Source organism: Myotis nattereri, assembly GCF_964212035.1.
Source record: "Myotis nattereri genome assembly, chromosome: 1".
NCBI lineage: Eukaryota > Metazoa > Chordata > Mammalia > Chiroptera > Vespertilionidae > Myotis > Myotis nattereri.
The window spans coordinates 100,636,486-100,780,664 of record NC_138075.1 but is presented as its reverse complement, the minus strand read 5'-3'; the positions used below and the strand labels follow the sequence as shown (position 1 = coordinate 100,780,664).

The 144,179-nt window shown below is 40.1% G+C and overlaps 1 protein-coding gene and 2 pseudogenes across 3 annotated transcripts in view; 2 read left to right on the top strand and 1 right to left on the bottom strand.

Annotated features, from left to right (window-relative positions):
- Positions 1-36,484: 36,484 nt before the first annotated feature.
- On the bottom strand, positions 36,485-39,358 carry LOC308525411 (elongation factor 1-alpha 1-like; annotated as a pseudogene). The gene is made up of 2 exons: positions 39,325-39,358; positions 36,485-37,889 (listed from the first exon to the last, which is right to left on the bottom strand). The product of its transcript is annotated as an elongation factor 1-alpha 1-like (transcript).
- KIF5B (kinesin family member 5B) lies at positions 39,106-124,896 on the top strand. The gene is made up of 26 exons (XM_081100721.1): positions 39,106-39,683; positions 65,934-66,021; positions 91,466-91,539; positions 92,629-92,733; positions 93,220-93,268; positions 94,903-94,958; positions 95,049-95,136; positions 95,291-95,415; positions 96,759-96,863; positions 99,025-99,170; positions 99,811-99,959; positions 100,389-100,582; positions 101,404-101,472; positions 103,628-103,834; positions 104,271-104,414; positions 109,622-109,810; positions 110,425-110,542; positions 111,038-111,099; positions 111,194-111,303; positions 112,120-112,221; positions 113,374-113,434; positions 113,549-113,620; positions 113,788-113,892; positions 117,550-117,766; positions 118,799-118,949; positions 122,175-124,896. The coding sequence occupies exons 1-25, from the start codon at positions 39,558-39,560 to the stop codon at positions 118,927-118,929; spliced, it is 2,892 nt and encodes a 963-aa protein (XP_080956847.1). The 5' UTR covers positions 39,106-39,557; the 3' UTR covers positions 118,930-118,949; positions 122,175-124,896.
- An 18,418-nt stretch (positions 124,897-143,314) lies between these two features.
- LOC308529585 (dual specificity protein phosphatase 5-like) overlaps positions 143,315-144,179 on the top strand; it is a 1,026-nt pseudogene continuing 161 nt past the window's right edge. The window contains exon 1 of the transcript in view: positions 143,315-144,179. This exon is cut by the window's right edge and continues 161 nt beyond it. The product of the transcript in view is annotated as a dual specificity protein phosphatase 5-like (transcript).

The window sequence follows — 144,179 nt, the reverse complement described above, 5'->3', positions numbered from 1 at the left end:
GCACGGAGCACCAGTGACTTGACTCTCAGTGCACACACATGGGGACTGTTACTTGTCATGTGCACATGGGATCCCTGATTCTCAGTGCATGCACAGAGAGTGCCTGTGACTCCAATTCTCAGCACACGTGCACACAGGGACCCTGATTCACGGCAGGAGGCCGCACCAAGAAACAGAGACTCTGATACTTGATTCTCGGCGCATGCACACAGGGACTCTGTCTCCTGGTTCACAATAGGGGACTCTGATTTTCAGCATACACTTGCAGGGATGTTTTTCGGTGGAGTGAATGCGGGGTCCCTGATTCTAGGTGCATGCACGAGGCCGCACTGAGCACTAGTGACTCTGATTCTTAGCGTGTGTGACTCCCATCAACCCACAGCAACCACACGTCTCGGAGTTGGAGCTCTTCAGTGATATTAGGGTGGTGCGATGCTCCCAATGCACATGGCTCAGACTCTCACAACTCGGAGTTTGGACCTTCTGGTGTTAGTTAGAATGGGGAGACAATGAAACAATCCCCAAAGGAAAGAAAAAGAGGAATTTCCAAGAAAAGAAATAAGTGAAACTGGGGCATGCACTCACTATGACAGGAAAAAAATTCAGAGTAATGGTCATACAGTTCATAAACTGGATGGACAAGAAAATTAACAACCTATGCAAAAATCAGGAAGAAATCAAAAGTGATATAGTTATAATAAAAAATGCTATGGAAGGTTTCAACAGTAGACTAGAAGAAGAGGAGGGCCGAATTAGTGAGTTAGAAGATAAGGTAGAGAAACAAGCTCAATCTGAACACCAACTGGAGAAAAAAATTAAAAAGCAGGAGGAGAGCTTAAGGGAGCTTTGGGACAACAAGAAATGAAGAAACATACATGTAATAGGGGTGCCAGGAGGACAAGAAGAGCAGCAAGGATTAGAGAATCTATTTGAAGAAGTAATGACAGAAAACTTCCCTGATATGGGGAAGAAAAAAGTCACACAAGTACAGAGTGTCCCAAACAAGAAGAATCCCAAAAGACCCACATGAAGACATGTCATAATTACAATGGCAAATGTTAACGACAAAGAGAGAATCTTAAAAGCTGCAAGAGAGAGATAGTTACCTATAAAGGATCCCCATCAGATTATCAAATGATTTCTCAACAGAAACACAGCAGCTAGAAGGGAATTGAATGAAGTATACAAAGTGATGCAAAGGACTGAATCCAAGAATACTCTATCCAGCAAGACTATCAACCAAAATTGAAGGGGAAATCAGGAGCTTTACAGACAAAAAAAAAAAAAAAAAAAAAAAAAAAAAAAATGCTGAGGGAGTTTATCAATACCAAGCCAACAATGCAAGATATGCTAAAGAGAATTTTGAAAAAAAAAAAGAAAAAAAAAAACAGAAATAGAAAGGGAGGAAGGAACACAGGCATAAAGCACAGAAATGCCTACAAACAAGTACTCATCAATAATAACATTAAACATAAATGGATTAAATGCTCCAATCAAAAGACGTCGAGTGAGTGAATGGATAAGAAAACATGACCCATATATATGCTGTCTACAGGAGACCCACCTCAGAATAAGGGGCTTGCACAGACTAAAAGTGAAGGGATGGAAAAATATCTATCAGGCAAATTGAAATGAAAAGAAAAGCTGGGGTAGCAATATTTATATCTGGCAAAATAGACCTCAAAGTGAAGACCATAATAAGAAACAAGGAAGGCCACTTCATAATTCTAAAGGGATCAATATAACAAGAAGTTATAACTCTGGTAAATATAGATGCACCCAATGCAGGAGCACCCAAATACATAAAAAAAATACTTCTGGAAGAAGGGGAGAGATTGACAGCAATACAATCATAGTAGGAGACTTTAATACCCCGTTAACATCACTGGATAAATCCTCTTGACAAAAAAATTAGCAAAGAAATAGCAATCCTAAATGACTCACTAGATCAGATTAACTTTATGATATCTTTAGAACATTCCACCCCAAAACTACAGAATATACATTATTCTCAAGTGCACATGGGACATTCTCAAAGATAGACCACATATTGGGACACAGGCAAAGTCTCTCCAAATTCAGGAAGATTGAAATCATATCAAGCATCTTCTCAGATCACAATGGCATAAAATCAGAAATCAACTACAAATAAAAACAATCACAAAAATCCAAACACTTGGAGGCTAACTAGCATGCTATTAAACAATGAGTGGGTTACCAAAGAGATCAAAGAAGAAATAAAAAACATCCTGGAAACAAACAACAATAAAAACACAACAATCCAAAATCTATGGGACACAATGAAAGCAGTCCTGAGAGGGAAGTTCATAACATTACAGGCCTACCTCAAAAAAACAAGAAAAACTGGTAATAAACCATATAAATCTGCAACTTGAAGAATTAGAAAGAGATCAATAAGAAAAGAGTGAGTGAGTAGAAGGAAGGAAATAATAAAGATCAGAGTGGAAATAAATGACATAGGGACCAATATAAATAAATACATACATAAACAAACAAACAAAAGATTAATGAAAACAAGAGCTGGTTCTTTGAAAGGATAAACAAGATTGATGAACCGCTAGCCAGGCTCACCAAGAAGCAAAGAGAGAGGACCCAAATAAACAAAATCAGAAGCGAAAGAGGGAAAATAACAAGAGACCCCTCAGAAATTGCCGGGAGCCGGTCCATCCTTGCTGTTTCAAGGGACCTGGCATATATGGCATACTGTTCTTAATATGTTTGCTCACCTTCTTGGCACTATGTGTTTTAACCAAGGTCTCTGAGAAAGGTTGTTTCCCCAGGTAGGGATTTTCCCCTGAAGTTAGGGAGGGAATAAAACCTCTTAACTAAGTGCCAGGTGGGTAATTAATCACTTTAACTACGAACAATCATGCTTAAGCTACATAATCTTTACTCCCTGGAATGGAGATAAGAAACGCCCTAACCTTTGTAATAGAGATTGATAGGATTGAATCAACTGGTATAAATACAGATGTAACAAGAGAGAGAGAGACAGAACCTAGGCACAGAACCTACACAGAACGTTCTCTAGAGACAGAAGAACTTCGCTGGAGAGAACATGGCAAAAGATCCTGGACAGAAACTGGCCTCAGAACCTAGAGACAGAACCTAGTGAGAGAACATGGCAAAAGATCCTGGACTGAACCTGACTACAGAAATTGGCAAGAGAACCTGACTAGAACCTAGTGACTGAACCTGGCTGGAGAACCTAGTGAGGGAACATGGCTACAGAACCTGGCTGGAGAATCTGGAGAACCTAGCAAGAGAACATGGACACAGAACCTGGCTGGAGATCCTAAGTAGAACCTCTCTGGAGATCCAGACCAGAACTTGGCTGGAGATCCTGGCTAGAGATACTGGCTAGGCTGCTGATCAACTGAACTCTGTCTCCGTGTCATTCCTTCTTCGCCGACTCCATCCACACCTTTGGGGACCCCTGGACCTGCTGGGGTTGGACCCCGGCAAGAAATATGAAGAATTGTAAAAAAAAATACTATGAGCAACTCTATTCGAACAAACTGGTCAACTTAGAAGAAATGGACATATTCCTAAAAAAATATAACCTTCCAAAACTCAACCAGGAGGAATCAAAAAAATCTGAATAGGTCTATATCTATGGAGGAAATTGAAGCAGTAATAAAAAATCTTACAACAACAACAAAAAAAGCCCTGGACCAGATGGCTTCAAAGCAGAGTTTTATCAAGCATTAAAAGAAAAAATAAAACCTATCTTCCTCAGAATATTCCAAAAAATTCAAGAGGAAGGAACACTTACAAGCTCTTTCTATGAAGCCAACATTACCCTAATACCAAAACCAGATAGAGACACTACAAAGAAAGAGAATTACAGGCCAATATCCCTAATAAACATAGATTCCAAAATTCTCAACAAAATTCTAGCAAGTTGAATCCAGCATTACATTACAAAGGTCATACACCATGACCAAGTGGAATTTATTCTGGGGATGCAAGGATGGTACAATATTCACAAATCAATAAATGTGATACATCACAAAAACAAACTGAGAGACAAAAATCACATAATCATATCAATTGAAGCAGAAAAAGCATTTGACAAATTCCAACACACTTTCTTGATAAAAACTCTCAGCAAAGTGGGAATAGAAGGACCATACCTCAACAAACAAAAGCCATAGATGATAAACCCACAACCAACATCATACTCAATGGACAAAAACTAATACCATTTCCCCTGAGAACAGGAACAAGACAGGGATGCCCACTCTCACCACTCCTGTTTGACATCATACTGGAAGTACTAGCCACTGCGATCAGACAAGAAGAAGAAATTAAGGGCATCCAAATTGGAAAAGGACAGGTAAAACTGTCCTTATTCGTAGATGACATGATATTGTACATAGAAAACCCCAAAGACTCCATCAAAAAACTATTAGACTTAATAAATGGATTCAGCAATGTAGCAGGATACAAAATTAACACCCAGAAGTCTATGGCTTTTTTATACACCAATAATGAACTCACAGAAAGAGAGACTAAAAAAGCAATCCTATTTACCATTGCACCAAAAAAATTAAGATACCAAGGAATAAATTTAACTAAGGAGGTAAAAGACCTATACGTGGAAAACTAGAGGACACTGAAAAAAAGAGATAGAGGAAGACATAAACAGATGGAAGAACATACTGTGTTGACGAATTGGTAGAATCAACATCATCAAAATGTTCATACTACCCAAAGCAATCTATAGATTCAATGCGATCCCCATTAAAATACCAATTATACCATAAACTCAGTATGATTATCACTCCTGTTTTATTGAAAAGATAATGGAGTATGAGAGGACAAGTGACTTTCCAGGGTCACACTAGCATTGAGGGGCAGAACTAGGAGTGATCTGACTCTAAGGTGAGCATAGTTTTCACTGACCCTTAGCTATCTAACAGGCACCAGTAGAAAACCCATGACACTAAGTTAACAGGGCACAAACAACTTCTCAGAAACACCCGATTGCCTTCATCTGACTCTATGCTCACCAAGTCAACTTTTTCTTTTAATCTTCACCCGAGGACATTTTTTTTTTAAAAGGATGAAAGGGAGAGGGAGAGACAGAGAGAGAAACATTGATGAGAGAGACACATTGATTGGTTGCCTCCTGCACACACCCTGACCAGGGGCCAGGGATTGAGCCTGCCACCGAGGTATGTGCCCTTGACCAGAATTGAACAAGGTCTCTTCAGACCACAGGCCAATGCTCTATCCACTGTGCCAAATTGGCTAGGGCACCAAGTCATCTTTTGATCAATAGTTTGGTGTCTTGGGAGAGGCAAACCTGCAGAAGATAATCATTGCACACAGGACTAACTTCATGGATCTGTAACCAATGTAGTTTCACAGGGCTATGTGCTATGCCTTACTCTTGCTTTACTGCTTTGTTGTCAGTACCTTAAAATTCTTAAATTTTGAACAAGGAGGCCCCCCAGTATTTTCTTTTTTTCACTAGACACTACATATTATGTAGCTGGTCCTAACTGCCCAAACGATGGCTACCAGCTGGACATGGGTCCCTGGGTAATCGGCCAATACCTTGGGAGTTTGAAGGGAAAGTGGTATTTGGAAATGAGGAGAGGAAGGGAAGTGGAGGACAGTCTTTCTGGGGGAGAAACTTTGGGAAAGGCAGAATTGTGGAGCAAGCCAGGCATACTCTCAGGAGTAATACCATCTTGCAAGCTTGCTCCCTTTGCTCATTAAACAATATCCTTGGACAACCAAGATGGTGGCATAGGTAAACACCTGAACTTGCTGCCGTGCACAACCACATTAAAACGACAACTAAAAGACAAAACGAATATCATCCAGAACCATGGGAAGGCTGGCTGAGTGGAAATTCTACAACTAGAAGGAAAAAGAAAAGTGCAGTGAGTCTGGTAGGAGGTGCAGAGGTGTGGAAGTGTGGAGGTACGGAGGTGCATGTGAAAGGTGCTGGCAACTGGGTACACTGTTGTCTTTTTCAATTGGGAGGGAGATACAAGCTCCCAACTGCTCTGAACTGCAGTTCCGGGTGAGAATCTGGGGACCCAGACTCATACAGAGAGAAACTGGACTGACTGGCATCAGGCCAGAACATGAGGGTGGCTTTCTTGCAGAGGTGCTTGCAGCGGTCATTGTTCCTGCATGGGGGCGCGGAACATAGAGACGCGGGGATCTCTCCAATGCAGGGACAACTGGCAGCCACTGCTGTTTGCTCAGCCTTGATGATTCCCTGAGACCCCACCCCACCCAATTTACAACCCCACCCAAGCTGTGCACAGAGGCTTTTGCATACGAATGGTTTGGCATTTTGTCCGCCTAAAAACCTGTCAAACTGAAGCTGGGTCAGAGAACCCCAGAGCTTCCAAAAGAAGGCCTAAGGCTCATCAGCAGCCTGCATTGCTTCACAGCTGTGACTCATCTGGCCACCTCCAAACCACAAACAAAGAGGAGGAATCTGTAGATCTCTCTGTAGCTCCTGCTGGGTGGTCTCCAGCAGTGGCTGACTTTGTACCTCCTTGGAGATCCAAGAGCCAGTGTACCCAGTGATCAGAGTGAGACCATCCAGATTACAGCTCTTCACATCCATAAGAGACACATTCAGGAGGCAGGCTCAGTGAGCACCAAAGCCCCACTGAACCAAGTCCTGCCCTATAAGGGTGTCTCCAGCACAGAAGTTCTCCCATTGTAGACACAACTGGTCCTCACAGCCAATTGGCCTGGAGGTCAATTCCTCCCAGTGATACCAACAGCAATCAAGGCTTAACTACAACAAGACTGTGCACACAGCCCACAAAGGGGTGCACCAAGAGTGTCCACCTCAGGTAATTAGGGAGGCTGAGCCACTGGGCCTTATAGGACACCTAGCACACAAAGCCACTCTGTCAACACAAGGAAGCAGCCAAAATGCAGCGACAAAGAAACAGGTCACAAATGAAGGAAATGGAGAAAAGCAAACTACTGGATATAGAGTTCAAAACCATGGTTATAAGGTTACTCAAGAATCTTCTAGAAACCTCTGAGTAATATGGTAAGACTTTCAAGGATATGAAAAAGCACCAATTATAAATTAAGCATATACTGACTGAAATAAAGAATAATATACAGAGATCCAACAGCAGAATAGAGGATCCCAAGAATCAAGTCAAAGATTTGAAATACAAAGAAGCAAAAAACACCCAACCAGAAAAGCAAAAGGAAAAAAGAATACAAAAATATGAAGACAATGCAAGGAGCCTCTGGGACAACTTCAAGCGTACCAACATCCAAATTATAGGGGTGCCAGAAGAAGAGAGAGCACAAGATATTGAAAACCTATTTGAAGAAATAATGACAGAAAATTTCCCCTACCTGGTGAAAGAAATAGACTTACAAGTCCAGGAAGCGCAGAGAACCCCAAACAAAAGGAACCCAAAGAGGACCACACCAAGACACATCATAATTAAAATGCCAAGGGCAAAAGACAAAGAGAGAATCTTAAAAGCAGCAAGAGAAAGACAGTCAGTTACCTACAAGGGAGTACCCACACAACTGTCAGCTGATTTCTCAACAGAAACTATGCAGGCCAGAAGAGAGTGGCAAGAAATATACAAAGTGATGAATGCCAAGAACCTACAACCAAGATTACTCTACCCAGCAAACCTATCATTTAGAATTGAAGGTCAGACAAAGTGCTTCACAGAGAAGCAAAAGCTAAAGGAGTTCATCACCGCCAAACCAATATTATATGAAATGCTGAGGGTATTCTCTAAGAGGAAGAAGAAAAAGGTAAAGATTACAATTATGAACAGCAAAATGACAAGAAATACTTATCTATTAAGAAGTTATTCTAAAAATCAAGTGAATAAAAAATCTGATGAACAGAATAAACTGATAAATATAATAGAATTAGGGGTATAGAGAGGGATTGGACTGACAATTCTCAGGGGGAAGGGGGTCTCGGGGTGCGGGAAGAGTCTGGACAAAAATATTACATCTATGGATAAGGAGAGTGGGTGAGGCTAAGGACATGGAGTGGGACACAGCTCACAGGTGAAGGGGAGCTATTGGGGGAAAAATGAGGAACAACTGTAATAATCTGAACAATAAATATATATTGAAAAAAAAGAACTGTGGGAAGAGAATCAGTGGAGCAACAAGAATAGGTGGTCAAAAAAAAAGTAAAATACCACATGATCTCATTCATTTGTGGAATATAAAAAACATTATAAACGGATGAACAAAAATAAATACAGAGGCAAAGAAGCATCGAATAGACTGTCAAACTACAGCAGGAAGGCTGGGGAGAATTTGTGGGGGGAGAGGTAAGAGATCATCGAAGGACTTGTGTGCATGCATATAAGCATAACCAGTGTACGCAAGACACTGGGGGTTGGGGGTGAGGGCATGTGCCAGGGAATAGGGGAGGCTGGGGAAGGTCAATGGGGAAAAAAAGAAGGCATATGTACTACTATTTTTAATACTTTAAGTAATAAAATAAAATTTTTTTAAAAAAGATGAAGATGTCCTAAAGTAAGTGAGGCTGGCAAAAATTTCACACTAAAAAAACTCACAGAGACACCGCACAATACTGAAAACACAAAGGATAAAAATATGGAACCTGACTGAGACTTAGAAGCGAATGTGACAATTCACCAAGGCATAGAAAGTTGCTTGTTCCATATTGCAAGTTATATGAAGAAGGCAAGCACTATCCAGACTATTCTTGATAAGTTTTTTACAAAGAAATAAAACACTTTAGTTTTTATTTTGTTAAATTGTAATATACTACTTTAGTATTATACTACACTAAAGTAGTTAGTTCCACTACTTTTCCATTAGTTAGTTTCACTGCACACCCTGAGTGTGAGGATGGCACTCCCAGCTATAGGAGGTCTTTATGCTTAGACCTTGTTCCCTTTGGAGCACCAGAGCAGAGACCAGCGTCCCATGTAACATCCAGCTGTTAAAAGTGGGAGGGCTGCTGGCCAAGGTGGAGTCTCTCAAACAGGAGCCAGTCTGAGAGAAAGCCACAGATTCGTGTTTTGTTTTGTTTTTTTAACCCAGAGCACAGAAGTTTTCATTTGCAACCACTCATCCGAAGCTTTGGTGCAGAGGGGAAGACGAAGACTCAAGGTGCCAAAGGAGAAGATGGGGTAGGAAGCATTTTGGGGTGATGTGGAAAAGGAGCATCCAGGAGTATTAGGTTGTAAGCCCCAAAACCAAAACAGCCATTTTTCTTGAAAGAGCTAGTCACTCCCAGTAGCTGCAGGACATGAAATGAAAAAAAAAAGAAAAAACCACCCTAGGTCAGTGGTTGGCAAACCCATTAGTCAACAGAGCCAAATATCAACAGTACAACGATTGAAATTTCTTTTGAGAGCCAAATTTTTTAAACTTAAACTATATAGGTAGGTACATTGTTATTAACTTAATCAGGGTACTCCTAAGCTGGCCTTTGCTAAAAATGTCTTCAATCTGAATGAGGTACGTTCACTAAGGTTAGACCCCTTCCAACTCTCCCATCCACACTCGTCTTGTATACTTGTTTCGTCTATCTCAGTGGTTGGCAAACTCATTAGTCAAGAGACCCAAATATCAACAGTACTTCTTCAAAATAGACTCGCCCAGGCCGAAAACCAACTTCTGCGCATGGGCCACAAACTTTCAATCGCACTGTATGTGCGCGCCCACACGTGGTATTTAGTGGAAAAGCCACACTCAAGGGGCCAAAGAGCTGCATGTGGCTCGCGAGTTGCAATTTGCCAACAACTGCCCTAGGTGATATAGCCTGTCCCATTCTCAAGAGTCCTGCCTGCACACCCTGCATTTTTACCTCTTCAGAGGAAACAAAAGCAGAGGCCAACCTACAGGTTTGAACCATCTCAGGAGCATCAGTGACTAGATTGAGAGAGAAGCCATCTGCCCCTCCATCCTGGGAACCAGGCTGGCACTTTCTCCACACAGGAGAACTGATAAAATCTCCAGGACTGCAGCCAACCCTGCTGGTCTCCATACAAGGATCTCTGTCCAGCAAGGGCAGAGTAATATTTTGGGCCACTCACGGGGGAGTAGCTCTGGGACAGGGAAGCACACCCACCACATTCCCTAAAAGCTAAGCATAAAGACCTTTCAGAAACAGACTTTTGAGGAATTAAGATTGACAGTTGCCTAGCAGGCAAGGCGGAAAATTTTCTGGATACCATGCTGCTAACAAATCAAGTTAGAGGGCAGATTGTCCCCTCCTAATTGTAGCCAAGGCATGTGGAGATAGACACAAATGTCAGATCAGTGGATCCCTTGGAGCTTCAAGCAGGTTGCTGAAAGCCAAAGGAAGACAGTTCCTAACAATGGTTAACACCTAAGTACCTCACAGGAACCCCAGAATTTGCAGACAGAAGAGTAGGATCCAAAGGGGGCTCCCATGGGACACTAAATTCTGCTAAAAGAAATACCACTTCACCTTTTCTGTCCTTTTTTTCTCTTCTCTCTTTTTTCTTCCTTTTCCTTCTCTTTTGTTTTTATCTTTCTTTTTTCTTTTGAAATGTATCTTCTTTATTTATTTGCTTTATTGATTTGTTATTATTCTAGTCTCTGGTTTTTTATTCATATATCTAATTTTCCTCTTCTCTTTTCCTACTCAATTTTTTCTTTTTTTTTTTTACTACTCAATTTTTTTCTTTTTCTTTTCTTTCTTTCTTTTTTTTCTACTGCTTTTTCATCTTTTCTTTCGTATTTTAGGTCTATCTACTTTCTCCTCTATTTTCCTTTTTAAAGTTTTCCTTCTTTTCTTTTCGTCCTCCTTTATTTTAAATAGTTTTCCCTCCCTTATTCCTCTAAATCTTTATTCTTATTTTCTTTATTTCAGCTCTGTATCTCCCTATTCCTTCCGTCACCCCTTTTTTTATTGTTTCTTTGTGATTTTTTGTTTGTTTGTTTTGTCCTCATTTTTTCTTTCTTTCTTTTTTTCTATCATTCTTGCTCTGTTTTCTCTTTCCTAATTCTCTCTTCTCTGGTGGTTACTTTTGTTGGTGCTGTAGGGGTCTTGTGTATATTTTTGTTTTATTTATTTTGTTTTGTGTTTTTTTTTTCCTTTATATACTTGCTGGTATTTATTCAAGGAGACCTTTTATGTTTTCATCTCCTCATAATGCCCATTTCTTAAGCATTTTTCATAGAGGGGATACACATTATTAAGGGTCTTCTTCTGGAAGACCCTGGGCATCACTTGTGGAAGACGAACACTCCAGCACTTTTTCTTCTTCGTTTGTTGGCTTGTTGACTGGAGGTTTTTGCCCCTTCCTGTTGTAAAATACAATTATCTGATTCTTTCTGTCTTTCTCCTTCTTGTCTTCATTCACTTAAGGAACGAATTTACCATCGCCATTATCTTGGTTATCAAGTCAGAAAACAAGTTAAACACAGAAAGACATTGGTTGTGAGGAGGAAATTGGGAAATAGGTGGGAAAAGGACTTGTAATTGAATGACAATGGATTGAACGAGGAAGTGTCTGTGGCCAAAAAGGGCAAGGCCAGAAGCTTGGGTGAGGAATTATTGGGGAAGGGGAAGCATATGAGTAGGGTTGTCTGACCTTATCCATTTCTTGGTCATGGAGTTGAGAAACTGACTTCCAATTCACTTTAGTTTGAAGTTTCTTCATCCATACTTGTGGTTGGAGTCTGATTCATTCTCTCAACTAGTCTATGGTATCTTTCTTGTAAGTTTGGCTTTCTTGAGGCAACAGACTGTTTTGTGTTTTTCTGTGTTGTATTTTTGTCTATTCAGTCAGCACCTCCATAAAAGCTCACACAACGTGGTCATGGGTGAGCCACATAGTCAGCCAGCCTGAGAAGAGGCTCAATCCATGAATGGGAGAGTAACATTCAAGACTCAACTACAACAGGAGATCCCAAATAAGTCAAGTAAGGGGCTTTCCTAGAGTACCCAGCTCAGGAGATCTAAGAGACTGCACCATTGGGTCCCACAAAACTCCTGCTACATAAGACCACAAAATCTGGGAGACATAGCAGTTTGATCTAGTACATAGAAACCAAAACAAAGGGACAGCAAAAATGGGGAGATAAAGAAACAACCCACAAATGAAAGAAAAGGAGGAGTTGCCAAAAGGAGGCAAGCAATTTGTCAGATAAAGAATTCAGAGTAATGGTAATAAGGGTGCTCAAACAATTCAGTAAGAACTACAAGCAACTTAAAGAGAATTATAAGGAAGTTAATGAGAATTATAAGGGACTTAATGGGAGTTACCCCTACTTGAAAAGAGAGATTGAAACATTAAATAAGAATCAATTGGAAATGAGGAATGACATAGCTGAAATAAAGAACATCCTAGAAGGATGTTCAATAGACTAGTAGAAGCTGAGGACTGAATCAGTGAATTAGAAGACAAGGTAGAAAAAAAATACCTTTTTAGAGCAGCAAATGGGGGGAAAAAATGTTAAAGCGGGAGGAGAGTCTAAGACAGCTTTGGGAAAACATGAAATGTAACATTTGCATTATAGGAGTCCCAGAAGGAGCAGATATGTGAATGGAAAATAGAATCTGTTTGACAAAATGGTGGTAGAAAAATGTCCTTAACATGGTGAAGGAAAAAGTCACTCAAGTTCAGGAAACACAGAGAATCCCAATCAAGATGAACCCCAAAAGAATCACACCTAGACACATATTAATTAAAATAGTAAACATTAAAAACAAAGAAAGAATCTTAAAGGCTGCATGAGAGAGACAGAAAGTTACCTACAAGGGAGCTCCCATTTGACTGTCAGCTGACTTCTCCCAGAAAGGAGTGGTCTGAAGTATGCAAGGTAATGAAAACCAAGGAACTGAATCCAAAACTACTCTATCCAGCAAAGCTATATCATTCAAAACTGAAGGTGAAATAAAGAAAACATTTACTTAAAAAAGTTATAGGGAGATTCCAAAATGACTGCAGAGTAAGTGGAAACTACACTGAAACTCTCCCAGGATGAAACTGGAAATACAACTAAAATACAGAAGCACAACCCTGAAAATTCAACTAAAGGCCATCTGGAGAGAACCCTGATATCCAAGGACAGAAATTAGAGACCACATAGAGACTGGTAGGAAGTCTGGAGGTATGAGAGGGCTGGCCTGATTTCCATAGATAGCAACTGAAGTCCTGGAGAGATATCTCAGCTGGGGTAGGGGTGAGGAGTTCCCATTGAGAACTCTAGGGTCTTAAAATACAAGCTTGGCTCCCCAGCCCAGAGCACCAGAACTGAGAAAGATGCCCACATAACATCTGTCTGTGAAAAGCAACAGGGTGATTGTCTGACAGAGAGAGATGGCTGGAAAAGCAGGCCTGCTCTTAAAGGGACAATACATAAAATATTATGTGCAGCCACTTACCTTGGTCTCCGGCATAGGGAGGGCAGAGTAAACTGGAGCTGTGTGAGCAAAATCCAGATTTGGGGGCTCTGGGTTTTGAGCTTGGCAGGCAGCCACCCTCGTATCCTGTGCTGAGACATTCCCTCACATTGCAGAGGACATCTTTCTCCAATGGACATTTGCTATCCAGGTGGTTTTTGCCTGGGGGAAAGGCAGTAGCCACACCCAGTTAGAAGACCTCTAGCCTTACCCTGTGGTTGATAGCCTAAGGCTAATCAAGGCTGATAACAATCAGACTGCAGCAGAGGCAGATCTCTGGAGCCTTTGAGTCTTTATATATCTTTCTTGACCCAGGGCTGGGAATAGAAGACCCTGGTACACATCTTGGTTATTTCTAAAGGCAACTAGTTTCAGCAGAGGGAGCCACCAGCAGTGGATTGCTGCTAGCTTTAAACAGGGTATGCAGGGTCAGTCAGAAACAGCATCTGACATTGTCCTGCATTAGAGATTGGGAGGCATAACAGACCTATCTAATGCGTAGACACAAACCCAAACAGGCAGCCAAAATGGGAAGACAAAAATGCAAGCTCAAAACAAAATAACAAGAGAACTCTCCAGAAGAAGAATGAAGTGAAATGGAGATGGGAAATTTATCAGACATAGAGTTCAGAGTACTGACGGTAAAGAGGCTCAGCAGCATAAGCAAAGATATATTAATTATGAAGAATGATATAGCACTAATAAAGAACACATTGGAGGGGGGAGAGAAAATGGCGGAGGTTTAGACAGACGTGTCGGTGCCTTGTCCCGGAGCAGATAAGGGCGGGCAGCTGAAACGGGTAGCATACAGCCCGAATAAGCAGAGGAGATTCAGCTGAGACAGTCTGCAGCCAGGAAAGACAGAGAAATCCTAGATAAAGGGAACGGTTAGAGGCTGAGGCTGAAACCTCTCCAGGTGCGCCGGCACAGCCGCGGAGACCGTGCCATCTTGGGTGACTGTCGCCGGCATCCAGAGACCAGCTACTAACCCGGCAACAACGGCTCTCAAGCAGCGCGACTACGTGAACTCAGAGGAACTCGGCTTCTCCCCACAGAAAGCAGATCCAAGCAACAGCGGCCTCCTGATCTCCACACGCTCTGTCTGAGGAACAGCTGCTGTGGGTGAAGCCTCCCTCCACCAGCCAGAAGAGCCACAACAGCTGTGAACAGCACCCATCAGAAGACCCGCTAACAACAGAGGAGCAGCTGCTACCACAACCGCCCAAGGAGCAACCACAGCCCGAGGAGCCACTGCCACCTAGGGAGCAGCCACTGAACGACTCAATATCTATATACGTCAGTGAGATCAAACATGGGTAGACAAAGAAATCCCCAAAGGAAAGAAAAGGAGGACTCACCAGAAAAGCAGCTAAGTGATACAGAGGCATACAACATGACAGAAAAAGAATTCAGAATAAGGGTCCTAGAGTGCATACACCGGATGGAGGAAAAAATCGACAACTTATCCAAGAAGCAAGAAGAAACAGATGAAAAAATCGACAACTTAACTAAGACCCAAGAAGAAATGAAGTGCGATATAGCTGCAATAAAGAACACCATTGAAAGTATCAACAGTAGACTAGGAGAAGCGGAAAACCGAATTAGTGAATTAGAAGACAGGGAAGCAAAACACACCCAAACTGTACTTCAGTTGGAGAAAAAAATTAAAAGACAGGAGGAGAGCCTAAGGGAGCTTTGGGACAACATGAAACGAAACAACATACGAATAATAGGGGTGCCAGAACAACAGAAAGAGGAACAAGGATTAGAAAACCTACTGGAAGAAATAATATCAGAAAACTTCCCTGAGGTGGGGAAGAAAAAAGTCACACAAGCCCAGAGAGTCCCAAGCAAGGTGAACCCGAAAAGACCCACACCAAGACACATCATAATTACCATGGCAAATGTTCAGGACAAAGAGAGAATCTTACAGGCTGCAAGAGAGAGACGGAAAGTTACATACAAGGGATCTCCCATTAGATTATCAAATGATTTCTCAACAGAAACACATCAGGCCAGAAAAGAATGGACGGAAATTTACAAAGTGATGCAAAGCAAAGGACTGAATCCAAGAATACTCTATCCAGCAAGGCTATCATTCAAAATTGAAGGGGAAATAAGAAGCTTCACAGACAAAAAAAGGCTAAGGGAGTTTATCACCACCAAGCCAGCAATGCAAGAAATGCTAAAGGGACTGGTGTAAAAAGAAGAAATAAAAATCCCAGAAAGAAAACAGCCACACACACAAAAAAAGAAATGGCTACAAACAAGTACCTTTCAATAATAACTTTAAATGTAAACGGGCTAAATGCTCCAACCAAAAGATATCGAGTGGCTGAATGGATAAAAAATCATGACCCATACATTTGCTGTCTACAAGAGACCCACCTCATTAGAAAGGACTCACACAGACTGAAAGTGAAGGGATGGAAAACTATCTTTCAGGCTAATGGAAAAGAAAAGAAAGCTGGGGTAGCAATACTTATATCGGACAAAATAGACCTCAAAGTGAAGGCCATAACAAGAGATACGGAAGGCCACTTCATAATACTAAAAGGATCAATACAACAAGAAGATATAACCCTGATAAACATATATGCACCCAATGCAGGAGCACCCAAATACATAAAAAATCTTCTGGAAGATATCAAAGGAGAGATCGACAACAATACAATCATAGTAGGGGACTTTAATACACCACTGTCATCACTGGATAAGTCCTCTAGACAAACAATCAGCAAAGATACAGCAATACTAAATGACTCACTAGATCAGATGGACTTAATAGACATCTTCAGAACACTTCACCCCAGTGCCACGGAATATACATTCTACTCAAGTGCTCATGACACATATTCAAAAATAGACCATATATTGGGTCACAAGCAAAGTATCCCCAAATTCAAGAAGATTGAAATCATAAAAAGCGTCTTCGCAGACCACGATGGCATAATATTAGAAATAAACTGCAATAAAAACAACCCAAAATACTCAAACACCTGGAAGCTGAATAGCATGCTATTAAATATTGATTGGGTTACCAATGAAATCAAAGAAGAAATTCAAAACATCCTGGAAACTAATGACAATGAAAACACAACAATCCAAAACCTATGGGACACAATGAAAGCAGTCCTGAGAGGGAAGTTTATAGCTCTACAGGCCTATCTCAAAAAACAAGAAAAAATGGTAGTAAATCAGCTAACTCTACAACTCAAAGAATTAGAAAGAGAGCAACAAGAAAACCCCAGAGTGAGCAGAAGGAAGGAGATAATAAAGATTAGAGCAGAAATAAATAACATAGAGACCAAAAAAATAATACGGAAAATCAATGAAACCAAGAGCTGGTTCTTCGAAAGGATAAACAAGATTGACAAACCTCTAGCCAGACTCACCAAGAAGCAAAGAGAGAGGACCCAAATAAACAAAATCAGAAATGAAAGAGGTGAAATAACAACAGACCCCACAGAAATACAAATGATTGTTAAAAAATACTATGGACAGCTCTACTCCAACAAACTAGACAACCTGGAGGAAATGGACAAATTCCTAGAAAAATACAACATTCCAAAACTCAATCAGGAAGAATCTAAAAATCTCAACAGGCCAATAACTATGGAAGAAATTGAAGCAGTCATCAAAAAGCTTCCAGCAAACAAAAGCCCAGGACCAGACGGCTTCACAGGGGAGTTTTACCAAACATTCAAGGAAGAACTAAAACCTATCCTCCTCAGACTACTACAAAAAATTCAAGAGGAAGGAACACTTCCAAGCTCATTCTATGAAGCCAGCATCACCCTAATACCAAAACCAGGTAAAGACAACACAATGAAAGAGAATTACAGGCCAATATCCCTCATGAACATAGATGCCAAAATCCTCAACAAAATCTTAGCAAATCGGATCCAGCAGTACATCAGAAAGATCATACACCATGACCAAGTAGGATTTATCCCAGGGATGCAAGGATGGTACAATATCCGCAAATCAATAAACGTGATACATCACATAAACAAATTGAAAGAAAAAAACCACATGGTCATATCAATTGATGCAGAAAAAGCATTTGACAAAATTCAACACCCATTTTTGATAAAAACTCTCAGCAAGGTGGGAGTAGGAGGATCATACCTCAACATAATAAAAGCCATATATGACAGGCCCACAGCCAACATCATTCTCAATGGACAAAAACTTACACCATTTCCCCTAAGAACAGGAACAAGACAGGGATGCCCCCTCTCACCACTCCTGTTCAACATAGTACTGGAAGTGTTAGCCATTGCAATTCGGCAAGAAGAAGAAATAAAAGGCATTCAAATTGGAAAAGAGGAAGTAAAACTGTCCTTATTTGCAGACGACATGATATTATACATACAAAACCCTAGAGACTCCATCAAAAAGCTACTAGACTTAATACATGAATTTGGCAATGTAGCAGGATACAAAATTAATGCCAAGAAATCTGAGGCATTTCTATACACCAATAGTGAACTTTCAGAAAGAGAGATTATAAAAACAATCCCGTTTACCATCGCACCAAAAAAACTAAGCTACCTAGGAATAATCTTAACTAAAGAGGTAAAAGACCTCTACTCAGAAAACTACAGGACGTTGAAAAAAGATATAGAGGAAGACATAAACAGATGGAAGAACATACCGTGTTCATGGATTGGTAGAATCAACATCATTAAAATGTCCATACTACCCAAAGCAATCTATAAATTCAATGCACTTCCCATTAAAATACCAACGGCATACTTCAGAGATCTAGAACGAACTCTCCAAAAATTCATCTGGAATAAAAAAAGACCCCGAATAGCTGCAGCAATCCTGAAAAAGAACAAAGTAGGTGGGATCTCAATACCAGATATCAAGTTGTATTACAAAGCCACTGTTCTCAAAACTGCCTGGTACTGGCACAAGAATAGGCATATAGATCAATGGAATAGAATAGAGAGCCCAGAAATCGGCCCGAACCAATATGCTCAATTAATATTTGACAAAGGAGGCAAGAACATACAATGGAGCCAAGATAGTCTCTTCAATAAATGGTGTTGGGAAAATTGGACAGATATATGCAAGAAAATGAAACTAGACCACCAACTTACACCATACACAAAAATAAACTCAAAATGGATAAAGGACTTAAATGTACGACAGGAAACCATAAAAATTCTAGAAGAATCCAAAGGCAACAAAATCTCAGACATATGCCGAAGCAATTTCTTCACTGATACAGCTCCTAGGGCACTTGAAACTAAAGAGAAAATGAACAAATGGGACTACATCAAAATAAAAAGCTTCTGCACAGCAAAAGAAACCATCAACAAAACAACGAGAAAACCCACTGTGTGGGAAAACATATTTGCCAATGTCATATCTGATAAGGGCCTAATCTCCAAAATCTATAGGGAACTCATACAACTTAACAAAAGGAAGATAAACAATCCAATCAAAAAATGGGCAAAGGACCTAAATAGACACCTTTCAAAAGAGGACATTCAGAAAGCCAAGAGACATATGAAAACATGCTCAAAGTCACTAATCATCCGAGAGATGCAAATCAAAACAACAATGAGGTACCATCTCACACCTGTCAGACTGGCTATCATCAACAAATCAGCAAACGACAAGTGCTGGAGAGGATGTGGAGAAAAAGGAACACTTGTGCACTGCTGGTGGGAATGCAGACTGGTGCAGCCACTATGGAAGACAGTATGGAGTTTCCTTAAAAAACTGAAAATGGAACTCCCATTTGACCCTGTGATCCCACTTCTAGGAATATATCCCAAGAAACCAGAAACACCAATCAGAAAAGATATATGCACCCCTATGTTCATAGCAGCACAATTCACCATAGCTAAGATTTGGAAACAGCCTAAGTGCCCATCAGTAGATGAATGGATTAGAAAACTGTGGTACATCTACACGATGGAATACTATGCTGCTCTAAAAAGGAAGGAACTCTTACCATTTGCAACGTCATGGATGGAACTGGAGAGCATTATGCTAAGTGAAATAAGCCTGTCAATGAAGGAAAAATACCACATGATCTCACTCATTCATGGATAATAGAGACCATTATAAACTTTTGAACAATAATAGATTCAGAGGCAGAGCTGCCTCAAACAGATTGTCAAACTGCAGTGGGAAGGCCGGGGAGGGTTGGGGGGCAGGAGGTAGGGGGGTAAGAGATCAACTAAAGGACTTGTATGCATGCGTATAAGCATAACCAATGGACATAAGACACTGGGGGATAGGGGAGGCTGGGGGACTGTCTAGGGCGGGGGGATAAAATGGACACATATGTAATACCCTTTGTAATACTTTAAGCAATAAAAAAATTAAAAAAAAAAAAAAAAAAAAAAAAAAAAAAAAAGAACACATTGGAAGGACTACACAGCAGATTAGGGGAAGCTGAGGATTGAATCAATGAATTAGAAGGCAGGGTAGAAAAAAATCACTTAATCAGATAACCAAAAAGAAAAACAAATAAAAAACCAGGATAGCTTAAGGGAGCTGTGGGACAACGTGAAATGTAATGCTATTTGCATAATAGGTGTGACAGAAGGAGAAGAAAGTGAGCAAGGGATAGGGAACATGTTTGAAGAAATAATGGCAGAAAACTTTCCTAACTTGGTGAAGGGAAAAGTCACACAAATTCAGGGTACACAAAGAGTCCCAACCAAGAAGAAACCAAAACAGCCCCACACACAGACACATCAGAATTAAAATGCCAAAAATGAAAGACAAAGAGAGAATCTTAAAGGAAGCAAGAGAAAAGCTTTTTTTTTTTTTTACCTACAAAGGAGTTCCCATAAGGCTGTCACCTGATTTGCCATAAAAAAACTCTATAGGCAAGAAGGGAATAGGATGAAGTATTCAAGGTAATGAAAAGAAGGCTATAAAAAGGAAGGGTATATCCAACAAGGCTATCATCCAAAATAGATAGTGAAATAAAGAGCTTCCTAGCCCTAGCTGGTTTGGCTCACTGGATAGAGCGTCGGCCTGGGGACTGAATGGTCCCAGGTTCAATTCCAGTCAAGGGCATGTACCTTGGTTGCAGGCACATCCCCAGCAGGGGGTGTGCAAGAGGCAGCTGATCGATGCTTCTCTCTCATCGATGTTTCTAACTCTCTATCCCTCTCCCTTCCTCTCTGTAAAAAATCAATAAAAAATTATTATTTTTTTTTTTAAAAAAGGAGCTTCCTAGACAAAAAAAAAAAAAAAAAAAAGACTAAAGGAATTTATTACCATCAAACCAGAACTGCAAGAAATGCTAAAAGAGCTGCTGGAATAATAAGAAGAAATAGAGAGAAACATAGGCATAAAATATTATAATGGCAATAAATAACTATGAATCAATAGTAACCTTGCTTGTTCCATATTGCCCTGGCTGGTTTGGCTCAGTGAATAGAGCATTGGTCTGTGGACCGAAGGGTCCCAGGTTCAATTCCAGTCAAGGGCACATGCCTGGGTTGCAGGCTCGGTCCAACGTGCAGGAGGCCGCCAATCAATGATTCCCTAGCATCATTGATGTTTCTATCTCTCTCTTCCTCTCCCTTCCTGTCTGAAATCAATAAAAATATTAAAAATAAGTAAATAAATAAATAAATAAATAAATACCTTAAATGTAAATGGATTAAATGCTCTAATCAAAAGATTTAGGGTGGCTGAATGGGCATGAAAACATAACCTAACTACTGGTATATGCTGTCTACAAGAGACCCATCTCACAACAAAAGACTGACACAAGATGAGAGTGAAGGGATGGAAAAAAATTTCCATGCAAATGGAAATGAAAAAAAAAAGCTGGGGTCGCAATATTAACATCTGACAAAATAGACTTCAAAATGAAGGCCATCACAAGAAACAACAAAGGTCACTACATAATATTAAAGGGATGGATTCAACAAGAGGATATAACCCTGGTAAACATATATGCACCCAATATAGGAGCATCTAAATACATTAAAAAAACAAAAAACTTCTCCCTTAAAGAGGACTTTAAGGGAGAAATCAACAGCAATGCAGTCATAATAGGGGATTTTAACACCCCATTGGCTTCACTGGATAGATCTTCCAGACAAATAATTAACAAGGAAACAGAGTCTCTAAATGACACATTAGACAGATGGACTTAATTGAGATTTACTAGTATAGAACATTTCATTCCAAAGCTGAAGAATATACATTCTTTTCAAGTGCACATGGGTCATTCTCAAAGACTGACTTACATGTTATGACACAAAACAAGTCTCTACAAGTTTAAGTAAATTGAATCATATCAAGCAACTTCTCAGATCATAATGGAATGAAATAAGAAATCAACTACAGTAAAAACACTCAAAACATTCAATCACATGAAGGATAAATACCATGTTATTAAACAATGAGCGGGTTACCAGCAACATCAAGAAAGAAATAAAAAACTTCCTGGGAACAAATGAAAATGAATACACCACAACCCCAAAGCTATGGGATACATACAGCTAAAGCAGTCCTGAGGGGGAAGTTCTTAGCACTACAGGCATACCTCAAAAAACAAGAAAAATTAATAATAAACTTTTTCGCACTACAACTTAAAGAATTATAAAGAGAATAACAAGAAAAGCCTAGAGTAAGTAAAAGGAAATAAATAATAAAGATTAGAGAAGAAATAAATGACATGGAGGTTAAAAACCAAAACAGGGGATTTGGGAAGATGGCTGCTAACGGAAAGGCAGACTGCAAGATAGTGTGTGAGTGATAGAGCGAAAGGAGAATGTGTAGTCGCAAAGGGAGTGTATATTTGTGGGTGAGAGACACCTATACTCCAAGGGACTGTCGGGGATTGCTGGACCAGGATCCCCTGATTGGGCAGCCTCCACTGCTGCTGAAATCTCTCTGGAGCAACCGGCTCTGACACAGAGAACACGCCATCTTGAAGGGGAGAGTGGCTGTTATTGGAAACCTATACATCCTGGGAATCTACAACACCACCACCCAGGGGATAGCTATGAATGCAGGAACATCAGATCTCAAGTAGCGCAAATACACGGACTCGGGGGAGCTCTCCACCATCTCACAGGGAGGTCAGATTTTACCTAGGAAAAGGAGAGAGAGAGCTACATAACCAGATACCCAGAGAAGAGAGATCGTGGGGAGACAAAGAAACAGCCCACATATGAAAGAAAAGGAGGCATCACCAGAAAAGGAAGTAAACGAAATGGAGGCAAGCAATATGTCAGAGAAAGAATTCAGAGAAATGATCATAAGGTTGCTGAAAAGAATGCAAGTCAAATTCAATAATATGTGTAAGAACCAAGAGGAGATGAAGAAGAACCAAGAAGATATGAAAAATGACATTGCTGCTATAAAGAACTCAATAGAAAGCATCAACAGTAGAATAGATGAAGCAGAGTACCGCAATAGTGAGCTAGAAGACAAGGTAGTAAAAAATACCCAAATAGAGCAGCATCTAGAAAAGAAACTTAAAAAACAGAGGAGAGCCTAAGGGAACTTTGGGACAACATGAAAAGAAACAGCATCCACATAATAGGGGTCCCAGAAGGAGAGGAAACTGAGCAAGGAATAGAAAACATGTTTGAAGAAATAATGACAGAAAACTTCCCTGATATAGGGAAGAAAAAGCCCACACAAATCCAAGAAGCTCACAGAGTCCCAAACAAAATGAACCCCAAAAGACCAACGCCAAGGCACACTATAATTAAATTGGCAAACACCAACGACAAAGTAAGAATATTAAAAGTGGCCAGAGAGAAACAGAAAGTTACCTACAAAGGATCCCCCATCAGACTAGCAACTGATTTCTCAAAAGAAACACATCCGGCCAGAAGGGAATGAAATGAAATATACAAAGTCATGCAAAGGAAGGTCTGAATCCAAGAATACTGTACCCAGCAAGGCTATCAATCAAAATTGAGGGGGAAATAAGGAGCTTGCAAAGAAGGAACACAGGCATAAAGAAAAAAATGGCAACAAACAAGTACCTATCAATAATAACTTTAAATGTAAATGGATTAAATGCCCCAATTGAAAGACATAGGATAGCTGAGTGGATAAGAAAACATGATCCATATATCTGCTGTCTACAGGAAACCCACCTCAGAAAAAAGGACACACACAGACTGATGGTGAAGGGATGGAAAAAGGTTTTTCAGGCAAATGGAAATGAAAAAAAAAACTGGGGTAGCAACACTTACATCTAAAAAATTAGATCTCAAAGTGAAGGACATCTCAAGAGATAAGGAAGGCCACTATATAGTACTAAAGGGAGAAATCCAACAAGAAATAACTCTGGTAAACATATACGCACCCAATACAGGAGCACCCAAATACATAAAAAAAACTTCTGGAGGATATCAAGGGAGAGATTGACAGCAATACAGTCATAGTAGCAGACTTTAATACCACACTATCACCATCGGACAAATCCTCTAAACAAAAAATCAGCAAAGGAACATCAATACTAAATGACTCACTAGATCAGATGGAATGACTTGACATCTTCAGAACATTTCACCCCAAAGCCACAGAAAATACATTCTTCTCAAGTGCACATTTGTCATTTTCAAAGATAGACCATATATTGGGTCACAGACAAAGTCTCTTCAAATTCAAGAAGATAGAAATCATATCAATCATCTTCTCAGATCACAATGGCATAGAACTAGAAATCAACTACAATAAAAACAGTCAAAAAATCAAACACCTGGAGACTAAATAGCATGCTATTAAACAATGACTGGGTTACCAGAGATATTAAAGAAGAAATAAAAAGCATCATGGTAACAATAGACAATGAAAACACAACAATCCAAAATCTATGGGACACAACGAAAGCAGTCTTGAGAGAGAAGTTCATAGCTCTACAAGTCTACAGCAAAAAAGAAGAAACAATGGTAATAAATTACCTAACCCTACAACTCAAAGAGTTAGAAAGAGAACAACAAGAAAAGTCCAGCATAAGCAGAAGGAAGGAAATAATAAAGATCAGAGCAGAAATAAATGAAATAGAGACCAAAAAACCAATACAAAATATCAACAAAACAAAGGGCTGGTTCTTTGAAAGGATAAACAAGATTGATGAACCTATAGCCAGGCTCACCAAGAAGCAAAGAGAGAGGACCCAAATAAACAAAATCAGAAATGAAAGAGGTGAAATAATAACCGATCCCACAGAGGTACAAATGATTATGAAAAAATACTATGAACAACTCTATTCCAACAAAATGGACAAACTAGATAAAATGGACATATTCATAGAAAAATACAAGCTCCCAAAATTCAATCAAGAAGAATCAAAAAACCAGAATAGGCTGATAATTACCGAAGAAATTGAAACAGCAATCAAAAATCTTCCAGCAAACAAAAGTCCTGGTCCAAGACTTTTACGGGGGAGTTCTACCAAGCATTCAAAGAAAAACTAAAACCTATCCTCCTCACACTATTCCCAAAAAATCAAGAGGAAAGCACACTTCCAAGCTCTTTCTATGAAGCCAGCATTACCCTAACCCCAAAATCAGATAAAGACACCACAAAAAAAGAGAACTACAGGCCAATATCCTTGATGAGCATAGATGCTAAAATCCTCAACAAAATTCTAACAAATTGGATTCAGCAATACATTAGAAAGATCATATACCACGACCAAGTGGGATTTATTCCAGGGATGCAAGGATGGTACAATATCCCCAAATCAATAAATGTGATACATCACATAAACAAACTGAGAGACAAAAATCACATAATCATATCAATTGATGCAGAAAAAGCATTTGACAAATTCCAACACCCATTTTGATAAAAACTCTCAGCAAAGTGTGAATAGATGGATCATACTGCAACATAATAATAAAATCCCTATATGACAAACCTATAGCCAACATCATACTCAATGGGCAAAAAATAAATTCATTTCCCCTAAGAACAGGAACAAGACAGGGATGCCCACTTTCACCACTCCTGTTTGACATAGTATTAGAAGTACTAGCCACAGCAATCAGACAAGAAGAAATTAAAGGCATCCAAATTGGATAAGGAGAGGTAAAACTGTCCTTATTTACAGATGACATGATACTATACATAGTAAACCCCAAAGACTCCATCAAAAACTACTAGGCCTAATAAATGAATTTGGCAATGTAGCAGGATACAAAATTAAAGCCCAGAAATCTATAGCATTTTTATGCACCAATAATGAACTCACAGAAAGAGAAATGGATAAAAAACAACCCCATTTACCGTTGCACCAAAAAAAAATTAAGATACCTAGGAATAAACGTAACCAAGGACATAAAAGACCTGTACTTGGAAAACTACAGGACATTGAAAAAAGAGATAGAGGAAGACATAAACAAATGGAAGAACATACCATGTTCATGAATTGGTGTAATCAATATCATTAAAATGTCCATACTACCTAAATCAATCTATAGATTCAATGCAATATCTATTAAAATACCAATGGCATATTTTAAAGATCTAGAACAAACTCTACAAAAATTCATCTGGAATAATAAAAAAAAAAAAGACCCCAAATAGCCACAGCTGTCCTGAGAAAGAAGAACAAAGTTGGAGGGATCACAATACCAGACATCAAACCATATTACCAAGCCATGGTTCTCAAAACTGCCTGGTACTGGCACAGGACAGATATATAGACCAATGGAACAGAACAGAGGACCCAGAAATTGACCCAAGCCATTATGTTCAATTAATATTCGACAAAGGGCAAGAGCATACAATGGAGTCAAAACAGCCTCTTTAATAAATGGTGCTGGGAAATTTGGTCAGATACATGCAAAAAAAATGAAACCAGATCACAAACTTACATCTTACACAAAAACAAACTCAAAGTGGATAAAGGACTTGAACATAAGACGGGAAACCATAAAAGTCCCACAAGGCTCCATGGACAGCAAAATTGCAGACATATGTCATAGCAATATCTCTATAGACACAGATCCTAGAGCAAGAGATACTAAAGAGAAAATAAACAAATTGGACTACAACAAAATAAAAAGCTTCTGCACAGCAAGAGAAACCATCAACAAAACAACAAGAAAGCCCACTGCATGGAGAACATATTTGCCAATGATATCACCGATAAGGGTTTAATCTCCAACATTTACAGGGAACTCATACGACTTAACAATAGGAAGATAAACAACCCAATCCAAAAATGGGCAAAGGACCTAAATAGACACTTTTCAAAAGAGGACATTGAGAAAGCCAAGAGACACATGAAAACATGCTCAAAGTCACTAATCATCCAAGAAATGCAAATCAAAACAACAATGAGATACCACCTCATAACTGTCAGAATGGCTATCATCAACAAATCAACAAATGACAAGTGCTGGAGAAGATGTAGAGAAAAAGGAACCCTTCTTCACTGCTGGTGGGAATGCAGACTGGTGCAGCCATTGTGGAAAGCAGTATGGCATTTTCTCAAAATTTTAAAAATGGAACTTCCATTTGACCCAGTGATCCCACTTCTAGGAATATATCCCAAGAAAACAGAAACACCAATCAGAAAGGATATATGCACCCCTATGTTCATAGCAGCACAATTTACAGCAGCTAAGATCTGGAAACAGCATAAATGCCCATCAGCAGATGAGTGGATTAGAAAACTGTGGTACATCTACACAATGGAATACTACACTGCTATGAAAAAGAAGGAATTCTTACCATTTGCAGTAGCATGGATGGAACTAGAGAGCATTATGCTAAGTGAAATAAGCCAGGCAGTAAAAAAAAACAACCACCACATGATCTCACTCATTTATGGATAATAAAGAACATTATAACCTGATGAACAAAAAGATAGATACAGAGGCAGAAAAGCATCGAACAGACTGTCAAATTACAGCGGGAAGGCTAGGAAGTCTGGGGGTGGGGGGAGGCAGGTAAGAGATCAACCGAAGGACTTGTATGCATGCATATAAGCATAACCAATGGACACAAGACACATTGGAGGATGGGGTGAGGGTATGTGGCGGGGGTAGGGAGGACCAGGAGAAGGTCAATGGGGAAAAAATGGAGACATATGTACTACTATTTGTAATATTTTAAACAATAAAAAAAGATAATAAAATTAAAAAAAATAATAAACACTACAAAGATCAATAAAACCAGAGCTGGTTCTTTGAAAAGGTAAACAAGATTGATGAACCATTAGTCTGACTCATCAAGAAACAAAGAGAGAGGACCCAAATAAACAAAACCAGAAATAAAAGCGGTGAAGTAACAACTGGTACCACAGAAATACAAAGGATTGTAAGAAAATATTATGAGCAAGTATTGCTAACAACCTGGACAATGTGGTTGAAATGGAAAAATTAATAGAAAAATACACTCTCCCAAAACTTAATCAGGTAGAATCATAAAACCTAAAATAAGCCAATAACAAATGAAGAAGTAGAAGCAGTAATTGAAAAACTCCCAGCAAACAAAACTCCTGGTTTGGATGGCCTCACAGGGGAGTTTTACCAAACATTCAAAAAAGAACTAACACTGATACTCCTCAAACTATTCCAAAATACCCAAGAGGAATTAACACTTCCAATCTCTTTCTATGAGGCCAGCATTATCCTAACTCTGAAACCAGAAAAAGACACTACAAAGAAAGAGAACTACAGAACAATATCCCTGATGAACATGGATGCCAAAATCCTCAGCAAAATATTAGCAAATTGGATCCAGCAATATATTAAAAGGATCATACACCTTGATCAAGTGTGATTCACTCCAGAGATGCAAAACTAGTACAATATTCACAAATCAATAAACATGATACATCACATAAACAAATTGAAGACAAAACACACACAATCATATCAATAGATGCAGAAAAAGCATTTGACAAAATCCAACACCCATTTTTTATAAAAACTCTCAGCAAAGTGGCAATAGAGGAAGCACATCTCAACATAATAAAGGCCATATATGGCAAGCCTAAAGCCAACGTCATACTCAATAGGTAAAAACTAAAGCCATTTCCCCTAAGAACAGGAACTAGACAGGGACATCTGGTTTCACCACTCTTATTCAACATAGTACTGGAAGTTCTTACCACAGTTATTAGACAAGAATTAGAAATAAAAGGCATCCAAATTGGAAAGGAGGAAGTAAAACTCTTATTATTTGCAGATGACATGATAGCATACATAGAAAATCCTAAAGACTCTACCCAAAACTACTAGATTTAATAAAAGAATTTGGCAATTATAGCAGGATAAAAAATTAACACCCAGAAACCAATGGTATTTTTATACATCAATAATGAATTCTCAAAAAGAGAAACTATACAAACATTCCCATTTTTGCAGCAAAAAATAAAAATAAAAAACAAGATACTTAGGAATAAAGTTCAGCAAGGATATAGTAAAAGACTTGCACTTGGAAAACTACTGGACATTGAAAAAAGAGATAGAGGAAGATATACATAAGTGGAAGAATATGCTATGTTCATGGATTGGTATATTAATGTAATTAAAATGTCTTTACTACTCAAAGCAATTTACAGATTCAATCCCTATTAAAATACCCACAACATATTACACAGATTCTGAAGAAATACTCCAAAAATTTATGTGGAACCAAAAAAGATCTCAAACAGCTGCAGCAATATTGAGAAAGAAGAACAAAGTTGGAGGGATCACAATACCAGATATTAAGTTATACTACAAAGTCACTGTAATCAATAGTCTGGTACTGGTACATGAATTGGCATATAGATCAATGGAACAGAACAAAGACCCAAGAAATCGATTGAAGCTACTGTGCTCAATTAATATTTGAAAAAGTAGGCAAGAACATACAATGGAGACAAATTCTAATAAATGGTGCTGGAAAATTAGACATGCAAAAACATGAAACTGGACACCATTGTGGGAACCGTGTCAGGTCCTCAGGTAGTCAAGGCTGGTGGGAGCACAGAGGCCTTGTTATCAGTACACCAGAATGGCCAAAGGCTGCTCTGGGCATGTGTCTAAACATGATGTTCAAGGACTCTAAGCCTGGGAATCCAAATCAGGCCAAGAAACCATGAGTGGGTGCAAGGACACACGGTACACTGTGCCCTTCAGTAACCAGTATGATTGATGTCACTATTGGCAGGAAGCCTTCTTTGTCTAAGTAGGGTAAAAGTAGGTTACTGACCAGCTAGTTTACTCAAGTATGAAGAGAGAGCAGCTAGGATGGAGTGTGGGAAGAAGTCTGCTAGAGAGAGCAGCTGGGCAGGAAAGACAGGAGAAGCTGCTGAGCTGGAGAGCTCAGGTATCACCAGGATATGAGGCAGTGAGTCTAGGAGGCAGCATGTGGCTGCTCAGATAATAGATGTGGGTACGGAGACTAATGCTGCTTTATGGGAAAGATATGTATTTACCAGCCGGTGTCCAGCTGCCTCTTTTATGGACTTTGCTGTAAGGACTATTCTTGTCTGATGACTACGTGGCCACTGGCTTCAGCAATAGACTCATTCTTATACACCCACAACTTCCCAAGGCTTCTCTGTCTCCTAAGACCCTTTGACAAGCTCTGCCCAGACTTAGAGCTACTCAGAGCACTAGAGCTCGTGCAGGAGTCTGGCTGTGCTCTGATAACCATACACAAAAATAAACCAAAATGGATAAAAGACTTAAATGTAAGTTGTGAAACCATAAACATCCTAGAAGAAACCATAGGCAGCAAAATCTCAGACATCTCTCCTAGCAATATATTTATGGATACATCTCATAGGGCAAAGGAACCTAAGGAGAAAAGAAACAAATGAGACCACATCAAAATAAAAAGCTTCTGCACAGTGAAAGAAACCATCATCCAAATGAAAAGGGAGCCCACTGTATGAGAGAACATATTTTGCAATGATACATCTGATAAAGGGTTAATATCCAAAATATATAAGGAACTCATACAATTTAACAAAAAGAAGACAAATAATCCTATTAAAAATGGGCAAAGGACCTAAATAGACACTTTGGATACAAAAGTTGTACATTCACACCATGGAATACTAGGCAGCAGTAAAAAAGAAGGATATCTCTCTTTTGATATGGAGGGACCTGGAGAGTATTATACTAAGTGAAATAAGGCAGTCAGATCACATGATCTCACTCATATGTGGAATCTAATGAAAAAAATAAACTGTTGAACAAAATAGATCCAGAGATATAAAAGCATGGAACAGACTGTGTACTTTCAGAGGGAAGGCAGGGGTGGGTGGGTGGGTGGAAAGAGGTCAAGCAAAAAACTTGTACGCATTTATGCGTATCCCATGGACACAGACAACAGGGTGATGGAGGCCTGAGGCAGGGTAGAAGGCAGGCAATAAGGGATCAATGGGATATATATATATATATATATATATATATATATATATATATATATATTTTCAACAATAAATACTTTAAAAATAAGTAAATAAATAAATTAAATTAAATGCCTATGTACTTCTCTTTATCTTCATGCATTTGAGGGTTCCTCTCTGTGTTTCTTTTTTTTTAAGATTTTAAAAAATTATTAAATTTATTGAGGTGACATTGGTTAATAGGATCATATAGGTTTCAGGTGTAAATTTCTATGTTACAAGATCTGTATATTGCACTGTGTGCCCACCACCCAAAATTAAATCATCTTCCATCACCATATATTAGGCCCCCTTTACCTCAAACTCCCCACTCTTTTGTTACTAATAGTGTATAGATTTGATTTTATTTTATCTTTTTTTATTGATTTTTTTTTTTTAAGAGATTCAGGAAGGGAGAGGGAGAGTGAGATAGAAGCATCAATGACGGAAGAGAATCATTGATTGGCTGTCTCCTGCACGCCTCCCTCCCCCCAAACCCTCAACCCTGTGGGGGTCGAGTCTGAAACCCAGGCATGTGCCCTTGACTGAAATCGAACCTAGGACCCTTCAGTTTGCAGGCCAATGCTCTAATCCACTGAGTCAAACCAGCTAGGGCAGTGGTTTATAGATTTTAGATTTTACTTCTGTAATGATAGCTTGAATATATGGAACAAATCCTCTTGGATTTAACCCTATCTGGGTGGATGTGTGGTCATCTAAATAACAATTCACTGTTATACTCTTATACTTGTAAAGAATTATTGTCGAGTAAGACTCCCTCCACGTTCTGCGTGGAGTAGGGTTCGGTATCTGAAAGAGGAGCCGCACAACAAATGAGAGAAAAAGACACGAGATAATTTTGCAATATTGGGGGACCAGGCGGGCAAGTCCCGAAGGACTTCCTCCACTGCTCAGGCTGCTCCAATCTTTTATTGATCTGGAGTAGCCCTTAGGGTAAGGAGGTTTCAATGACACACAGATCAGCAGACAATTTCCAGGAATAGACAAAGTATCTGATTAGCTCATCAATAGATTTCCGGGAGTAGGCAGAGTATCTGGTTAACAATAATCAACAAGGATCTACACAAGTATCTAAGGAATTAAGGGAACTAAGGTGGGGATGCTTCAGCTATTATTACCTAAATTAACGGGGTGGTGCACAGTTCTGACCTTTGCTAGGACTTCAAAGGTTACTAGCTTTTGGGGGGGTCTCTGTCTAAACTCAGCTAGTGAAGACAATGAATGGACTCCGGCAAATTATGGCAAGAGATTTAGTTATTAAAGGTTTAAACTGTACCATGTGGTGGAATCTCAGGGGGAAGTTGGAGGTGGGTGGGTGGTTTGAAAAAGATCAACCAAAGAACTTTATGCATACATGCATAACACATGGATACAGACAATAGAGTGGTGAAGGCCTGGGGCAGGGGAAGAGGGTGGACGGATTAGAAAGGGTCAATGGAGGAGAAAAGGGTACATATGTAATACTTTCAACAATAAAGATTTAATTTTAAAAAAAGAAGTTACAAGCCTAGGGCATGACTACCCACCATGATCAGCTAGGAATTTATGATCAGATCACACAGGGAGTTTACTTGTGTAAAACTCCTTTTTTTCATCCATAGGTAGAACATTATAAATAAGGTGGCCTATAAGCTGCTGGATTGATGGAAATGCCACACAAGTGAAAAGTTCAGAGTTGTAGATGAGGGATTCCAGCAATTATTGAAGAACTGAGTTCAAAGAGAAAAGAGTATAGGGCTGAGGGCAGAACCTTCATGAGATCCTGCTGCAAAGGTGGAAAAGAGGTGGCATACCGGCCACAACCTCCTTCTTTGAGTGACTATTGCTTCCTTACACACTGAAAATGTTGTTCACTAAAACATAGATTATTACAAACAGTTTGAAATTACATCAGTAGGAAGAAACTGAAAGGGCGAGTCATCGTGGGGCTTACGTGGGCCGGCCGCCGGGCCCCATGAGGCACAGCCTGACCACACTGCTGGCGGCCTCGGGCACCGACTCCTCAGCCCACGGCGGGAGCCTGGCGCAAGCCACCCACCCACCGCCCCCGGACCGGACCCACGCGGCGGCGGCAGGGCGGGGCGCGTGCCCTCGCCCGAGGAGATGGAGGAGGAGGCGATCACCGGCGCCCCCGGGAATGAGACGGAGGACGTGGACTTCCTGTCTGGGCTGGAACTGGTCGATCTGCTGGACCGCCGGCAACCGGACTGGCCCCTGGAGCCCGGGCTAAGCTCGCCCTTGGGGGGGGGGCGAGGACTGCACTCTCCATCTTGCCCTGGGTCCTCCATTTTTGGGCAGAGCCATGTGCTTGGTGGGGGCTTCTTCCCAGAGGCCCAGGCCTCTGCTGGGCACACCCAGGATTTCTCTGGACTAACCAATGATAATCAAGGGAAGTGCATGCCATCAATATGACCACATCCTGTGTAACAAGACCCAACTCGTGCCTGGCCAATCAGCGGGGCCCACAGTCCCCTCCCCTGCCCTAACTATAAAACCCACAATCCCATCAGGCCTCACTCTCTTTCGGCCACTGGGCTTACCGTTGTTGTATCGGTGAGTGTGGTCGGGGAACTGAACTAGTTCGAAATGAAGGACTCTTTGCTTTTGCATCGGACTCGCTGGCTCCCTGATGGGCTTTTTGGGAACCTTGAAATCTGGGCACAACAGAAACCTTCCCACAGTTGCCTGAAGGATATAAGTCATATAGATTTTTAAGCCAAGTTAGAGCTTCGGGATAGCGGTTTTTAAAGACAACATTTCACATCTACCTTAACTTTGTAGTTCCCAAGGAAACAGAGCCCTGGGTCCATTTGTAGTTTAGACCTGATGTCACAGGTCTGTTTTATTTGGAGTCCACTGCTAACAACAACAACAAAAAAATTAAACTAAGTAAATTCAAATATCTAATTGGCTTTATTAAGATATTCATGTATCAGGGAGCATTCTATTGAGCAACTAGAAGGGGACTCTGAGGAATTGTACAAAATGGAAGGATTTTATAGGAAGAACAGTGGGGCAAAGGAGTTATTATCAAAAGGAAACTAAGGATTATTTTTGGACCAATACATCTTTTCTTAGAGGGAAGAGAAGGGGAAGAATTTTTATTGTGTAGATTGCCTCTTATTTTTATGAGGAATGGAGAAGGGCTATGTGACATTACCTTACTGGTCCTTGATCAGAAAATTTCATATTGGTTGATTAAGATTATGTTTCTGGAAGAGATTGAAACTACAATTAAATCAGGTATTAAACTAAGTTTGGTATCCTGGGCTTTTAACACCAGTGAAGCTATTTGCGGCCTCTGCTTTCAAGCAACAGCTCACCGCCCAAGTTGCATAGAAACCAATACTGCGGCCCCAGATTTTGAGGGGGGGAAAAAGGTCCACCAGCAAGGAAACAAGAGGCAAAGCTCAAATCTGTTTCCCCATCCCTGGTCCAGAGTGAGATTTTTTTTTTTTTTTAAAGGGAGGGGAATCTATTTCCTTATTTTTATTCTTCTTCCTTTTTTAACATTTTTTTTTCTTTTTTAAGCCTCACTCAAGGATATTTTTTCCATTGATTTTTAAACAGAGTGGAAGGGAGGGAGAGAGACACAGAGATAGAAAAATTGAAGTGAGAGAGACACATCCATTAGTTGCCTCCTGCACATGACTGAGCCTGCAACTGGCTTACCAGGTACATGCCCTTGACCAGAATCAAACCCAGGAATCCTGAGTCCACAGGCCTACACTCTATCCTCTGAGCAAAACCGGCTAGGGTAAGAGTGAGATTTAAGAGGTTGAGGGAAACAGGCTGGTTTGCAGAAGCGCTGGCAGGGCAAGTTTCAATGGGAGAACTTTGGAACTTGGGCATTTATGGTAAGATATGGTAACGGACTTTATTATTGGATCTTCCTGGAAAACAGATTCTTAGCTTCTGAAAGGGGTTCTTTAGTTCCTTGAGGGGGGAGAGGGGAGAAAGGTTGAAACTTTGGTTCCAGGTGTTATTGGAGGTCAAAATTCCATCCTCTACGTAAGCTTGTCCTATTGTCTCTGAAAAACAACTCAGTATCTTGTTAGGAACAGAATAAGACCAGTTTGAACTGATTCTGCAGTTACACCTGTGGTTCTCTTTTTCTTTAACACTATTAAAATACAGCTTCATTTAAAATTTTTAAAATCTATTTTTATTAATTTCAGAAAGGAAGGGAGAGGGAGAGATAGAAACATCAATGACAAGAGAGAATCCTTGATCAGCTGCCCCCTGCACACCCCATTGGGGATTAAGCCCACAACCTGGGCATGTGCCCTTGACTGGAATCCAACCTGGGACCCTTCAGTCCTCAGGCCACTGCTCTATTTACTGAGCGAAACCAGCCAGGGCTTAAATTTTATGTGAACTCCACACTTTCCCCCCAAACCCTGTAACAACTCCACCTTTTCCTTTGTGAACCCTGAGGACTAAGACGGGTTACTGGTGGCTAACTTGGCAAAAAAAAGAAAAGAGCCCTAACCGGTTTGGCTCAATGGATAGAGCGTCGGCCTGCGGACTGAAGGGTCCCAGGTTCAATTCCAGTCGAGGGTATGTACCTTGGTTGCGGGCACATCCCCAGTGGGGAGCATGCAGGAGGCAGCTGATCGATGTTTCTAACTCTCTATCCCTCTCCCTTCCTCTCTGTAAAAAAATCAATAAAATATTTTTTTAAAAAAAAAGAAAGAAAAGAGAAAAGGAAAGAAGAGAAAAGAAAGAAAAAAGAAAAGAAAGAAGCAAAGCCTAGCAGTCATTTCTGCACATGGGTCTTCTCAGCAAACTGCACTTTGCAGAGAAGCCTCTACACTAGGCTGCCTCTGTGCTACTAAACTGTTTGCCTGAACTGGGTTTCTGAGCCAGCCTTATAAAGGAGTTTCTAGAGTCCTAGTTCAACTATAAGACTGAAGCTTTCCCCATCCAATCAGAGCTGTGCAACTCTGACAATCAGGGGAGCTCTATTCTGACCAATCAGGGATCAGGGGCCAGGACTTCTATCTATATAAGTCAGCTCCTTGCTGGTTTAGAACCAGCTCCAGGCTGGAGCTGGAGTGCCTACTGAGAAACTTGAAGTGGGCCACACAGACAGACAAGCAGGTAGGGGTGGGCAGAGCAGAGCAGAGCTGCCTAGCTGAAGAGGGGCCTGGCCACAGGGCCCCCTGGCTTGTGCTGTAACATTGCAGAGTATGACAAAAATGGGTTTACAAGTGTGAATATGTGGATACAGATGTTTTTCTTTTTTCTTATTAAAATTGGTTCTAATGGTCACAAAATTCTGTGACAGATTTTGGTCAAATTGTTTCCATTAAAACAGTGGTTCTCAACCTTGGCTGCACATTAGAATCACCTGGGAATCTTTTTAAAATCCTGATTTCTGGGCCTCATCCTCTGGAAATTCTGTTTCTTTGTTACTAATGTTGTGGCCCCACCCCATAACAAAAAAACAAAAACAAAAAAAACCCACCAGAATTTCTGGAGGGTGAGGCCCAGAAATCAGGATTTTAAAAAGATTCCCAGGTGATTCTAATGTGCAGCCAAGGTTGAGAACCACTGCCTTAAAAGGTACTGATTTTAAAAACTAACACCTTAAAAACTGCCCCCCCCCACAAAAAACACAAATGGTCCACAAAACATTCTCTTTTCCTTCTGAAGGTTTTATGATGCATTGTAATCAATAACCAGCCTTTTACTATTAACGTTAAATGCCAATTGAGACAAACATTTCTGAGGCCATTCTTCCACCATGATTAAGACTGGGGTGGCAGGTATTGGGGATAATATTCATTTAGCCTTCTGAGCTTTCTGGGCAGACGTGGTGACTTTGCCAGCTCTAGCTGCCTTCTTGTCCACGGCTTTGATGACACCAATAGCAACTGTCGCATGTCACGAACAGCAGAACAGCCCAGAGGAGGATAGTCAGAGAAGCTCTCAACACACATGGGCTTGCTAGGAGCCATATATATATAGATGATGGCAGCATCACCAAATTCAAAAACCTAGGGCCATCTTCCAGCTTTTTCCCAGAATGACAACCAATCTTCTCTTTCAGCTCAGCAAATTTGCAAGCTATATGAGTGGTGTGACAATCCAGCACAGGTGGATAGCCAGCACTGATTTGGCCTGGATGGTTCAGGATAATCACCTGAGCTATGAAGCCAGCTGCTTCCATAGGTGGGTCATTTTTGCTGTCACCAGCCACACTGCCATGACAAGCATCTTTGACAGACATGTTCTTGTCACTGTCCCCAGGAAGAGCTTCACGCAAAGCTTCATGGTGCATTTCAATAGGCTTCACTTCAGTTGTAACGTTGACTAGAGCAAAGGTAACCACCATGCTGGTTTGAGAACACCAGTTTCCATTAGGCCCACAGGAACAGTAGGCATATCACCAGTTTTATAGACATCCTGGAAAGGCAGATTCAGGGGCTTGTCAGTTGGACGAGTTGGTGGCAGGATACAATCTAGATCTTCAAGTAGTGTGGTTCCACTGGCATTGCTATCTTTACCGGTGACTTTCCATCCCTTGAACCAAGGCATATTAGCACTTGGCTCCAGAAATTGGCACAAATGGTACTGTGTCAAGATTGTAGCCAATTTTTTGCTGACATCTTTAACAATTTTCTCGTAGCTTTTCTGGCTATAGGGTGGCTCAATAGAATCCATTTTGTTAACACCAACAATCAGTTTCACACCCAGTGTGTAAGCCAGAAGGGCATGCTCCTGGGTCTGCCCATTCTTGGAGACACCAACAGCAACAATCAGGACAGCACAGTCTGCCTGGTATATGCCTGTAATCATGTTTTTGATGAAGTCTCTGTGTCCTGGGGCATCAATGATGGTCACATAATACTGGCTGGTCTCAAATTTCCATGGGAAGATATCAATGGTGATATTCAGCTTTCAGTTTATTCAAGACCCAGGCATATTTGAAGGAGTCCTTCCCCATCTCCGCAGCCTCCTTCTCAAATTTTTCAATGGTTTTTTTGTAAATCCCACTCTGATTTATAGATCAGATAGCCAGCAGTGGTAGACTTTCTAGAATCTACACCTGTCCAATGATGAAGATGTTTATATGAATCTTTTCCTTTCCTATTTTGGGTTTAATTTAGTGGTAGTTTTCACAACATCTGTGTTCTGGCAGCAAACCCTTTGCAAAAAAGCCACAGTTTATTCTTGTATTTTGTTTATAATTTACTGCATTATGTCCCCTACAAACAACTGTAAACATACTTTTGCCTCAATCTGCATTGAGTTGTTCCATAGCAGTGTTGTTTTCACAGCTATACTGTATTACTGTTGAGCTGTGGCACTAAATAAAGTTTTCTTCTTCACTGCATCCCAAATTGGGAGGTCCCATTGCATTGGCACCAACATCGGTGGACACCTTTGTTTGGGTAGATACTCCACAGATCCCCTGGTGTGACATTTCCCTCATTGCAGTGGATCCAACCTGAATCTGTTGAACAATGGTTTTATTTTTGGAGGTATTAGGACGATTGGGCAAGGGCAGTGAGCATTGAAGGTTTTCATAGTTCGAGCCTACACACAAAGTCAAAACCAGAGGAAGGGTTTCCAATTATCTTTCGCTGTTCTTTCATAGCACTGCAGAGCCACTTCCATGGGAGAGCCATTATGGCATCTTTCTAAAAACAGAAGGCAAAATCAACTGTGGAGTGGTTTTCTTTAGATATGTAACCCACAAATTTATCCCGGCCCTTTGAAGCTATCTTCACACTCCAGGGTCCTCATTCCTCCAGTGTTGAAACTGTAAGTTCCTTTTTGTTCATTATGGAGGAGGAAGGACCTCTGATTGATTGACAGCCTTCTCCCACCTCATACTATTTATTCTTCCACATTTCTCCTCAGAAGAAATTTTTTTCTTTTCTTTCTCCTGTCTTCTGAAACCACTCTCTCAGGAAAGAACAACTATTAAACTAGAGAGCATGTCCCACCCTTCATTCAAATCTTCCCTTTTCTGGTCAAGGCTGGCTACGAATCCATTTTATCTCCAGACGAAAGAGAAAGCAAACATTCCTTATTGGAATATAGTATTTTACTTAAACAAATGAAAAAAAAAATGACAACGTGGTTTTTAACAAATCCATTGTTCCCTAGAGAAAGCTAAGTGCGTCCGTCTGCCTCAGCTCGGGATTGCTGCCGCCTGGCGCCAGCGGGAGCCGAGGCCGGGTGACTAGACCTGGAGCGAGCTGCCAGCAAAACTTGAATCCGCGACCGCCGGGCGAAAAGCGACGGCGCGGCCCAGCGCGGGCAACGATTGGTCGCCGGACCGAGCCTCCGCGACTGCGCAGTGATCCTCGCGCGCCGCCCCTCCCGCCGCCGCGTCGCGGGTCTGTGGCTCTAGAAGTGACTGGGGTCAGCCGTCAAGCAGACAGCCGAGCGAGGAGGCGGTGGGCCATCCTGCTCCCTCCAAGGAAGGAGGGGACCGCTTTCCTGTCTCCCAGAACCTGCAGTCTGCCCAGGCCGGTGAGGGGGAAGCTGAGGAGCTGCGCCGTGGACGCTCCACCCGGTGCCGCCACCGCCACCGCCACGGCTGCCATGATGGATCGGAAGTGAGCCTCTGGGCGAGGTTGTCAGCGCTTCCAGTCTCCGTCCTCCTCCGCCTCCTCCGGGGAAAGTGCGACCCCGGGGACTGATTCTCTCGACCTTCGCGACCCTAGACCCTCAGCCCGGGCCTGCTTCCTCCCGGACTGAGCGGCAGGGAGTGGCTCCCGGCCTCCGGCCCCGGCAGCGAGGAAGATGGCGGACCCGGCAGAGTGCAACATCAAAGTGATGTGTCGCTTCAGACCTCTCAACGAGTCTGAAGTGAACCGCGGCGATAAGTACATCGCCAAGTTTCAGGGAGAAGACACGGTCATGATCGCGGTGAGTTGCCGCCGTCCCGCTGCTTCGGGCCTGGCTGGGCCTGGAAGTTCCGGGGAGTGGTAGGGTGCAGAATGTAGAGGGAGCTGTCGTGTCCCCGACTGTCCCCGGTGTTTTCCGGGTCAGATAACCCGGCACCGGGAGACTGCGCAGCTCCGCAGGTGTTCCCGGGGCGCCCCCACCCCGGGCTTCCGTGCAGGGTGATGGGAGGCGCCTGGTCTCAGTCCGGGACACTCCCTCACCTGGGGCGCTGGAGGAACTGTTTCGGGAGCAAGTTTAGTGTGTGTTTACTGTTGCTGATGGCTGTTGGGGTTTTGGACTTCCCCCAATTTACCATATATAAAATATCTAAGATTAAAATTCAGCTAGTAACGTGGCGGTATCTTAAAATATTAAAGACAGTTTTATAGAAACTGTGTTGAACCCTATTGTTTTCCCCGCGGGAGGAGGAAAAACTACCAAAAAACTACAAATAATACCTTTACCTCAAAATGTTTACCTGCCCACCTTTTGTTAACAATTGAGAAAGACTAAGAGGAACTAGTATATAAAAAGAAATAGTGCGTTTTCTTTTAAAATCGGAGTGATCAAGTTTGTTGCAAATGTGGTTACTTCAGGTTGGGTCAAGCAAGTGCTCAGAAAGACCCATAATCTCATCCTTGCTGGGTTTTATTTGGTAACGGTGTAGGTGAGAGTGTTAACTTTTTGTGTGTATATCAGAGTAATGTAAAAGGAAGGTTTTTGTTTTGTTTTTTAAAATATATTTTTATTGATTTCAGAGAGAGAGGGAGGAGATAGAAACATTAGTGATGAGAGAGAATCATTGATTGGCTGCCTCCTGCAGGGTGCCTTGAGCCTGCAACCCAGACAAGTGCCTTTGAGCAGAATCAAACCTGGACCCTTCAGTCCGCAGGCTGACGCTCTACCCATGGGGCTAAACCAACTAGGGCTAAAAAGAAAATTTTTTTAAACGATAAAATTTGACCAGTAAATTAGATTTCGTGTTGGTATTAGATTCCTACTTCTGTAATTAATATCTACCCTCAAGAAAGTTGAGCCCTAGCCGGTTTGGCTCAGTGGATAGAGCATGGGCCTGCAGACCGAAGGGTCCCAGGTTCGATTCAGGTCCTTCCTCCTCGGCCTGGCCTCTGTTTGGACGCTTGCAGGAGGCAACCATTCAATGTTTCTTTCACATCGATATGTCTCTTTGTCTTTCCCTCTCTCTTCCACTCTCTCTAAAAATCAATGGAAAAATATCCTCGGGTGAGGATTAAAAAAAATAAGTTGATTTTGATAATCCCAAGGATGGTGAGATATTGTTCCTTTGTAGTATAAAAAAATAACATAACCAAGGTTGGCTAATCATTGTTAGGGAGATGAGAATGTAAGGTTGATTCTTCTCCCCTCCCCTCCCCTCCCCCTTCCCCTCCCCTCCCCTCCCCTCCCCTCCCTCCCCTCCCCTCCCCTCCCCTCCCTCCCCTCCCCTCCCCCCTCCCCTCCCTTCCCCCCCTCCCCTCCCCTCCCCCCCCTCCCCTCCCCTCCCCTCCCCTCCCCTCCCCTCTCTCTCTGAGATCATCTCTGGTATTGACAAGTCTCAAATAGCACTCCCACTTCAAGGAGGTTAAAATGGAAACTAAGATACTGCATACAGAGCAGTGTAATTAAAAATTAAATCTTTCTTGGTTATGCCATATACCAGGACTTTTTTCTACATTGTTATCATGGCACAAAATTTTAATGTTAATTTTTCCTAATTGCATTTCGTATTTAATATATTATTTGCACAGTTTAATTTGGAAATAGGACAAAGGAGTCATGGGACAGTGATAATTAAAAGCGTTGGCATATTATACAAGACTGAAGTTTAAAGTTCTTTATAGTTTTTATGTGAAAGTTTAGGTCTAGTGAATGAATGTTGATTCATATTGCTTGTTAGGCATTTGACAAACAAGTCATTAGGTTAGTAACAACTGCCAGTTCTGTGTGTAGACTGCACGCTGGTTCTTCGTTAACAAAGTCCAGAAGAAAAACTCATTATAAATGACATCATAGTGAGGCCAAGAAGTTAAATACAATAGTAGTCACCCTTTTCCTTTAGAATGATGTATTTTACATGGAATCAAAAGGTTTACAAGGCCTGGATTGTTAGTTGGCAAACATGAGGCTACTAGTTTCTCGAGTTTGTGTGATTACTCAACCTTAACAGTGCTTGACATAAAGCTGTTTTCCTTTTTGACTTGTATTAGGAATGATTTTTAGTGTGTGCTTACACAAATCTATAAGTATAACCAAGTTGTTTTTTTTATATTAGAATTTAGGATTCACAAAATGTTTAAGATTAGGTTAAAAGGCAGCCCAAAAATGACAAAATCAAATAGTTAAAACAAGTGATTACCACAAGAAACACACATTTATGCTAAGTTGTTTCCTTTGGATAGTTATTTTAAGTGTCTTGCATGTTTACTTAATAAAGTAAAAAGTAAATAAATATCAATAGTAATATAAATAATGGATAGATGATAGAGCTGTGAAACAGTGAACAGTTAAGTTGGCCTTTAGGCAAGCATTTTAGTCCAGTTTTAAAATTTGTGTAAGCAGAAATATATTACAACTGAGTGACAAAGCCTTTAGAAATATAAAACAATGTGTTTAGTTCATTATTTTCAGGAACTAATATTTTGCACAGAATAATATGTCATTAATTACTCAGGTCTCATTTTTGTTCACTTTTTAAAATTATATTATTTTTTAAAGGTTGTTTGGGAATTTATAAGAGCTATTGGGGAAAGTAAATTAGCCTCTAAATAAAATCTTCTCGGTTTGTTTTGTTTGGATCTTGATCCTGATTCAAAATATATAGTTTAAGAAGGAATTGCTGCAATGCAGAATTTAAAACTAAAATATTCTATACATTTTAAAAGTTTTTTAAAACATTTATTTCTCTTGATTTGAGAGGGAAAGAGAAAGTGGGGGAGAGAGAGAAACATCAATGATGAGAGAGAATCATCAGTAGGCTGCCTCCACCCGAGTATGTGCCCTGACCCAGAATCGAACCATGACCTCCTGGCTCATAGGTCAATGCTCAACCACTGAGCCCCACTGGCCAGGCCATTTAAAAAGTTTTTACAGCCCTGACCGGTTTGGCTCAGTGGATAGAGCGTCGGCCTGCGGACTGAAGGGTCCCAGGTTAGATTCCGGTCAAGGGCACATACCTTGGTTGTGGGCACATCCCCAGGAGGGGTGTGTGCAGGAGGCAGCTGATCGATGTTTCTCTCTCATCGATGTTTCTAACTCTCTATCCCTCTCCCTTCCTCTCTGTAAAAAATCAATAAAATATATTAAAAAAATAAAAATAAAAAGTTTTTACAGTCTTTTAGTTGAATCAAATTTAAAGAATAAATATTTTGGTTTATAATGTTACTGAGTTATAAGTATGTTCAGTGCTCATGTAGAAAATCATTTTTAAGGATTCTGATTTTTATCTAAGTTTGTTTTCCAATATTTTGTCCAAATTTTTTCCTGTTATTCAAGTAATTTTTAATACTAGAGGCCCAGTGCATGGATTCGTGCACTGGTGGGGTCCCTCGGCCTGGCCTGCGGGGATCGGGCCGAAATCAGCTCTCTGACATCCCCCGAGGGGTCCCAAATTGTGAAAGGGAGGTTCTTGGGTGACTGCACCCTGGAATCGGGCTCTCCTCTCTGGTTCCGGGTGTGTCACCCGAGAACTGCAGCTCCCAAGTCACCGCAGCTCTGCAGCTCCTGTGTTGAGCGTCTGCCCCCTGGTGGTCAGTGCACATCATAGTTACTGGTTGGAGCATCTGCCCCCTGGTGGTTATAGCTAACGGTCAGACGGTCAGACAGTCACTTAGACTTTTATATATATAGATTATGTGACTGCATGGCAGGCAAATCTTGTAATCTTATCGTGTTTCCCTGTTGTGCCATTTTTCATACAGTTTTTTTTGTTTTTTAGTTTGCGAAGTTCTATAATTATCACATTGAATGAAGTAAGCGAATTTTTTTATGAAAACCTTTAAATGATACTAGAATATATTTGCTTTAAATGAAAAAAACTTGATAACTCACAAGGAGGATAGGGAAACTCCTTATGTAATTCTCATGAACCTGCTGAAAGCAGAAAAAAAATCCATTGAAAAAAATTATTCCTATATTTATGTGTTATAAAAGTGGAACATTCACACTTGTGTTAAGTGTCTTTACTAGTCATTGTTCTTTTTTTTTTAAATTTTTTTTTTTATTGATTTTTTACAGAGAGGAAGGGAGAGAGATAGAGAGCTAGAAACATCGATGAGAGAGAAACATCAATCAGCTGCCTCTTGCACATCTCCTACTGGGGATGTGCCCGCAACCCAGGTACATGCCCTTGACCGGAATCGAATCCGGGACCCTTCAGTCCGCAGGCCGACGCTCTATCCACTGAGCCAAACCGGTTTTGGCATCATTGTTCTTTATGTAATATACTGTATAGGCTGCCAGAACCAAAAAAAGGCTGTGGTACTTAGTTAATTGAAAGCAGAGAACAAACCTAATTAGATTATCTTGCCCAGTTCCTTGCCTTCAGTACAATAGGATTTCCCTTTTTAAGTGAATGATGATTTGGTGTTTGATCCTGTTTACCTTTTTTATATTTAAATTTATTGAATTTAGAGAGAGAGGTAGAGAGAGAGAGAAACATTAATTTGTTATTCCACTCATTTATGCATTCATTGGTTGATCCTTGTTGCCCTGACCAGGGCTCAAACCCGCAACCTTGGCAAATCAGGGGGACGCTCTACCCAACTGAGTTCCTTGGCCAGGGCTGCTCCTGTTTACCTTAACAGTGAAAATTTAAAGAGAATAAGGAGTCATTATCCCATACCTTTACAATTTGGGTTGTTAGCCCATAATCTGTGTCAAACTAAGGAAAATATAGTATCCTATAATCTCCTGTGATTACTACAGTGAGGCTTTGACTTATGAGTTTAATTCGTTCCGTGACGGAGCTCGTAACTCAAATTACTTGTATGTCAAATCAAAAAGTGAACGAATGAGACACATGATGCTGGGCTGATGTTGTGGTGTTCACTGTGACGTTCGCTGCGCCAACTAGCGGTGGGGTATCTGAAGCTGGCTCGTAACGAATTTTAGCTCGCAACTCAAAGCAAAAAATCGGCTGAGAGACGGCTCGTATCTCGAAAAACTCGTTAGTCGGGACACTCGTAAGTCAAGGCTCCACTGTATTCAGAAATCCAAAAGAGGTGTATCCATGCCAGAAGGGACTCCTTTGTAACCTAATTTGGTCTTTAGCCTAGTCCAGGAGTGGGCAACCCCTGGCATGCATGCCAAACATGGCACGCCAGTAACTTTTGCTGGCATGCGAAATCCTCTCTTATAATCTTCCATTTACAATTTTTGTGAACATTTGAATGACTTAAATGTGAAATTACAAGGAACTGGCAAGACACTTGATGTTATGTTTGCTTACATAAAGACTTGTGAAAAGAAACTGGAAGTCTTTAAGAGGGATGTGGATGGTGAGAGATTTAGATATTTCCCAAACTTCAAGAGGCACATCAAAGACCTCCCAAACGATGACAGAACAGACTGCCAAAGCCTTCAAAAGCTGTTTTTAAACATCATCGAGTCAACTGTTGAGCAGTTCTTCTCAAGATTTGCGAAATTCAGAGAATTGGAAGAGAAAGCAAAATTCATGAGGTTTCCATAGAGCATGAAACTGGAGGAACTAAACTTACAAATGTTTTCATGGATAGACATGGCTGACTTTGAAATGCAGTTGATTGAATTTCAGAGTCGCTCAATTTGGAAGCAGAAATTTATTGACCTTAGAGTTGACTTGGAAAACATTGAAGAAAAAAAAAAGCAATTCGAGACAGGAGTACCAGAGAAGAGTGTCGAAAATGAACTATTGAGGACTTGGAATGCCATTCCAGAAATTTTTTTCTGTTTGAAAAACTTTGCAACAGCGTTACTCTCCATGTTTTCATCCACATACGCTTGTGAATCTTTGTTTTCAGTGATGAATTTTGTTAAGTCTCGTAATAGGATGAAAGTAGTAGCTCGTGCATATCTCTGTAGGTCACGAAATATAAACCTGATGTGAAATCTCTGTCATCAGTGATGCAGCAGCAAAAGTCCCCCTGATAATATCAAACGGAGTCATAAAGTTTTCTGTCAGACTATCAGTGTACATGTATACATTAAAAAATAAATGTATTTTTCGTCACCATACACTGTGTTTTTGTCGCTCGAATGAATTTTATTATTTCTTCAAGGTTCTTTACATACCTACACCTTAAGAGATAACAAGTAGGAATAAACATTTCTATTTCATTTTGTCCCCTTGAAGTCTAAGTCACATGTCATTGAATCTTGTGACTTGGAGTGTCTTTGAAGATACGTAGAAATAGAGAGTATATTTCAATGCCAAGAAGCAGGTTTTAAAGTATAGATGTCAAAAAAAAAGTTTTAAGAAAAAAACCCATGTAATATACACATGTCCAGATATTGAGATTTCCTTTGTTTAAATTTATTTGAAAGATTATTAGTTTGGAAATGTGTCTTCTAGCCATTAGAAATAGATTTTATGTTTCACAAGTCTCTTTTCAGGGAGCCAGGGTCAGTTAGTAACTTTATGGCTAGATCTCTAATAAAAAATTTGCCTCGATAAAATTTTAATTTAGCCTCAAAATTTCTTTTTTTTTTTATATATGCACCACTTCTTCATTCATTTTTTTCTTTTTTTTTATTGCTTAAAGTAATACAAAGGGTATTACATATGTGTCCATTTTTCCCCCCGCCCTAGACAGTCCCCTAGCCTCCCCTACCCCCAGTGTCTTATGTCCATTGTTTATGCTTATATGCATGCATACAAGTCCTTTGGTTCATCTCTTACCCCCCTACCTCCTGTCCCCCAACCCTCCCCAGCCTTCCCGCAGCAGTTTGACAATCTGTTTGAGGCAGCTCTGCTTCTGTATCTATTATTGTTCAAAAGTTTATAATGGTCTCTATTATCCATGAATGAGTGAGATCATGTGGTATTTTTCCTTCATTGACTGGCTTATTTCACTTAGCATAATGCTCTCCAGTTCCATCCATGCCGTTGCAAATGGTAAGAGTTCCTTCCTTTTTAGAGCAGCATAGTATTCCATTGTGTAGATGTACCACAGTTTTCTAATCCATTCATCTACTGATGGGCACTTAGGCTGTTCCCAGAACTTAGCTATGGTGAATTTTGCTGCTATGAACATAGGGGTGCATATATCCTTTCTGATTGGTGTTTCTGGTTTCTTGTGATATATTCCTAGAAGTGGGATCACAGGGTCAAATGGGAGTTCCATTTTCAGTTTTTTGTTTTTTTGTTTTTGTTTTTAAATTTTTTTAAAAATATATTTTAGTGATTTTTTTTACAGAGAGGAAGGGAGAGAGATAGAGAGTCAGAAACATTGATGAGAGAGAAACATCGATCAGCTGCCAACTGCACATCTCCTACTGGGGATATGCCCGCAACCCAGGTACATGCCCTTGACCGGAATCGAACCTGGGACCTTTCAGTCCGCAGGCCGACGCTCTATCCACTGAGCCAAACCGGCTTCGGCCATTTTCAGTTTTTTGAGGAAACTCCATACTGTCTTCCATAGTGGCTGCACCAGTCTGCATTCCCACCAGCAGTGCACAAGTGTTCCTTTTTCTCCACATCCTCTCCAGCACTTGTCGTTTGTTGATTTGTTGATGATAGCCAGTCTGACAGGTGTGAGATGGTATCTCATTGTTGTTTTGATTTGCATCTCTCGGATGATTAGTGACTTTGAGCATATTTTCATATGTCTCTTGGCTTTCTGAATGTCCTCTTTTGAAAGGTGTCTATTTAGGTCCTTTGCCCATTTTTTGATTGGATTGTTTATCTTCCTTTTGTTAAGTTGTATGAGTTCCCTATAAATTTTGGAGATTAGGCCCTTATCAGATATGACATTGGCAAATATGTTTTCCCACACAGTGGGTTTTCTCGTTGTTTTGTTGATTGTCTCTTTTGCTGTGCAGAAGCTTTTTATTTTGATGTAGTCCCAGTTGTTCATTTTCTCTTTAGTTTCAAGTGCCCTAGGAGCTGTATCAGTGAAGAAATTGCTTCGGCATATGTCTGAGATTTTGTTGCCTTTGGATTCTTCTAGAATTTTTATGGTTTCCTGTCGTACATTTAAGTCCTTTATCCATTTTGAGTTTATTTTTGTGTATGGTGTAAGTTGGTGGTCTAGTTTCATTTTCTTGCATATATCTGTCCAATTTTCCCAACACCATTTATTGAAGAGACTATCTTGGCTCCATTGTATGTTCTTGCTTCCTTTGTCAAATATTAATTGAGCATATTGGTTCGGGCCGATTTCTGAGCTCTCTATTCTATTCCATTGATCTGTATGCCTATTCTTGTGCCAGTACCAGGCAGTTTTGAGAACAGTGGCTTTGTAATACATCTTGATATCTGGTATTGAGATCCCACCTACCTTGTTCTTTTTCAGGATTGCTGCAGCTATTCGGGGTCTTTTTTTATTCCAAATGAATTTTTGGAGAGTTCGTTCTAGATCTATGAAGTATGCCATTGGTATTTTAATGGGAAGTGCATTGAATTTATAGATTGCTTTGGGTAGTATGGACATTTTAATGATGTTGCTTCTACCAATCCATGAACACGGTATGTTCTTCCATCTGTTTATGTCTTCCTCTATATCTTTTTTCAACGTCCTGTAGTTTTCTGAGTAGAGGTCTTTTACCTCTTTAGTTAAGTTTATTCCTAGGTAGCTTAATTTTTTTGGTGCGATGGTAAACGGCGTTGTTTTTATAATCTCTCTTTCTGAAAGTTCACTATTGGTGTATAGAAATGCCTCAGATTTCTTGGGGTTAATTTTGTATCCTGCTACATTGCCAAATTCATATATTAAGTCTAGTAGCTTTTTGATGGAGTCTCTAGGGTTTTGTATGTATAATATCATGTCGTCTGCAAATAAGGACAGTTTTACTTCCTCTTTTCCAATTTGGATGCCTTTTATTTCTTCTTCTTGCCGAATTGCAATGGCTAACACTTCCAGTACTATGTTGAACATGAGTGGTGAGAGTGGGCATCCCTGTCTTGTTCCTGTTCTTAGGGGAAATGGTGTTAGTTTTTGTCCATTGAGTATGATGCTGGCTTTGGGCCTGTCATATATGGCTTTTATTATGTTGAGGTATGATCCTTCTACTCCCGCCTTACTGAGAGTTTTTATCAAAAATGGGTGTTGAATTCTGTCAAATGCTTTTTCTGCATCAATTGATATGACCATGTGGTTTTTTTCTTTCAATTTATTTATGTGATGTATCACGTTTATTGATTTGCGGATATTGTACCATCCTTGCATCCCTGGGATAAATCCTACTTGGTCATGGTGTATGATCTTTCTGATGTACCGCTGGATCCGATTTGCTAAGATTTTGTTGAGGATTTTGGCATCTATGTTCATGAGGGATATTGGCCTGTAATTCTCTTTCATTGTGTTGTCTTTACCTAGTTTTGGTATAAGGGTAATGCTGGCTTCGTAGAATGAGCTTGGAAGTGTTCCTTCCTCTTGAATTTTTTGTAGTAGTCTGAGGAGGATAGGTTTTAGTTCTTCCTTGAATGTTTGGTAAAACTCCCCTGTGACGCCGTCTGGTCCTGGGCTTTTGTTTGCTGGAAGCTTTTTGATGACTGCTTCAATTTCTTCCATAGTTATTGGTCTGTTGAGATTTTTAGATTCTTCCTGATTGAGTTTTGGAATGTTGTATTTTTCTAGGAATTTGTGCATTTCCTCCAGGTTGTCTAGTTTGTTGGAGTAGAGCTTATCATAGTATTTTTTAACAATCATTTGTATTTCTGTGGGGTCTGTTGTTATTTCGCCTCTATCGTTTCTGATTTTGTTTATTTGGGTCCTCTCTCTTTGCTTCTTGGTGAGTCTGGCTAGAGGTTTGTCAATCTTGTTTATCCTTTCAAAGAACCAGCTCTTGGTTTCATTGATTTTCTGTATTGTTTTTTTTGGTCTCTATGTCATTTATTTCTGCTCTAATCTTTATTATCTCCTTCCTTCTGCTCACTTTGGGGTTGTCTTGTTGCTCTCTTTCTAATTCTTTGAGTTGTAGATTTAGATGATTTACTACCATTTTTTCTTGTTTTTTTGAGATAGGCCTGTAGAGCTATAAACTTCCCTCTCAGGACTGCTTTCATTGTGTCCCATAGGTTTTGGATGGTTGTGTTTTCATTGTCATTAGTGTCCAGGATGTTTTTAATTTCTTCTTTGATCTCATTGGTAACCCAATCAGTATTTAATAGCATGCTATTCAGCTTCCAAATGTTTGAGTATTGTGGGTTGTTTTTATTGTAGTTTATTTCTAATATTATGCCATCGTGGTCTGCGAAGATGCTTTTTGTGATTTCAATCTTCTTGAATTTGGGGATACTTTGCTTGTGACCCAATATATGGTCTATTTTTGACTATGTCTTATGAGCATTTGAGTAGAATGTATATTCCCTGGCTTTGGGTAAAGTGTTCTGAAGATGTCTATTAAGTCCATCTGATCTAGTGAGTCATTTAGGATTGCTGTATCTTTGCTGATTGTTTGTCTAGAGGGCTTATTCAGTGCTGTCAGTGGTGTATTAAAGTCCCCTACTATGATTGTATTGTTGTCGATCTCTCTTTTGATATTTTCCAGGAGTTTTTTTATGAATTTGGGTGCTCCTTCATTGGGTGCATATATGTTTACCAGGGTTATATCTTCTTGTTGTATTGATCCCTTTAGTATTATGTAGTGGCCTTCCTTATCTTTTGTTATGGCCTTCACTTTGAGGTCAGTTTTGTCCGATATAAGTATTGCTACCCCAGCTTTCTTTTCTTTTCCATTTGCCTGAAAGATATTTTTCCATCCTTTCACTTTCAGTCTGTGTGAGTCCCTTCTAATGAGGTGGGTTTCTTATAGACAGTAGATGTATGGGTTATGTCTTTTTATCCATTCAGCCACTCGATGTTTTTTGTTTGGAGCATTTAGTCCGTTTACGTTTAAAGTTATTATTGAAAGGTACTTGTTTGTAGCCATTTCTTTTTTTGTGTGGCTGTTTTCTTTCTGAGCTTTTTATTTCTTCTTTTTATACCAGACCCTTTAGCATTCCTTGCATTGCTGGCTTGGTGGTGATAAACTTCCTTAGCCTTTATTTGTCTGTGAAGCTTCTTATTTCCCCTTCAAGTTTGAATGATAGCCTTGCTGGATAGAGTATTCTTGGATTTAGTCCTTTGCTTTGCATCACTTTGTAAATTTCCATCCATTCTTTTCTGGCCTGATGTGTTTCTGTTGAGAAATCATTTGATAATCTAATGGGAGATCCCTTGTATGTAACTTTCCATCTCTCTCTTGCAGCCTGTAAGATTCTCTCTTTGTCCTGAACATTTGCCATGGTAATTATGATGTGTCTTGGTGTGGGTGTTTTCGGGTTCACCTTGTTTGGGACTCTCTGGGCTTGTGTGACTTTTTTCTTCCCCACCTCAGGGAAGTTTTCTGATATTATTTCTTCGAATAGGTTTTCTAATCCTTTCCATCTTTCTGTAGTTCTGGCACCCCTATTATTCGTATGTTGTTTTGTTTCATGTTGTCCCAAAGCTCCCTGAGGCTCTCCTCCTGTCTTTTAATTTTTTTCTCCAATTGCAGTACATTTTGGGTGTGTTTTGCTTCCTTGTCTTCTAATTCACTAATTCGGTCCTCCGCTTCTCCTAGTCTACTGTTGATACTTTCAATGGTGTTTTTCATTGCAGCTATATCACTCTTCATTTCTTCTTGGGTCTTACTTAAGTTGTTGATTTTTTCATCTGTTTCTTCTAGCTTCTTGAAGAGGTCGTCGATTTTTTCCTCCATCCGGTTTATGCACTCCAGGACCCTTATTCTGAATTCTTTTTCTGTCATGTTGCATGCCTCTGTATTACTTAGCTGCTTTTCTGGAGAGTCCTCCTTCTCTTTCCTTTGGGGGTTTCTTTGTCTACCCATGTTTGATCTCACTGTCATATCTAGACGTTGAGTCGTTCAGTGGCTGCTCCCTGGGTGGCAGTGACTCCTTGGTCTGTGGTTGCTCTTCGGGTGGTTGCGGTGGCAGCTGCTCTTCAGTTGGCAGCAGCTCCTCTGGTGGGTGCTGTTCACAGCTGTGGTGGCTCTTCTGGCTGGTGGGGGGAGGCTTCACGTACAGCTGCTGTTCCTCAGCAGAGGGTGTGGTGCTCAGGAGGCTGCTGTTGCTTGGATCTGCTGCGTTAATTTAAAGGCACAAAATACAACACAACAAGGCACCACGTACCAGGCACTAAACACAAATATATTCACGATATTAATAACCCCAAATAAACGTGACCACCCGAATTAAGAGAGTTAGGGGATAAGGAAGAAGGAAGAGAAAAAGATAAAAGAGAAAAAAGAAAAGAAAAGTAGGGACCAAAAAAAGAAGTGCAAAAATGAAATTGGGAAAAAGGAGTGGGGGGAATAAAAGCGAGAAAAGAAAAGAATAAAAAAAGAGCGAAAAGAGAGAATGAAGTGGAAGAGGGGAAAAGACTTTTTATATGAGTGGAATATTCGTATAGAACTGCCACTAATCCCAACGAATTCCAGCAACAGCTCCCTGGAGATGGATGCAAACTAGAAACAACTAATACTATAATGATGAAAATAGAATGGAGGACACTAATCTCAAAATAAAATAAAGAAAAAATAAGATGGCACTTTAAAAAATGGTAAAATGGTATCAGTAATAATACTGGTTAAAAATAAGAAGGTAGTAATTAAAAGGGTAAAATCAGGTGATGGAAAAAGAAGAAAAAAAAAGAAAAAAAATTGGTTTCTTAGTTAAAAGGTGAAAAAAGAAAAAAAAATTTGCAGTAGTGAAGGTCCTTCGGTTCTTCTATTCTTCAGTCTGGCTCGCCATTAGTCCTGCCAGGCATTCAGGAGAGTGTTGAGTTTACCTGCGATACAGTGTTCCTCTGTGTTGTAAACCACAGTCCTTATTTTAAAGCAGGTCGTCTTTGTTTCCCAGACTGCCTTATTTTGTGTTTAGCAAAGAGTCAGTTTGTGGCTCAGCCTCTGGGTGGCAGTGTTCTGGGGTTGGCCTCTGAGGCTATACGGCTTCTCTATCGCATTTAAAACTGATTTGGAGAGGTCAACTATTCAGAGCTGGTTCCTTAATAGTTACCCACTCTGTGTTGTTGCTGGGATTGAAAATCCCTCTATAGGCCTGACCCTGTTAACTCCCAGGGACTGATCAGGTTATTTTAATCCTTGATCTCCTACAGGGTGGAATCTGGGTGTGGCTGTGCTCCTTGCCTGGGGGCTGGGGGGAGGTGTCTCACTCTCCAGAGAGAATGGCTGCCCCAGTCCTGGGCTCAGGGGTGTCTCAGCACTCAACTCGCTGCCACCTCTCCCGGCCCCCCTTCTCTCCTCAGTCTCTCCCCAGATTCCACTCCTCCGCACCCTCTCCGTCTCTTCAGCACAGGTGAGTGTCTGTATCCGAAATGTCCCATGAACAGGATTCAGTAAAAACAAACAAACAAACGCTGGTCGTGGAAACAGGGAAGGCTTGGTTTCTGTAAGCTCTTTTCTTACCGGCACTGCATGGTTTGGTCAGCTCTTCAGGCTGCCCCCTTTAGGCTCAGTCCTCCGTGATCACAGAACCCAGCTCTCAAATCCCAGGCGGCGCCAGGAATCCCGCCGATCTCCTTTCCCCAGTCAGGGGCTGTGCCTGTCCCAAGGGACGCGGCTGTCTGCCACGCGGTCTCCCTCCGACCCTCTGGGCTCAGAGGTCTGGCAAACTTTCCTGCCCAAATCCCTGGGTTTTTTTTTTTACCTTTCCAGGGGAGTTCTGCTCTTCCCGGCTGCAAACAGCCTCACCAGCTGAGCAATTTCGCCAATTCGGGGTGGGTGTTATTAGTTTCAGCTGCTCACTCCATTTGCTCCGGACACGACCTGGGTTGCATCTGCCTGTATCGCCGCCATCTTCAGAATCTCTTAAAATTTCTTGACTTGATGCTAAGCACAAAGTTTTTATTTAACGAGGATATAATTTCTAAGTGAATCACTAAACCCCAGCTTGATTATTTTTGTTTGCATATTCATAGTCCTGCTTTAAGAAGTTTGTATAGGTAGTTTGCACTTTTGCTATGTGGTGATTCCAGAGTAAGTAGCTACATAATGTATTTTTGAGGCGGGCTTTCCAATTACTTACTATTTTTAGCATATCTCTTTCTAAATGGTTTATAAGCACTCTTTTTTTAATTGTTATAAAAATGGAGATAAGGAGTTAAAGTTCAGTAGTGTTCATTCTGTTTTCTTAGATGTTTATTTTAATAAAATTTTGTTATTTTATTTATTTTGTAAGAATGCAGTTGTCTTCATGCTGTATGTTTTCTATTGACCTGTTATTAAATGTATATTTGGCTAGTAGCAATGTATTCTTGACGCCTTTCCAGGTTGTGAGTTCTTCAAAGCTAGAGACTGTCTCCATTTCAAGTCAGTTATCATTACTTGGTCACTTATATTAATTAGTATTCAAGACTATTATTGCCAAACCGGTTTGGCTCAGTGGATAGAGCGTTGACCTGTGGACTGAGAGGTCCCGGGTTCGATTCCGGTCAAGGGCATGTACCTTGGTTGCGGGCACATCCCCAGTGGGAGGTGTGCAGGAGGTGGCTGTTCGATGTTTCTCCCTCATCGATGTTTCTAGCTCTCTATTCCTTTCCCTTCCTCTTTGTAAAAAATCAATAAAATATATTTTAAAAAAAAGACTATTATTATTCTCTATTTTTTGAACACTACAGTCTGTACTAAAATATCATTTCTAAAATTGTTACTCATTTACAGTATCCATTGCCTTCTAGGTGGTAAATAAATATTTGCTGGATAAATGAAGAGGGGAAATTATTTTCTCTTTGCATAGGAAAAATAGCATGGTTTATCACTGGGTGATGATTGTTCTTTTGAATGTACTTGTGTTTGTTTCCAAAATTGTTTATTATGAATACATCTTGTACAATCAGTAAAATAGTAGATTGGCGCTTTTTTTTTTTTAGCCACACCTGTAGGTTTAAATGTTAATGTCTCAGTATCTTAGCAAAAGTACACGTTTATGTATGTCTTAGCCAAAGAGTAATCAGACATTGAGATGTCTTTTAATTGATGCCAGAGCTGATCACCCTTATATAATAGAGAGCTAATATGCAAATGGTCCTCACGCCCTCATGGCTCAGACAGTCAACACTGGGGAGAGAGGAATGGGGACCAGCCCGGCACAAATGAGCTTGCGAGAGAGGAATGGGGACCAACCAGGCTGTGACCCGGGAGAGGGACAAGCCACCTGCCCCGCGGTCCAGGGCGCCTGCGGCTGTGGCCTGGGTGAAGCCGCCTGCCCACGGTCCCCTGCAGCTGTGGCTGGCCCGGGTCCTGGGTGCCTGCGGCCAGATGAGGGAATCCTGGGTCCTAGGGGCAGGGTGAGGCAGAGGCGGTTAGGGCCGATCAGGCCAGCAGGGGAGCAGTTAGGGGCGATCAGGACGGTAGGGGAGCAGTTAGGGGTGATCAGGCAGGCAGGCAGAGGTGGTTAGGGGCGATCAGGCAGGCACAGGGGTTAGGGACAATCAGGCAGGCAGGCAGGCAAGCAGTTCGGAGTCAGCGGTCCCGGATTGTGAGAGGCAGTCAGACATCCACTGAGGGGTCCCAGATTGGAGAGGGTGCAGGCTGGGCTAATGGACTCTCTCCTCCTACCCTCCTCCTGTGCACGAATTTCATGCACTGGGCCTCTAGTCTTAGTATATTCATCAGGAATGCTTTCAGCTGTAGAGTGAAAACAAACAACAAAGAGAGGTTTAGTTAAGAGGTTAGTTCTCTCATAAAACGTTTAGAGATCCACCACCACCACCCCCCCCCCCCAAAAAAAAGTTTAGATAGGCTTTTGCTGCTAGTACTTATTTGATTCTTATCCTTTGTCTTCCTTAGATTGACTTTTCATCATTTTTGTCATATTTGAAAAATGGATGTTACAACTCCAGACATTTATTCCAGAAAAGAGAAAGGGCAATCTCAGCTGAGAATGGTTCTTTTCATCAGGAAAACAAGTCTTCTCCAAGACCTTCCAGCAAACCATCACTTACTTCATAGTATCCAGAACTGGGTCAAGTGGCCACTGGTTGCAAGAAAACTAGGCTAACAAGTGGTTAGCTTTTCAGACTTTCTAATGGGAATTGGGAATGGCTTCAGATAGCCTTTAGGAGTGTCTGCTTCATTCTTACTTTGAGGAGGGGGATTGTGGGATAAAAAGTAAGGTTTTGGGGTGTGTGTATGTGTGTGTTTTAAGATAAGACCCAGGAAGTATTCTATAATGTTAAGGATTTTTTCTGGAGTCATGATTACTTTGTATTTTAGGGTCCAACTCCCTTCTCTTTTCATCTATAGATGCTTACTTTCCTAGATCAGTTCTTTTGAGCATTAAAACTTCCTCAGGTCTTGCCCATCTTAAAAAATTATCTTAGATCCACAGCCAGATAGAAATCTACTTCATTACCTTCCATTCTTTTTTCAACCCATTACAATCTGATCTTTGTCTTTGGATACTTTTAGTTTTGTCTTGACCTCACAGCTATATTTGACATAAGCAGTCCCTCCTTGAAAGTTCCTCCTTGATTTGCATGGACATTATACGCTTGCTTTTTCATTCTATGTCTCTTGCTCCTCAGACTACATTAGAAGTTCTCTAAATGTGGTCCCCAAGGTGGAGTCCCCAAGATCCTTTCTGAGTGTCCACAAGGTCAAAACTATATTTGCCATTTTTACTGTGTTGGCATTTGCATTTGATCTTTGCTGCTTATACTTTAGGGGCCATGTGCACAAAACTCATGAACGGGTAGAGTCCCTAGGCCTGGCCGGTGATCAGGGCCGATCAGGTTCCTGGCCTCCCCACCGCCTCCTTACCTCGCTCCCTCAGCACCCCACTGCCACTGCTAGTTGCCCGCCATGTTCCACGCTTCCCCGTGGTGGTCAGCTCAAATCATACCAAGTGATCTAACTCCAGGTCGAATTCTTGAGGATGTTACTTCATTTGGTTTCTTTCTCTTTTTAAAAAAAATATATTTTTATTGATTTCAGAGAGGAGGAAGATGAAGAGGAAGAGAGCGAAACATCAATGATGTTTGCACACCCCACACTAGAGATTGAGCCCACTACCCAGGCATGTGCCCTGACCAAACCTCGGCCTCCTGGTTCATAGGTCACCGCTCAACCACTGAGCCACACCGGTTGGGCATCATTTGGTTTCTTGAATGCTACAAGCTCCTTTCTGCCCTAGGATCTTTAAGCATCCTATTGCCAATGCCTAGACTACTTACCCATACTCACTCTCTCATGAGAGATGGGCAATCGATCAGTAACCCATCTGTAGACTTCAAGAATAGTTTTCCCAAGTCCTTATAGCTGTTTCTGAATTTCTAAGTTCCCTATTTCCCTGAAATCTCCCTTTGGCTGAATTAAGGGAGGGGGTCTGCCATATAGAATTACAAATGGAGAACCCTACACTGGCTCTCGGAGCACAGTGCACCTGCAGGAGCAAAAGTGGTAAGATATCTGTCCAGGGTAATTTCACCTCCTGGCATAGCTTAGCCATAGTCTGCTTGAGAGTCCATTTCATGCGTTCTACTTTTCCTGAACTCTGGGGCCTGTAGGCTGTATTAAGTTCCACTTAATTCCTAAGGTCTTAGCTACCTGCTATACTACCTCAGCTATAAAGGCTGGGCCATTATCTGACCCTATGGCTAATGGCATTCCATACAGAGGAATTATGTCCTTCAATAACGCCTTAGTGACTTTTCTCACCTTCTCTGTGCGGTAGGATATGCCTCAACCCAGCCTGAAAAGATGCAGACAAAAACTAAAAGATACTTATTTCCTCTACTATGCCCTATTTCTGTCAAGTCTACCTCTAGATCTTCAAAAGAACCCTGCCTTGCATTGTTCTGTGCACAGAGGGGGCATTGCTGAGAGACTGAGGTGCATAAGGAGGGGAGATGGGCATTTAGATAGTATCTGCTTAACAAGGTTTCTAGAGCTGTCTTCTCTAAATGGATAAGTTCATGCTGTTGGAGGACTACTCTATGAGCTAACTGTTCTGGAACGTAGACCCTATGATCTGGGAATATCCACCAACCTTCCTTCATCCTTTTACCCCTTCTCATTGGGCCCATTCTTCTTCTTGAGGGGTGTATTTTGAAGGTTCAGGTAATTCAGGAACCAGCATGATCTGCGATGGCACTGCCCGCTCCTTAGCAGCTAGCCTTGCCACTGCATCTGCGTGAGGATTCCCTTCTGACACTGAGTCTTTTCCTTTTTGATGTCCTCTACAATGGATGACTGCTACTTCCTTGGGCTCCCAGACTGCTTCTAAGTAACTTCAAGATTTCATTCTGATTTTGTATTCCTTTTCCTCCGGCCATCAGGAACCCCTTTCCTTGTACATGGCCCCATGGATATGCAGGGTAGTGAAGGCATAGCGTGAGTCAGTGTAGACGTTGGCATGCTTATCCTTACTGAGATTTAAGGATCTGACTAGGGCCCAAAGTTCTGCCCTCTGCACTAACCATCCTTCAGGCAGGGCCTGTGCCTCTATTATCTCAAATTTTGATACCACCGCATACCCGGCTCGTCTTTTTCCTTCATCTAGGAAGCTACTGCTGTCCGTGAACAATATTAAGTCTGGATTCTGTAGAGGCCTATCTGTTAGATCTGGCCGGCTGGAGTAAACCTCCTCTAGGGCATCTAGACAATCATGCTCAGGGGTTCCCTCTCCAATGGGTAGGAAAGTGGCAGGATTAAGAGTTCTTACTGCCTGTAATCTTATTTGTAGATTTTCACATAGGCCCTTGGTATTGAGTCACCCGAGCATAAGTCAGCCAGTGTTGCCCCTTAGTTTCCATTAGGGCAGTGGTTCTCAACCTTCTGGCCCTTTAAATACAGTTCCTCATGTTGTGACCCAACCATAAAATTATTTTCATTGCTACTTCATAACTGTAATGTTGCTACTGTTATGAATCCTAATGTAAATATGTGATATGCAGGATGGTCTTAGGCGACCCCTGTGAAAGGGTCGTTTGACTGCCAAAGGGGTCGCAACCCACAGGTTGAGAACCACTGCATTAGGGTGACAACAGCATGAGGCACTTTAACATTTAAGTTCTGTCCCAGAGTGAACTTATCTGCCTCTTTGACTAATAAGGCTGTGGCTGCAAGGACCCTGAGGCATGGGGGCCACCCAGAGGCAACCGGGTCAGTCTGTTTGGAGAGGTAGGCTATTGGCCTCTGCCAGGGTTCCCAACTCCTGAGCCAGAACTCCTAGGGCTACCCCGTTGTTCTTGTGAAGGTAAAGGTCAAAGTCCCATGTCACATCTGGGAGCCCTAGGATCGGCACCTTGGTAAGCTTTGTCTTTATGGTCGTGAAGGCTTTTTCCTCTTCAGGACCTTAGTTAGTGGGTACCTTTTCCTCTCCTTTTAAGGCTTCATGAGGGGCTTAGCTAGATCTGAGAATCCTGGGATCCAAATTTGACAGAACCCTGCTGCCCCTAGGAATTCCCGAATCTGTCGCCGGGTGCTGGGGACTGGTATGGCACATACTGCCTGTTTTCTTTCAGTCCCTAGTCTTCATTTCTCTTGGGTAATTCAGAAACCTAGGTATTTGACTTCCCTCTGACAAATTTGAGCTTTCCTTTTGGACACCCAGTAACCTATTTCAGTTAAGAGTCTTAGAAGGGATTGTGTTCCTTCCCAACACTAAGTTCACGTGGAACCAGCCCGTAGGAGGTTGTCTACATATTGGAGTAGATTGCACCCCATGTCCTGTCCTGGAAATTTGGGCAAATCTGTTGCTAGTGCTCCACTAAAAAGAGCTGGGGAGTTCTTGAACCCCCGTGGTAGTCTGGTCCAGGTGAACTGTTCCTTATCCCTTTGGTTGGGTTTTCCCACTCAAAGGCAAACAGGGGCTGACTGGAGGGTGCCAGCTAAAGGCAGAAAAAGGAAGTTTACAGGCGGTGCCCCAGGCTTCAAGTCAGTTAGCACTGGGGTGTGGTTCTTAGCCAGGCCCCAGGGATTTCCTTCTGCCCATACCAGCGGGAATTCCTTCTCTAGTTCAGGATCTAATGGTGAGTCCTTTGACTGGGAGGTATAAAGTCTCCATTCTTCCTCCCTAGATACTGCTAAAGACAGGATCATTGGAGAGGTCTCCTCACCTAAGTGCAGTTGTGCTGAGCCGTCAGGGCAAAGGTGCTTTCTGCTCCCATTTTGGCTGAAAGGTTTCTGCCCATTACAGGGACTGGACAATCTGGCAAATACAGGAATTCATGAACCACCGGGCGGCCGCCTAACTGACATCGGCAGGGGCAGTAGAATGGTCTGCAGCTGTGGTTCCCGGTAGCTCCAATAATGGTGACTTTCTGTCCTGAGAGGGGAGCTGCTTTCCGAGTAATTACCAAGTTTTCTGCCCCTGTATCAACAATAGAGTTCATAGTCTGGTTCCCGATTTTCATTTCGACCAGGAGCTCATGGCGGCCCAGTTGGAAAGAGCCCAGTCTGTCCTAGTCAGAGTCAGCTGCTGCCAGTCCAATGAGGTCTGCCTCAGGCAGCTCTGGCCGATAGCGGCTGGGTGGTTTGGATGGCCTTGCCTGCTTCTTCTGGTGGCTCAGTCATTCATTCTTCCAGTGCCCTACTTCTTTACATTAGGCACACTGGTCCCATTTAAGATCCATCCTTTCTTTTCCTGACTTGGCTCCTTGCTGTCTCCCTTTTCTGGAAGTTAGGTTTTATAACAGCCGCAGCAATCAGCGTCACTTTCCTTTTTAGTTTCTCCTCAGCCTCTTTTTTTTAGCCCCATTGTCCCAATTAATGAAAACCTTGTTTACTATTTCTAGTAGCTCGGTTGCATTCTTTCCAGCAAATCCTTCAAGCTTCTGTAGCTTTCTCCTTATGTCTGACTGAGCCTGACTAATGAAGGCTGCATTGACCATAGTTTGATTCTCCAAGGCCTCTGGGTCAAAGGGAGTGTAAGCTCAATATGCTTCATAGTATCTCTCATAAAAGGCTGCCAGACTTTCATAAGGCCTCTGGAAAACCTCAGAGGTCTTGGCCATATTAGTGGGCTTCTTGGCCCCAGCCCAGAGCCCCTGGAGGAAGGCCAGCCGATATCTCTCTTATCTGGCCCTCCTATCCTCCGAATTCAGGTCCCATCTGGGTTCCACACCTGGGAGAGCCCCCCTGGCCCATCTGTCTGTGTCTAATGTCCCTGGCAGGGCCTGGGTCTAGAGCAGCCGTAGGCAAACTACGGCCCGCGGGCCGGATCCGACCCATTTGAAATGAATAAAACTAAAAAAAAAAAAAGACCGTACCCTTTTATGTAATGATGTTTACTTTGAATTTATATTAGTTCACACAAACACTCCATCCATGCTTTTGTTCCGGTCCTCCGGTACAGTTTAAGAACCCATTGTGGCCCTCGAGTCAAAAAGTTTGCCCACCCCTGGTCTAGAGCCATTTCCAAGCTTCTCTTATTATTTTTATGTGCTCTTCAGTGTTAAAGAGTGTGAGAAGGAGTTGCTTGCAGTCGATCCAAGTGGGCTTATGGGTCTGAAAGATTGGCTTGAGGTTTTTAAGAATAAATGGGAGTGTGATGCTTCCAATTTAAGATATCGGTCATAGTGAAAGGCTGGTAGTAAATGACCGATCCCTCCTCTTGTGGGGTCCTGTTTTCTCCAGTTTATGAGGACCCTGCATTTCTTGGAGAACCATCTGGAAAGCCGGGAGTGGTTTGGGTCCCTGATCAGCTGAGTGCAAATACCATCCAACTGGCTCTGGAGAGTCTGGTTGCGGGGAAACGGAAGGAGGTGGTGTATCTAGGCTTCCCTGGCTAGGCAAAGGGGCACTGGGTACCACTTGAGGCAAATATGGAGGTGGTAGAACTGGCAGGGCTTCTTCAGGGGGCTCCTGCAGGATAGGAGGCTTATTCCCCTTCTGAGGGTCCTGCTCTTTTTCCTTATATACACAAAACTGGATCCAAAACGGCTTAAGCTCTGCTATCTCTAGCCCTGGTCAATATATGGGAACTGGTTGGGATGACCTGGGTCTCCTGTGATAATTCTGTGAACATTCCTGATTGTGGGGAACATCCAATGTGCCCTCTGGTGGCCATCCTACTCCAGAAGATGGCCAGTCTATTTCACACATCCTTTTTAATTCCTAGGGGACTAGTTTTACTCGGTAGTCCCCAACAAACCCCTTCTTAAAATTCCTTAACATACATTCTAAGACAGAGTTTGAGGCGGAGCTATTACCCATGTTGCCAGGAGGGGCCAGATTGCCTCCTCTTTAATAAAAATAATAATAATAAAAAAACCTGAATAAAAGAACTAATCAAAATAAACCTTATTTTCTAACTTCATTTGTCCTTTGGTGTGGACAGCAAATGACACTAATCAGATTTCTATCAGTCTCCCTGAGTACATTGACATAAACTTTAACCTCTGGTTAGGGAGGCAAATGCAAGTGATTTACTCCCAAGTGTCCTTGGTTTAGGGAAGACAGGATTTCTGTTCAGTTTCCTTTTCTACTTGTCCCGGCTTACTGGCCTGTCATCCATTCAACTTTCTTTCAACATCTCTCTTTACCTTCCTCCATTACACCAAAGCTATACTTCCCAGTTAGAACTCAGCCTTAATTTTTAGGTGACATGTAAATAATTAACATTCCTCAGATTAGCAATGCATTCATATTTTTTAAAGAGACACAAACAAATTTCACTAGCTAAACAATTTTAAACAAACAACAAAGACATATACTATCTAATAAAAGAGAAACATGGTAATTAGCCATACCTCTGCTACCCTTCCCATTGGCTAATCAGGGCAATATGCAAATTAACTGCCAGCCAAGATGGCGGCCAGCAGCCAGGCAGCTTGAAGCGAACATGAGGCTTGCTTGCTTCAATGACGGAGGGCTCCAACGTTCCCCGCCTGCCGCTGCTGGCCTCTGAGCTTGCAGTTTAAGAAACATTGTTACAAATATAGAAGCTAAACAAAACCCCAGAAACCTGCTTTCAGCCAGCCGGGATCTCAGAGCTGGAGTTGAAACAGTGTTTTGATTATAGAACCCAAACAAACCAGATACCTGCTTTCAGCAGCGGAGGCCTGAGAGTTGGAGCCAAGCCTCAGAGCTAAAGCTGGCCCAGAATAAAAAGAAAAAAAGGAGTGGTTGGGAGCTTCAGTCACCCGCCAGCCTGAAAACAGCCCTCACCCCCTCACCCAGACTGGCCAGGCACCCTAGTGGGAACCCCCACCCTGAAGGGTGTGTGACCATCTGCAAACACCCATCATCCCCTCATCCAGGCTGGCCAGGCACCCCAGTGGGGACCCACACCCTGATCCAGGACACCCTTCAGGGCAAACCAGCCGGCCCCCACCCATGCACCAGGCCTCTACCCTATATAGTAAAAGGGTAATATGCCTCCCAGCACCGGGATCAGTGTGACGGGGCAGCGCCCAAACCCCCTGATCGCCCTGCGGCTCTGTGTGTGACAGGGGGCGGGGCCACAACCGCCCTATCCGCCCTGCTCTGTTCGTGACAGGGGAAGGCGCCTCAACCCCCTGATCGCCCTGCGGCTCTGTGTGTGACAGGGGGCGGTGCCCCAACCCCTCAATCGGCCCTACTCTGAGCATGACTGAGGGTGGCATCACAACCTCCCGATCCGCCCTGCTCTGTGCATGACAGGGGGCGGCGGCCCAACTCCCCAATCAGCCCTGCTCTGAGCCCGACCAGGGGCTGCACCTAGAGATTGGGACTGCCCTCTGCCACCCGGGAGCAGGCCTAAGCCAGGAGGGCATTATCTCCCGAGGGGTCCCAGACTGCGAGATGGCACAGGCCGGGCTGAGGGACCCCCCTCTAGTGCACAAATTTTTGTGCACCGGGCCTCTAGTTTAAATAATAAAGACAGATAACATTCCCCACTAAAAACTTTATAAAAACTTTGAATCACCACGGAAACTCGGAAGAGGTTTAGAAGGCTTTTTAAAAAACAAAACAGAAACATTAACAAAAACACTGTTACACCAGCACTTGCCACATTTACACCACAGAATACCACCAAATCAGTTTCAATTGCGCAGGGATACAGAACAAGTCCCCTGATCAGAGGCAGTAGAAAACTACCTAGGAACACTTCTCTTCTACCTTTTTTTTAAAAGACAGGCCAGACTCGAACCCTTAGCCACTCCGAGTTTTGACTTCCCTCCGGGAAGTCCTAAAGATGGTGAATAGAAACTGTTCCTCCAGATCAGTGGTCGGCAAACTGCAGCTCGCGAGCCACATGCGGCTCTGTGGCCCCTTGAGTGTGGCTCTTCCACAGAATACTGACTTCTGCGCATGGGCCACGAACTTTCAATCGCACTCCATGTGCGCGCCCACACATGGTATTTTGTGGAAGAGCCACACTCAAGGAGCCAAAGAGCCACATGTGGCTCGTGAGCCAAAGTTTGCCGACCACTGCTCCAGACGATCCGAGCTATCCTGAGGTAAATAAATAATTACCTAGGTAGGGGCGAGCTACCTCTTCTGTCCCATAGGACAGGCCAAAATGCGGACCCGTTTCCCCGGAGAAAAACTTACAGTTTCAGATGTCTGATTTTGACTTCTCTCCCGGGAAGTCCCAGAAAGGTGTTTTCTGCCTCTTTTGGGTCCACCAGAGCGTGGAGTTGCCGCAGTCTCTCCAGACCCTGTGAGTTCAGGAACCAGCGAATGTGCCGGTGGCGTGCCTTCCTTGGGTCCTGGAGCCTGAAGCAAGTGCCCCGAAGTCTGCTCTTGTCAGCAGTGACCTAAGAGCCAGCTCAACTGATGCTTCCCAGCCAACGCACCAAATGTTGTGGCAGAATGCACTGAAGAACAGTCAGCCAGCCCTCTGAAGGAGGAAAGTTTAATCTTTATTTGGCAGATCTGCTAGTCTAGGGGAATTCTGGATCCAAAGCCTGAACTGAACTCATGGGGAGGTTCTGACCTATATATCTCCTTCTGTGTTGGGCCCCTGAGGGTCCCTGCAGCTCCATCCAAGTCAGTCTTGGCGGGGTCTTGGGGGCATGCTCTGCAGCTCCGCCCAAGTCAGCTGTGGCTGGGCCCTGGGGTTAGGCTCTGCAGCTCCGCCCAAGTTTAGTCAGAGTGGGGAAGTAAGACTAGAGCTTTTAACCAGATACTGAACTAGGTTGCAAGCCTTCCCCCCCCACCCCCCCTTTTTCCTTTTCAATAATAGTATTTTTATAACATGTTGTTGCATGAGTCAGAATTCTAGTCAGTTAATTATTTGTCTGATGTTAATCCACTATTGATTATGTTCCACTAAAAGAGAGAGTGAATCTGTCTTGATTGTCATTCTCGCATGTCATTCTAGTATCAGAGGCATTCCATAAATGTTTTTTCAATGAATGAATGATTGAAAAGCTGTTGTGCAGTAAACTGTGGAGCTGAATGGATTAATGGAAAGATCCCTGAAATGAAAGACTAGAGATTTGGGTTTGAATTTTAATTTTTTTCCAATTTTTATATCTTTCAGGATTCGAATTTCTTTATCTGCAAAATTTTATTAGTATTTTTTTAACTTTTTTTTTTTTAGATACATTTTTATTTCAGAGAGAGGAAAGGAGAAGGAGGGATATAGAAACATCCATAATGAAAGAATCAATTGGCTGCCTCCCACAAACCCCTTAATGGGTGTTGAGCCCGCAACATGGGCATGTGCTCTGAAAGGGAAATCAAACTGTGACCTGGTTCATGGGTCAGTGCTCAACCACAGCCACATCAGCCACGCATGATATTAATAGTGAAAATACAGTCTCAACCACTGCCAGCATAGACACTCATCAAATCAGAATTCACTGGCAGTATTCAAGTGCCTACCATAATAGTGCTAATTATCATTAGTGTGTTAGGCCCTGGAAATATAACAAAGACTAAAGCAGACATTCTTATTTTTGTAGAGTTTATTTTAGTGGATCTGTTCTTGGTGATCCCTAAGGTTTGTGCCACAAAGTTTCTATGACATGAAACTTCACAATAGGTATTCTGTTGTGAAGGTTAAATATATGTTGATATCTTTAAAGAAGCTTAGAAATCCATTTAATTTATGTAGTTGAAACTTTTAATTTTGTTTTTCAGACCAAGCCTTATGCATTTGACCGGGTATTCCAGTCAAACACATCGCAAGAGCAAGTGTATAATGACTGTGCAAAGAAGATTGTTAAAGGTGAATATATTTAATCTGCTAAGTTGTCCTAGCAATAAGTAAAATTTTGTTCGCAATCTTGCCATTTACCCAACATTCTCTTTTTCATTTTAATGTCCTTTTTCTTATTTAAACAACTTTTTTTCAGCAATTAACTAGTAAAAAGGTCAAATGTAATTAGTATTTGCCTAAATTCCATGACTTAATTTATATACAGTGCTTAGTGCATGGTGTTGTTATAAGAATTATAGTATTATACTGTACTGTTATTGAAAGATGCATTTCTATTAGATATTCCCAGGTTAGTTTCTAAGGTAGCAATTTTAGAAATACAGCAGCATGAGAATGAAAATAAGATAGCTAGATGGGTTTCTAAAAAATAGTTGATAATGGCAGTCATTCTTCCATTTCGTCGTTATTCCTTCTGTAAAGACTTGTAGTCAGCAGGGAAATCTTTGAGTAATTAACCCGAGTCACCAGCGGTGAGAAAAGTATTCACATTCGAGGTAATACTGTTAACTTATACTAGGATATTTTTCAATTTCATATTTTCTAAAACCATAGAACTCTAGAGCTGAGTGGGTGTTAAGTGATTATCTGGACTTCTAGTGACATAAGTCCCTTTTCTCAAAGAGATCTTACAGTTAAGTAGCCATTATTTCATGACTTATTCCATTTTTTGGAAGTTCTAATTGTTAAAAAAGTTCTGCTTAAATTGGGGCAAAATGTATCTTTTTGTAGCATTCACCAGGGTAGCTAGGTTGGGATTCAGAGGTTAGGATTTAGTAGGAGCACAGACAGTAACAGGAGAGAAGGTAGAATTTGTTGATAGAAGTAGGTTCATAGATACGATGGAGGGAAAATGTAGATGTTTTCCTCATATTAATTTCATTTTGTCTATTATATAGGAAGCAAAGTCATCACAAAGTGAGGATGGGGGAGGAGGTTCCAGGTAAAGGTATGAAGTCAGCTGTCTGTCAGTATAGAAGTGAGTGCATTAGGAAAATACGGAAATATTGCCAGGTAGCATGAAGGGCTCACTTGAAGTTAGTTTCCAGAAGAGTTGACTTTACCCAGTTGGGGTTTTGCCAGGTGAGAACAAAAGGGGAAGAGAAGGACAAGAGAATTGAAGATGTTGTCAAGAGAGTGATGATAATGGTGAACCATGGCATCTAAGGTGGGTGAGAGGAAGGAGGACATAAGGGATGGACATATGAGGGAAAGGTGGTGTAATTGTCTCAGTAGAGTCAAAAATTTGTTGAAACCAGGGTCCAAGAAGGAATAATGGGAGGTAGATACTTGAAATTATGATTAGGGAGGCAGTACAGTTAGTAATGAAAAGGCCCTACATTGTGACCCTGTAGAGTTGGCATCTAAAGGAGTAAAGAATAAGATCATGGAAGGGGCGCGGAAAAAGATCATGGAGAAAATTGGATCAGGTATCTGAAAAGCCAGGGAATTTTAGTGGAATCATCTATATTGACATTGAAACCACCAAGAATTAAAATACAAATGTTATTGATGGGAGACAGTGTTCTGGATGTTGAAATCTTCATAAAAAGAGGGAGAATTAAGTTGTAATTCTGTAAATGATTGCAACAAAGGAACCAGCAGTGGCAGTTTTTGTTGTAATCATCAAATGGTTTTCCATGATGGAACACAATTATATTACATTCTTTGTGATAACATTTGTTATCAGTAAAACCTAAGATTATATTAGCTTTTCCTAATATTATAAAGTAAATGATTCAGATGAACTCCTGGACAATTTAAATGTTCAGGTCTTTTTTACATCTGTTGGAACCAACATGAAACCCCAATCCACACTTGAATATTGAAGTTTTCAATCTGAGTGCAGGTCTTTTAGGTGCAAGTTCCAGTTCATTTTAACTCTTGATGGTATTTTGAGTTTTGTTTTTATAATTATCTTTCTAGGGATCTAAGTCGGCTATCAGGATATTTGATAAGTCTATTATCGTGTCAAGGACATTGAAGGTTTTTTTAAAGTATGTTTTCATTGATTTGAGAGAGAGGGAGGATGAGATATATAGAAACATCAGTGATGAGAGAGAATCATCAATTGGCTGCCTCTTGTATTCCCCCGTGATGGAGCCTGCAAGCTGGGCATGTGCCCTTACTGGGAATTGAAACATGACCTCCTGGTTCATGGGTCGAACCTCAACCACTGGGCAACACCTGCTGGGTAAAGGTTGTTTTTATTTTAATAAGGTCTTTCTTTAAGGACATTGAAGCTTGAAAAATGTTACTCTAAAGTCATTTATAAAATGCTTAATGGACCATGGTCCTTAGCCAAATCTTCTAAAAACTCGACAAGATTATTGTCAGTTAAATAAATCATACTTTATATTCAACCACCTTCAGATTCTCTCCCCTATACAGTTATTTAGTTCTTAGCTCTCAACATATCCACAAGAATATGATGAAAAATTTGGATTCTTTTATGAAATTGTGGGACACGACTGGTATTTCTCCAAAGTACCAATTGAGTGACCCTATCCAAACAGGAAATGAGGTTAGTTCATCCATAGCTTTTCCTTGGTGGAATTTTGATATCTTGTCTGCAGTGCCTAGAATAATTTTCCCTTCTTTTAAAAGAAGTATAATGTCTATGGCTTCTAAAACTTATATACAGTAGCTGTAAAATTTTGGTCTATTTTCTTATAACTAAAAACTTTGATTCTCCCTGACCGGTTTGACTCAGTGGATAGAGCGTCAGCCTGCGGACTGAAGGGTCCCAGGTTCGATTCCAGTCAAGGGCATGTACCTTGGTTACAGGAGGCAGCTGATTGATGTTTTTCTCTCATCGATTTTCTAACTTTACCCCTTTCCCTTTCTTTCTATAAAAAAATCAATAAGATATATTAAAAAAAACAACAAACAAACTTTGATTCATTTAAAACTATTCTTTGACTGTCCTACCTCAACCTGAAAGTCTCTTGACAGTGTTTATCCTGTTCCACTTTCAGACATTGTTGGAGAAGATAGTAATAAAATAGGAATACCTCTTCTGTATTAGGTCATATATTAATATTTTGTCATCTTTTCTAGGTAATGCAAGTTTCATTCATTATTCTTTTTTTGCATATTTTGAAAGCTCTTTTTAGGGCCTTAATTTTTGTTTTGTTTTTGTAAGGTATAATTATAGTGGGTTTTTACCTTTCTTATACTATTTTATTGATTTTTATCTCTTTTGTATATGCTCAATTATATAGTCTTTTCATAATCTCATATGTAACTTTCTGAGAACTCTTTGAAATCTATTGTCCTGAAGTCTAGGGTACATGTTTCTACTCCTTTTGTTCTGTTTTATTACTATCTACAATTCTAAGGTGACATCATTTTTTTCCCCTGAATTTTTCTTCCTTTTCTCAAAATGTTGGTCTCTTTTACTTCATCAGCAAGTTCCTGCTTTCCTGTTTGGAATCAAGTTCTGAACAGTGGTTCTCTTTCTTTTACTTATTTAAACTTAACTTTTTTTTTAATTCTTTTTTAAATCTTTGTTGTTGAGAGTATTACAGATGTCCCCCTCTTTTCTCCCTATTGACCTCCTCCACCCAGTTCCCACCCACCCCAGGCCTTCACCACCTTATTGTCTGTGTCCATAGGTAATGCATGTATGCATATAAGATCTTTGGTTAATTTTTCCCAGCCCAACCCCTCTGAGATTCCTCAGTCTGTTCCATGTTTCCATGCCTGTGATTCTATTTTATTCATCACTTCATTTTGTTCATTCGATTTCTTGTTCATTTATTTTGATTTTTAGATTCAGTAGTTGCTAGATATGTATTTATCCCATTTTATTGTTCATATTTTTTATCTTCTTCTTCTTCTACCTCTTCTTAAAGAATACCCTTCAGCAATTCATGTAATACTGATTTGGTGGTGATGAACCCCTTTAGCTTTTTCTTATCTGTGAAGTTCTTTATCTGACCTTCAATTCTAAATGATAGCTTGACAGGGTAATCTTCCTTGTAGGCCCTTGCTTTTCATCACTTTGGATATTTCTTGACACTCCATTCTGGCCTACAAAGTTTCTGTTGAGAAATAAGCTGACCTTTGTATGGGTGCCCCCTTGTAGATGACTAATAACTGCTTTTCTCTCTCTGCTTTTAAGATTCTCTTTTGTCTTTAACCTTTCACATTTTAATTATGATTATCTTGGTTTGGGCCTCTTTGGTTAATCTTGTTTGGGACTCTGCTTTCTGGATTTGTAAGTCAATTTCTTTCACAAAGTAGGGGAAGTTTTCTGTCATTATTCAAATAGATTTTCAGTATCTTGCTCTCTCTTCTTGTGGCTCCCCCATGATGTGAATGTTGGTACCTGTGAAGTCCCAGGGCTCCTTACCCTGTCTTCATATTTTTGGATTCTTTTTTTCTTTTTGCTCTTCAGCTTGGGTGTTTTATGCTTCCTCATATTCCAAATCATTGATTTGATCCTCAGCATCCTCTACTCTACTGTTGAATCCCTTTAAATTATTCTTTATTTTAGTTAGTGTATGCTTAATTTCCAACTGGTCCTTTTTCATGTCTTTGACATTCTCACTAAGATCCTTGAAAGTCTCACTTAAGTCCCTTGCAGCTCTCATTAAGGCCATTGAATCTCTCATTGAAATCATTGTGTAACTTTATAACCATTGTTTTGAACTCTATATCAGATAGTTTTCTTGCTTCCATTTCTATCATTTGTAATATGTTTCTTTGTCTCCCCATTTTGACTGCTTCTCTGTGTTTGTGTATACTTACTAGGTAGAGCTGTTATGTCTCCTGGAATTGGTAGAGTGGCCTTGTGTATTAGGTGTCCTATAGGGCCCAGTGACTCAGGCCTCCCCAATCATCTGAGCTGGGCACTCTAGGTTCACTGCGCCCTGGTGTGGGCTATGTGCACAGTCTTGTTGTAATTGAGCCTTGATTGCTGTTGGTGTCACTCTAGGCCAGTGGTTCTCAACCTTGGCTGCACATTAGAATCACCTGGGAATCTTTTTAAAATCCTGATTTCTGGGCCTCATCCTCCAGAAATTCTGTTTCTTTGTTACTAATGTTGTGGCCTCACCTCATAACAAAGAAACAGAATTTCTGGAGGATGAGGCCCAGAAATCAGGATTTTAAAAAGATTCCCAGGTGATTCTAATGTGCAGCCAAGGTTGAGAACCACTGCTCTAGGCCAATTGGCTGTGAGGACCAGCTGTGTCTACAGTGGAAGAGCTGCTGTGCAGGAGACATGCCAAAGAGCTGGACTTGCTTCAGTTGGGTTTTCTTTGGTGCTCACTGAGTCTGCTCCTTGAGTTTGTCACTTGTGGATATGTAGAGTTGTAATCTGGTATGGTCTGAAGCTATCCACTGGGTGCACTGGCTCTCAGGCCTCCTGGGAGATGCAAAATCAGCCACTGCCTAGGGCCACCTGGCAGGAGCTACAGAGAGATCTGCAGATGACTGCTACTTGTATTACACTTAGAAGTGCCCATGTGAAGCTCAACTGTGAAACAAGGCAGGCTGTTGCTAGTGGTGGGTCTTGAGCCTTTTATTGATAGGTTTGCGGCATGCTGATTCCAACTGCTGCTTGTTTAAGGGATTTTAGCAAAGTCTGAAGTCTGAGCCAGAACTGGCCATTCATATGGAAAAGCAGCTACAAACAGCTTGGGTAGGGTTGCACACTGGATAGGGCAGGGTCTCAGGGAATCACCAGGATGGAGCAAACAATGTGGTCACACTGATGGAAACTCAGATATGACTGCCAATCAGCTCTGTGATAGGGGAGATCCAAGCACAGAACCAGTGACCCTTGCATGCACCTATGTCTGCGAGAAAGCTGACCCCAAGTTCTTGCCCCAATGCCAGACAGTCCCGTTCCTCCTCATACCTCCCTGGATTCCCTCAAAGCCACCACCTGGCACTGGAGCTCAGAGGAAGTGGGACCTTGTAAGTTCGTGTGTAGGCCCTTTATGAGGAATACCTGGGACTCCAGCAGCTTTCGTGTAATTCAGCCACAATCCCTACTGGTTTTTACAGGCCAAAGTTACTGGGACTTCTCTTCCCACTCTGAAACCCTGGGCTGGTGGTGTAGTGTGGGGCTGAGACTCTCTGCTTCTCACAGGAAGCCTTGGAGAAGATATTCCTCCCAATTAAGAAAACGCCCATGTGGATGTTATACCAGACTAGTGGCCCAGTGCACAAAATTCGTGCATGGCAAGGGGGGGGGGTTCCCTCAGCCCAGCCTGCACCCTATCCAATCGGGAACCCCTTGGGGATGTCTGACTACCGGTAAATCAGCAGTCGGACATCCCTCTCACAATTTGGGACCACTAGCTCCTAACAACTCACCTACCTGCCTGCCTGATCACCCCTAACTGCCTCTGCCTGCCTGTCTGATCGTCTCTAACTGCCCTCCCCTGCTGGCCTGATCTTGCCCTTAACTGCTCTCCCCTGCCGACCTGATCTCATCCCTAACTACTCTCCCCTGCCAGCCTGATCACCCCTAACTGCCTCTGCCTGCCTGCCTGATTGCTCCTAACCCCCTGCCGGCCTGATCTTGCCCCCAACTGCCCTCCCAGCGGGCCTGATTGCCCCTAACTGCTTCTGCCTCAGCCCCCCCACCACCATGGCTTTATCCAGAAGGAAGTCAGACGTCCGGAAGATGGCCGGTTGACCCAGTCTAGCATATTACCCTTTTGTTAGTATAGAGAGATTATATAGGATAGGATTGCTTAAATGGGGTGGGGGGAGCCTTTTTCAGCAGGAGGAGATGCTCTTGGCAGACAAAATACATAATCCCTATATCTGGACTGATAGCCAGCCATATGCACTATACTGCCAAATCGGTCATTAAAAAATTGAACCGCTTTCTTACATCTTACACCAAACAGCTGTTGCTCTTAGAACCCCTCCTCAGCCCCCACCTTAGGTTCTGCCTTCGCAGTTCACCCAGATTAGGTTCTGATTGGTCGGTTTCTATGCTAGTCAGTGTCTCTGGGCCTGATCAGAGAGGTGGGGCTGATCAGCCACCCCAGGCTGCTGGCAAGACCTGTCTCTCTCTCTCTCTCTCTCTCTCTCTCTCTCTCTCTCTCTCCCTCTCCCCCCCCCTCCCCCCTCCCCCCTTCCCCCGCCCCCCCCCTCCCCCCCAGATGTCAGCAGTTCAGCCTGCTCACCAGTCCCCTCCCATCCAAGCCTGATGTGCGCGCAGCTTGGCGTTTGGTCAAGCCTTTGGTTTTTTTGAACGTTATGGGCCCTGGCTCTTTATATATGTACTAGAGGCCCGGTGCACAAAAATTTGTGCACTCAGGGAGGGAAGGGGGTCCCTCAGCCCGGTTTGTGCCCTCTCACAGTCTGGGACCTCTCGGGAGATAACGACCTGCTGGCTTAAGCCTGCTCCCGGGTGGCAGAGGGCAGGCCCAATCCCTAGGTGCAGCCCCTGGTTGGGCTCAGAGCAGGGCCAATTGGGGAGTTGGGGCGCTGCCCCCTGTCATGCACAGAGCAGGGCGGATCGGGAGGTTGCGATGCCACCCTCAGTCACTCTCGGGGTAGGGCCGATTGGGGGTTGGGGCACCGCCCCCTGTCACACTCAAGGCAGGGTTGATGGGGAGGTTGCGGCGCCATCCCGTCACGCACAGAGCAGGGCCAATCGGGGTTGGGGCGCCACACCCTGTCACACAGAGCCACAGGGCGATCAGAGGGTTAGGGAGCTCCCCCCTATCAGGCACAGAGCAGGGCTGATCAGGGGGTTGGGGCGCCTTCCCCTGTCACGAACAGAGCGGGGTGGATAGGGAGGTTGTGGCCCCACCCCGTCACACACAGAGCCTCAGGGCGATCAGGGGGTTTGGGCGCTGCCCCCTGTCACGCTGATCCCAGTGCCGGGAGGCCTCGCGGCTCCGCTGATCCCGGTGCTGGGAGGCATATTACCCTTTTACTATATAGGATAGAGGCCTGGTACACAGGTGGGGGCCAGCTGGTTTGCCCTGAAGGGTGTCCTGGATTAGGGTGGGGGTCTCTCTTGGGTGCCTTGCCAGCCTGGGTGGGCGGCTGATGACTGTTTGCAGCTGGTCACACCCCCTTCAGGGTGGGGGTCCCCACTGGGGTGCCTGGCCAGTCTGGGTGAGGATATGAGGGCTGTTTTCAGTCTGGTGGGTGACTGAAGCTCCCAACCACTCCTTTTTTTCTTTTTTCTTTTTTTCTGGGCCAGCTTTAGCTCTGAGGCTTGGCTCCAGCTCTGAGGCCTCCGCTGCTGAAAGCAGGTATCTGGTTTGTTTGGGTTCTATAATTGAAACACTGTTTCAACTCCAGCTCTGAGATCCCGGCTGGCTGAAAGCAGGTTTCTGGGATTTTGTTTAGCTTATATTTGTAACAATGTTTCTTAAACTGCAAGCTCAGAGGCCAGCAGCAGCAGGCGGGGAACGTTGGAGTCCTCCGTCACTGAAGCAAGCAAGCCTCATGTTCACTTCAAGCTGCCTGGCTGCTGGCCGCCATCTTGCCTGGCAGTTAATTTGCATATCGCCCTGATTAGCCAATGGGAAGGGTAGTGGAGTCATGGCTAATTACCATGTTTCTCTTTTATTAGATAGGATAGATTGTTCTGTGCCTGCACCCCTCCTACCAGTCTCAGTGTGCTTTCTTCTTTACTTCTCTAGTTGTAGGACTTCCATTCAGCCGGATTTCAGGCAGTTCTTAATGATGTTCTGTATTTTAGTTCTAATTTTTATGTGGTTGTAGGCGGTGGCAAGTACTGGGGTTTACCTACGCCATCATCTTGCTTTTCTTACAGTTCTCTTCTTTGCACTATGGTTAAGCACAGACTTTGGAATCAGACAAACCTAGATTGAAGTCCAGGTTGGCCACTTTCTAGATGTGAGACTTTTAGCAACTTAATCTAACCTTTCTATGCCTTTCTAACTCTCCCTTTCCTCTTCTTCAAAATAAGGGAATTGTGGTAATTTGAAAAGATGATTCTGGAAAAGTACTTTACCCAGGGCAAAAGTAAGTGCACAACAGATGTATATTGCTACTTTGTATCCTCCATCTTCTGAGAAGGAAAATTATTTTTAATTTAATCAATCATAATAGTACTTAGGACAAAGCATAGCCTATGATGTTTTCACTCTATAAAATTAGACTTCAAGCATTTGTTACAATAGAAACTTTTTGTCACTGTCTTTATCCTGCTTCTTTGCCAGCTTTGTAATTTATACTAGAAAAGTATCACGTGGCTATGACTTTTGCCTTTTATCTTCACCCAAATGCTCTCGTTTATTTTGAAGGAGCCTAGATGTAGTGAATCTTGTCTTGGATAAGGATATGAATATGGTGGACTTACCAATTAAATGCATAGATATAAGGAGAGAGATGGGGTAGAGGTAGGTGGTGGGGGTCTGGTGAGGTGTGAGGAGAGTAAACCAATTAAATACATGGTAGTTTGAACTTGGGACAGCCTTTGGTGAACAGATCAGGTCAAAGGGCAAAGTTAGTAACTGTTGATAGGCAAGGATCAGCAAAATGATGGGCCCGCTGGTATTTCATCTGAGTTATGGATTTGATGAGCAAGTTACTGGGAATAACCTGAAAGCTGCTAGTACTCTCTGGGCCCCTGACAGTACACTGAGGTTGCGTTGTTTCATCATTTTCTGTATAAGTATGTAATTTTATGTAGATTCATTAGATAGATTTTTTTTTAACAAGGCTTACCAACTTGTATTCTCTTTTGAATTCAGAATCTGAGTGTTGTCTGCAAATTTGTTTCCCCTCTATTCAGTGCTTACTCTCTGCCAGGCATCATATCAGGCCATCATACATGCCGCAGTTTCTAACCATGGTTTCCTGACCTGGACTGTCTACCACTGAATTCACATTTAATTTTTTCAGATGTAGCTTGCCATATATTTATATAAGTTCTTTGTTACTAGATAACATATTCTAATGGTTTAAGAGTCTGTATGGGTTTACATCCCAGCTCTATCTTACTAGCTATGGAACTATAGGCAAGTTATTTAATCTCTTCATGCCTCAGTAAAATGTTACTAACTAAAAATATAAAATAATACCTTGCAGGGGCGTTGTAAGACTTAAATACATTGCAATATGAAAAATTATTTGAGTCTGGCACATTGTATACTCTAAATGTCAACATTAATAGTTTTATATAGTGACTTCTAATTCTTAATTTTCCCCTAAACATATATTTTGCTAATGAGGAAGGTAAAGTTCAGAGAGATTAAGCTACTTTTAGAAAGCGATACGCTGTTGTCTCACTTGGTAAATATGTTTTATTGTTTATAAAGTATGAAAGAAGTAATATATGTTCATAATTGCCCTCCTCTGTTTTTCACCAGAATGGCAAAAGTATATTTAAAAGGTGGAGGGAAGCTTTAGAAAGATGCTGTGTGTTAGTGATAATAATGATCACTCACCAAGCATTTGAGTTCCTACTAAGTGCCAGGCACTGTGCTAGGAATTAAACACACGCCAGCCTCAAGGACTTGACACTCTGTTGAGGAAGGCAGACAACTAAAGTGACAGTTGCCACAGACAGCAGTAAGTATTATAATTAAATCAGATACCATAAGAACACATAGGATGGGACTCTTACCTAGGTTTATTTGGGCGTGGTTATAGAGTTAGGTTGGAGGAAGGAGTAAAGTCTGAGTTAGTCTTTTTATCTATCTATTTTATTGAATTGATTGGGGTGACATCAGCCAACATGAACATAGAGGTTTCAGGTGTGGGTTTCTATGTTACAAAATCTGTATATTGCACCATTTGCCCACCACCCAAAGTAAAATCTTATCCTGTCACCTTGTATTAGTACTAGTTATCCGTAGTGCGAAATCGTGCGAGACCCGGGAACCTCCTCCCCCCTGCGCCATGGGACCTTACCCGAACGCTCTGAGCACAAACCCCTGCACTTGCCACTGGGATGAGGTTCATGTGGGCGGCCATCTTGGCTACCCCCCTTACGCTTTGCTACGCCCCTCATGCCTGTCACGTCATTTCACTTATTCACATTACGCCCCCCGTCCACCCAACAGCACCTTACTCCACACCCTGGCCATGCCCCCTAAGGGCACCTCAGCTTTGCTCAGAGCCTCTTCCATGGTCAAGTGCCTGCAAGCTAACTTGGCCCTGGCCCTTCCCTCCGCCTGGGTTCAAGCCTGCTTCTAGCAGGACTTTCTTTCCAACACCTATGAGGGCAGCAAAGCTACGCCCTACAGACCAGGCACACCCTCATGTTCAGAGCATGTCCTTGCATACACTACTCCATGGCCCCTACTCTCTGTTGGTGTTTACCCTCATTCTGCTGACTTCCCATCTGTCTCTTGTTCCCATGTCCCAGCTTTTAACTCTAGTAATTCCTGTGCCTGAGTTTACCCCTCCCACAATCTCTGGGCTAGGCCAAGGCCACACCCCTACCCATAGGGCCGGCGCCTGAGCTCCTTCCTATGGTTCCAAGCTCTGCCCCTCCTGTCTGAGTCCCAGAGTCCCGCCCTGCGTGGCCAGCATGCCACAGGACGGCCCCGAGTCCTGGAGTGCCACCCCGTTCCCTGCCTCCAGTTACATGGGGCCACGGAAACCCCTGCAGAAGCCGCACAAAGCGACCACCAGCCCCAGCCCCACTGTGTGCACCATCTTGTGATGGCATTACGGTGTGAGGGTTAATTTGCATATTACCTCTTTATTATATAGGATCCCCTTCTCCTCCAGACCCCTTCCCTCTGGCAATCACCAAATTGCTCTTTGTGTTCACGAGTTTGTTTTATATCCTACATATGAGTGAAATCATACAGTTTTTAACTTTTTCTGACTGACTTATTTCACTTAATCCTTTGAGTGCCAACCAATATCCTAGGAACTATGCTAAAATTGCCAAGGCATTTTTGCTGATTTTACAGCAGTTTAGGAAAAAAATTACGAATCGCAAGTAAATGAAGTTACATATTCAAAAACTTAAGGAAACCTTTACTACATTTGTTTTCTGCACTTAGGTGCCATCTGTCAATAAAGAGTGAACTACTAGCATGTAATAGTGACACTGTAGGAGGAGCGCGATAGCGCTCCCGGCACTTTTGGCGAAAGACAGGAGGAGCGCGATCGTGCTCCCTGGCACACTAGGGGTTAAAATAATGTTCTCAAGGTCCATCCATGTTGTTGCAAATGGCAGTATTTCATCCTTTGTTATGGCTGAGTAGTATTTCATTGTGTATAAGTACCACATCTTTTTTATTGAGTCCTCAGTCTTGGTACACTTTGGTTGTTTCCATATCTTGGCCACCATGAATAATGCTGCAATGAACATAGGGACGCATATATCTTTTTGAATACGTGAATTCGAGTTTTTCAGGAGAGGGATTGCTGAGTCATATGGTAGCTCTATTCTTAATTTTTTGAACATTTGCTAGAGTGGTTTCCATAGTGGTACAACCACTACATTCCCACCAGCAGTGACTGAGGTTTCCCTTTTTTCTATAACCTCTCCAACACTTGTTATTGCTTGTTTTGTTGATAATGGACACTCTAACAGGTGTGAGGTGGTATCTCATGGTAGTTTTGATTTACATTTCCCTAATTGCCAGTCAGGTTGAACATCTTTTCATATATCTCTTGGCTATTTGTATGGTGTATTTTCAGGTCCTCTGCCCACATTTTGATTGGATTGTTTGTTTCATGCTGAGTTTTACAAGTTCTTTATACATTTTGGAAATTAAACCTTTGTTAGAGCTATTGTTTAGGTCTGTGTGTAGTTCTATATATTTTGGAGCTCTCTGATTGGATATATGTGTGTGTGTGTGTGTGTGTATGTGCGCGTATATATATATATATATATAAGTTTCATGTATGTTTTCTTGATGTAGGATCCCGTTTATCATTATAAAGTATCCATCTTTGTCTCTTGTTGTCTTGCAATCTATTTTGTCAGATGTAAGTATGGCTATACCTGCTTTTCTGTGAATGTTATATGGAGAATTATTTTCCACCCTTTTACTTTGAATCTACTTTTGTCTTTGTAGCTTAGATGTGTCTCTTCTAGGTAACATATGCTTGGGGTCTTGTTTTGTTTGTTTGTTTTATTGTTTACAGTATTACAAATAGTAGTACATGGGTTTTGTTTTTTGACCACTCTGCTACTCTGTACTTCTTTATTGGTGAATTCAGACAATTTACATTTAGGGTAATTAATTAATGAATGAAGACTTAGCCATTTTATCTTTTGGTTTTCTGGTCTGTGCCTCCATTGGGTTTTTTTTTCCTTTATGTTTCTGTCTGTTGTTTTTATTTAGTAGTATTCAATATTTCTTTCCTCTGTTTCCTCTTTTGTTTTTTTGTTTTTTGAGCTATAAGTCCTGGTTTGGGGATTCTTGTCTGTGGTTCCCATGAGGTTTATAAAAAATGAAGCTGCATATACACTGAGTGGCCAGATTATTATGACCACCTGATGTTTGTAGGCAAATTAGCTATAATTTCGCGCTGAAGTTGCTAGAGGGCCAGACCATTATAAATAGGGTAGCAGGTTGTTTACCACACAGTACAAGTGATTTTTTTCTAAAGATGTGGGTAAACAATGCAATTTAACAGCCTTTGAACGTGGGATGATTGTTGGCACTCGGAGCCATGGAACGAATATCAGCAAAACAGCCAAAGGCCTGTCAAACACCTTTGCTGTCTGCAGTTACCAAGATAAAACATCTCCAATTCGCACAGGAACACAAGGATTGTTCAGTCGAGCATTGGAAAAGTCATGTGGTCCGCTGAATCACATTTCTAGTTGCATCATGCAGATGGCAGAGTGAGAATTTGGCGGAAACAGCATGAAAGCATGCACCCCACATGCATGAGTACAACCCTTCAAGCTGGTGGGGGCAGTGTTATAGTTTGGGGCATGTTTTCCTGGCATGATTTGGGCCCTTTAATTCGTGTGGAACAACGTTTGAATAGCACAACATACCTAAGTATCATTGCTGATCAAGTTCATCCTATCATGTTGAAGGCGTATCCCAGTGGAGATGGCTTCTTCCAACAAGACAATGCGCCATGCCACGGTGCTTGTATTGTGTAGGAGTGGTTTCAAGAACATGAGGGAGACTTTACCTTGCTTAGGTGGCCCCCACAATCACCAGATCTCAATCCAATTGAGCATTTGTGGGATGAAGTTAAAAGAGCCATCAGGCAGCTGGTTCCACAACCATCAAATCTCACAGGACTGGACAGTGCTATTCAGACATGGTGTCATATTCCTCACATCACCTTTCAACATCTTGTGGAGTCAATGCCAAGAAGAATTGCCGCAGTATTGAAGGCAAAAGGTGGCCCAACGAAGTACTGATGGGGTGGTCATAATAATCTGGCCACTCAGTGTGTATACCATAGTTGTTTTTTCTTTTGAGTGCATCTGATCTTCACCTTCCTTTGCCAGTTCAGAACTTTCCCCCTCTCCTTTTATGGTTTTGTTGTCACAAATTATCTTGTTTATGCTGTAAGTTTTTTGGTGATCTTATAGAGTTGTAATGTTATGTGCTTTGTTTCAGGTGGAATAACTCCCTTGGTATTTCCTGCAATGAAGGTTTTCTGGTGATAAAATCCCTCAACGTCTGGATGTCTGGGAACTTCTTTATTTCTCCTTTATATTTAAAACATAATTTGGCTGGATATATTATTCCTGGCTTGTAATTTCTATCAGACATTTCAATATTTGGTTTCACTCTCTTCTGGCTTGTAGAGTTTCAGCTGAGGAGCATTTAAGTCTTTTACCCATTTTGAATTTATTCTTGTGTGTGGTATAAGTTGATTGTCTAGTTTCATTTTTTTTGCATATACCTGTCCAGTTTTCTCATCATTTATTGAAGGGACTATCTTGACTCCGTTGTATGCTGTTCCCTCCTTTGTCAAGTATTAATTGAGCATAATGGGTTGGGCCTATTTCTTGGGTCTTTGTGTTGTTCCATTGATTTATATGTCTATTCTTGGGTTGATAACAGGCTGTTTTGATTACGGTGGCTTTGTAGTATAACTTGATATCTGGTATTGTGATCCCTCCAACTTTATTCTTCTTTCTCAAGATTGCTGTAGCTATTTCGGGTCCTTTTTTGGTTTCATATAAATTTTTGGAGTATTTGTTCTAGATCTATGATATATGCTGTTGGTAATTTAATAGGGATTGCATTTAATCTATAGATTGGTTTAGGTAATATGGACATTTTAATGATATTAATTCTTCCAATCCATAAACAGTATATATTTTTATATCCTCCTCTATATCTTTTTTCAACATCCTGTAGTTTTCCAAGTACAAGTCTCTTACCTTGTTGCTTAAGTTTATTCCTAGGTATCTTAATTTTTTTATTTCTATGGTAAATGAGATTGTTTTTTGTTTCACTTTCTGAGAATTTATTATTGGTTTATAAAAATGCCATAAATATCAGGGTGTTAAAATTGTATCCTGCTACATTGCCAAATTCTTTTATTAAATATAGTAATTGGTAGAGTCTTCAGGATTTTTTTGTACAATACCATGTCATGTGTGAATAATGAGAGTTTTTCTCCCTCCTTTCCAATTTGGATGGCTGTTGTGTTTTCTTCTTGTCTGATCTCTGTGGTAGAAATTCAAAGTATTATGTTGAATAAGAGTGATGAAAGTGGATATCCCTGTCTTGTTCCTGTTCTAAAGGGAAATAGTTTTAGTTTATGCCCATTGGGTATATAATGTTGGTGGTAGGTGTGTCATATATGGCCTATATTATGTTGAGGTATAATTACTGTTTTTCCACATTGCTGAGAGTTTTTATTAAGAAAGGGTGTTGGATTTTTTCAAATGCTTTTCCTGCATCTATTGATATGATCATGTGGTTTTTTAAAAATATATTTTATTGATTTTTACAGAGAGGAAGGGAGAGGAATAGAGAGCTAGAAACATCGATGAGAGAGAAACATCAGTTAGTTGCCTCCAGCACACCCCTTACTGGGGATGTGCCTGCAACCAAGGTACATGCCCTTGACTAGAATCGAACCCGGGACCCCTCAGTCCGCAAGCCGACGCTCCATCCACTGAGCCAAACCGGCCAGGGGCTGATCATACGATTTTTGTCTTTCATTTTGTGTATGTGATGTATCGCATTTATTGCTTTGCAGTATTGTACCAGCCTTGCATCCCTGGAATAAATCCCACTTGGTTGTGGTGTATGATCTTTTTAATATATTGTAGACCAGATTTGCTAATATTTTGTTGAAGATTTTAGCATCTATGTCCATCAGTTATTGTCCCATAGTTTTCATTCTTTGTAGTGTCTTTACCTGGTTTTGGAGTTAGGATAATGCTAGCCTCATAGAAAGAGATTGGAAGTATTTCTTCTTGGACTTTTTGTTTGAGGATAGGTATATAGGTATTAGTGGTTCTTTGAAGGTTTGGTAGAGCTCCTCTCTGAAACCATCCGGACCAGGGCTTTTGTTTGCTTGGAGTGTTTTTATTACTGCTTCTATTTCATCACTTGTTATTGGACTATTCAGGTTTTGTGATTTTTTTTTTCCTGATTCAGTTTTGTGAGGTTGTATTTTTCTAGGAATTTGTCCATTTCATCCACATTGTGCAGCTTGTTGGCATATACTTGCTCTTAGTATTTTCTTACAATCTTTTATATTTCTATGGAGTCAGTTATTACTTTACCTCTTTCCTTTCTGATTTTGTTTATTTATCCTCTTTTTTTTTTAACATTTTTTTTAAATATATTTTATTGATATTTTTTACAGAGAGGAAGGGAGAGAGATAGAGAGTTAGAAACCTCGATGAGAGAAAAACATCGATCTGCTGCCTCCTGCACATCCCCTACTGGGGATATGCCCGCAACCCAGGCACATGACCTTGACCGGAATCAAACCCGGGACCCCTCAGTCCGCAGGCCGACGCTCTATCCACTGAGCCAAACCGGTTTCGGCTTTCTTTGTTTCTTGAGGAGTCTGGCTAGAGCAGTGGTTCTCAGCCTTCCTAATGCCGTGATCCTTTAATACAGTTCTTCATTTGTGGTGACCCCCAATTTCATTGTTACAAATTGAACATAATTAAAGCATAGTGATTAATCACAAAAACAATATGTAATTATATATGTGTTTTCCGATGGTCTTAGGTGACCCCTGTGAAAGGGTTGTTCGACCCCCAAAGGGGCCGCGACCCACAGGTTGAGAACCGCTGGGCTAGAGGGTCATCAATCTTGTTTATCTTTTCAAAGAACCAGCTGTATGTTTTATTGAACTTTTGTATTGTTTCTTTTTATTTTTATTTTTTTATTCTCTATGCCATTTATTTCTGCTCTAATCTTTATTATTTCCGTCTACTTATTCTGGGCTCTTCTTGTTGCTCTCTTTCTAATTCTTTAAGTTGTAGGGTTAAATAGTTTATTAGTAATTTTTCTTGTGTTTTGAGATAGGCCTGTAGTGCTATAAACTTACCTCTCAGGATTACTTTTGCTGTATCCCATAGATTTTAGGTGGTTTTGTGATTGTGTCACTTGTTTTCAGGAAGTTTTTTACTTCTTTCTTAAAATAATTGGTAACCCATTCATTGTTTAATAACATGCTATATAGTCTCCATGTGTTGGAATGTTTTTGAGTATTTTTACTATACTTGGTTTGTAATTTCATTCTCTATTATCTGACAAGATGCTTGATATGATTTCATTCTTGAACTTGTAGAGATATGTTTTGTGTCCTAACATGTAGTCTGTCTTTGGGAATGACCCATGTGCACTTGAAGAATGTATATTCTGCACCTTGGGGTGAAATGTCTTATAATGGTCAATTAAATTCCTCTGATCCAGTGTGTCATTTAGAGTCACTGTTTCCTTGCTAATTTTTTGTCTGTAATATATATCCAGGGAAGTCAGGCATTTAAGTCCCCTACTATGAGTGTATTGCTGTCGATCTTTTCCTTAATGTCTTCCAGAAGGCTTTTTTTATATATATACTAGAGGCACAGTGCACAACATTCACGCATGGGTAGGGTCCCTAGGGGCTGCTGGCCTGGGCCTGCCTTCATTCCGTGCCTTGGTGGTCAGCACATGTCATAGCGACCAGTCAAACTCCCGGTCGGTCAAACTCCTGTGGGGACACTTTGCATGTTAGACTTTTATATAGAGAGATTTAGGTGTTCCTTTTACCAGGGTTATATCCTCTTGTTGGCTCAATCCCTTTTGTATTATCTAGTGACTTTTATTGTCTCTTGTGAAGGCCTTCATTTTGAAGTCTACTTTGTCAGATGTGAGTATTGCCATCCCAGGCTTTTGTTTCCATTTGCATAAAAAATTTTTTCCCATCCTTTCACTCATTCTGTGTGAGGTTTTGTTCTAAGGTGGGTTTCTTGTAGACAGCATATATTTGGGTCATGTTTTCATGTCCATCAGGTACCCAAAGTTGTTTGATTACAGCATTTAACCCATTTATACTTAAAGTTATTACTAATATGTACTTATTTATTGCCATTTTAATTCCTTAAACCTGTGTTTCCCTCTATATATTTCTTATTATTATTACAGCAGCCCCTTTAGCATTTCTTGCAGTTCTGGTTTGGTGGTGATAAGCTTCTTTAGCCTTTTTGGGTTTTGTCTAAGAAGCTCTTTATTTCATTAAATATATTTGGAATAGTATAGCCTTGCTGGATATAGTAATCTTGGTTTCATATCCTTCATTTTCATTACCTTGAATACTTCATCCCATTCCCTTCTGGCCTGTAGAGTTTCTGATGTGAAATCAGCCGACAGCCTTATGAGAACTCCTTTGTAGGTAAAAAATTGCTTTTCATCCTGACCGGTTTGGCTCAGTGGATAGAGCATAGGCCTCTGGACTGAAGGGTCCCAGGTTCGATTCCGGTCAAGGGCATGTACCTTGGTTGTGGGCACATCCCCAGTAAGAGGCGTGCACGAGGCAGCTGATCGATGTTTCTCTCTCATCGATGTTTCTAACTCTATTCCGCTCTCTGTAAAAAATCAATAAAATATATATTTTTAAAAAAATTGCTTTTCTCTTGCTGCCTTTAAAATTCTTTGTCTTTCATTTTTGGCATTTCAATTCTGATGTGTCTGTGTTGGGGGCTGTTTGGGTTCTCCTTGGTTGGGACTCTGTGCCTTCTGAACGTGGGTGACTTTTTCCTTCACCTGGTATGGATGTTTTTTGCCATCATTTCTTCAGACATGTTCTCTATGCCTTGCTTACTTTCTTCCCTTTCTGTCACTCATATTATGAGAATAGTTGTACATTTTCTGTTGTCCCACAGTTCCCTTAAGCCAGGGGTCCTCAAACTTTTTAAACAGGGGGCCAGTTCACTGTCCCTCAGACCGTTGGAGGGCCGGACTATAGTTTAAAAAAAAACTAGTCGGCTGCTAAGCAACAGGCCGCATGTGGCCTGCGGGTCGTAGTTTGAGGACCCCTGCCTTAAGCTACCCTTTTGTTTGTTTTTATTTTTGGTTCTCTGATTGATTGATTTTTTTTCTACTCTGTCTTCTAATTCACTGATCCAACCTCGGCTTTCCCTAGTCTGCTGTTTATTTGTTCCATTGTGTTCTTAGTGCTGTGTCATTCTCTGTTTCATATCTTTACCGTCATTATGCTGAACTCTATGTCTTATCATTTCTTTTTTTTTTAAATATATTTTATTGATTTTTTACAGAGAGGAAGGGAGAGGGATAGAGAGTTAGAAACACTGATGAGAGAGAAACATCGATCAGCTGCCTCCTGCACACCATGTGCTCACAACCAAGGTACATGCCCTTGGCCGGAATCCAACCTGGGACCCTTCAGTCCCCAGGCCGACGCTCTATCCACTGAGCCAAACTGGTTGGGGCTGTCTTATCATTTCTTATCTCCATTTCATTTGGCTCTTCCTCTGAAGAATTCTCTTGTTCTTTCAGTAGGTGCTTTTTTTCTTCCCATTTTGGTTGCTTGTTTGCATTTGTGGCTGTGTATTAGGTAGATGTGCTATGTTTCCCAAGCTCTAGTGCAGAACAGTTTCAGATGCTGTTTCTCACTGGCCCTGTGTATTCTGTTTAGAGTTATCATCAACCTTGATTCCTCTGCTGGGGCTGAGTTCCTTTGGAAAGGACCATGATGTGCATCAAGGTGTGCTTTTCCCAGCCCAGGGCCCCAAATTAGATCTGGCAAATCCTGCTGACTGATTGTTATCAGTCTTGATCATCCTGTGGCTATCAACCACAGGGTGGGTTGAACTGTTTCCCAAAAGGGTGGGGCAATTGCTTCTGCTTGCAGGCTGATTATTATTCTCAGTCTCTTAATGGGCCTCAGAAACTCCACAGGATCTTGTACGGGGTCTTTCAGAGCATGGGGTAACTGCTTTCCCCCCAGGCGAAACCACCTGAATAGCAAACACCTGCTGGAGAAAGATGTTCTCCTCAGTGTGAGAGAATATCTCAGCACGGGAAACTGGGGTGCCTGCCTTCTGAGGTCTAACTAAAGAGCCCCCAACCCTGCCTTCTGCTCACACAGCTGGAGTCCACAGTCCTCCCTTTGCTGAAGCCCAAAGTGAGTGCTGTACCTGAAATTTCATGCATTGGCTCTTTAAGAGGGTGCCTGCATTTCCAGTCATCTCTCCCTGACAGATAGCAACCCTGCTGCTTTTCACGGCCAGATGTTATATGGGCACATTTCTCAGTTGTGGTGTTCTGGGCTGGATAGAGCAACTTGGGTTTTCACAGCTAAGATATCCCTCCAGAACTTTACCTGCTGCCTTTGGAAGCCTGCCCAGCCCTTTCACTTCCTATCAGTTTCTATGTGGTCTCTGCTTTCCATCTTTGGTTATCAGGGTTCTCTCCAGCTAGTCTTCAGTTGATTATTTAGGTTGGTTTTTCTTTTATTTTGTTTCTCCAGTTTGATCCTGGGAGTGTGTCAATGTGGCATCCACTTACTCCAGTGCCACATTGGATTCCCACTATTATTCCCATTAATAGACTCTCCATCTCATGTTTCTTTTCTCTTCTGCAATGCCTATAGTTCTAATATTGCTTTTTGTGATGGATTCAGATAGGTCTTGTAGAGCTCTTTTTAAAAATATATATATATTTTTATTGCTTTCAGAGAGGAAGGGGTAGGGAGAGAGAAATAGAAACATCAATAATAAGAGAACCGTTAATCAGCTGCCTCCTGCACAACCCCTACAACCTGGGCATGTGCCCTTTATTGGAATCGAACCCAGAACCCTTCATTCCACAGGCCTACTATCCACTGAGCCAAACCAGCTAGGGCGAGCTCTTTATTTTTCTTTATGCTCAGGTGTATTTTTTCCTCTGTGTCATTTCTTGATTCCTATCTTCAGTATCTCTAAATCTTTCCTCCATCAGTTTGGTTCTGTTTTCTATGCTCAGTTCACTCTTAATCTCATGCTTTATTTCCAAGATTTCTGATTGGCTCTTTATTAAAGTTTCATCCTCTTTGGTAAACTACTTTTGTTCGTTGATTTATTTTCTGAGTGCACTGAATTTCCTGTCAGTATTTTCTTACATCTTGTAGAGTATATTTAGAACTGCAGTCTTGAAATTTGTCATTTATATTACATATTTCCATGTGTTTGAGCTTACTTTCTAGCGATTTTTCATTTCCTTCTGGTCATCCTTATTACTGTGGTTTTTCATGGTGTATGCTGGTCTCCTTTGATTATGCGTTTATCTCTTGAGTTCTTTCTACTACTTTGAAATATATGGTGCTGAATCTCAAGACTTTTTACTTCTGTGATCTCCTAGTCTTGCACCTCCACTGCTTCCATAAGACAATACAGCTGCACTACTTGTGGTGGGGTTTGTTTTGCTATCACCATAATGGCGATTCCTGACTTCTGTCTTGTTCCCCTCCAAGCACCCCTTCAGGAGATCAGTCACAGAAGGAAACAGTGTTCCTACTAAAATAACTCTTTGTTTAAAGTTAATATGGTCTTGGTCCCGACACCTAGGGCAACAGGAGGCAAGTTTTGGGAGTTTAAGTGGCAGCAGGACTCTGTTGTTCCATTTCTTTGTCTAAAACACTACTGCCAGCCGGATAGTAGAGAGCTGCATGGTAGAATCCAGTGCTCTGTCAGGTATTTGCTGACTCTGACACTGTTTGCATCCTTGCCACTGGGCTGCCCTCCTGCAGCTCTGTTCCTCCTAACCGAAGGAAGAGCCTGCTACCTTGGCTTTTTCCCCCTCTCGCCGCCAACCAAGCCACGAGCTCCCAGTTCAGGGTTGCATTTGCTGGTGGTCTCTGGTGGTCTGCACTTTTCTCCCTTCTCATCTCCCGTTTATTCCCGGTTGTCCACCTTTAGATGTTTCAATGAGCGGGTCTCTCAGGCATGTGTCTGTGTTGAGCAGGGATTTCTTTGTTGAATTATGGTTGGTTAACTTGTTGAAATTTCAGGGATAGAGGACAAGCTGTGCTCTCATACCTCCATTCCTCTGACATCACTTCTCAAGAATCCTGAGCCTAGTCTTAAAGATACGTAAAGAGTAGGGACTGAGAGGTTTAGGTTTGCCTTCCATGCAGAGAGAGGGGTCACATGGATTAATGCATACCCATATGAGAAGGTTATCGCCTTTGGGGGGGAACAACATACATTATGGTGTGACTGTGAAGTTGAACCATATGAAATTGTCAGATTTGTCCATTATCAACAAAAATAGTAATGTGAGGGAAAGGGTGGTGAGATGGAGCTGAAAAAGAGCCAGGTCACAAAGTGCCTAATTTTATCTGATTATAGATATGTACTCCTTTAGAGTAGATAATTATTTTTTAAAGATCTATACTCAAAATAATGTGCCCTTCATTGTATGTAAATTTTGTAAAATGTACTTTTATTGATTTCAGAGAGGAAGGGAGAGGGAGAGAGAGAGATAGAAACATCAATGATGAGAATCATTGATTAGCTGCCTCCTGCATGTCCCACACTGGGGATCAATCCCACAACCTGGAATGTGCCCTTACCAGGAATCAAACCATGATCCTGGTTCATAGATTGATGCTCAACCACTGAGCCACGCTGGTCGGGTTCATTGTATGTAAATTTTACCTCAGAGGAATGAAACTGTAAAATATTGAATTCTAGTTAATAGTATATGCAAAGCAAAGTATATAGGTGGAAGTCTGCATTTTACTTTGAGATACATTAAAAAATAAAATGGAAGGCCAGGTACGTGGTGAAAGCAAACAGTAAAATAATAAAATGTTAATGGTAGAATCTTGATGATTAAATACCAATGTTCACTGTAAAATTCATTCAATTTTTTAGAGATAGATACTAAGTTAGACAAAAAGGGATTATTTTTCTAATTGATACAAATCTTATTACTTTGGGTGACAAGTGACATATTTAGAAATCACCTAATCAGTCCCTGTTAAATCCCCTGCACCCAGAGCAGAGCCTAGATCAGTGATGGCGAACCTATGACACGCGTGTCAGAAGTGACACACGAACTCATTTTTTTGGTTGATTTTTCTTTGTTAAATGGCATTTAAATATATAAAATAAATATCAAAAATATAAATCTTTGTTTTACTATGGTTGCAAATATCAAGAAATTTCTATATGTGACACGGCAGCAGAGTTAAGTTAGGGTTTTTCAAAATGCTGACACGCTGAGCTCAAAAGGTTCGCATCACTGGTCTAGATCGTAGCAGGTGCTCAGTAAATATTTGAATGTTGAATATTCCCTAATCACTATAATCATAAAATTCTTGAAGTTGTATTTGAAGTCCCAAATACAATGTGCTGCATACATTTATTATCCTAGAAGGCCTCAGATAATACAGTTTCACGTAATACAAATGTACTATCTATTTCTATATATAAAAGTCTAAACGACCGTTCCACCAGTAGCTGTGACGCACACTGATCACCAAGCGGCAGACGCTCAATGCACAGGCATGGAAACATGGAACAGACTGATTAATCTCAGAGGGAAGAGGAGAGGGGGAAGGGTGGGAATAGATTAACCAAAGATCTTATATGCATACTAGAGGCCCAATCCATGCACCGGTGGGGTCCCTCGGCGTTCCACCAGTAGCTGTGACGCACACTGATCACCAAGCGGCAGACGCTCAATGCACAGGCATGGAAACATGGAACAGACTGATTAATCTCAGAGGGAAGAGGAGAGGGGGAAGGGTGGGAATAGATTAACCAAAGATCTTATATGCATACTAGAGGCCCAATCCATGCACCGGTGGGGTCCCTCGGCGTGACCTGTGGGGACCTGGCCAAAACCGGCAGTCCGACATCCCCTGAGAGTCCCGGATTGCAAGAGGGCAATCTCTTACCTTGTTAGTTGTGTCCAACGTTGGAACAACTTTTACCCCTTTAAAAAAAAAAATCAGTTGAAAAAACAAGGATTGGCTTGTTGACAAATTTACTTTTCACTGTTACCATCTCCTATTTACAACAGAGGCTTCTCTTTACTTAGGCTTCCTTTAGAGTAGAATATAATTTCATAATATTTTCCTTGTCACCAAGACAGAACAAACTGAATCCCTGAAAACAAAATCAAAAGTTCACCTTCTTATTTACTCTATCCTTCCTTGCCCCCCTTCATCCTATTGGAGGAAAATACTTAGATGTTAATAGATTTGGGATAAACAAAGAGCTAGAAAGTATGTTTTTAATTTCACAGGAAACTTTCTAATAACTGATTTTGAGGGTAGGACTGGGCTTGTTATACTTTGTATATGAGGAATGTATAGGTTTGTGAGATTTAACCACCAATCATTAATCCTATTTCTAAAACTCATTCATATCTGCATTGTAAATAGAACATTATTTTTCTTTTAGGTCATATAAAGCTTTAGCATACAGATGTCATGACAAGAACAAAGACTTCCTACATTTGAGATGTACACTGACATAAATGATTATAAGCAACAGAATATAACATTTGTTTCTTGTGCCGTGGCTGGTTTGGCTCAGTGGCTGGAGCATCAGCCTGTGGACTGAAGGGTCCCAGGTTTGATTCCGGTCAAGGGCATGTACCTTGGTTGCGGGCACATTCCTAGTAGGGGGTGTGCAGGAGGCAGCTGGTCGATCTTTCTCTCTCATCGATGTTTCTAACTCTCTATCCCTCTCCCTTCCTCTCTGTAAAAAATCAATAAAATATATATTTTTAAAAAATTTGTTTCTTGTTAACCACAGGAAGTAATCTGGGCTGGAGAGAAAGTAATTGCTTAGATTGGTCATCACTAAGAAAGTTACTATTAAATATATTATTTATTTTCTTTAATGTCTTTATAAATCTTTCATGTACTAAATTTTTACTTTCATATTAGCATAAAGAAAATCCGAAATCTTCCTTACCATTCTTCCCATGAATATTTTATTATGTTTATGCATGGATAAGGAATAGGTTTAATGTGTGTGTGTGCATTTTTAAAGAATATTTCCTAACATTAAGTAATTTCTTAAGAATTTTACTTAAGGAAAAGAACTCCCTAAAGTATAAAATCTCTTACTATCTTATAGATGTACTTGAGGGATACAACGGAACAATATTTGCATATGGACAGACATCGTCTGGGAAGACACACACAATGGAGGTAACATTTTGTAGTGTGTACTTGGATATAGTTTGCAGTACAGACAGAACATTCAGTCATTATTTGTGAAATAACTTAGCCATGCTTAAACAGTTTATTTATTCTCCTTATTTATTCTTTGCTTTCTCTCACATGGTAGTACATGAATAACTTCATTGATAGAATCTGGTTCTTTCTTGAGTTTGAATAGTGATGTTATATATTTTAAATCATATCTAGTTTTCTTTTATCAATTAGCATAACCATGAAATTATGAACATTTTAGAATTAAACAAGAATTTTCCATTATTTCATAATGGGAAAATTTGAATGTTTGTGTGTTTTCAATTCTACTCAGGTAATTTAATTGACCAGGTAATTTAATTCCCTTTCTTACTTCTCTCCTTGGTCCCTTCCTCCCCCTATAACTGCCATTCTTTTCTGATAAGAACGTTTCCATAATTATCATTGCTGTTATTAGTAGATGTAGACATGTTTGAGCTTTGCTTCTAGAAGACTTTTACCACCGTTACAGAGCTTTTGCTGCTGCTACAGAGCATCTGCTTTTATCATTTATTTATTTATTTATTTATTTTTTTTATTTTATTTTTTTTGCTTTTATCATTTATCTGAGCTTACTGTATAAAGTTAAGTGACAGCTTATTTAATTCTGTTAGCTCATTTTCATAAAGTCTGAGGACAAGGACATTTAGCATATCCAGGAAGTTGACTTGAAGTAGAAGGAACAGTGCAAATATATAAAGAAGCTAGAAACTTTTCATAGAAGATGATCATTTACAAATGTGGATAACCTAAATCTAAGGATTAAATAAAAGGCTAAGATTAATTGGTAACCCATGTGGTTATACAGTTCTATATGTAACTTACCTAAGTTTGTATATGTATTTACATACAATATTTATATGTAACTTACAAAAATATGTAAATTGTAGAATTGGGTTTTTTAGATCCTTATAGAGCCATTTTCACCAAAAACTGACAATCATTAGAATTCCTGGTCTCTATTGACTATAATTATACATTGAAATTTTGAATTTTAATTCATACTTTACAATTTATTGAAGAGATCTAATCTTGTTTTCTGTTTAGGGAAAACTTCATGATCCAGAAGGCATGGGAATTATTCCAAGAATAGTGCAAGATATTTTTAATTATATTTATTCCATGGATGAAAATTTGGAATTTCATATTAAGGTAAAATCCTTGGGGAATGGATGTATTTTATTTTATACCTAGAATAATTCTGTTCTAAAAAGTAATAAATGCTAATTTTATTTTTAAAACATTTTAAAGTAGTTGAGAATTATTTTATGAACAGATATAGTTAATTCATTTGTCATTAGATAACCTTAAACAAGTTAGCCAAGTCTCTTTTGCCTTATTTTCCTTCTCTGTAAAATAAAGGAATTTGTTTTACTATGGAACTTAAAGGTTCTTACTTCTCTAATCTAGTTCATATTAGATGAAGATACATAATGGAAATTGCTTTTAAGTTATATAAGCAGGTTAGTGAAATTAGGTCTTCTGATTAGAATATGAACTATGGCTGAGTTGTTATTGATAACTCTGTCCCCTTAGTTTACGTCTGGCACTCACTCTTCAATATTAATGAGTAAGTGAATAAATTATTTTATAACTTTAATTGGTTGATCTTCTTTCCTTTATTTATTTGCCTTTTAGGTTTCATATTTTGAAATTTATTTGGATAAGATAAGGGACCTATTAGATGGTAAGTTAGCTTCTTACCCTTTATTTATTTTAAAATAGCATGTGTTCTTTTTGTTTGTTGGTTTGGTTTGGTTTGTTAATCTTCACCTGAGGATATTTTTTCCATTGATTTTTAGAGAAAGTGGCGGGGGTTTGGGGAAGGGCAGAAATATCAATGTAAGGGAGATTCATTGATTGGTTGCCTCCTGCACTTGCCCAGACCGGGGCCAGGGATCAAACCTGCAACCCAGGTAAGTGCCCTTGACTGGGAATTGAACCCAGGACCCTTCAGTGTGTGGACTGACGCTCTAACCACTAAGAAACATCGGCCAGGGCTATTATTTTTTTTTTTAATAGGAGATGTGAGACCATTTTTAAGCTAATCTATATGAAATTGACTTAAGTTATAGGAAACAGACATTTAATATTTTTTCTTTTAAAGTTTTAACTAAATGTCATTTGACACATGGGAGTAACTTATTTAAAGCAGCTCTTTATCGATGCTTCTTAAGTACTAATTAGAGCATTGAACTCGAGTTAGAGATCCTGAGATCTGGTTTTCCATCAGCTGTCAATTAGTTTGATACACTAGAGTCCCAGTGCACAAAAATTCATGCACGGGTGCAGTCCCTAGGCCTGGCCGGTGATCGAAGCGCAAGTGTCTGGAGTGGAAGGGCAGGTCTCAGCTGACCTCTGGGCCCCCAAGCTCCCCTCCCGGCTCCCTCAGCGCCTGGGAGCTGCCGCCACCACTGGTAGCTGTCTGCGGGGCGATTGGGCCTCGCTCGCATCTGCTGTGGCCTGGCACCACCTACTCACCTGCTTCACCATCCCACCGTAGTCCCACTCTCATCGGGGCCAGCAGCACCTCTATTGCCGCCCACTGCCAGCACAGCATCGCCAATGCCAGCCATGTTCCATTCCTCCCACCCCCCCACCCCTCTGTGGTCAGCACGCATCATATCGAGCAAACTCCTGGTCAAGGGGACAATTTGCATATTAGGCTTTTATTATATAGGATTAGAGGCCTGATGCATGAAATTTGTGTAAGAGTAGGCCTTCCCCCAGCTGCTGGCACCAGCTTCCCTCTGGCACCCGGGACCCAGGTGTCCCTCTGGCTGCCGGCAGGCACCTGGGACCTGGCTTCCCTCCCAGCCTTGGCTTTGTCTGGAAGGACATCTGGTCCAATTAGCATATTTCGCTTTTATTATTATAGACTAGGGGCCCAGTGCACGAATTCATGCACCTTGAAAGGAACTGTGGGCCTTGAGGCTGTGGTGGGCACAGGGGCGTGTCTCAGCCCATCCTCCACGCCCCCACTCGGCCCTTCCCACATAGTCCCGGTCCCCTGTCTGCCAGCAGTCCCACTCTTGCCACCACCATTGTTTTGGGGCAAACCATTGAATCACTCTGGCTTAATGTTTTCATTTTCAACATGTGGGTGGTAGGTAGAGGTTGGACTGGACCTAAAATTCTATATTGCTGCATTGGTTTCTATATAAATCTCCTGTTTCTATATGGTCTTATTTTAATAGTGACCTTTTCATATTTTTAAAGTTAACCTATTATTATCAAGCTGATTTGGGAAGGAGACAATTGAATTTCATAGCCAGTGTTAGAGTTTAGGAAAGTGTTGCTAATATTATTTCTTTTTTTCAGTTTCAAAGACCAACCTTTCAGTTCATGAAGATAAAAACCGTGTTCCCTATGTAAAGGTACTGTTAAAATAATATAGAATGATTATTTAGGAAAGCACTGAAATAAAAATTTGTAAGGATATCAACATACTTAAAATTATTTTACAGGGTTGCACAGAGCGTTTTGTATGTAGTCCAGATGAAGTTATGGATACCATAGATGAAGGAAAATCCAACAGACATGTAGCAGTTACAAGTAAGTCAAATACTTATTAACACTAGTTAAGGTATAAAACTGCCTTAAATTATCTTTATCAAGCTGATTAGTTGTGAGATTTTTATGTTAATGCTTTAGAAATTATTGGTAAAGGAAAGCCATGTTTATTTATAGTTGTGTAATTTCATTGCAGATATGAATGAACATAGCTCTAGAAGTCACAGTATATTTCTTATTAATGTAAAACAAGAGAACACACAAACGGAGCAAAAGCTGAGTGGAAAACTTTATCTGGTTGATTTAGCGGGTAGTGAAAAGGTAAATGTTTTTACATATCTAAGCATTTTTGAGAGTTGCAAGCATCGATGTCGATACTTTATGATTACATAAACTAAATAATCAGTTCAAATCACTGTTATTTGGACTATAGTCCAGTTCAACCAGTAAGTGTTACCTTTGACTTAAGATGTATGTTTTTATTAAGGATTTGTTTAGCTATGTCATTATGAATTTTATTAGGTATCCTCCTTATTTTTGGTTTTCTTTTCATCCATATTGGCAAAGGGCTCCCTGTGAAAACTGGTAACTATCCTTTAGTCCTTTCTACTTTGGGTGTACTTATTTCTTTCCTTTGGATGATTATTTTTCTTTTTTTTTTTAAATTCTCATTCAGGAGTGAGGACATTTTTTCTATTGATTTTTAGAGAGAGTAGAAAGGAGAAGGGAGGGGTGGATGGGGGGGGGGGGAGAGAGAGAGAGAGAGAGAGAGAGAGAGAGAGAGAGAGAGAGAGAGAGAGACTGACTCACTCGAGAGAGACACATTAATTTGTTGCCTCCTACTCGAGCCCTGACCAGGGACAGGAATTTAACCTGCAACTGAGGTACATGCCCTTGACCAGAAAACAAACCCACAGCCCTTTGGTCTGCAGGCCGATGCTCTAACCACTGAACACTCGCCAGGGCTGATTATTTCATTTTTACAGTTCTATATAATCTCACTTTAGTTTATTTCAAAATAAGTTCAAATGTTTTAATATTGACCTCTATGACCATTTTTGCTATTTCACTAATTTTGTTTCTTCTGATTAGAATAATGTACCTATTTGCTACTACTCAAAAGTCTTACATCCATCCTTTTAAGCCTTTCTCCAGTTTGCATATTCTGAGAGGCCATTTCTTCTACCAACATTGCAACATATTATACTATCCTATACTTAATATATGTATTTTACATTTTTAAAAAAGAAGCAAGTTTGCTTATATATTTAAATTCAGTCTCTGTTTTCTAACAGTTCCATCAACAACAAACATTATGCTCTAACAAATTTTAAAAGGTTCCTCTTTTCTGATGTAGCAAAGGGTACTAACAAATTAGTAAAATATAAATACACATGTAAATTGGTTATTTTGAAGAGCGCAAACTAAAAATAAAATTTGGTGTCTCTTTTAATTACGTTCTTGTTATGCAAATAGTTATTTAACCAAGTTCTCAAAAAATAATACTTGAGAAATAGTGGTATCTGAGAGTAAACACTTGGCAAATAAAGTCATGAAGCTTTTCTTTTCTTTCTTTTTTGCTGATTATTGATGACTTCTGAACTTCATAGAAAATTCAAAAATTCATTTTAAACTTAAAAAATTTTTTTTAATCTTATGGATAGGTTAGTAAAACTGGAGCTGAAGGTGCTGTGCTGGATGAAGCTAAGAACATCAACAAGTCACTTTCTGCTCTTGGAAATGTTATTTCTGCTTTGGCTGAGGGTAGTGTAAGTATGTCTTCTATTTCCCTGTTCTTATGGGGAATTGCTGAATTACTTAAGAGTGAGTGTGTAATTCACTGTATTTGAATCTGTGTGTGAATTCCTTGTCTCTTAGAAATTTATTTTATAGTATTAGTATGTATATCCTCGTTCTCAATAATAAACAAACTAGGGGCTCAGTGCACAAATTCACGCACCTTGAAAGGAACTGTGGGCTGTGAGGCTGCGGTAGGCACAGGTGTGAGTCTCAGCCCATCCTCCCTGGACCCGCCTGGCCCCTCCCACCACAGCCCCCAGTCTCTTGTCTGCTGGCAGCCTCACTCCCACACGCTGACCGCACTGGCCCGGCTCACACCCGCTGAAGGCACGGAGCGATTGAGTCCAGTGCCAGCAGCAGGTGCAAGCAGGGCTGGCACTGTCAGTGGGTGTGAGCAGCAGCTGCTGCCCTGATCACCCCTCAGGAGCAGGGGGAAGTGGAGAAGCCCTCAGGGGTGATAACAGCTGGCAGCCGCCACTCACACCCACTGATAGCGCTGAGCGATTGGGACTGGCGCCAGGCAGCGGGTGCGAGTGGCGTTGCCGGCTCCAATCTCCCCTCAGGAGCAGGGGGAGATGGAGAAGCCCTGAGGGGAGATTGGGGCCGGCAACCACCACTCGCACCAGCTGACATCGCCAAGTGATCGGCGCCGACAGTGGGTGTGAACGGTGGGGCCAGTGCCACCAGCAGGTGCAAGTGCCAGGCAGGACCGCCACGGGCAGGAGCAAAGAATTTTCAATAACTACCAGAGACTCACCCCGATGACATCGACCGGCACCCTGCCTTTGTCTGGTGCCCCCGCACACCTTCTCCACCATCCCACTGTGGCCAACACTGTGGTCAGCGCACTTCTTAGCAACCGGTTGTTCGGTCTGTTTGCATATTAGCCTTTTATTATATAGGACTAGCGGCCCGGTGCATGAAATTCATGTATCGGGTGGGGTCCCTTCAGCCCAGCCTGCACCCTCTCCAATCCAGGACCCCTCGGGGGATGTCCAACTGCCAGTTTAACATCCGACGGCAGTCAAACATCCCTCTCACAATCCTGGACCACTGGCTCTTGATCACTCGCCTGCCTGCCTGGTTGCCCCTGACTGCCCCCCCCCCCCCCATCAACCTGGTCTCCCCTCACTGCCCCCCTCCCGCTCCCACCAGCCTGATGGCCCCCAACTGTCCCCCATGCCGGCCTGGTCACCCCATGCAGCCTGCTTGTTCATTCATTTGGTCATCCATCACTAACTCCCCTGCTGATTTTGTCGCCCCACGCAGGCTGCTGTTCAGTCGTTTGGTTGTCCCTCACTAACCCCCCTGCCGGCCTGGTTGCCCCACGCAGCCTGCTTGTTCAGTCATTTGGTCATCCCTCACTAACCCCCCTGCCGGCCTCGTTGTAGGCAGCCATCCTGTGAGGGTGTGAGGCTTAATTTGCATATTACCACTTTATTATATATGATTTGTGGCCCGGTGCACGAAATTCATGCATGTGGGGGGGTTTCCCTCAGCCCGGCCTGCACCCTCTCCAATCTGGGACCCCTCGGAGTATGTCCAACTGCCAGTTTAGGCCTGATCCCACAGGCATCGGGCCTAAACTGGCAGTCGGACATCCCTCTTGCAATCCAGGACTGCTGGCTCCTAATTGCTCACCTGCCTGATCACCCCTAACCACTCTCCCTGCTGGCCTGATCACCCCCAACTGCCCCCTCTTCTGGCCTGATCACCCCCAACTGTCCCCCCCTGCGGGTCAACTTGCCTGAACTGCCTCCCCCTGCCAACTTAATTGCCCCCAACTGCCCCTCCCTGCCGGCCTGCTCGCCTCCAACTGCCACCCCCTGCTGGCCTGCTCGCCCTCAATTGCCCCCCTTCCTGCCAGCTCCTCACCCCAACTGCCTCCCCCTGCCGGCCTGATCACCCCAAACCTGCCTCTACCTCAGCCCTGCCACCATGGCTTTGTCCAGAAGGTCTCCCAGAAGGTCTCCTGGTCTAATTAGCATATTACCCTTTTATTAGTATAGATAACTGAAGTCACTTTGTAGTTTTTTTAAAAATAGCATGTTTATGTAATATTATTGTAATAAATTTTATTATGTAGAAACCCATTGACATCTTATTTATTTTTTTTGTTTCTATATGTAGACGTATGTTCCATATCGAGATAGTAAAATGACAAGAATCCTTCAAGATTCATTAGGTGGGAACTGTAGAACCACTATTGTAATTTGCTGCTCTCCATCATCATACAATGAATCTGAAACAAAATCGACACTCCTTTTTGGCCAAAGGTTTGTTGTTAAGCAATTACAAAGTCTGAACATAGATAGGCCTTTTATTGTTTAAATCTAGGGAAATGTTAATAGATATTGTTCACATGAGTACAGGTCCATTTTTTAGACTGCCTGGATTTGAATTAAGTTTTAGCACACATTAAAGTAAAATGTAGTCAAATTTATGTAAGAAGCTGCAACTAAGCATAAAAAAAAATAAACATTTGAATCAGGTAATACAGTACAAAGCTGATATATATATATAATCCTGTGCTAAACCTGTTGGTATAAGTGACCGGATTCAAATAATCTGTATGATATGATTAGCCTAAGAAGATAATGATGGCTTTATCTTTAAACTTCAACAATTTCCTTTCTTAAGTCAACCTTGCAAATAAATTGGAAAATATAGGCCCTCATGTTTTATCCTCATCAGGTTGCTGATTTTTCTTTTTAAGTTATTAACAGATGTTAGGGCTGATCCCAATTTAGTTGGGGTGTGAATAAGTACTATACTAATTATAGCTCCAAGAATAGTTAGGTTAACTGTACAAGGAAAGTTGTTACTTAGCTATATACATACATTACCTAGAGAGATTAGATGTCAATTGAAAATAATTTCAGTCACATTCTTTTTTTCCCCAATTACTTTTCTTAGGGCCAAAACAATTAAGAATACAGTTTGTGTCAATGTAGAATTAACTGCAGAACAGTGGAAAAAGAAGTATGAAAGAGAAAAAGAAAAAAATAAGACCCTCCGTAACACCATTCAGTGGCTTGAAAACGAACTCAACCGATGGCGAAATGGTAATAACTTAGGAAGCTGTCATTTTTAGTTGTTGGATAAAGATTTAGAGCTGCTTTATAAATTTGAGATTTAGGTATAATAAATAAAATAACAAAGCATATCCATTTTCACTTTTTAGGCATTAGGCATCATCAAATAAAAATGAATAAAGTTTTTACATTAAATTCTGATTTTACCAGAAATAATAAATAGAGGCACAAAGGCCAACTTGGAAGCTATAAAAGTCACAAGATGGCAAGGTGCCTAGATTAGGGTGGAAGTAATAAAGATTTGATGACTGGATTACAGGATGGGGAAATAAAGGTAATTACATCTTTTCAAATCTCAGGGACTGAGCAGATAAAGCTGGTTAGGAGCTGCTGAAATTGAATAAAATTGAAATTAGTTTTAGACAGGTGAATTTTATTAACTATTTTGTCTTATTTTAGGAGAGACAGTACCTATTGATGAGCAGTTTGACAAAGAGAAAGCCAACTTGGAAGCTTTCTCAGTGGATAAAGATATTGTTATTACCAATGATAAACCAGCAGCCACAATTGGAGTTACTGGAAACTTTACTGATGCTGAAAGAAGAAAGTGTGAAGAAGAAATTGCTAAATTGTACAAACAACTTGATGACAAGGTAGGTATTGTTCATGTTCTATTATGTTGTAGAATATTATCACTATAGGTATTTTTATTTTCTAATTTTATGTATATTGGTCCTCATGACTATATACATCTCTCTTGATATCTGTTAGCCTTTTGACAATCATTGTATTAAAAACAAATCACAATCTGTTTCTATGCAGAGATTGTATGAGACATGCTTCCCCACCCCCTCATTTTTAAGCTAAAATAACTTTCTAAAGGAATTTGGTATTGGATCATGGGAGAGACTTAATAAAATGGCCTCTTAGAATTGGGGATCTGAAGACTGATAAAAGATAATGTAAAAGATTAGATAGTGGAACATAACGGTAAAAATATCTTCCTGCATTGATTATATCAGTAGTGTGAAAAATAACAAATTACGAACAAATAGAGAGGAATGGAGGGAAAAGCAATAAGAGACTAGAAGAAAATAGTTCTAGTTTTGCTTTTTGTTCTTAGGTAGTATTATTTATATGTTTTAAGCAGAGATGGCAGGTTTCATGTAGCTTCATGGCCATTATTTTCAGTAATAACTTTGAACTTGTTAATTGCTTTTTGCATTTAAAATATTTAATGAATAGCTTTTTTTCTTATTGCATGATAAATGTTTATCTGCTTCTTTTCTTATTGCAAAAGAAGTGTTACAGTTATTGATAATTGAAAGAGATTAATATCTGTTTTTACATTTTCTTAAGAGATTGGAATAAAATATGGTTTTGAAATAATTTGGAGGGGTGATAGTTATCTTAATTTTGTGTTAGGAAACAATTACAACCAGCTTGTGAGTAACTTGTTATATTGAAATTCTAGGATGAGGAAATTAATCAACAGAGCCAGTTGGTAGAGAAATTGAAGACACAAATGTTGGATCAGGAAGAAGTAAGTTGAATACTTTTCATGTTGTTCTCAGAAGAACTTTATAATTTGTCATTGAAATTGAAGACACAAATGTTGGATCAGTAAGAGGTAGTTTGTATGCCTTTCATATTATTTCCAGAAAAAGACAAATCTACAGAGCTCAAAATATACTGAATACATTAAAAAAAATTTTAATATGGGAATGCTTCATTGTGAATATCCTGTAAGATTGATAGATCATGTGGTTGAAGCATAGAATGACTTTCTGTTAAAGTTTAATGTTGAATTCTAACTAGAGGGGAGAGGATAACTTTTTAAAAAATATACTCTAACATACATCTCCTGAATTTCTTTTTAACTGTCTTCTACTTTACTTGCTTAAGGTACAGTGCTGTTTTGTCTTCTTATTCTCCCCCAAACATTCTTATTGATCCTTGGAAAGACTTTTACAGTGAGCTATAACAACTTTAGACTCCCTTTCCCTTAATGAAAAGTACAGTGTTTACAGTGAAAATGAAGAAAAGAACATAAAAAAATGTTTTAGTCTCATACATTCACTTCAACACAGAGATATAGGTTAGGTCTAAAGGATAGGTCTAAATATTGATTTTTGAATCCCATTGACTTTGTCTTTAATAATTGCATAAGTTGGGGTATAACTCTAGGGGAATGAGAATGTCAATGAATAAAGTCATTTTTTACATCTTCACATTTCTACCCTCATCTAACCTCTTGTTCATTTCTTCCATCTTTACTTCAGAGTTTCTCCTCCATAGTTTGTCACCTAGCTTGGACCCTCATTTTATCTCACCTGCAAAGCAGGGGAATCATTTAAAAATGGTCCTTCATTTAAGGTTTGTTTTGGGGAAGGGTGGCAAAGACTGTACAGGTTCAATAAGAAAGAAATACCCACCATCAATCAGATGATCTTTATACTTATTTCAACTATAGCATTCTTTCTCAAAGGGCACTGGTCGAATTTGCCTTTTTTTTTTTTTTTTTTTTTTACATTTTTTTATTGTTTACACTATTACAGATGTCCTCTTCTCCCCCTACCCCCCCAACCCCCCCTTTCCTACCTCCACACAAACCCTTGCCTCCCTGCCCTCTTCCCTATGGCCATCTGCCTAATTCTTCATTATATTTTTCTGTCTGGTGCATTGTAGTATTTTTTAGCATCCCTGGATCCTGCTTCTAAGTGCCAGTAGCATTCTGCTCCATATATATATATATGCCTAATATGCAAATTGTCCTCACAGGAGTTCAACCAGGAGACCAGTTGCTTGCCATGACATGTGCTGATCACCAGAGGGTAGCACAGAATGAAGGAAGGCCCTGGCCAGCAGCTGGGGAAGGGAGGCCCCAGCTGGCAGCTGGGGAAGGGAGACCCTGGCTGGCAGCCAGAAGGCCCCAATCGGCCCTGATTGCTGGCCAGGCCTAGGGACCCTACCCGTGCATGAATTTCATGCACTGGACCTTTAGTTATTAATAATTCCCACGCATTTCCATATGTCCCTACTTAAAAACCATTGACTAACTGGATGATTACAGTGTCCTCCTAATTGCTAGTCTCTTGGCTTCTTTCCAGTTCAGATTTTATATACCAATACCAAGTTTTGCTGAGGGATAGCTCAGAAGCTACCCCAAAATCTACGTTTTAAAGCAAATTTTCTGAACATCTATTAATTCCATTCATTTCTATGCACACAAGTCATGAGGCTAGAATGCCTGTGTCTTTCTAGTACATTAATTTGCACTTGACTAAAATCTATCTATCCTTGGCACTTTTTCCATTCCTTCTGCTTTCCGTACAAAAAATATCCTCACCCCTTTTATTTACTACCAAGCTCTTTGTTTGTCGTCTCCTGTCCCTCATTTATGGCTCCTACATATCATCTTGTATTCCATTTATTATGTACATCTTCTCGTCTATATTCCTCAATGACAGAGTTTTTATTTTATTAGAGTTTTTAATGACAATGTTTTTATTTGATTTTCTTCCACAGTGTCTAGCACCATGCCTACACATAATAACATTTAGTAAATCTGTTGAATGAATTAATGTTGTTACCACACTTAATAGCATCCACAGTTCCTCCCCTTTGTGCTTAACAAATAGGTGTGTTTTTTTTTTATAACTGATATAGTACTTTGGTAACTTGACTCTTTCACGTAGCTTCTGGCATCTACCAGAAGGGATCAAGATAATATGCAAGCTGAACTGAATCGCCTTCAAGCAGAAAACGATGCCTCTAAAGAAGAAGTAAAGGAAGTTTTACAAGCCTTAGAGGAACTTGCTGTCAATTATGATCAGAAGTCTCAGGAAGTTGAAGACAAAACTAAGGAATATGAATTGCTTAGTGATGAACTGAATCAGAAATCAGTAAGATATAGTTTTTTTCTTTCTTAAGGCTTGATAAGTAGGTATACAGAAGGCAAAGAAAATATACCAACCATCTAGAAAATTGTTAGTTCCATTCTAACATTAATTTGCTCAGACTTATGGCAGTAAATGAAAATGGAATCTAATTAATTTGGAAGTTGGCCATTTCAAGGCAGAAAACATTACTCAATCTCTAGTTAAGTAATGCAGACTACTGTTCTTAATGGAGCACAGTATGGCAACTTTACATTGTTTATTAAGTCTAAAATATGTCTTAAGTTTTAACTGGGAGCTATTTCAGAACTAGATAGTTCAAGAAAATGAAAGCAAAAAAATAATATTTTTGAGAGTGTTAGACATGTCAATTGCCTGTTGATATTTGAATTGATCTTTCATTTAATAGATTAACTAACTTTTATTTTTGCCTATCTACTAGGCAACTTTAGCAAGTATAGATGCTGAGCTTCAGAAACTCAAGGAAATGACTAACCACCAGAAAAAACGAGCAGCTGAGATGATGGCATCTTTACTAAAAGACCTTGCAGAAATAGGAATTGCTGTAGGAAATAATGACGTAAAGGTAAATAATAATAACCAGACTGTAAGTGTAATTATCTGGATACAGCTCATTCTTTTGTTTATTTCTTATTACTTCTTATTTCTTTACAAAGTCCTTTTTCTAAAAATATTTTTTTTTTATTGATTTCAGAGAGGAAGGGATGAGAGAGAATCATTGATCAGATGCCTCTTGCATGCCCCTACTGGGAATCGAGTCCACAACCTAGGCGTATGCCCTGACCAGGAATTGAACTTGTGACCTCTTGGTTCCTGGGTTGACGCTCAACTGCTGAGCTACACCCGGCTGGGCCAAGTTCTTTTCTTACCCATTATCTCATCCTCATAATAGTCATGTGTAGTAGAGGGATGGTATTGTATTCATTTTAAATAGATGAGAAAAAAGAAAAAGGATGGGGTATTCAAGTAGATGAATATTCAGTAAGCATTTATTTGAACTACATGTTCTATATAAAGATTTTGCACTTAGAAATTATGCTAATAGATTACAATACATGACAGTATATAATTGGAACAATAGTGAAGATTAGCTCAGGGAATAAACTCATAAATGAATTGGCCCGTAGTTGCTTTACCATTTAAAAAGGAAAAGATGAGCACCGCTAATTAATTTTTTTCTTTAACTTTTATTATGAAAAATTTCAAACATATAATTGAGGAAAATACTGTGAACCTCAGAGTTATCGGTTGTCAAAATTTGGCCACACTTATTTTATCTATGCCTTTTCTTTTCTATTACATTTATTTTTGGATAATAATATTGGTATGTTATCACTAGGCATGTACTGAAAAAAAAATAAAAGTGAGTGACCTGGTAGATTATAAAACTTAGACCAATAGGTAAACTAAGACTCTTAACTGCAAAAACATATAGAGCATGATATATTTGTATGTTGCAGTAAGTATCTGTTTGGACTTCACCTTTTTCATTAAAGCCTACTTATAGTCACAAACAGAACAAATTTATAACTGGGCTTATAGTGAGAGCATACTAAAGGCCACATTTAGCAAGAATTGGAAATGAAGTAAAGGTTTTCAGTATGGAGCTTACATTCCTTCTATTGGTTGTTATTCAGAGCTGCTGTCTATTGATGGAGGCAAAGATTCTTACAACCTCTCTCCTCATATGTCATTTTTTAATGTCAGCTCAACCTCACTGAAAAAAAAGAAAAGTGTTATTGTTAAATACTGGTGACTTCACTTGATCTCTTCATCAGCAGTTTGAATATTCTGTCCTATCCTTTTCATGGTAAAGTAATGGGAGATGTTGGAGCTATGTGGGAATCTTTGGGGATGGAAAAGTAGATTTATTTTATATCATTGAACACTAGAAAGCTGTTGTTCAAAATTTGCTTTGTAGATTTTCAACTTCTTTTTAGAAAAATCTTTTTGTTTCATGTTAAAATAATCGTAATTTAAGTGAAAAAGTGGTAAAGACAGATAATAAAGAGTGGTAAAGACAGAAAATAAAGAGTCACAAAGTGATAGAATACAGGTTTCCTGACTCCTAGACTCCTTTTTCCCCCTACTATAATAGCATTTGAAAGCAGGTCATCCTTGCAGACAGTTCTTTAAAAAGAAATCTATGGATCCTCAGTATTTTTGTCATTTGCACGTAATTCTTTTCCTATTAACCCTGCTGAGTTCCACTTAACTTGTTCTGTGATTTTTACATTATGGTTCACTCTGTGTGTGTACAGTTCTAAGGATTTTGACAAATGCATAATATAGATTCACCATTACAGTATCATAGCATAGTTTTACCTCTTAACATCACCTATCATCTCCTTTGCTTTTTCTATTCATAACCCTCCCCTGAACCCCTAATAACCACTGATCTAAAAAAATTCTCAATAGTTTTGCCTTTTCCAAAATTTCATATAGTTGGAAGCATATAGTATGTAGCCTTTTTAAAAACTGGCTCTTTTCACTTAGAATTCATTTAAGGGTTCTTCCATATCTTTTTGTGGCTTGGTAGCTTATTTTTATCACTGAATAATAGCCTATGATATGGATATACCAGTTTGTTGAACCATTCACCTATTGAGGAACATCTCAGTTACTTTCAGTTTTTGGCAGTTATAAATAAAACTGCTGTAAACATTCATGTACAACTTTGTCTATGAACATAAGTTTTCAATTCAATTGGATAAAAATACCTAGGAGTATGATTGTTAGGTTGTTTGGTAAGACTATGTTAGCTGTGTAAGAAACTCCCAAAGTGACCATAACAGTTTCCATTCCCATCAGCAATGAGTAAGAGTTCCTGTTACTTCACATCTTCACCAGTATTTGATGTCATTACTTTTTGGTTTCGAGCCATTCTGATAGATGTCTAGGGGTATCTCATTGTTGCTTTAATTTGCATTTGAATTGCATATATTTCTACCAGCCTGTGGCTTATCTTTTTATTCTTATAACAGTATCTTTTACAAAGCAGAAATTTTAACAAAGTACAACATACCAATTTTTTCTTTTATGTTTCTGATGTTTCTGAAAACTCATCTCCAAATTCAAGGTCATCTAGATTTTCTCCTGTGTTATCTTCTAGAAGTTTTTTTTAGTATTGCATTTACGTTTATGTCTGTGATCTATTTGGAGTTAAATTTCCTGAAAGGTATGTCTGTCAGAACTCATTGTTTTACATGGGGATGACCACTTGCTCCAGCAAATTTATTGCAAAGACTATTCTTTCTCCATTGAATTGCCTTTGCCCCTTTGTCAGAGATCAACTGACTGTCTTTGCGTGCATCTATTCCTGGGCTATATTCTGTTCCAGAGATCTATTTGTTTATTCTTTTGCCAATATCACATCATTTTGATTACTGTAGCTTTATGGTAATTCTTGTTGTTGGGTAGCATTAGTCTTCCAACATTGCTCTTCTTTTTTTTTTTTTTTTTAATATATTTTACTGATTTTTTACAGAGAGGAAGGGAGAGGGATAGAGAGTTAGAAACATCGATGAGAGAGAAACATCGATCAGCTGCCTCCTGCACACTCCCCACTGGGGATGTGCCCACAACCAAGGTACATGCCCTTGACCAGAATCGAACCTGGGACCCTTGAGTCCACAGGCCGATGCTCTATCCACTGGGCCAAACCAGCTAGGGCAAACATTGCTCTTCTTTAAAATATTGTTGGCTGGTGCATCAAGGAAGCATAACAAAATGCGGAGACAAAGAAACAGGACAAAATTGTCAATGGAAGATATAGAGTTCAGAACCACACTTTTAAGGTCTCTCAAGAACTGTTTAGAAGCCGCCGATAAACTTAATGAGATCTACAAGAAAACTAATGAGACCCTCGATGTTATATTGGGGAACCAACTAGAAATTAAGCATACACTGACTGAAATAAAGAATATTATACAGACTCCCGACAGCAGAACAGAGGAGCGCAAGAATCAAGTCAATGATTTGAAATGCGAGGAAGCAAAAAACACCCAACCGGAAAAGCAAAATGAAAAAAGAATCCAAAAATGCGAGGATAGTGTAAGGAGCCTCTGGGACAGCTTCAAGCGTACCAACATCAGAATTATAGGGGTGCCAGAAGATGAGAGAGAGCAAGATATTGAAAACCTATTTGAAGAAATAATGACAGAAAACTTCCCCCACCTGGTGAAAGAAATGGACTTACAGGTCCAAGAAGCTCGGAGAACCCCAAACAAAAGGAATCCAAAGAGGACCACACCAAGACACATCATAAATAAAATGCCAAGAGCAAAAGATAAAGAGAGAATCTTAAAAACAGCAAGAGAAAGAAACTCAGTTACCTACAAGGGAATACCCATACGACTGTCAGCTGATTTCTCAACAGAAACTTTGCAGGCCAGAAGGGAGTGGCAAGAAATATTCAAAGTGATGAACACCAAGAACCTACAACCAAGATTACTTTATCCAGCAAAGCTATCATTCAGAATTGAAGGTCAGATAAAGAGCTTCACAGATAAGGAAAAGCTAAAGGAGTTCATCACCACCAAACCAGGATTATATGAAATGCTGAAAGGTATCCTTTAAGAAGAGGAAGAGGAAGAAAAAGGTAAAGATACAAATTATGAACAACAAATATGCATCTATCAACAAGTGAATCTAAGAATAAAGTGAATAAATAATCCGATGAACAGAAAAAAATAAAATAAAATAAAAAAAAATATTGTTGGCTGTTTAGGGTCTTTGCCTTTCCATATAAACTTTAGAATCTGTTTGTTGATATCCAGAAAATAACTTGCTGGGATTTTGATTGAGATTATATTAAATACACAGATCAACTTGGAAAGAACTGATATTTTACCAGTATTGTCTTCCTATCCATGAATGTGGAATATCTCCATCTATTTAGTTCTTTGATTTCTTTCATCAGTGTTTTATAATTTCATCATAGAGATCTTACATATATTACATTTATACCTAAGTGTTTCTTTTTTCTTTTTGGCACTAATGTAAATGGCACTGTGTTTTTCATTTCAAATTTTTGTTGTTTGTTGCTGTTAGAAAGGAAAGGAAAGGAAAGGAAAGGGAAAGGGAAAGGGCAAGGGGAAGGGGAAGGGAAGGAGAGGAGGAAAGGAAAGGAAAGTGATTGGCTTTTGTATGTTAACCTTGTATCCTGCGATGTTACCATAATGGCTTATTAGTGCCTGGAGTTTCTTTAATAATTACATCATCTGTGAACAAACACAGTTTTATTTGTTCCTTCTCAAGCTCCACTTAATTTTGACACTAAGTATTATACTGGAATTTTATAATGAAAGTATAGAAAGTACAGTGACCACAGTTCCTCTTTGGTGAACTTCAAAGTCGTCATTTCTATGCCACCTAAACATTCTTATCTATTAAGTTTTAAACTGGGAGTTACATGTGATTAACAATAAATTTACTGAAAAGAGCCTGGAAGAGGAAATCCAAATATTGAAAGAGGTAGAATTGATCAGGTTTTTTTTGTATGCTTGTTAGGTGTGTGTTTCTTTTTTCCGTGTAGACATATATTAGCATTAAGTTTAGAAAGGAAGGAAGGCAAAAATTAAGCTCTATTTTATTTGCCCTTTTTAAAAACAAATATATTTCATAAAAGAAAAACTCCAGACTTCCTATGAATATTGAATAATATTAAAATATAGTTAATTTTGTTCTAAGATTTTAGAGTCTAATTTGGTAATCGCACTGGATATTTTTCCTTTATTCATTTATTTTTTTTACTTCACTGTTTCCTCATAGCAGCCTGAGGGAACTGGCATGATAGATGAAGAGTTCACCGTTGCAAGGCTCTACATTAGCAAAATGAAGTCAGAAGTAAAAACAATGGTAAAACGTTGCAAACAGTTAGAAAGCACACAAACTGAGAGTAACCAAAAAATGGAAGAAAATGAAAAGGAGTTAGCAGCATGCCAGCTTCGTATCTCTCAAGTATGTATTAACAAAAAAAGTTTCTATTTTTAATAGTCACATATAAGTTTTATTTACTGTAAAAAATTTAAGAAAAACAAACTTCCATAGGTTATTTTGAGTAACAAAATAGGTTAATTTTATCAGTTTTTCCTAGTCTAGCTGCATTAATAATAACATGAATGATTTGACTGGGTTGTATTTGCTAACATGTATATGTTAAGTATATAGATTTACTAGAAAGATGTGATTGTTGAAGAATCTAGAGGAATTCTGGGGTAGACAAAACTGCAGGGCCAATTTTCTGGCTTTTCCAGTTTATTGAATGAGGCCAGTCACCAAGAATAGGAATTGTATATGGAGGGAAGAAGGTAATACCATATGGAGAAAACAATATATCTTTTTTTCAGCCTTTAGTGCCTTTGCTTAAAAGTGTTTTAAGCTATACAGATGACCATTTTATTGATTAAATTCTTTTTCACTGTAAAATTATGCCCTGAACATTTTAGGTTTGTGTCTTTGAGTGTATTATATATTAATACATCGATAAAACTTGCTTATTTTCAAATATTCTTAACAATAAAAAGCGTACGTGAGAATTTTTCCACTTCATATCATTACATTTTTCCCAAAAGCATGAAGCCAAAATTAAATCATTGACTGAATACCTTCAAAATGTGGAACAAAAGAAAAGACTGCTGGAGGAATCTGTTGATTCCCTTAGTGAAGAACTAGTCCAGCTTCGAGCACAAGGTATTAACTTCTAATTATTTGAGTTGTGTCTATATTAATTTATCCTTTAGTATAATTGTAAATTTATATTTGCACTGATAATGAATAGTAGGAATCGGGATAACTTGAAATAGAGAACAAATAATGTGTTTTAATATGGCTTTGAAACATTTTTGAAGTTGTGTTTGAATATGAAGTAGGCAATCTGGGAATTTCCCACAAAGTTACGAGGTCACACATACATATGAAATTTATACACATACATATCTTAACATAGGAACTTACAAAGCTGTCTCATTTCCCTACCGTGCCTTAGGTAACCATAGTATCAATCAACACAAAGGATCTAAGTCAGTATGTTGCTGAGCTTAGCAAGATTTACTGTGTGGCATTTGGATAGGTTAAAGTCAAGAACTGCTAAGGAACATGTCCCTCATAAAAGCCATTTTCTCCTTGGTTTATATGAAGAACTTTAAGGCTTATTTCCTCTCTTGTTTTCTCTCCCTGTCCAAACAGAGAAAATGCATGAAATGGAAAAAGAGCACTTAAATAAGGTTCAGACTGCAAATGAAGTTAAGGCAAGTTTAATGTAATTGGATTCTAATGGCTTTAATTCATCATTATTTATTCTCATTAGTCTGATTTAATATCCTTTCCCCGCAATAATTTTAGCAAGCTGTTGAACAGCAGATCCAAAGCCACAGAGAAACTCATCAGAAACAAATTAGTAGCTTGAGAGATGAAGTTGAGGCAAAAGAAAAACTTATTACTGATCTTCAAGAGTAAGTATATTTTCTTTCCTCTAAATATTAAAAACTAACTCAGAAAGATTGACTATTTAGGTAAAAGGAAATAATTGGTTACTGGTAGATGATATGTTCTATTAGATACCTGCATTTTTCATTGAAATTATGATATTTGACTTGAAAATAAATTTGTTCATTTCTAACTTCTAAGTTCCTGGGAAAAATATTTTTGGGGTCTTTTGATGTAACTATTCAGTAAAAAGAAAAAAACACACAAAACTTTAACCGTTATTGCAAATAGAAACCACAGTCTTTTTCAAATCATTTCATTCCTCTTAAAAAATATTCTTAACTGAAAAAACTATATTGGAAATTGTGGGCTTTAAATTTTTTAAAAAGTAGAAGTTGTCTTCATTTATCAAAAAGTCATTTTTCCCACTTTTGTAGCCATATGCATATAATATAGAATTTATGGAAATTGGAGGTTTGTACTTATGTCATGATTTGAGTAGGAGGAACCAAAGGAGCATAAGAAAAAATGAAGACAAAGTTTGGGATGTGTATCTTACTGTTGATAATACTTAATGGATTTAGGGACAAAGATTTGGGGAAATGAAAGATATAGACGGCTAAAATCATGGTTTTAAACCAAAATATGAAAAACATTAGTATTGCTGAATGTAGCCAGGTCCTCTTAACTCCACCTACAGGGAAGTGAAGGGGGACCACAGGAGGCATTGGTTGTTTGACTAGTGAGATTATAGAATTTAAGAGTTTGAAAGTCTTAATGACAACATTCAGAAAATGGTGATGTTGATTGATGATATAGCGGTTTTCTTTTCCTTTTGTCAGCCAAAACCAAAAAATGATGTTAGAACAGGAACGCCTGAGAGTAGAACATGAGAAGTTGAAAGCTACAGATCAGGAAAAGAGCAAAAAACTACATGAACTTACGTGAGTTAATGTTTTAATTCAAGTTTTAAATTTAAAACTAAGGGACTGTGGGTATTACTATCAGATATATTCAGTGGGTACAGTTTTTCATTTTGTGTTTTTCTTCATTGGTTTAATGTATACCTAAAAACTTGCAGTGTATCCTTATACTTAAGTAAATGCAAGGTCTTTTATTTCAGTGATGATCAAGATTTATGATTCCTATTTATCAACCTGCTTACTCTTTCTGTACCACCATTTTACTTCAAGATCTATCATAAAAACTGAATTTTTGTCAGAACTGATCTTGCATAAAAGGACATTATTATTTTAGCCTTGCCTCTTGAACAGAGGTTTTTTACTAATTACTTTTTCTAATTTACTAAGAGTATATTTAGTCAGTGCTCAGCTTTCTACAATCTGAGCAGATAGAAAACTCAGGATTATAATTTTCACATTCCTTGAATTTTTGAGAGATAACTTATAAATGAATTACTATTGTTAGAAAAGTAACAAGGTAACACCATCAACACCATCTCAGAGTTGATTTTATAAATACTCTGCTGAAACTTAGCCATAATTTATTGAGCATAATTTTAAATAAAATATGTAGAATATTTTAATATCAATAATTTATTTTAAATTTTTTTAAAAACTTATTGATATTCGAGAAAAACATCGATTTGCTGTTCCACTTATTTATGCATTCATTCATTCTTGTGTATGTGCCCTCACCAGGGATCAAACCCACAACCTTGGCTTATTGGGACGAGCTCTCACCAACTAAGCTAGGGTTACAGTAATTTATAATCTCCGTAATTACTAGTTAAATCAGAATTATCTTGAATAAAAGCAGTATGCTATATGTGACATATTCTAAAATAGAAAAAGAGCCATTTCTTATTCTTCGGATTCTGCTACATTTTATTTTATCTCTTCCATTGCTATATAGGAGAATTTTCTTCTAATAATGGATTTAGAAGGATTTATAAAGCATTATAAAAATTTCTTTGAAAGATACAACATGAGTAAACTTTTAAAAATGAGTGTCTTCATTTATTTGAATTTAAGAATTTCTTTCAGATAAATATTTGCATCAGTTCTTGTGCTAAATAAAACTAGAATTTTATGGACTCAAAGGTGAAAATATATGTGCATTCTTCCTCTGTCTAGGATTATGCAAGATAGACGAGAACAGGCAAGACAAGACTTGAAGGGTTTGGAAGAGACAGTGGTAAGAAAAACTTGAAAATAAATAGGATTGGGGGATGTTTAATGGTTTTTTTCCCCATTGGTTATATTAAATTTGAAGTCTGAACTCCAAAAATACTGCTGTTCTTAATTCAAGGCAAAAGAACTTCAGACTTTACACAACCTGCGGAAGCTCTTTGTTCAGGATCTAGCCACCAGAGTTAAAAAGGTAACAAAACTATACTGAGGTGTGGGCATTTGAATAAATGCTGTCTGTAGTGTGTAATTCTTTGCATGCATAAGCAAAATGTTTTATGTTGTTATAACAATTTTTGTTTAGTTAAGATTGGGTTTTTTAAAAATTTGTTCATTATTAATCAACCTTCTTTTCTTAAGAGTGCAGAGATCGATTCTGATGACACTGGAGGCAGTGCTGCTCAGAAGCAAAAAATCTCTTTTCTTGAAAATAATCTTGAACAACTCACTAAAGTCCATAAACAGGTAAAAAATATACATATTTTGTGATAATTGCAAGAATTGAGAAGTGGCAATTTTTTCATTGTTCATACTCGGAACCATTCCATTATTGCTAACAATTTATAGGGAAGTTAATATTTTTAACAGCCCTCTATCAAAAATCCAATGAAAACCTTTTTGGGATTTCAAATCTGTCAGTTTTCTTAATTTATTCAAGGTAATTAAAATACCTCTGGTAGATAAGTTTTTGCAGCTGAAATACAAAATTTTTTGGTTCTTTTGCATTTAATGCCCCTGGTTCATGAGGCAGTTCTATTTTTTTTAAAGAAACATATTTTTATTGATTTCAAAGAGGAAGGGAGATGGGATGAGAGAGAGGAACATCAATGATGACTAGGAATCATTGATTGTCTGCCTCCTGCATCCCCCCCCCCCCCCCCCCCCCCCACGGAGATCAAGCCCGCACCCCTGACATGTGCTCTGACCAAGAATTGAACCGTTATCTCCTGGTTCACAGGTTGATGCTCAACCATTGAGCCACACCGGCCAGGCCAGTTCATACTTTTTCAGAAGTACTGCTTACTATTTCTTATTTTTAATTATAGTTTGATACATGCTTTATTTACTTAAATTATTTCTTAGCACACTGAATTGTATATCTTTGCTGTTGTAAACTTGATGTTTACACTAGATGTTTGCACTAGAATAAGGTTAAAGAAATTTTAGCCTTTTTTGCTTTCAAAAATATTAAGGACTTGCTAAAGTTGTGTGTATTTGTGGGTCTAAAATTATATTCATTTCCACCAGATGAGTATCTTACTAAAGAAACCTAACAGTATGTTCTAGTTATTGTTATTGCCTAGGAGGAAATAACGATCCACTCACACCCTAATTTAAGTGAAATTAAATTTTTGTGAGAAATATATGTGTACGATATATACGAATATATGAATTCTTGCTTGTTGCCAAGCTAATTGGAAAACCTTAAGATTAAATTTCTAAAAAAATTCTCTTTTCTAAAGAGAAATTATGAACAGCATATTTTCTTCTTTTTTTTAAATCCTTATTGTTGAGAGTATTACAAATAGCCCTCTTTTCCCCCCCCCATTGCCCTTCTCCACCCAACCCCAGGTCTTCACCATCCTATTGTCTGTGTCCAAAGGTAATGCATGTATGCATATGAGATCTTTGTTTAATCTCTTCCCGCCCCCCTCACCCCTTTCCCTCTGAGAATCATCAGTCTGTATCATTTCCATGCCTCTGATTCTATTTTATTCACCAGTTTATGCTGTTCATTAGGTTTCTTACTCATTTTCATTTTTAGATTCAATTGTTGATAGGTATGTATTTATTGCCATTTTATTGTTCATATTTTTTATCTTTTTCTTTTTCTTCTTTTTAAAGAATACCCTTCAACATTTCATATAATACTGGTTTGGTGGTGATAAACTGTTTAGCTTTTTCTTGTTAGTGAAGCTCTTTAGTTCTAAATGATAGCTTTGCTGGGTAGAGTAATAATCTTGGTTGTAGGTCCTTGCTTTTCATCACTTTGAATATTTCTTGCCACTCCTTCTAGCCTGCATAGTTTCTGTAGAGAAATCAGCTGACAGTCCTATGGGCGCTCCCTTATAGGTAACTAACTGCTTTTCTCTTGCTTCTTTTAAGATTCTCTCTTTGTCTTTTGCCCTTGGCATTTTAATTGTGATGTGTCTTGGGTGGTCCTCTTTGGGTTCCCCTTGTTTGGGACTCTCTTTGCTTCCTGGACTTATAAGTCTATTTCTTTCACCAGGTAGGACAATTTTCTGTCATTATTTCTTCAAATAGGTTCTCATTATCTTGATCTCTCTCTTCTCCTTGTGGCACCCCATAATTTGATATGCTTGAAGTTGTCCCAGAAGCCCCTTACACTATCTTCATATTTTTTGGATTTTTTCTTTTTTTCTCTTCTGATTAGGTGTTTTTTGCTTCCTCATATTCTAAAACATAAATTTGATTCTTGGAATCCTCTGCTCTACTGTTGAATCCCTCAAATTATTCTTTATTTCAGGCAGTGTATGCTTAATTTCTGACTGGTCCTTTTCCATGTTTTTGGCATGCTCACTAATATCTTTGAAAGTCTTACTAAGTCCCTGGAAGGTCTCATGAAGATCCTTGAGTAATTTTATAACCGTGATTTTGAACTTTGTGTCCAGTAGTTTGCTTTCTTCCATTTCTTTCATTTGTGACATGATTCTTTGTCTCCTCATTTTGGCTACTTCCCTGTGTTTGTTTCTATATATTGGGTAGAGCAGCTATGTCATGTCTCCTGGAGTTAGTAGAGTGGCCTTGTGTAGTAAGTGTCCCATAGTGCCCAGCTGGTCCCTCTTGGAGTACTCCTGTGTGGACTGTGTGCTCATTCTTGTAATTGAGTACTGTTGGTATCACTGGGAGGAATTGACCTCCAGACCAATTGGCTGTGAGCACCAGCAGCAACTATAGTGAAAGAGCTGCTGTGCAGGAAACACCCCTATGGAGCAGGACTTGCTTCAGTAGGGCTATGGTGCTCACTGAGTCTGCCCTTTGAGTGTGTCACTTATGGATGTATAGAGTATGGTGTGAAGCTGTCCACTGGGTGCACTGGCTCTCGGGCCTCCTGGGAGATGCAAAGTCACCCACTGCCCAGTGCCACCTGGAAGAAACTACAGAGAGATCTGCAGATGACTGCTATTTGTATTGGGCTTGGAAGTGCCCAGGTGAGGCCCAGCTGTGTGAAGCAAGACAGACTGGTGCTGGTGCCAGGTCTTGGACCTTTTATTGATAAGTTTGGGGCACGCTGACACCAGCTGCAGCTTGTTTGAGAGATTTTAGCAAAGTCTGAAGCCTGAGCCAGGACAGGCCATTCATATTGAAAAGCTGCTGCAAAAAGCTTGGGTGGGCTGCAAATTGGATGGGGTGGGGTCTCAGAATCATAGGGTGGAGCAAATAGTGTGCTCTAGGTTGATGGGGACTCAGATATGTTTGCCAGTCAGCCCTGGGACAGGGTAAGTTTCAGCATAGGAACAGTGACCCCTATGAGCACTTCTGTCTGGTAGAAAGCTGGCCCCAAGTTCCTGTCCCAATGCCAGACAATCCAGGTCAACCCCGTATTTGTCTAGGTCCCCCAACGCCCTCTGACACTATAGCTCAGAGGAAGCAAGTCCGAGTATGTTTCTCTTGGGCCCTTTAAGAGGGATACATGGGTCTCCAGCAGTCTGCATGTCCCTCAGCCACAATCCTAGTGGTTTTTACAACCTGAAGTTATGGGGACTTCTTTTCCCAACTCTGAGACCTTGAACTGGGGTCTTGTGTGGGGCTGGGACCCATTGCTCCTCACAGTGGTCCTGCAGGGACAATATCCCCTTGGGTTAAAAAAAAACAAAAACAAAAAACAGCACACATGGGTGTCGGACCAACCCGTTCTTAGCCTCTGCCCCTCGAGTAGTCTCAACATGCTTTCTTTACTTCTCTAGTTGTAGGACTTCCATTCAGCCAGCTATCAGGCGGTTCTGAATGATGGTTCTGTATTTTAGTTATAATTTTGATGTGGTTGTGGGAGATGGCAAATACTGGCATTTACCTACACCGCCATCTTGGTTCTCCTGAACTGCTTATTTTCTTAATCTTCTTATAGCTAGATTCCTAATCTTATTTATGTACCTTTAGTTGGTACGTGATAATGCAGATCTTCGCTGTGAACTTCCTAAGTTGGAAAAGCGACTGAGAGCCACAGCTGAGAGAGTCAAAGCTCTGGAGTCAGCACTGAAAGAAGCCAAAGAAAATGCATCTCGTGATCGCAAACGTTATCAACAAGAAGTAGATCGTATAAAGGAAGCAGTCAGGTCAAAGAATATGGCCAGAAGAGGGCATTCTGCACAAATTGGTTAGTAGAACACATGAAAACGTTATGTGCTGTGATGGTGGTATTTGTCTGTTTTTATTTTCTAACTTTCCAAAGAGCAGCATTGTTAGGAAAGCAGCATAGAGTTGAGTAATAACCACATAAAGAGAACAAGAAGATAAATAAGAACTAGACATGCAAGCAAGAATGGTCAGGGGTAGGAAATAAACTATAGAGCAATGTTACTAAAGCAAAAGGAATGGCGAAAAATAAGTCATGCTCCCCTAAAACCTACCCTAAATGCCTAGCCTTTGAAACCCCATAAAATACAGGTTCCAGGGTATGCTCTCCTTCCTGAAAACTTTAGGGTGACCCTCATCCCCAGGGTGACCTTCCCCCTTCCCCAAAGACATGCATCTCCTAAACTCTAAGGGACCCCATGAGGCTTACAACCAGGACAGCAATAGGCAGTTCATCCCAGGCAAATTCCCTGAGCCTGCCCCCAAAGGCCCCCTTTCCTCTCACCTCTTAGTGAGCCAAAGCAGCCCAGCCTGGGCTCATACCTCTACCTAGTTCTTCTCCTGTTATCCTAGGCCCATGGTCAGTAAACTGCGGCTCGAGAGCCACATGCGGCTCTTTGGCCCCTTGTGGCTCTTCCTAAGCCTTAGGAGTACCCCAATTAAGTTAATAACAATGTACCTACCTATATAGTTTAAGTTTAAAAAATTTGGCTCTCAAAAGAAATTTCAATCGTTGTACTGTTGATATTTGGCTCTGTTGACTAATGAGTTTGCCGACCACTGTCCTAGGCCCTTCCTTGTTTCACTGTCCCTAGCTTTAATAAAAATACTCTAAAATGAAAAGTCATTGGCAATATTTCATGCTTTAGTATAACAATTGATGTGAGAAAAAGATGTAACTGAAAAGTGAGAGAGAGGAATTTAATGAGAGGGGAAAAAAGAGAAAAACAAAACACAAGAATTGTGGTAAGTAAAGAAAGACAAGAGACCTAAAAAATAGTTACAGGCATGTTTTAAGATTTATTCTAAAGCCAGTTTTTGGTTTTTATATTAGCTAAACCTATTCGTCCTGGGCAACATCCAGCAGCTTCTCCAACTCATCCAAGTGCAATTCGTGGAGGAGGTGCATTTACTCAGAACAGCCAGCCTGTGGTAATACGAGGTGGAGGAGGCAAACAAGTATAAGCATGACACATTACCTACAGGTTTGTAGTTTATATCTCGCTTTTGAATTATAACTGTAAATGGAAATGTTCAACCATTGATTGTTAAACATTTTTTTTAGATTCTCACATTATTCTCATGATTTATTTATTTTTATATGTTTTATTAATTTTGGAAGAAATAGAGGGAGAGAAACATCGATGTGAGCTTAAAACATCGATTAGCTGCCTCCTGCATACTGGCGGCTTCTCCCACCCCTTCCCCCCCCCCCCCCCCCAAACACACACACACCCACAACCCAGGCATGTGCCTTGACTGGGAATTAAACCGCAGCCTCCTGGTTCATAGGTCAACACTCAACCACTGAGCCATACCAGCTGGGCCAAATTTGTGTTCCTAACATAGCACTGGATCACTTAAAAAAGATATGGCTATTAACTGTTTTCTTTTATTATATATATAATTTAAGTGTGTTAATTTTTTCCATACTTGAAATTTTTCCAAAATTGAAATTTCTATATATGAAATTCAAAGTATGATTATCTTTTTTACACCACCTCATCTTTTAGATTATTTTCAGAAGATTCCCAAAAATAGAATTTTAAGAAAATGTGAACATTTTTTTTTTAAATATATTTTATTGATTTTTTACAGAGAGGAAGGTAGAGGGATATAGAGTTAGAAACATCGATGAGAGAGAAACATCGATCAGCTGCCTCCTGCATACCCCCCACTGGGGATGTGCCCGCAACCAAGGTACATGCCCTTGACCAGAATCGAACCTGGGACCCCTCAGTCCGCAGGCCGACGCTCTATCCACTGAGCCAAACCGGTTACGGCAAGAAAATGTGAACATTTTTAAGGCTCTTGAAAGATTATACCAAGTTGCATATAAGTCAGGAAACTGTCCATTTTGTTGCATCTTTGCAGGATTGAGTATTAATAATTTTTAAGCTTCTGATGTGATAAACCAACATAAGCATTTCATTGGTTGATTAATGAAGTTGGATTTTTTTCCTATATTTATTGCCCATTAGTATTTTCTGTCTTATGAGTTATTTCTGTGTCCTTTTCCATTTACCTATTGAAAGTGATTTTTCAAACAGATGTGTGAGTTCTTACACTTTTTTGTTTTTTTTTAACTATGTAAGTAATACTTGTTACTTGTAGGGGACTAAAGACTATTACAAAGTAGAAAGATAAATATCTCTAGAGATACCACCCAGTATATTGTGTTTATCTTTCTAGAGCTTTAAATTAAAAGGTTTAAATTGTTGATGAATATTTAATAACATACTATTCCTGTTCTACATATGCTACTTTGTAACCTACTTCTTTATCTTAGTAATATATTCTGAACATTTTTTTTTCTACAACTTGATTAGTTAATAGCTGCTTGATATTTCATCATATGGAGGGAACTCAGATTTTAATTCTTTAGGAAGTCCTGGATGTGTAGTTGTTTTGGAAACTAAAAGTACTAGATAATTATTAGGCTTAACTTGTTTCTAACGAATATTAAAATCTTTATTTTTATCTTGTTTATACTTTCACATTTTATGTAACATTGGTTCTCAATTTGAATGGAGAATTAAGCAAAATTCTGGAGGATTCACATTAAAATTTAATATAATTTTTTGTCCACACCGTATAGGATTTTTAAGATAGTGAAAAGAGCTTGGATGTTGAAGTTCTGAGTTTGAATCCTGACTTTTCAACTTACATGAACTTCAAGTTACTTTTTAAATAATTTCTTTCTCATTTTGACTCCTTTTAAAATTTGTTAACATAAAATAAATTATGCATTCATGACCTGTTTAATGTATCTTTAAATCATAACATTTTTCTTCATAGCCACAATATTATCACCAAAATATTATTAATCATCTAGCAACTAAAAATATTTTTAATATTATCTAACACCAATCTATATTCAGACACCTCAATTTTTTTAAAATTCTGTAGACAAACCAGTGATTTTCAACCTCTTTCATCCCATGGCACACATTAAACTAATTACTAAAATTCTTTGGCACACCAAAGAATCTATTTTTTGCCAATCTGATAAAAAAAAAATAGGTATAATTTTGATTCATTCACACCAGATGGCTATTGCTGTTTTGGTTGTTGTCACTTATTAGTTTGATAATGTAAGGGAAAAGAGTTCAGTGCCCCTGACTAAAGAGTGATTGCCTGCTTTAAAAATTGCCATGCAGGAGGCACGTGATCTATGTTTCTCTCTCATCAATGTTTCTACCTCTCTCCCTGCCTCTCTAAAAATCAATAAAAACATATTTTAAAAAACACAACAAGAGTTAAGTTCATATAGCATCTTAGCAACATTATAATGAAACAGTGTTGAAAAAATATTATTCAAGATCCTGCTATATTTGAGCTCCTTTATTAGTAAAATGGAAGTCATTCTTAAGAATTATACAAGTTAAAGTGTAATTACCTACAGGTACTTTTCTAGAAGTGGGAGGTGGGCAAGGAGCCTTTTAAAGCACAAATATAGATGAACGTTTATCCTTTTTTTGATACTGTGCTCAGATCAAAATTCATATGTAAACTTTGAACTCTTATCTCCTTAGCAGAGAAGATAGACCATGGCCTTTGTTAAATATAGCTAGGTTTTAGCTTGAAAGTAGAGTGCTAATAAGGCAGTTTAACATATGAGTGAGATAACTAATGTGAAGTAAATATAAAAGTATAAAGTTTACAGGCTTGTCTCATTGTTGGTCTAAAAATAATAGTTCTTACTTTTTTTTTTTTTTTTTTTAACTCTTAAACCATGATTGGGGCACATAGGATTTACTTAAGTGATAAATGACTGGGAAATTAAAAACTTTTGTAGAGAAATTTTTTAATGTTTTAATTATCAAGAAAAACATTTTAAAACACTGGATTTATTTTAGGGAATTATGGCAGTGTATTAATATTACTGATACCTTTACTACCCAATTATGTAATTATGCATCAGCTCACACATAGCTCTCTTAGGAAGAATAAAAACAAATGAAGGGTGGGGTGACCTCTTTTTAAACATTATACTGCTCATAAGTAGCTCTACTTTTGAAATAAAAGAGAAGAAATCAAATCATTTAAAGTTGCCATTTTTTAAAAATGTTGTGGAATGTGGTCATAGCTATTGGCCAAAGTGTTTTTAAACTATTCGTCTATTTTATCTACTTTGTTTCTTTCATGATTATCTCAAACACAAGTTTTATGCGAATGAAAATATTTCTTTTGTTTTCTCCCATTTTCAGGTGTTGTGAGTAATTGAAGTATGAAGAAGACATAATATCAAGCAGAGTCATTCAGTAACTATAAAATTTACCCCTGGGAATTATAGAATTACAGCAATTTTAAATGTATAAATTATACCTGGCGTGTACAGCTGTTTTCTGCCTACTTTTCTTGTAAACTCTGCTGCTTCCCAACAAAACTTAGAGTGCAATTTTGGCTTCTTAGGAGGGAAAAATGACAGTTTACAACTGTGGCCCTATTTATTACACAATTTGTCTTTTGTGTCTTGCATTTAGTCTTCACTGTGCCAATCTAACTGTATCATAAGATTATGCTTTTTGTATTTGTTTCTTTATGTGTGGTTTTAATCTGAAATTACTTAGCTGCTGTTACTTTTCTTTTTTTTCTTATTAAAGTGTCTTCCTTATTTTAGGGGAAAATGTAAACACATTTAGATTAAACTTCTTAAATTTTACCACTTACAACACTACATGCCCACACAATATATCAGGTCAATACTACAAATGATTTCAGAGTCAAATTTATTTGTATCTTTTCTGATGTTTGCTTCTAAAAACTGTTTGAGCACTGAAACCATAAAACTGTCTAAGTAGTCATTTGAGACTGAGTAAGGCTACTTAATTGTTATTTCATGAAATTCCTGTTGCTGAATTTTCTTGAATAGAAATATTTTACAATATCAAAAACAAATCTCAGTTTCCAAAAGAGTTTGGAGATGGAATTATATTTGCCTTTTTTTCAATTCTATAATCAACATAGCTTGATGGAATGAACATTTCCTGCTTCAGATTTTGGAGAATCCACAGAGTCTGGGGATCGGCCATGGCCCAACATGCTGAGGCCACAGACAAGTGCATGTGGCCCCACAGTTGCAGCCTAGCATCCCAGGATGTACAAGCCTGATGCTACCCAGCAAGCCTGAACCTGAGCCCCTTACAACTATCCCACTGACTTTGATGGGGCTCACCTGGCCCCACCACCATGATCTGACTCTCCTGGATGCACCGGCTGGCCATCATGACCCAGCATGCCTGACCTAGTGCCCCTTGGACAACCATCCTTACATCCTTGCACAAGGCCACACTGTCATTACTACCTGGCACCCCTGGAGGACCCAACCCTGCTGTGCCCCAACATCTCTGGTGGACCTGCTGCTGTGACCTAACATGCCTGATCTGGTGCACTAGAAGACTGGACCTACTAAATGGGGAGACAAAGAAATAATCCCCAAGAAAAGGAGGAATCAACACAAGGAACTAAATGAAATGGAGGCAATTTATCAGATACAGAGGTCAAGGTAATAGCCTGATGCTACCCAGCGAGCCTGAACCTGTGCCCCTGACAGCTATCCCACTGACTTTGATGGGGCTCACAAATTAAAACTTCAAGCAACTTAATGAGAACTATAAGGAACTCAGCAGGAAATTCATAAGCATGAAAAAGTATGTAGAAGCCATGAATAAGACTCAATTTGAAATGAACAGTGACGTAGCTAGAAGAAGGAATACCTGGGAAGAAACTGAGAACCAAATAGGCAAATTAGAGACAAGGTGGAAAAAATGTCCAGAGTAGCAATTAGAAAAAAATAAAAAGGATAATTTAAGGGAGCTTTGGGACAACATAATAATTCCGAGAGCTTTCTTATGAGACTTTGGAATTATCCCAGATAAAGACACTACAAAGAAAATTAGTTGATATCCTTGATGAAAAGATGCTAAAACCCTCAAGAAAATATTAGCAAATCAGATCCAGCAATATATTAAAAAGACCATACACCATGATCAAGTGAGACTTATTCCAGGGATGCAGTGCTGGTATAGTATTCACAAATCCATCAATGTGCTATCCTATATAATAAAAGCCTAATATGCAAATCAACTGAATGGCAGAATGACATGTGGAATGACCAGTCACTATGATGCGCACTGACCACCAGGGGACAGATGCTGCACGCATGAGCTGCCCACAGGCTCAGGCCAGCCAAGGTAGGGGTCTCCTATCGCCCCACAGATGGGTCCTGATCACTGGCCAGCCTAAGGACACCCCCCCCCCATCTGTGCACTAATTTCATGCACTGGACCTCTAGTATTACATGAATTGATAGACGAAAATCACATGACCATAGAATTAGATGCAAAAAAGCATTCCACAAAACCCAACACAATTTTTATTAAAATCAGCAAAGTGGGAATAGAAGGATCATATACCTCAACATAATAAAGGCCATATATAACAATCCTACAACGAACATCGTACTCAATGGGCAAAAATTAAAATTTCCCTTAAGAACAAAAACAAGACAGGGATGTCTGCTTTCACCACTCTTTCTCAACATAGAACTGGAAGTCTTAGCCACAGCAGTCACACAATAAGAAATAATTAAAAGCCATCCAAATTGGAAAGCAGGAAGTAAAACTCATTATTCACGGATGTTATGATATTGTTAATAGAAAACCCTAATGACTCCAACAAAAAACTCGATTTAATAGATAAATTTGGCAATGTAGCAGGATACAAAATTAACACCCAGAAATCCATGGCATTTCTTTATACACCAATAATGAACTCTCAGAAAGAGAAACTTTAAAAAAGAAAAAAAAACCCTCTTACCATTGCAACAAAAAAAAATTAAGGTACTTAAGAATAAATTTTACCAAGGAGGTAAAAGGCATATATTTGGTAAACTACAGCTTTTGCAAAAAGAGATAAGAAGATAGAAACAAATGTAAAAATATACTGTTCATAGATTGGTAGAATTGAAATGTCCATACTATCCTAAGCAATCTATAAATTCAATGCAATCTCTGTAAAAATATCAACAGCATATTTCACAGATCTAGAACAAGCACTCCAGAAATTTATACGGAACCCTGAATAGCCACAGCAGTCTTGAGAAAGAACAAATTTGGAGGTATCATAATACCAGATATCAAGTTGTACTACAAAGCCACCATAGTCAAAAGAGCCTTCTACTTACACAAGAATAGGCATATAGATAATTGAAAAACAAAGAACTCAGAAATTGACCAAGCCTTTATACTCAGATAATACTTGACAAAGGGAGCAAGAGTATACACTGGAGTAACAACAGTCTCTTCAATAAACAATGCTGGTAAAATTGGACAGGTACATGCAAAAAAATGAAACTAGTCCACCAACTTACACTACACACAAGAATAAACTCAAAATGCATAAAGGACTTAAATGTAAGTCGTGAAATCATAAAAATCCTAGAAGAAACCACTGGCAGCAAAACCTTGAACATCTCTCATAGCAATACATTTGCCAATACATCTCTTAGGGCAAGGGAAACAAGAAAATAAACAAATGGGACTACATCAAAATAAAAAGCTGTGCAGTAAAAGAAACCATCAAAAAAATGAAAAGGGATCCCACTGTATGGGAGAACATATTTGCCATTGATACATCTGATAAGGGGTTAATTTCCAAAATATATAAGGAACTCATAGAAAACAGTCCAATTAAAAAATGGGCCAAGGACCTAAGACACTTCTCCAAAGTGGCCACACAGCTGGCCACCAAACATGAATCAATGAGCAGTGCCACTAATGAGAGATGCAAATTAAAACTACAAAGATGTACCTTCTCACACCTGCCAGAATGGCTACCATCATTAAGTCAGTAACAAGAGCTGGTGAGGATGTGGAGGAAAATGAACCCCGGAACACTGCTGGTGGGAATGCAGACTGGTGCAGCCACTATTAAAAACTGTGCAGTTTCCTAAAGTTAAAAATGGAGCTACCGTTTGACCCAGTGATTCTAGGAGTATACTATGAATCCCAAAGCACCAGTCAAAAAGAATATGTGTGCCCTTATGTTCATAGCAGCGCAACTGACAACAGCCCAGGTGCCCATCAGACCAGTTGGAAAAAAGCTGTAGTACATTTACACAATGCAATACTATACAGTTGTAAAAAAAAAAAACACATCTGTATTACTGTTTGAGACAGCATGGAGGAACCTGAAGATGATTATGCTAAGTAGAAAAAGCCAGTCAGAGAAAGACAAGTACCATATGATCTCACTTATATGTGGAATTTAATGAACATAATAAACTGATGAATAAAAAACCAGAGGCATGTAAACAAGGAACAGACTAATGAATGTCATAGGGAAAATTGGAGGAGGGGGAGATGAACACCCTGCTTCATTTCAGTGAACTTAGTAGTTAATATGAGAAATGAACAAATATTAATTTGTCCACTTAATATACTGAAATGAATTGAGATATATAATTAAATTTTATATTATCTACTGTATTGGCTGATTTAAGTTTATAGACTGGAAGTTTAGAAAAAAAAAGTGGAAGAACCAGATAAATATATGGTAAGTTTATAAATATTTAGGTAATTTTTGGTCTCAAGTTCTTGAAGTACCTTTAATCTCCTTCACTAATTCATACACTATAATTTATATCTTACCCTGGAAATAGTAAATTGTTTGCAAGTCACTAACCTCAAATTATTTTGTTGGTTTTATCCCATAATTTTAAAATTAGTACTAAATGTACCTGTTTTGCCACCCTTTCCTAAGTTGATAAAACTAAGTCAACAGTTTATTTTAGGGAGCTATAAAAGTAACAGGGAAGGAGATTTCAATATTTGCTTCATCAATGAGGTGGTGACTTCCAACTGTTTTAGCAGAAATTTGCCTAGAATGGGGATATAATGGTTTCAGTCAGCAGAGAAACTTGGGAAGTTCTGTGTTAGGATCTGGCTGGCAGAATTTACTTTCTGAACAAGTTTTATATATAGATATTTGTAATAAATTTGGATCATAGTCAGAAAACTCAGATCATAATTGGCTTATTTTTCTATTTCCTTAACTATTGTAATTTCCACTTTTATATAATTTTGATTTAAAAGGTAAATTTATTTTTTTAATAGTAAAAAATTTTTGCTGTTGTAGTCTGCATCCTTTAAAATGATTGTGTTCCTTTTAGGATTGATCAGAAGAAACACTCCAAAAATTGACATGAAACATTGCAGCAAGATTAAAGTAATGCAGTTAACTTTATTTTGTTTTCAGATGAAAACTTGCTTCTTTGGCAATATTCATCAATGAAGCAGAATTTTTTTCCTCTTTGTCTGAATATGGGAATTTCATTCTTGTTACATGAATCACGGGTATTGGAGCTGTGTAACTGAATTGTAGCTAGCATGTGGTTCAGAATATACAATGTTAGGTTTTTAAAAATACCTGAATTTTTTATTTATAATTTCAAACTTTCACAGCAGTGTACAGAGAATTTCATAAATTTGTTTTCAGTGAACTGCTCTTTTTGCTATAGGTTATTAGACATAGTGTTTACTCTTATAAATGAAAATTTCTGATCATCTAAAACATTGACACTTCAATTTTCAGTGTTTTGTTCTGAATATATTAACGTTCCTCTGAATGGTATTGATAAATGGTTCAGAAGAGTAACTCAGTAAAGTAAAAGTAATATTTATTCATGATAAGCAATTAAATTATTTGCCTAACTTAAGAAAACTACTGTGCATAACTCAATTTGACACAAGGCGATAGAAGAGTCCGAGTTTACCTGTGGATTATATTGGTTTATTCTCAGTGATTGAAGATACATTTGAAGATAATTGATTTGGGAAGATGCCATATAATTTTCCTTTTTTTTTTTTTTAACCTGCATGCTGTAAATGTGTTTTATGTTTAAATAAAGAGGAAAAATTTTTTGAAATGTAATGACTTTTTTAAAACTTACTTGATGAAGTATTAGGTTGAGTTTGGCCTTCGGTCTTGACAGAATAATGACTAATATGTCACATTGGTATATTTTGCTTCCTAATGCATTGCATATTCTTTGGACAGCAAGCATTAAATAAGTATGCTGGAGAGCTAGAAATGAATTGAGAGCTAGAAATGAATTGACAGTCTCATTATATTACTTTATTGTAGTTTATTCTGTTCATCTGAACCTGACTTATTAACATCAGAAGCACTAAAGTCATTCTTCAATGCTCATTCATATCTAGCTGGAGAAAACTTTAAAACTTCCTAAATTCTAGCAGTGATTAGGACTTTTTTTATCTTTTAAAATTATTTACTATGGAAATTTTTAACCATATATGAAAGTGGACAGTAAATAATGAAGCTCCAAGTACCTATCACTCAGTTTCAACAATTATCAACTCATGGCCAATCTTGTTTAATTTTTAACCCCACTCTTGTACACACACCCCATATTATTTTGAACCAATCCCAGATATATGCTTTTATCCTATATAGTAAAGAGGTAATATGCAAATTAACCCTCACAAGGTGGCTGCCTCCAACCAGGCCGGCAGGGGGGTTAGTGAGGGACGACCAAACGACTGAACAGCAGGTTGCGTGGGAGGACCAAGCTGGCAGAGGAGCTGTGAGGGGCGACCAGGTCGGCAGGGGGGTGCGGGAGGGGGCAGGGGAGCAGTTGGGGGAAACCAGGCCAACGTGGGGGGGGGCAGTAAAGCGACCAGGCCGGGGAGGGGGGAGTGTGTGTGCAGTTGGGGGCAATCAGGCAGGGGAGCGATTAGGAGCCAGTGGTCCTTGTGAGAGGGATGTCCGACTGCCAGTTTAGGTCCGATCCAACCAGCAGTCGGACATCCTTCAAGGGGTCCGGGATTGGAGAGGGTGCAGGCTGGGCTGAGGGACATCTTCACCCACCCACATGAATTTTGTTCACTGGGCCTCTAGTTTATAAATAAATATGTATTTCTTAAAACAGTGAAATACCATTATCACAAAAAATAATTTTTCTAAATACTTAATTTTTTATAAACAGTGTTTGAGTCATGATCCAATTTACAATATTGGATCTAACATTATAGTTCCCCTCCATCAATTTTTTACTTTTTGCCTTGAAATTAATTTATGAAGAAAACAAGGTTATTTGTCCTGCAGAGTTTATCAGATTTTGTTGATTTCATACCTTTGATATCGTTTAACATACTCCTCTTCCTTATGGTATTTCTTGTAAATTTGCCTTTGGAATCAGATTTAATCATTCATGATTTTGTTTTGTTGGAGGAGGCCAGTATTACCTCATAGGTGGTGGTATTCTTCCATCAGGTGGTACATAATATCTAACTGTCTCATTGAATTATTAGCCACCATTGATGTTACAGAATGCCTAATCCATAAATTTATTAAAGGCCAAAGAATGGCAGTATTTCAGTTCTAACATTCCTTCACTGTTAGAAACTTGCCCTCATCCACTATTTGGCTACATGATGGTGTAGCTTATAGAGGAAAAATTGGATAAATGCTTGATTCTTTCTCTTTATTTGCGAGTTTCAAAATAGTTGCTTCATCATCTTCCAATGGTCACCAGTTAGTTGTGCATTTTCTCCCTTGATTTGGTTACTTTATGAACGTCCAAGTCATTTTTTTTCTTAAGTTTAAATAGAATCTTTTTCTCTTTTTTTAAATATATTTTATTGATTTTTTACAGAGAGAGGAAGGGAGAGAGATAGAGAGTCAGAAACATCGATGAGAGAGAAACATCGATCAGCCGCCTCCTGCACATCCCCCACCGGGGATGTGCCCGACCCAGGTACATGCCCTTGACCGGAATCGAACCTGGGACCTTTCAGTCCGCAGGCCGACGCTCTATCCACTGAGCCAAACCGGTTTCAGCTTAAATAGAATCTTAAGGTTTACTTCCCACTCTGCTAACATTACCAGGACCTCCAATGTGCTAGTAGTCACTTCTGGCTCAGTAATTTCAGCCATGTCAATGTGGTGTTCTGTGGGATGACCAGATAGTCAGATTTCTTCACACTATTATGACAGAGTTAACATGGCTCTGAGCCAAAATTATACATGTGTTGTCTGCTACATGTGAATTGCTTTTGTTCCTCTTGTCGTGTGATAAGCACATTTACTCTTTGCTGGCAGTGTGAGAAAGGACAGTATAGCAGTTGTAGAGGCTTCTGTGTGGCCTCTTGATAACCTGTATCCCACAGGCTAAAGATGTATGTGTGGAGTCATGACAGTTATTAAGTATGCCAATTCTGGTTATACATACAGAGACAGAAATGACACCAGATGGGTCCACAGAGCATATGCACTTTAATGTGACCACTTACTACATACATTTATAACTTGGCCAGCACTCTGTTTACTATATCTCCACATCCTCCCCTCATGATGATACTTCAGGTCTTGGGGTATCAATATTGCCTTAGACCCCATGTCCAATGGCCCTCCCCCAGATTATTTTGTTAGTCCCCTTCAATGTATAGTTACTTGAATAAAAGGCCATAATTACTTTGGGCACAGGATGGGTGAATGTTTTAGTCTGTACTTGCTCTTTTGCAAGGAACTTCCTCCTGGGTAACCAACCTCTTCATTTGGTGTGCTCTGAGTTGAAAAACTGACTTGGGTCACAGCACGGGGTCATGACTTTTTAAATTAGGGCAACTTGCCCAGCCAATGTGGCTCAGCGGTTGACTGTCAACCAAGGAGCCAAGAAGTTACCAGTTAGATTCACCGTCAGGGCATGTGCCTGGGTTGCAGGCTCGATCCCTAGTAAGCATTGTAAAGGAGGCAGCCAATTGGTGATGTTGCTCTCATTGATGTTTCTATCCCTCTTCCTCCCCTTCTAAAAATCAATAAAAACACTTTTGAAATAATAATGAAAATAAATCAGGGTAATTCCCCTTAACATCTTTGTCTTCCATCACTGATATTCTGATGATGAATGCTGAATAGCATCTTATTTGGCTTCCTGTCTATGTTCCCTGAAATGTGCTGTGTTCTATTAGCCATAGCCGTAACTTGGTTCAGTCTCCTTAGCTGCCATTCCAGTCCTGATGCACACTGTGATCATGGTGTCCATCTGGCTTTTATTGCTACAGGAGCTAAAATTTTATCTCCATTGCTATCAGCAAACCTAGTTTTACAACAGCTGTATCTACCATCAACCCTGCCTTATTATAGAGCCAGTACTGAACCTTGCACTTAACCAAGTGATCAAAGTTAATGTCACCACTTTGTTCTCAATCAAGTGATCGAGGTTAATATCACCAGTAATACATGTGGATGTCTTGTACCCCAACTATGTGATGAGGGCATGTCACCACTGTATTCTTCCCCCAAACCCATAATCTCGGTCTAATCATGAGAACAAACAAACCAAATAGAGGGACATTGTACAAAATGCCTGAACGTTTCATGGTCGTGAAAAACTACAAGAGATAAAAGGTCACAAATCAGGGGAAACAGAAAACAATGCACCCTGGCCAGTGTGGCTGAATGGTTGAGGAGTACAGGTACAGGCTCTTTTAGTAATTAAGCCTAATAGGAACCTGCAGTCAGGCGGACTTCTAGGTGCTTGAGACTTTTGTTAACGGCCCATGGTGCTGGTAAAAGCTGACCATGGTGTGCAGCTTGGTCCTTTCCACATGCACCCAGGCCCAGCAGAGGGATCCACAAGCTGCACATTGCAGAATACTCCAAACAGGTTGCCCAGGGCCAGACACAGGCAGTGTCTGATATAGCTCCGCAATGGAGTTGCTCCAAAAAGGCCCAGAACAAATACAAGCAGTGGCCAACTTCAGACAATATAGCAGGACCCAATAAGGCTCACAAGCAGCATATCCATGTGATCAGCAGCTTGCATGCTGTGTTGATTGAGCCTCACTGTTAGCCAACCTGAGGGTCAATCCCACACATGAATGGGCCAATAGAAATCAAGACTCAATTACAAAGGAGGATCCACATAATGTGCTCAAGAAACATTCATAAAGTACCCAGTCAGGTGAGCATAATGGCTGTGCCACTGAGTCCCACAAGAATAACTACTGCGTAAGGTCACTCTACCAAGATTTACTATGTAACAGAGAGTTACATAGTTAAAAAAATAAAAGTGGTCCAATACTTGAGCGTTGACCTATGAGCCAGAAGAAAGCAGATCTAATATATAGAAACAAACAAAGAGGCAGCCAAAATGGGGACACAAACATGCCCTAATTGAAAAACAAAGGATTCTCCAGAAGAAGAGCTAAATGAAATGGAGGCAAGCAATTTATCAGATATAGAGTTCAAAGTAATGATTATAAGGATGTTCAACAGAATGAAAAAGGACATAGAAGCCATAAAGAACGGCCAGTCAGAAATGAAGAATGCAATCTTTGAAATAAAGACTACACTGGCAGACTCTGGTTGATGTGGCTCAGTGGTTGAAGCATTGGCCCATGCACTGAAGGGTCATGGGTTTGATTTCCAGTCAGGGACACCTACCTGGGTTGCTAGTTCAATCCCCAGCCTCAGCTGGGCACAGGTAGAGGCAACAAATTGCTGTGTCTCTCATTGATGTTTTTTCTCTCTCCCCCTCCCTCCCTCCCTCTTGCTTTCTACAAATCACTGTGAAAAATATCCTCAGGTGGTGATTAACCACAACAACAACAAAAAAAACACTGGCAGGAATAAGCAGGTAAGATGAAGGGGAGTATGGAATCAGTGATTTGGAAGTCAACGTTGAGAAAAACACCCAATAAGACCAGAAGAAAAAAAAAGATAGTTTAATGGGCCTTTTGGACAACATCCACATCACAGGGGTACCAGAAGAAGAGAAAGAGTAAGGAACCTGTTTGAGAAATAATGGCTGAAAACATCCCTAACCTAGTTAAGGAAAAATACACACATGTCCAGGAGGCATAGAGAGTTCCAAACAAGATAGACCCAAAGCAGCCCACACTAGACACATCATAATTAAAATAGCAAAGACTAAATGGAAAGAATCTTAAAAGCCCTAAGAGAAAGGCAGCTAGTTATCTCTACAAGTTAGCTCCTATAAGACTCAACTGATTTCTCAATAGAAGCATTTCAGGCCAGAAGAAATTGGCATGAAATATTCAAAGTGATAAAAAGCAAGGATACTTTACCCAGCAAGGCTATCATTTAAAATTGAAGGAGAAATAATCAGCTCCTCAAACAAGAAAAAGCTAGCGGAGTTTGTTATGACCATACCAGTATTACATGTTAAAGGGTTTGCTTTAAGAAGAAGGAGGAGGAGAGAAGAAACAGAGTTAGATAATTGAAAAAATAAAAGTGGTACAGCAGGTGTACCTCAATGCTTGAGCATTGACCCATGAACCAGGAGGTCATGGTTTGATTTCTGGTTGGAACACGTGCCCAGGTTGTGGGCTTGATCCCCAGTTGCGGGTGTGCCAGAGGCAGCCAATCAATAATTCTTGTCATTGATGTTTCTATCCCTCTCTCCTTTTCCCTTCCTCTCTCTAAAATGAATGAAAGCATGTTGAAAACATATACCTATAAGTAATCACCTTAAATATAAATAGCTTAAATGCTGCAAACAAAAGACATAGGGTAGCTGAATGGATAGGAAAACAAGACCCATATATGTATGTATGTATATGTGTGTGTGTGTGTATGTATGTATATATATATATATATATATATATATATATATATATATATATATACACACACTGTCTTCAAGAGATCCATCTCAGATTGAATGATACAGAATAAAAGTAAAGGGATGGAAAAAGATATTTCATACAAATGGAAAGGAAAAAAGGCTGGGGTAGCAATACTTGTATCTGACAAAATAGACTTTAAAACCATGGCTATAGTAGGAGACAAGAAGGACACTAGAAAACAATAAAGGGAGCAATTCGACACAAGGACATAACCCTTGTAAATATTTCCTCACTCAACATAGGAGCACCTAAATATATAAAGCAAATCTTGATGGACATAATGGGACAGATAGACAATATAGTTAAAGTAGGAGAATTTAACATTGCATTGACATCAATGAATAGATCTTTCAGACAGAAAATCTATAAGGAGATGGTGGCCTTAAATGACACTCTGGATCAAATAGATTTGATATCATCAGAGCATTCCACCCCAAAGCAGCAGAATATATATTCTTTTCAAGTGCACATGGAACATTTTCTAGGATAGTCCACATGTTAGGACACAAAACACATCTCAATAAATTTAAGAAGTTTGAAATCATATCAGGCATATTCTCTGACCTTAATGCTATGAAACGTGAAATCAATCACAAGAAAAAAAAAACTGAAAAACACACAAAGACATGTAGGCTAAATAACATGTTATTAAACAATGAATGGGTTAACAATGAGATCAAAGAAGAAATCAAAGAGACCTTGAAACAAATGAAAATGAGAACACAACAACCCCAAATCTGTGGAACACAGGGAGAACAGTCCTAAGGGGGGAATTCATAGCATTGCAGGCCAATCTCAAGAAAAAAGAAAAAGCCCAAATAACCTAACTTTACACTTAAAGGAACTAGAAAAAGGAAAAAACAAAAAACAAAAAAACAACCTAGAGTTTATATAAGGAAGGAAATGATAAAGCTCAGAGCAGAAATAAAGGAAATAGAATCTAAAAAACAATACAAAAAGTCAATGAAACCAAGGGCTGGTTCTTTGATAGGATAAACAAGACTTACAAACCTTTAACCAGATGTATGAAGAATTAAAGAGAGTTGATCCAAAGAATTAAAATTAGTAAGAACTGACACCACAGAAATACAAAAGATTATAAGAAAATATTATGAACAACAATATGGCAAAAAATTGAACAATATGGGGAAAATTGATAAATTCCTAAAAACACAATATTTGAAAACAGACTGGAAGAATCAGAGAATATGAATAGACAGATTACAACTAGTGAAATTGAAGCAGTAATGAAAAAGCTCCCAACAAACAAAAGCCCTGGACCAGATGGCTTTACAGGTAAATTTTAATAAGCATTCAAAGAAGAACTAACTCCTATCATTCTCAAACTATTCCAAAATATTCAAGAGGAGGGAAGACTCCCAAGCCCATTTTATAAGTCCAACATTATCCTAATTCCAAAACCTGATAAAGACACAATAAAGAAAGAAAAATTAGGTCATAAGGCTAACTTCCCGGGGAGAAAATGGCAACCAGCAGGAAGGTAGGGAGGGAGAGAGTGTGAGAGTGCAAGGAAGTGATAGAGGAGTGTGTGGACATGTGTGGTGTGTGTGTGTATGAGCTAGGGACAGTTAGATTCTGCAGGTCTTCTAAGGGGCTGCTAAACCAGGCAGTCTTAGGCGGCAGAGTCCCGCTCCCTGTGCGGACACTCCTGGGCGGCCAGCACAGGCACAGCGACCACGCCATCTTGGGAAACAGAGCTGCTTGAGACTAGGATCCTGGTCTCAGCACCACCCAGTCTGATCTCAGACACATACCAGGACCCTGCAGCCACTGGGGACAGAGACCTGTGACCACACCTACAGACCTGCAGACACCAAAAGTTCAGGAATCCCCGCGGCAGATCCGTGAGTAACAGAGCTCATTCCCCCTTCCCACAGGCTTGCGGGCAGCGCCAGAGTAACTAACTGATAGACCCACCCCTTGCCAGGGCCTCAGCGCTGCAGGAACTTTAGCCTGGAAGTGCGCGAGCACCTTGGAACTGATCCCACGTAGGGCCGGGTTCAGGAGTCCTGGGCTGGGAGCAATCGCGCGAACACTGGGAACTGGTCCTACATGCACTGCCGGCTTTGGAGCCCTGGGCTGGGAGCAATCGAGCAAACCCCAGGAACTAATCCTACACGCACTGACGGCTTCTGAGCCCTGGGCTGGGAGCAAATGCGTGAACACCGGGAATTTGTCCCGCGTATCACAGGCCCAGGGACCCCGATTCTCAGGGCAGGAGGCAGCACAAAGCACCAGTGACTTGACTGTGTTTCTTATCAGCTGCTCCTGAGATCCTGATTCCCTGTGCATTCATACTAAGAGCCAGTGACTTCAATTCCTGGTGCAAGGGCACACAGGGACCCTGATTCTCAAGGCAAGGTCGCGCGAAGCAACAGAGACTCTGATACTGGATTCTTGGGGAACTCTGACTCCTGGTGCACGCTAGGGGGCTCTGGTTTTCAACATGCTTCAGGGGGGTCTCTGTTCCAGCACGGTGCAGGCAGGGTCCCTGATTCTAAGGGCGTGTACGAGGCCACATTGAGCGCTGACAACACTGACTCTGAGCGAGCCTGGTTCCCACCAACCCACAACAGCCACACATCTTAGTGTCAGAGCTCTTCAGTGACACTAGGGTGGTGGGAGGCTCCCACTGCACATGGCCCAGGCCCACGCAACTCGACGTTTGAACCATCGGGAGGTAATCAGAATGAAGAGACGACACAACAGACACAACACCAAGAGGAAAGACAATGAGGAGTCACCAAGAAAGGAAATTAATGAAGTTGAAGCATGCAACATGACAGAAAAAGAATTCAGAATAATGGTTGTACAATTCATTCACCGGATGGATGAGAAAATCAACAACCTATGCAAGAATCAGGAAGAAATGAAAAGTGATATAGCTACAATCAAAAGCACCATGGAAACTTTCAACAGCAGACTAGAAGAAGCAGAGGACCGAATTAGTGAGAAGATAAGGCAGAGAAACAAGCTCAATCTGAACAGCAACTGGAGAAAAAAATTAAAAAGCAGGAGGAGAGCCTAAGGGAGCTTTGGGACAACATTAAACGAAGTAACATACGCATAATAGGGCTGCAAGAAGGACAAGAAGAGCAGAAAGGATTAGAAAATCTATTTGAAGAAATAATGTCAGAAAACTTCCCAGATATGGGGAAGAAAAAAGTTACACAAGTACAGAGAGTCCCAGGCAAGATGAACCCCAAAAGACCCACACCAAGACACGTCATAATAACGATGGCAAATGTACACGACAAAGACAGAATCTTAAAGGCTGCAAGAGAGAAACAGAGTTACCTACAAAGGATCCCCCATCAGATTATCAAATGATTTCTCAACAGAAACACATCAGGCCAGAAAAGAATGGACAGAAATTTACAAAGTGATGCAAAGCAAAGGACTGAATCCAAGAATACTCTATCCAGCAAGGCTATCATTCAAAATTGAAGGGGAAATAAGAAGCTTCACAGACAAAAAAAGGCTAAGGGAGTTTATCACCACCAAGCCAGCAATGCAAGAAATGCTAAAGGGACTGGTGTAAAAAGAAGAACTAAAAAGCCCAGAAAGAAAACAGCCACACAAAAAAAATAGAAATGGCTACAAACAAGTACCTTTCAATAATAATTTTAAACGTAAATGGTCCAACCAAAAGACATCAAGTGGCTGAATGGATAAAAAAAAACATGACCCATATATTTGCTGTCTACAAGAGACCCACCTCATTAGAAGGGACTCACACAGACTGAAAGTGAAGGGATGGAAAAATATCTTTCAGGCAAATGGAAATGAAAAAAAGGCTGGGGTAGCAATACGTATATCGGTCAAAATACACCTCAAAGTGAAGGCCATAACAAGAGATAAGGAAGGCCACTTCATAATACTAAAGCGATCAATACAACAAGAGGATATAACCCTGGTAAAAATATACGCACCCAATGCAGTAGCACCCACATACATAAGAAAACTCCTGGAAGATATCAGGGGAGAGATTGACAACAATACAATCATAGTAGGGGGCTTTAATACACCACTGACATCACTGGATAAATCCGCTAGACAAAAACTCAGCAAAGAAACAGCAATCCTAAATGATTCACTAGATCAGATGGACTTAATTGACATCTTCAGAACACTTCACCCCAAAGCCACAAAATATACGTTCTTCTCAAGTGCTCATGGGACATCTTCAAAAATAGACCACATATTGGGTCACAAACAAAGTCTCCTCAAATTCAAGAAGATTGAAACCATACCAAGCATCTTCTCAGACCACAAGGGCATAATATTAAAAATAAACTACAATAAAAACAACTTAAGCCGAAACCGGTTTGGCTCAGTGGATAGAGCGTCGGCCTGTGGACTCAAGGGTCCCAGGTTCGATTCCGGTCAAGGGCATGTACCTGGGTTGCAGGCACATCCCCAGTAGGAGATGTGCAGGAGGCAGCTGATTGATGTTTCTCTCTCATCAATGTTTCAAACTCTCTATCCCTTGCTCTTCCTCTCTGTAAAAAATCAATAAAATATATTTTAAAAAAAACAACTTAAAATACTCAAACACTTGGAAGCTGAATAGCATGTTATTAAATATTGATTTGGTTACCAATGAGATCAAAGAAGAAATTAAAAACATCCTGGAAACTAATGACAATAAAAACACAACAATCCAAAACCTATGGGACACAATGAAAGCAGTCCTGAGAGGAAAGTTTATAGCTCTACAGGCCTATCTCAAAAAAACAAACAAACAAGAAAAAATGGTAGTAAATCATCAAATCTAAAACTCAAAGAATTAGAAAGAGAGCAACAAGAAAAGCCCGGAGTGAGCAGAAGGAAGGAGATAATAAAGATTAGAGCAGAAATAAATGACATAGAGACCAAAAAAAAAACAATACAGAAAATCAAGGAAACAAAGAGCTGGTTCTTTGAAAGGATAAACAAGATTGACAAACCTCTAGCCAGGCTCACCAAGAAGCAAAGAGAAAGGACCCAAATCAACAAAATCAGAAACGATAGAGGTGAAATAACAACAGGCCAAAAGAAATACAAATGATTGTTAAAAAATACTATGGACAACTCTACTCCAACAAACTAGACAACCTGGAGGACATGGACATATTCCTAGAAAAATACAACATTCCAAAACTTAATCAGGAAGAATCTAAAAATCTCAATAGGCCAATAACTATGGAAGAAATTGAAGCAGTCATCAAAAAGCTTCCAGCAAACAAAAGCCCAGGACCAGACGGCTTCACAGGGGAGTTTTACCAAACATTCAAGGAAGAACTAAAACCTATCCTCCTCAGACTACTACAAAAAATTCAAGAGGAAGGAACACTTCCAAGCTCATTCTACAAAGCAAGCATCACCCTAATACCAAAACCAGGAAAAGACAACACAATGAAAGAGAATTACAGGCCAATATCCCTCATGAACATAGATGCCAAAATCCTCAACAAAATCTTAGCAAATCAGATCCAGCAGTACATCAGAAAAATCATACACCACGACCAAGTAGGATTTATCCCAGGGATGCAAGGATGGTATAATATCCACAAATCAATAAACGTGATACATCACATAAACAAATTGAAAGAAAAAAAACACATAGTCATATCAATTGATGCAGAAAAAGCGTTTGACAAAATCCAACACCCATTTTTGATAAAAACTCTCAGCAAGGTGGGAATAGAAGGATCATACCTCAACATAATAAAAGCCATATATGACAAACCCACAGCCAACATCATACTCAATGGACAAAAACTAACACCATTTCCCCTAAGAACAGGAACAAGACAGGGATGCCCACTCTCACCACTCCTATTCGACATAGTACTGGAAGTATTAGCCATTGCAATTAGACAAGAAGAAGAAATAAAAGGCATCCAAATTGGAAAAGAAGAAGTAAAACAGTCCTTATTTGCAGATGACATGATATTATACTTAAAAAACCCTAAAGACTCCATCAAAAAACTATTAGACTTAATAAAAGAATTCAGCAATGTAGCAGGATACAAAATTAACGCCATTAAATCTATGGCATTTCTATACACCAATAGTGAATTTGCAGAAAGAGAGACTAAAAAAGCAATCCCATTCACCATCGCACCAAAGAAATTAAGCTACCTAGGAATAAACTTAACTAAAGAGGTAAAAGACTTCTACTCAGAAAACTATAGGACGTTGAAAATAGAGATAGAGGAAGACATAAAGAGATGAAAGAACATACCATGTTCTTGGATTGGTAGAATCAACATCATTAAAATGTCCATACTTCCCAAAGCAATCTATAAATTCAATGCACTTACCATTAAAATACCAATGGAAAAAAAAATAAAATAAAATAACAATGGCATATTTCACAGACCTAGAACGAACTCTCCAAAAATTTATCTGTAATAAAAAAAGACCCCGAATATTTGCAGCGACCCTGAGAAAGAACAAAGTAGGTGGGATCTCAATACCAGATATCAAGCTGTATTACAAAGCCACTGTTCTCAAAACTGCCTGGTACTGGCCCAAGAACAGACATATAGATCAATGGAATAGAATAGAGAGCCCAGAAATCAGCCCCAACCAATACGCTCAATTAATATTTGACAAAGGAGGCAAGAACATACAATGGAGTCAAGATAGTCTCTTCAATAAATGGTGTTGGGAAAATTGGATAGATACATGCAAGAACATGAAACTAGACCACCAACTTACACCATACACAAAAATAAACTCAAAATGGATAAAGGACTTAAATATACGACGGGAAACCATAAAAATACTAGAAGAATCCAAAGGCAACAAAATCTCAGACATATGCTGAAGCAATTTCTTCACCGATACAGCTCCTAGGGCATTGGAAACTAAAGAGAAAATAAACAAATGGGACTACATCAAAATAAAGAGTTTCTGCACAGCAAAAGAAACCATCAATAAAACAACAAGAAAGCCCACTACATGGGAGAACATATTTGCCAATGCTATCATTGATAAGGGTTTAACCTCCAACATTTATAGGGAACTCATACAACTCAACAAAAGGAAGATAAACAATCCAATCAAAAAATGGGTAAAGGACCTAAATAGACACCTTTTAAAAGAGGACATTCAGAAAGCCAAGAGACATATGAAAACATGCTCAAAGTTGCTAATCATCTCAGAGATGCAAATCAAAACAACAATGAGATACCATCTCACACCTGTCAGAATGGCTATCATCAACAATTCAACAAACGACAAGTGCTGGAGAGGATGTGGAGAAAAAGGAACACTGGTGCATTGCTGGTGGGAATGCAGACTGGTGTAGCCACTGTGGAAGACAGTATGGAGTTTCCTCAAAAAATTAAAAATGGAACTCCCATTTGACCCTGTGATCCCGCTTCTAGGAATATATCCCAAGAAGCCAGAAACACCAGTCAGAAAGGATATATGCACCCCTATGTTCATAGCAGCACAATTCACCATAGCTAAGATCTGGAAACAGCCTAAGTGCCCATCTGTAGTTGAATGGATTAGAAAACTGTGGTACATCTACACGATGGAATACTATTTTGCTATAAAAAAGAAGGACCTTTACCATTTGCAACAGCATGGATGGAACTAGAGAGCATTATGCTAAGTGAAATAAGCCAGTCAATGAAGGAAAAATATCACATGATCTCCCTCATTTCTGGATAATAAAGACGATTATAAACTTATGAACAAAAATAGATACAAAGGCAGAGCTGCCTCGAACAGACTGTCAAACTATAGCAGCAAGGCCGGGGAGGGTGGGAGGGCAGGAGGGGGGTGGGTAAAAGATCAACTGAAGGACTTGTATGCATGCATATAAGCATAACCAATGGACATAAGACACTGGGGGTAGGGGAGGCCAGGGGATTGTCAAGGGCGGGGGAAAAAAAAGAAAGGAGACATATGTAATACTCTTTGTAATACTTTAAGCAAAAAAAAAAAATTAAAAAAAAGAAAGAAAAATTATAGGCCAGTATCCCTGATGAACATAGATGTTAAAATCCTCAACACAATATTAGCAAACTGAATCCAGCAATACAATGAAAATGTCATACACCATGATCAAGTGGGATTTACTCTGGAGATGCAAGGTTGTTACAATATCTGCAAAACAATAAATGTGATACACCACACAAAAAAAACAAAATGAAGGATAAAAACCACATAACCATATCAACAGATGCAGAAAAATCATTTGATAAAATCCCACACCCATTTATGATAAAACCTCTTAGCAAAGTGGGAATAGAGGGAACATACCTCAATGTAATAAAGGCCATATATGACAAACCCACAGTCAATATCATACTCAATGGGCCAAAACTACAAGTGTTCTTCTTAAGATCAAGAACAAAAAAGGTGCCCTAACCGGCTTGGCTCAGTGGATAGAGCGTCAGCCTGCAGACTGAAGGGTCCCAGGTTCGATTCCGGTCAAGGGCATGTACCTGGGTTGCGAGCACATCCCTGGCAGGGAGTGTGCAGGAGGCAGCTGATTGATGATGTTTCTCTCTCATTGATGTTTCTAACTCTCTATCCCTCTACCTTCCTCTCTGTAGAAAATCAATAAAACATATTTAAAAAAAAAAAGAACAAAAAGAACAAAAAGGTGTCCGTGTTCACCATTCTTATTCAACATAGTACTGGAAGTCCTAGCCACAGCAATCAGACAAGACAAAGAAATAAAGGCATCCAATTTGTAAAGGAGGAAATAAATCCGTCACTATTCGCAGATTACATGATATTATATATACAGAACCCTGAAGATTCCACCAAAAAACTACTAGAACTAATAGATCAATTCAGTAATTACAAGAACTGCTAAATGAATTCAGTAAAATAGCGGGATACAAATAAATATCCAAAAATCAGTTGCATTTTTATACACCAATAATGAATTGTCAGAAAGGGAAACTAAAAAACAAAACAAAACAAAAACCCAAAAAACAAAAGAAAACAAAAAACACAACAACCCCTTTTGCAATTGCTTCAAAAAGAATAAAATATCTAGGAATAAATTTAACTAAGAATGTAAGACTTGGACTTGGAAAATTACAAGATACTGAAGAAAGAAACTGAAGAAGATACAAATAAGTGGAAACAAACTGTGTTCATGGATAGGAAGAGTTAATTAACATAATTAAAATGTCCAAAGTATCCAAAGCAACCTCCAAATTCAATGCAATTCCTATCAAGATACCAAAGGCATATTTCACAGAACTAAAACGAATATTTCAAAAATGTATATGGAGGTGTGTGTGCTCCCAGACCATGTGCCTGCAGCACCCTCCTGCAGGAGTAAAGATATTTTCCTTGGAAAAAAAAAATTTTTTTTTATATGGAACCACAAAAGTCCCTGAAATAGCAACAGTGATCTTGAAAAAGAAGAACAAAGTGGAGGAATCACCCTACCTGATATCAAGCTATACTAAAAGGCCATAGTAATCAAAACAATATAGGCCCGGCTCCTGGGGTGGCCAGTGGCCAGGCACCCAGCGTTCTGGGCGGGAAATAAAAGTTGACCTACCGCTCTGGCTCTGATTCTGGGCTCAGTTGGCTGGGGAAGGCCTGAGGGCCTTCTGCCCTCCTGTATCTCGCCAAGCCACCCTGGCTGTGGGCACCTGTGCAGCGCGGGGCCGCTGGGCGGCCACATGAAGGTCATGTCGTCTGATGGGAGCCGGCTTCACAAGATGCTCCCAAGGAGCTACGCGGGCTGCGTGGTGCTGGACTGCCGGCCCTACCTGGCGTTCGCTGCCTCCAGCTTGCGTGGCTCGCTCAATGTCAACCTCAGCTCAGTGGGGCTGCGATGGGCAGCGCCACTGGCAGAAGCTGAGCAAGGAGAGTGCCACGCACAGCCTGCTCACCTCGCTGCTGGCCTGCCTGCCCGCCCCAGGTTTGCTTCCTCAAAGGCGGATATGAGACTTTCTACTCAGAATATCCTGATTGTTGCATGGACATAGAACCCATCTCAGAAGAGAAGATTGAGACCGAGAGAGCCCTTATCAGCCAGTGTGGGAAACCAGTACTCAGCATCAGCTACAGGCCAGCTTGTGACCAGGGCGGCCCAGTTGAAATACTTCCATTCCTCTACCTTAGAAGTGGCTACTATGCATCCAAATGGGAGTTCCTCGCCAACCTGCACATCACAGCCCTGCTGAATGTCTCTTGGGGAACCTCCGAGGCCTGCAAGAGCCCCCTACACTACAATGGATCCCCTGGAAGACAGCCACAAGGCTGACATTAGCTCCCACTTTCAAGCAGCAATAGACTTCATTGACTGTGTCAGGGAAACAGGAGTCAAGGTCCTGGTCCACTGTGAGGCTGGGATCTCCTGTTCAGCCACCATCTGCATGGCTTACCTCATGACCAGGCAGTTTCACCTGAAGGACGCCTTCGATTACATCAAGCAGAGCAGGAGTGCAGTGTTGCCCAACTTTGGCTCCATGGGTCAGCTCCTGCAGTATGAATCTGAGATCCTGCCTTCCACACCCACTCCCCAGGCTCCCTTCTGCCAAG

Coding starts and splice junctions, on each gene's coding strand:
- KIF5B (XM_081100721.1), top strand. CDS start 39,558: ATGGCGGACCCGGCAGAGTGCAACATCAAAGTGATGTGTCGCTTCAGA. Junction 92,734..93,219: donor ATTTGGAATTTCATATTAAG/GTAAAATCCTTG, acceptor TTTGCCTTTTAG/GTTTCATATTTTGAAATTTA. Junction 93,269..94,902: donor GATAAGGGACCTATTAGATG/GTAAGTTAGCTT, acceptor TCTTTTTTTCAG/TTTCAAAGACCAACCTTTCA.